The sequence below is a fragment of the Zootoca vivipara genome, chromosome 8, assembly GCF_965207765.1.
Source record: "Zootoca vivipara chromosome 8, rZooViv2.hap1.1, whole genome shotgun sequence".
In the NCBI taxonomy this organism is placed as follows: Eukaryota; Metazoa; Chordata; class Lepidosauria; order Squamata; family Lacertidae; genus Zootoca; species Zootoca vivipara.
Window position 1 is genome coordinate 37,485,937 of NC_142591.1, and position 144,179 is coordinate 37,630,115.

A 144,179-nucleotide genomic window follows, 5' to 3' on the forward strand; every position below is an offset into this window, starting at 1 on the left:
TACAACTCCCATGATCCCTAGCTAACAGGACCAGTGGTCAGGGATGATGTGAATTGTAGTCCAAAACATCTGGAGGGCCGAAGGTTGGGGATGCCTGCTCTAAGGGCTCAAGGGAAGACACTGCGACACAAACTTCTTCCACAGGACTTTTTCAGGTCAGGAAGTGCAGGTAGCCAGGGAGGAGGCAGAATACTGAGAACTGTTTGCTGGAAATTAAAAGAAGAAGAAAAACACACACATACACCACCTGGCCACCTCACAATAAAGTAAGCTCTGTCTCAAACCCACCAAAATTCTGAAAAAAATTCTGAAGCAATTTGCAAGCACAATGAGAACGAGGTGGAAAAAAAACAGAACCTTTCTCACAGGGGGCTAAATCTCTTGAGAAATGGAGGACAAGTTTCAGGACATGGCCTTAAGCAAACCCTTAAGTTCCAGCACTATTCAGTTTGGGAGCAAGTCTTGAAAACCAAGAATGGACGGGTTAAAGGTTTTCAGGACTGAGCCTTATCCAGGAACTCAAAAGCAATCTTCAGAAAAACAAAGGGGTAAGTGTGAGAAAGACGAAAATAGGAAAAGACTATTAAAATAAAGCACTATTCTACTTGAATCCATGTCCTATTTGCTAGTAATAAATCAGGACAGCTAAAATATAAATATTGCCTGAATCATAAAAACTTGTCATATTCTAATAAATTCTAGTTCAAAAAACCCAACATTATTTTAACTGACTGCAATCATCCTTCGAGTTTGGCACACCTGAACCAGCATAGAGATGATGTGTTATGAAGTTAACTCCCTGGGGGGGAAATACTTATGTGCGTCAGGATCTGAAGATGAATTCTGGTGCTAATCGTTTCACACTGCTTAACATATGAAAGAAATGGAAAGGAGTCTTTCGCTACTGAGTCTTTTGCTGTGATTCCGCAGCAGCAAAAGAGGTAGCAAACTTGATGGAAGGTGCAGGTTTGTTTAAATCGCTGGAGCTCATAGAATGGATGACCTTGAAAGCTACAACTTGCATTAGAGGCGCTCCCGACTGCCTCTGTAGTCTCCTTTTGAAAATGCAAAGTACAAACATTATATTCAAATATCTTAGACACTGTAATGGCTCAGAAGAACAATGACAGTGGTGTGTCCTTGTAGCAGTGTTCCTCTCAGAGAGATGAATGACGGACTCAATTGCTTCACTGTAATTTCTCTATTTCCATGCTTCATTTCCTTCATGTAGCTGAGACTGGAGGAAAAAACAGCATGTTCTCAAGCACCTAATACCATGATGCAGTATAAGCAACCTGAATGTGATGGAGACTGGAGCTCCAAAATAAACATAACTTTACACATCAATGTTTTATTTAAAAACAAATAAAAAATGAAGAAAGGATAAGTTCTCCTGTACTAATCAGAAGAGGTAAGGATAATAATAATAATAAAAAACTGTAAATAGACAGCAATTCCCCCCCATACCTACATAGGCATCACAAAACTGTGATAATCACTTTCCAGATCTCTGATTTGACATATCCTGGAAACAATTTTGATAAGGCAATGGCACATGTTGCAGATCTTAATAACAGGAATTGCAATCTATTTTAGAGTCACCCAGATATTTACAGAGGCTTTTGGACTAAATAGCTTTTAAGACCAACATTTTAAAAAGTCACCGTGTTGGATTTGTTTCTGAGCCAGCAAACTGCATGCAACACTGTAAGTAAAAGAACTTTGCATCAGTAGTAGACAATATATTGTATTAACATTGTACGTAGTAAATGATTCCCCCCTTCTCTCCACTAAGCAGAGACTCTGCAGTCTAGACCCAGCAGTACTGCGAAGGCATCTACAGGATATCATTGGCTCATTGAGGTCACAGTGCGTTACTTACTCTTAGAGGTTGGTTGCCTCTGCAGGTATACGAGGGTTGCTATCTATTTGCACATGCCCGAGCATCTTAATGTTATATATATATAAAAATGTCATTGGATGCTCAGAATCTGTGTATGTTCAGTGCAGTCCCTAGGACAAAGTTCTAATGAAGATATGCTTCACCAAGGCAAAAAAAGAAACCCAAAAGGTTAAAAATGGAGAAATATTTACAGATTTTTCCTTAGTCCCAGATATTGAGTTTTTATTTTCTTTTTGTTTAGTGCATTGTCATAGAAAGGTTCAAAAGGCTATGAATACAAATTTTCTGGTCCAGTTCCATACATGTCTGCAAGCCGTTTAAAACGTGGCCCCCAGTCACTGAGGTAATCGTAATTCTGATCTGAGTTTGAACTGATAGAATCTAAAGAGCTGAGGGACTCAGCCACTGAACCATTTCCCTCAAATGCGTATGTCTGCAAGGAATCGTACGGTGGAGCACAAGGATCCACATCAGCCTCTTTTAGTCTTTCCCAAATAAATTCCCGAAAAATGACGTTATCCGGGATGCTTTTAAAGGATGGTCTACTCAAGAACTGGATCTCTGGAGTTACATCCCTCCTCGTTTTGGTGTCTCGGATGATGTTGAGGTTCCTCAAGGCAGCCATATCAAAAGCCTCGGTGTCTTCCTCTCCACCTCCCTCATCATCGTATCTGACTATGTTTTCCCTGATATCCCTTTCTTCATCGAAAACAAGGGGCTCCTTTTTCCGTCGTCTCATTGTAACAATTAGTAGGACAAGCACTGCAATGCAAGAGGCGATACATTTAGCGGAGACATATACTGAACTTTATCCATTCATTAAGCTTTTACTTACCAGCAGAGCTATTTCTAAATTATGCATAAGAGAACCGCTCACACACTATGGTGGTCATACTATGCAGTCAGTTTTTAAATTTGCTAACAAGTTCTAAAATGGCTTTTAGACCAAGAGCTTTCAGACATTAAACAATTTATTGCCACCCTCATCCTGATTTAACATCTTCATATGTAATTCTGTATACTACGCTGGCTGCCAAAACATAAATTTCCAGAGCAAGCTCGGGCCGAATATTACAACCTCACAGCCATGCAATAAAAAGAGACCTTCTTCTGAACTCTTAATTGCTCAGGTGATAAAAGCACATTCATAAACATACCATGTGTAATTTAACTGTCACACTTTGGGAAGTGACTCCATTATTGAAGTATATGACGACAGGCTGCCTGATGAAGTATTCGATCCTTGATTGGGAAATTCAGGGTTGTTAAATAATGTCTAACATAAGTCTCCGTTGGTGCGTTAAAAGCATCTCTCTAATAGATAACACTTTCCTTTAATGCAGAGTACTGCACCGTCTACCTGCGAATTATTTCTGATGAGAACTCCAAAGGCTGCTGGCATTTATTAGATCAGGCCTACGATATGAAGATGTCACATTTTTGCTATTTCTGATGCTTAAGAGGATTTCTTGTTGGCTTTAGTGCCAAGATGAACATTTGTGGAAACAGTCAGAGGCTATTCAACATTTAAGTCTTAACAGTCAGAGTGTGGAGAGGGCATTGCTTCCCAAGCGAGGGAGAGAGCTTGTGTAAGTTAAATGCATGTAAGATGTGACCATACTCTAATGATGATGGGTGGTCTCCAGAGTTAGCCACATGGAGAGTAGGCCCATTTAAACCAATGGAAGTTCATGGATTTCAATAGGCCTACACTTAGCATGACTTGTATAACACATAATAATCCAGATAGATAGATAGATAGATAGATAGATAGATAGATAGATAGATAGATAATCATACTAAGCTGTACCATACATTTATCATCATTTGCAACCAATGTTGTTCATAAATCAAAGACATCATTTTCAGTTCCAGATAACACATGAACATTGTTTTAAGGGTAGCTCATCTATTTGTTATTTTATTTTACAAACAAAGGATATAAATTGTTTTATTTGCCTTCAATAAGCAAAATAACCTACTGGAAGGAACTTATAGTCCAAGTTCTGTAAGTCCTTAAACAGAGCTGGAGGGTTCAAGGTGCATCACAGTACAGTCGTATCTCTAGTTACATACGCTGCAGGTTGCATACATCATGGGTTATGAACTCGCCAAATCCGGAAGCGCTGGAACAGGTTACTTCCAAGTTTGGTGGTTTGCGCATGTGCAGACGTGCCGAATCATGCAGCGAGCATGCGCAGATTCGGCGCTTCAGGTTCCATACTGCTCTGGATGCGAACGGGGCTCCAGAACGGATCCCGTTCGCATCCAGAGGTACCACTGTAGAGATACATTGACTGTTTTCTCATAAATTGTGATGGCTTATTGGTTGTTTGCAACAACAATAGCTGCAGAACTACAAGTTGCAGAAAATACCTCTCCCCTAAAATGATGTTTTAAGTATGTAATTTAACTCAGTGGCTACATTAGCACAATACCACATAAATGAAAACATTTTGACGTATTCTAATTTTCAAATGTATACTACCTTTAATAGTGGTATACAATGAGGTTGAGTAGGGTGCCTCTTCCATGTTTCTCTTCTTAGATGGCTAAATCTCTGCTCTGAGTATAGGCAAAGGTACTATAAACTGCTTGTAGGCACATTAACAAGTGGGACCAGCAACTAACATGCTGCAGTCCTCCTCTTTAAGACTGCAACTAGCTAACCAGCATCAGGCACCATTACCTGCTGTTTTAAACCTACCTATTTGCTCAGGTGTTCCCAGGTGATGAGTTTTTAAACAATTATTGGATGCCACCACTATACATTTTATTTTATTCTTTTATTGCATGGCTAATTGTCATGATACTGTTTGTAATTAAAGGCGGCATATAAATGAGCTGAAGAAATAAGATGTGTGAATAATATTGAAAGTGGGTTTTGGAGGACTTGTTCTGTGGTGTGGAAAAGTCTATAGCAGAACGCAGTGTGAATATAGAAAGCTGGTTTTCAAAGCTGTGAAAATCAGTCGCCTTTGGCAAGTGGCAATCTCATTGTGGCCAATTTCATAGGCTGATAATGAGCAAAAACGCAAGCTAAGAACTATAAAGCCATTAAACTGGAAAGATTTCAGGACTTAGCCCTACAATTTTATGAAATAAAATATTGAGGAAAGTAATAAGATTCAAATGAAGAGCCCACTGATGAAGCTCGTCTTTTCCCTCTTTTAAAAGAATTACTTTTGACCACACTAGGATGGTACTACAGCCATGTATTGAGCAGTTAATCTTTTCTTTGCTCCAGTGAAAATGTGTTTTCACACTATGACATGTTCAGCAGACTTCATCTGGGGAGTTAAATACCTGCTAATAAGTGCAAAATATATGAAACTTAGTAGATCTGCCTGCCTAGAGGTACAATAAAAATCACGATAAAATGAATGTTTTATGTGGTTATGCCTCACACAGCCCACGATTGCTTGAAGCCAAGAAAAATATGAAGTCCTTTGAAAGGTTAAACATTTTAGCATTTAAATGGCTTTAAGAGAATATTAATTTCTAATCACTCCAACTGCTCCTGAACAATAATTTTTAACCTCTGCATGAATAAATCCCACTTTAGCGGCTCTGCAAGAGTCATGGCACTCACTGCCTGCAAAACCAGTTAGTGCTGAATTCCAGTGCAAGAACAGTTGGATTTCAACGGGAACTGCTTTAGAAGAGATACTGAAGGAGAAAGGGAGGGGAATCCCAACAATTTCATGACAATAATCAGTGTCTAGTTCAGACATCCCCAGACTTTGGCCCTCCAGATGTTTTGGACTACAATTCCCATCATCCCTGACCTCTGGTCCTGTTAGCTAGGGATCATGGGAGTTGTAGGCCAAAACATCTGGAGGGCTGCAGTTTGGGGGTGCCTGGTCTAGTTGAATGGCCAGAAAGGCTAATTTTCAGGATTGTGCATTAGTCTTATAACTACAACCTCGTTTGAAAATCTACCATTGCTACAAGCACACAGAACATCCCCACTAAACCATATATTTTAAAGTAGATGATTGAGCACTCCTAAACCTGCCTTGGATTAACCCCAAAATTTTATGACACCCCCCCCCCCAAAAAAAATCAGAAGACCAAAGTTAATTTTTCTGAACCAACCACAGAGGAAATCCAAAAAATTACCTGCCTATCTTCTTGCAAGGTTTCCTTTTCTATAGCAAGTGAATAAATCTGAAAGCACTCCATTGGTTTGCATGTGGGAACACCGCAGGAGCCTAATCAAAGGGTGGAGATGTTTATTATCTATTTACCTTTGGCAGGGGTTATGCCCCCCCTGGATTGGGCCCTATGCTATGGATCAGCATTGAGTACTGTTCCCCGACCCTTTATTGGCCCCCAACAATGGTGAGATTATTCCCCGAATTATCCTCAGCAGAAAATAAACCCCCTCTTCATTCCCCAGATTGGGTCCTTAAGTCATTTACTTTTCCTCTCTGGAATTGAGAGAATTCCTATGCATGTTTAAAGTAGCTCAGTTGATGGAGCATGAGACTCTATATCTCAGGGTCTTGGGGTTCGAGCCCCACATTGGGCAAAGATTTCTGCATTGCACTCTACCATTCTACGATTCTGTGTTTAATTAGAAGTAAATCCCATTGCATCCAATAGGGCTTATTCTCAGGTAGGAATGGGTGAATCTGATAATTTCAGTTGCTGGAAGTTTGTTATTTTTCCACTCTTAAGTACAGTTCTCTACATTTCAATCAATTTCAGTTCCCCATTTATTCACCCTTAAGTTCAATTATCCGTATTTCCACATCAGTTTACATTTTTTAAATAAAAAAGTCCTTATAAAAATTCGACAGCATTTTATTGTCTCCTAACATACACATTTTTGCATGCAATTTCCCCCAATAGATGCATTTTGTGCACATTTTAGCATAAGCATTTTGTACACATTCCTTGGCATAGTGCTTCAAAAGGTGCAAATTGGGTAGTTTGCCTTTAAAAACTAACTGAATCAAATTTCTTCCCCATACCTACTCCCAGGAAAGTTTGTAGAGGTGAAGTTCGCTATTATTCTCCAGCTTGTTTCAATGCAGGCTGGGGATAATTAAGAAGCCAGCAGAGCTTTCATCTCCCTTGAGACTGGGCATAGCAATCTTTTGGTCTTATTAGCATGGCTAGGGAGAACTTTGCTGCCCTCCCTGCTCTGGAACAACCCAAACAATCTATGGAATGAGTACAAAGTAAGAGTACACTCCAGCCAAAATGAATGTTATGAGTTTGGTTGATGAAGTGATGCACCCACCTCTGGTACCAAAAGCCAGGCTGAATGTACATGGTGTGTAAAGTTTAGGTTTGAGTTTGGCAAGGTTCAAGAGGAAGGAAATTAAGACTCTTAAAGTGCAATTACCAGAAATGCTACACCCTCTGTGTGATCCTCTAACACATTCCAGATGACTGTGTTGTAGTGGATTCATGTTTATTTTTGTTTGTTTATTTACCGTATATTCGGGGCAATGCCAGCTTTGAAAGACCACCTTCTTCCACACAAACGTGCTCATTATTTGCATGCAACATGGGAGGCCTCTTCACTGACCATGTCTAGGTAGTTAAGCCTCTTCATTCTGCACAGCTTTGAATGGTTTGAATTCTCATTTGTCTATGGATTATTTCAATGCATTCTTGGCTTCCCCCCCCCCCCCCATAATGCTATTTTAACATTGTCAATTGTCTTGGGGCCTTTTGGAGGCTGAAAGGCAGTATATAAACAATTTCATGCGGGGGGGGAATGTTACGGGGAAATGAAAATGGCTATTAGGACACTTTCTTGTGGGCCATAAAGGGGACTTCCCCTGTGCACACCAATGCTCCTATGTGCCATTGATACATCAGATAAGGAAAACAGCTTTGGCTTATCAGTAACATTCCCATGCCTAACTGAAGCACAGGAAAAAACGTTTTGAGTTTGAGAAACAGTTATACATGTCTGAGGGGGCACAGAATGATCATTACGATTATGTTAAACAGTTATTATAAAAGCAATTACTATTGTGTGTCTCTGTGACGTTAACTGGGGGGGGAAATTACACCGCAATTGCCATATAATTCTCAGAGGCATTGAAGATTTTCCGCACTTATTTCTTTAAGGAATTATGTACAGTATAAAAATAATGACACCCAGCAAGATGATTTTCTTGTGCTTTTTATAAGTTACAATCATGTATTTTTTCGATCTTTACTCCCCCCCCCATTTTTTTTGAAAACAACATCACAGCTGACAGAGTTAGAATACAATATGCTTCATATGTACAGATTGCCTTAAAGGCTTCCAATAACAACGGAGCTATGTGGATCTGAGAGGTGGTGCCGGTCTACGTGAAAAAAATGAAGTAAGAAACTGAGGAAGGAGAATTATGGACCGTACCAATTCAGTCTGTGTATTATTTTTATTTTTAAAAATACCATATAAAAAGCTCCCCAAATGTAGTAGCGTGTTCCCATTAGGGAAAGGAATACACTAAGCCACTCCTGTGCATTTTTGCTACTTGCAGGGATATTTTTTTAACATGGGGGGAAAATTCAAAGTGTGACACTCCATCCTTAGCCTGTAAAGGTGCAGGCTGGCATTTTCCCACTTCAGTCTCTCACCTCATACTGTGTAATGTGGACAGCAGCTCCCTTTTATGTATTGTTTTACAAATAAGGAATAGAAGTTGAACAGTATTTAACAAGCAAAGGTTGCCCATTATGAGTTATGGGATATACACCTGGATTTTTAAAAGAGTAATGGAGGGGTGCATTGTGAAATACTTCCTCTCTGTTGAAAGGGAAGAATCAGGCAATTTTGGCCTGTGACATATTTTTTAGCTTTCTTTTTTTTCATTTCTTTTTTTTTTCAGTATGTCATACCTGAGTTAGACTTAGTTGGATATTATACTTAGTAAATCTCTGGGATTAGGATGATTGTTTAAAATATTGAGTCCCTGGCAGTAAGCAGTGACCAGAGGAGGAATGACTGCTGGGAGGAGCGCAGAGAGAAGCAACCCCATGGTGTATCAGTACGGGGGGTGGGGTGGGGTGGGAAGGGTTAAGAACCACTTGCCAGTCTTGTCAAATTAGGCAACCCACAGCTATAATTTACTTAAACAAATTCTGCAATTGATCCTTCTGTGATTGTTAAATTTAGTTTGACTCCTATTTCCAAGTAAACATGAATGGGATTGGACTCCAGGATGTCTTTCTGAACACTGCTCTAAATCAGGCAACAGCTAGAGAATAATTCAGAAATATTTGTGGCATACAGTTTGTTCTTCATCTAACAATTTGTATTCTGCTGAGTTGATTTAAAACTCCCAGTAATTCTGAGTAAAGTTCAATTTGGCTTGAAATGCTCTTTTCTGTGGCACTTGGGATATGGAGAGCATTGCATGTAAACTATGGAAGCTGTTTTTTTTTGTTTTTTTTTTTGCAGTTTTAACAGTCTGAAATGTTGTCTGGAGAGCTTAGTCTTCACATATGTCATTTCTTGTCATGGGCAATGTCACTTCCTGAATAAAAAACTGTCGTCTTTGAATCTTGTACTTTTGCTAGAAAACTCTACCTGTCTGTTCCTAAGACACCTGAACCACAGGAGGCCTAGGTTGGAAACCAGAATCCATAGATGAAGAATGTGTCAATCCTGACAAGCCCAGCCAAATGCAAAGTGATGGATGGATCAGTATTTTGCACTAGCAGTTACTGCACTTGGTTCCCTACTACCAGGTTCAAATTCTGTCACATAGACATTTCTCAATAGATGGTCAACTTTTAAGAAACATAAATGAACAGAAATCCAATTAAATATCTAGACATGTCAAAATTACAATGTTCGCTACTGAATTCTTTTTCAGTTTTACCTACTCACCTGAAATATTATGAGGTTTAAAAAAACAATGTTACATGAAAGAAACACGCGTATGTCTAAATTTTTACTAATGGAATTATATTGTATCTGTCTCATATGCTCTATGGTATTTTCATATTCATTAATATTTTGGGGTAAATGGAAATACCTTTTGATGCTTCAATTATATACTCAATTATCTAACATTTGCCAGATGTATTTATTAAGGGGTTTTGGACACATACACAAGCAGTACAGTCATACCTCATGTTACGTTCGCTGCAGGATACATCTTTTCATGTTGTGAACGGGCTGAACCCGGAAGTCCCGGAATGGGTTACTTCTGGGTTCGGTGCGCATGCATGTGCAGAAACGCTAAATCGCTCTTTGCGCATGCGCAGAAGAGCCGAATTAAATCAGGCGCCTGCGCAGACGCGGGGCTTCAGGATGCAGCCTTTTCAGGTTGCGAATGGGCCTTCGGAATGGATCCCGTTCGCAACCAGAGGTACCACTGTAATAAGTTTATGTTAGGCTGTATTCCTATACCCACTTATCTGGGGTAAGCTACATTTAACTCAATAAATCTTACTTTTGAGCAGACATGTAAAGGCTTGGGCATTATATGCCTATGACTACCAGACTATGTCCATTATTGTTCACTAATCCAGTTTTCTGCCTGCATTTCCCATTTGTAAGTTGTGCCTGATTAAAGAGGCCTCACTGCTCCCAGCATTGTCTGTTACACTCCTTATCATAGCTTGACTTGAGCTATGCATATCTGAACTTTAAAGGTTAAAATAAATGCACCTACTTGACAGAGAATATAAATCATCTTCTTTGCAAAAACAGGAACCATTCTAGCCTTTAAAAAAAGTTGCTGGCAAATGTAGCCCACTTATAAAGTGGTCTGGTTTGCACATCCCGTTGAACCATACTTAAACTATGGTTTAATATGAATGAAAAGCATGCTGGTAATTGTCGGTGCTTTGCTCTTCCACTGCTGCTGCATTGCCAGGAAACAAGCCATGATCTGGCTTGCTGAGTTGTCAAAAAAAAACACAGGGTTTCTTTCCACACAAACCACGAGAAGCCAAAAATTGCTTAATGTTTCTGGTTTGTTTTCCCAAAACAAACCATGAGCCCAGTTTGTACAAGCCAGACAATGGAGTCAGGAAAGAGTGAAGTACCTGTGATTTCAGCAGCAGGCAACCATACATTGCTCATTCACATGAAAGCACAGGAATTTTTTTAATGTGAAGTGTGAACCAGTGTGTGTCTACTACAGACAATGATCTATACACATGGTAATAATGTTGAAAAATCTGCTTCAGAGAAATATGAAGTTCTGGCAATTCTTGCATGATCATTATTTGCCTAGAAGGTGCTAGGACTGTGCCAAGTCCTAACTGCCATATGCACTAAAGTAAGGTGCCAAGCAATGATTTAAAAATGCTATCACAGTTCAGAGCTTTTTATATAGACTTTAGAAAAGAGCAGAGTTTAGGTGCTTTCCCCCCCAGCCTCCAGTGCCATTTTTAATTTGTGAATTGGTCCTTCTTATTTGAGATGGTGATTGTGAAAATGGAACACAGATTTTATAAATGTATCTGTGCCTCCGAGCTTATTCCGGATAAACAGGTGTGATTCTGTAACTATCACAGATTCTAGGCTGCAAATGCATAATCAATAGCCTGAACACCTGGAAAGGTAGAAGTAACGTTACTTTCAGTGTTATCAAATATACCTCGAGTTACAAACGCTTCAAGTTACAAACTCCACTAACCTGCAGCCAATCGGAAGTTTCTGCAGCCAATCGGAAGCTGCACCTTGGTTGTCGAACAGACTCCCGGAACGGATTAAGTTCAACAACCAAGGAACGACTGTATCTGGTTGAACACTGAGAACAGGAAGCTGGACTAGATGGGAATTGGCCTGATCCAGCAGGCTCTGCTTATGTCTCCCACTGTAGAACTTTTAAGGTTTCCTTTTCTAACTGTTGATTGCTACGTCTTGTATTTAGTTAGTTTATTTGCATTTTGGTTGTTGTATTATATTTCATAATCTATTGTACGCAACCTCGAGATGGCCACATTACAGGCATAATATCATAATAAATAAACACATTTTATTTGACCCTCACCCAAGCAATTGGAAACGCATATAAGTAAAGGAATTGCATTGCATTTGTTCTGAAGGAAAACTGTTCCCCTCTGGGGAACAAACCCCAAAGACATACCTAGCAATGTCAGAACACAAGCCAGTATCGCTATGAGTGCTCCGGTGCTAAGTCCTGCTGGCAAGATGTAGGCCTCTGCATTGCATGTTTGGGCGATGCCATCTGCGTCACAGTCGCACACCCGGATAGTGAGTGTATTGGTGCTGCTCAGTGAAGGAGAGCCACTGTCCACAATAAATACCGGCAAATAGTAAACTGACTGCTCCTGCCTCCGGAATCCGTTTCTTCTGGTTAGAATAGATGCCGTGTTATCTGGACCGAGGCAAAGACAAAGGGTGAAACTGTCAGGATTTCTTCAAGAAATATTTTGTGCCTTTTAAAAAATATATATCAATTTATTCAGCCCTCTGTTTTACCCTCACCAATAGCAACAAACTTGCAGTCTTGTGACTGCAAGGAACAAGCCCTGCGAAGGGCTGAAGGTCACATGTATCTCTTCATAGGTATCCCTTGTTTAATGACTTTCCATTTCTCCTTGCCTAATTCCCTAGTCAAGCTGTGGCAAGTCTTCCACATTGCCTGATGACAGGCCTTGTAAATGCAAGGGGTAATCTTAATAGAAGGGTTCAAGAAAAGACAACAGAAAGGTTAAAAGTTCATGTTCCCATGTCTACCATCTTTGGCTTATCCTGGTCTAGGATCCATTTGCATGTGGAAAACAGCAGGGAGACATGTTCTGATCCACTAGGCACATAAAGGAAAATTCATCATGAGTGCTTCATTCATATGTTAAATTCCACTCATTTTTTTCCATTATTATTACATCATCATCATTATTATTATTTGGAAAAAAGAGGACTACATCACTTGGCCTTCCATGAGTATCTCTAGCTACTCTATCTTCGTAGAGTGTTTGGATGTGTGCGGATTTGGATAATGCCACTGCTAATCTAAACCAAAACATGCAAATTCCCAGAAAACGTTATCAGGACTCTAATGTCAAGGAGTGTAAACGTCTCTTAAAGGTGCTTTAAATTAATTGTTTCTCTAAAAAGTACGGCACTTCATGGTTTAAACTGGATGGAAATCTAATGCATATGAATGGCACAGAGTAAATTAATTACACAAGGAAGAATATGTATACAACTGTATACCCATAAGCAAAAAGTAAATATTGTATATACACACACACACGAGAGAGAGAGAGAGAGAGAGAGAGAGAGAGAGAGAGAGAGAGAGAGAGAGAGTGTCACAAACGACAGCTCACTTGTGCTTGCAAGTAAGGGCTAAGTTCTAATGAACTTTGTTTGGTCCTGAATTTCTTATCTGTTGGCACTTAACGAAAACACCTACCCACCTTAAAGCACAACTTTGTGAAGCAGATCTTACTATTTGCTCTAACCAATTATGGTTCTTAAGATAAGACTCTTAAGAAGATAGAAATCTGTCTATGGACCACCTACCTCAATATTGTCTACACTGACTTGGAAAGGCCAAATTGTTTGATGTGAATTATGTGCTCTAATACTGAGTTATAGCCCTTTCTGTAGGCTTCTTGCTATTTGTTGTGTATTGAGTCAAAGGATTTTATATCTGTATTACTATTGTATGTATTTGCATTAGGGTAAAGTAACTGCCTTTTGGTTCCAGAAGGTACAGCTACTATTGGTTCATTTGAGCTGCTGTATTTGGATCCTCTGTCTTATTGGTTTCCTCCAAAAGGCAGCACAGTGATTGCCTGATATTGTTCCCTCCAAAATGTATCCCTTTCTAGCTAGTCCCCCGTCCCTATAAATGTAGCTTTCCTCTCCTCAGAGCTTAGTCTTGTTTGCTTTAATAAAGAAGTGTTACTAGAGAACTGTCTCCAGCATACAGTGGTACCTCGGCATACGAATGCTTCGACTTCTGAAGGTTTCGACTTATGAAATCGACAACCCCGGGAGTCTTTTCACTGTGTGTGCATTCCGCGCCTGCGCATGCGCAGGGGTGCAAAAATCGCACTTTGCACATGCACAGAATGGGCGCTTCGACATCCGAAAACCTCGACTTACAAAGAGCGCCACGGAACGGATCATCTTCGTAGGTCGAGATACTACTGTATTATGTCAAGAGAGCTGAAATCACAAACCCCACGTCACAACACTATTATATATAATTATCCATCAGCTTCATACATGAGGACACTAACATAGCTGAGTGTACAACACATCAGCTGGAGAAGATGAGAACAGTATTTTCCTTTGGTGGCTTATGGTTTAAAACATTGGATTGTTTCTTAAAATGGGGCTGTTGATTGTCATAATTCAGATGGCTTTGTTTAAACCCCCCCCCATAACCTTAGAACTAAGGAAGTGCAGATTGAAACTTAGGGGGCAAATCTATGTAGTCAAGAGAACAACATCAATGACTGTGTCTCTGTTAACATCTTTCAAGGAGTAAAATGATCAAAAAATCCATGATAAATTACACATTCTGAAGACAATTCATGTATATTTGCCTTTTGCTATGTATATTAAAAGGATGTGCATTTGAGACCTAATAAAATTAGCAGCTCTTGAAATTCCTCTCAGAGGTACCATGTGAATCAACACAAATTGCCAGAAAACGTTATCAGGACTCTAATGTCAAGGAGTGTAAACGTCTCTTAAAGGTGCTTTAAATTAATTGTTTCTCTAAAAAGTACGGCACTTCATGGTTTAAACTGGATGGAAATCTAATGCATATGAATGGCACAGAGTAAATTAATTACACAAGGAAGAATATGTATACAACTGTATACCCATAAGCAAAAAGTAAATATTGTATATACACACACACACGAGAGAGAGAGAGAGAGAGAGAGAGAGAGAGAGAGAGAGAGAGAGAGTGTCACAAACGACAGCTCACTTGTGCTTGCAAGTAAGGGCTAAGTTCTAATGAACTTTGTTTGGTCCTGAATTTCTTATCTGTTGGCACTTAACGAAAACACCTACCCACCTTAAAGCACAACTTTGTGAAGCAGATCTTACTATTTGCTCTAACCAATTATGGTTCTTAAGATAAGACTCTTAAGAAGATAGAAATCTGTCTATGGACCACCTACCTCAATATTGTCTACACTGACTTGGAAAGGCCAAATTGTTTGATGTGAATTATGTGCTCTAATACTGAGTTATAGCCCTTTCTGTAGGCTTCTTGCTATTTGTTGTGTATTGAGTCAAAGGATTTTATATCTGTATTACTATTGTATGTATTTGCATTAGGGTAAAGTAACTGCCTTTTGGTTCCAGAAGGTACAGCTACTATTGGTTCATTTGAGCTGCTGTATTTGGATCCTCTGTCTTATTGGTTTCCTCCAAAAGGCAGCACAGTGATTGCCTGATATTGTTCCCTCCAAAATGTATCCCTTTCTAGCTAGTCCCCCGTCCCTATAAATGTAGCTTTCCTCTCCTCAGAGCTTAGTCTTGTTTGCTTTAATAAAGAAGTGTTACTAGAGAACTGTCTCCAGCATACAGTGGTACCTCGGCATACGAATGCTTCGACTTCTGAAGGTTTCGACTTATGAAATCGACAACCCCGGGAGTCTTTTCACTGTGTGTGCATTCCGCGCCTGCGCATGCGCAGGGGTGCAAAAATCGCACTTTGCACATGCACAGAATGGGCGCTTCGACATCCGAAAACCTCGACTTACAAAGAGCGCCACGGAACGGATCATCTTCGTAGGTCGAGATACTACTGTATTATGTCAAGAGAGCTGAAATCACAAACCCCACGTCACAACACTATTATATATAATTATCCATCAGCTTCATACATGAGGACACTAACATAGCTGAGTGTACAACACATCAGCTGGAGAAGATGAGAACAGTATTTTCCTTTGGTGGCTTATGGTTTAAAACATTGGATTGTTTCTTAAAATGGGGCTGTTGATTGTCATAATTCAGATGGCTTTGTTTAAACCCCCCCCCCCCCATAACCTTAGAACTAAGGAAGTGCAGATTGAAACTTAGGGGGCAAATCTATGTAGTCAAGAGAACAACATCAATGACTGTGTCTCTGTTAACATCTTTCAAGGAGTAAAATGATCAAAAAATCCATGATAAATTACACATTCTGAAGACAATTCATGTATATTTGCCTTTTGCTATGTATATTAAAAGGATGTGCATTTGAGACCTAATAAAATTAGCAGCTCTTGAAATTCCTCTCAGAGGTACCATGTGAATCAACACAAATTGCCAGAAAACGTTATCAGGACTCTAATGTCAAGGAGTGTAAACGTCTCTTAAAGGTGCTTTAAATTAATTGTTTCTCTAAAAAGTACGGCACTTCATGGTTTAAACTGGATGGAAATCTAATGCATATGAATGGCACAGAGTAAATTAATTACACAAGGAAGAATATGTATACAACTGTATACCCATAAGCAAAAAGTAAATATTGTATATACACACACACACGAGAGAGAGAGAGAGAGAGAGAGAGAGAGAGAGAGAGAGAGAGTGTCACAAACGACAGCTCACTTGTGCTTGCAAGTAAGGGCTAAGTTCTAATGAACTTTGTTTGGTCCTGAATTTCTTATCTGTTGGCACTTAACGAAAACACCTACCCACCTTAAAGCACAACTTTGTGAAGCAGATCTTACTATTTGCTCTAACCAATTATGGTTCTTAAGATAAGACTCTTAAGAAGATAGAAATCTGTCTATGGACCACCTACCTCAATATTGTCTACACTGACTTGGAAAGGCCAAATTGTTTGATGTGAATTATGTGCTCTAATACTGAGTTATAGCCCTTTCTGTAGGCTTCTTGCTATTTGTTGTGTATTGAGTCAAAGGATTTTATATCTGTATTACTATTGTATGTATTTGCATTAGGGTAAAGTAACTGCCTTTTGGTTCCAGAAGGTACAGCTACTATTGGTTCATTTGAGCTGCTGTATTTGGATCCTCTGTCTTATTGGTTTCCTCCAAAAGGCAGCACAGTGATTGCCTGATATTGTTCCCTCCAAAATGTATCCCTTTCTAGCTAGTCCCCCGTCCCTATAAATGTAGCTTTCCTCTCCTCAGAGCTTAGTCTTGTTTGCTTTAATAAAGAAGTGTTACTAGAGAACTGTCTCCAGCATACAGTGGTACCTCGGCATACGAATGCTTCGACTTCTGAAGGTTTCGACTTATGAAATCGACAACCCCGGGAGTCTTTTCACTGTGTGTGCATTCCGCGCCTGCGCATGCGCAGGGGTGCAAAAATCGCACTTTGCACATGCACAGAATGGGCGCTTCGACATCCGAAAACCTCGACTTACAAAGAGCGCCACGGAACGGATCATCTTCGTAGGTCGAGATACTACTGTATTATGTCAAGAGAGCTGAAATCACAAACCCCACGTCACAACACTATTATATATAATTATCCATCAGCTTCATACATGAGGACACTAACATAGCTGAGTGTACAACACATCAGCTGGAGAAGATGAGAACAGTATTTTCCTTTGGTGGCTTATGGTTTAAAACATTGGATTGTTTCTTAAAATGGGGCTGTTGATTGTCATAATTCAGATGGCTTTGTTTAAACCCCCCCCCCCCCATAACCTTAGAACTAAGGAAGTGCAGATTGAAACTTAGGGGGCAAATCTATGTAGTCAAGAGAACAACATCAATGACTGTGTCTCTGTTAACATCTTTCAAGGAGTAAAATGATCAAAAAATCCATGATAAATTACACATTCTGAAGACAATTCATGTATATTTGCCTTTTGCTATGTATATTAAAAGGATGTGCATTTGAGACCTAATAAAATTAGCAGCTCTTGAAATTCCTCTCAGAGGTACCATGTGAATCAACACAAATTGCTGTCACAACTGATTTCCAATTGTTTTTCAGATGTTTGCGGATGAACAGATACAACAAATCATTTACTTTTTGCTAATGGATCACACCTAAGATCTTTGAATAAATAAATAACAAAGAGTTCAGTGTATATACTAAAAATATACAAAAAGGTGAAATCTGACTTTAAAAATATCCTGCCAGTTCTAATATTTCAGAACTAATATATGCTTTTCTCTCTGGAGGAGGTACAAGCTTAAACATCACCTGTGAATACAGTGAGAAATCATAATTGGCATATTTGTAATTTTTAATACAAACTGTAAAACTTGAAACTGAGGGGAGCATGTTCCAAAAATAAAACTAGTCATCAACAAACAGCAACAAAACAATGAAAAACCTCCTAACTTCTACATGCTTATTTTGGAATGCAGACGATTCAAGAACTTGTAAATGGGGAACTTGCAAACTGCAGTGCCATTGATTGAACCATTATATGTGACACAGATTTCCTCCTTTGAAATGTCCGCTACCAGTCGTCACACCACTTAAGGTTACCCTTCAGAACAGGGTAATGGCTTTCTGTTTTGGAGGATCTGCTGCATTTATTTTTCATGTTTGAGATGGAGAGCTGAAGGAGTTCATCTAAAATTCTTTCCAACATCCACCTTTAAGGGCAAATGAAATATACAATAAATAAATAAAGCAAGAATAGTTCTTTCCAACTTTGCAAGGATCTCTACCCTTTGTTCCACGTAGGAGTGCAAAATCATACTAACAGCCTAGAAACATGGAACCTTTAGCTTGTGTTTCCAAAAAGTACTTTTAGCAGCAGAAGAGATGGATGGAAAAGTTCTTTTCTCCAAGAGGTGGCCAATTTGCCATGTGTTTAAGGGCTCGTTTCTATATTTCCTGAGTTACATTAATCAAACATGAGACCCAGGAAATTTTTCAGCAGCTGCCCTGAGGTATAATCTAATTTAGATAAAGACCTATAAAAACAAAAAGTGAAAAAGAGTCTGTTTAAGAATGGATCTGAAGCCCATCTGTTTGGCTCATGGCTTAAAATGATTTAAGCAGCAGCTTCTTTCTCCTGACAGATAATCTATGGATAAAAATTACTTTGGGGTCTGATTGCTCTTAATTAATGTTCTCCCTGACAGTGAAGTTACTCCAGATGACAGTCGGTATTGCCTGTCTGAAGAAATAAGAGTGTTGGTGTGTCAACGCTCACAATGCCCTTGGGTTGACATTGACAATCACAGCCAGTACCTTACCTTTATTATCTCGTAATGTAAAGTTGTGGTTATTTGCAGCCTCCCCTGCCAAACTGAAGGAAAATTGATGACCACTAGGTGGATCATCTTTGTCAATGGCACTGATTCTTTGAATTGCCTAGAGAGAAAAGTGATTTGCCATCAGGTTAGATTTTAGTTTGCATTAAATACAAGGCAGTATTTTAGTTTGCATTAAACAAAAGGCAACTTCTCAGAGCTCCAAGAAGGGAGAGGAAATTTTCTATAGTGGTGTGACCCACAATCACATTTTTGTTACATTCAGGTACTCATCAAAATTCAGGCACTCATTAGAATTCGGTTTAGAGTTTCTGTTTTGATAGCACCCCTGTTAATTTTGTATGTGTGGTTACAAGGGATGCTGAAAGAGTTAAATTGGGGAAAATGTTGCATGGGGGCACAGGCAACCATTGTCATTAAAATGGTGTCTGTGCAGATAAAAAAACCTGGGGAAATATCCAGCTAAACAGTTCCACTAGCACAAGGAGTTTTAGTTGCACAATAAAACCTCCCCATCCTTCTCGAATGCCATGTAAATCTGAATCCAGAAGGTTGTGAGAACTGCCAGAACAGATTTAGGAGTTGCATAAGGAAAGGGCAGGGAAGTTCATTGCTTATCTAAAAAACCTTATGTTGGTGGAGCAGTTTAATTGGATAACGCCTCTGCTGATTTTATATATATACTAGTATCTTGAAGCCCGTTAAATTAACGGGTGCTAGAACATGTGATTCCCCCCGCCCATTTCCGCTCGCTCTCCCCCCCTCCCTTCTTTTCTCCACCCACACGTGCCGGGACTCTCCTGGGCTGCCACCGGCACTGCTCCTCCGTCGCTGCTCCACCTCCTCCTCCTCCGCTGCCGCGGTTCATGCCTAGGCAGGGGGTGGGGGAAGGTAGGGGTGGCCAGGGCCCTCTTTCTTTCCTGCCCTCCCCCTGGGCTCGAGCCCCTTCCTTGTCCGCCACCGCCGCCTCAGGACCAGGCGTAGGCCCCGCCGCTCCAGCAGCTGCTCCCACCAATGCTCTCCCTGTCGTTGGCCCCCCCTTGGCGTCCGCCACCACCGCAGTGCTACGTGGCCGCCGCCGTAGCCAACCAAAGTCAGTCAGACACTCAGTCTCGCGATTGCACTGCGAGGGAAACGGTAGGCAGAGGGGTGGAGGGGAGAGCGTGTGCGCATGTGCGCGACGCCCGCTTGCTGCTGGTCCCCCGGGGGGGGGGAGGAAAAGAAAGCAGCCTCCTCCTCCTCGCGCTTTAGCGCAAGCGCAGTGAGGTGCTGTCCAGCCGGGAGCGGCGCTTGGCAGCTGCAGGGAAACGGGAGGCAGAGGGGTGGGGGTGGGGAGAGTGCACATGTGTGTGCGTCCAGTCTCTGCGTCCAATCCCTGTGTCCGTGGGGCACATGCGCAGTAGCGCGAACCCAGGGACACAGGGACTGGACGCAGAGACACTTGGACTTTATTATATAGGACTTTATTATATAGGATATATATATATATATATATCTCACACACACACACACACACACACACACACACACACACACACACACACATATATATATATATATATATATATATATATATATATATATATATATTCAAGCTGAATTGAGAACATTGATAGGATGTGACACAGTAGACTCATTATTCAACAGTTGAGGCCACATGAGAAAGAAGGCCATTTATGGAATCCGAGCATAAAAGCATCTAGCCAGTACTCAGTGTAGTTTTACTCTAAAAACGATCTATTTTAGTGAACTGGAAGAATGGACATTTGCTGTTTTCATAGATTAGGAAGTGTAGAGGATGTTCAAAATTGTATGAAATGTAGATTTACCTGTGCAGTTTTTTCACAGGCTCGCAGAGGATGGTTTCAGATCTAGTTAATGTTTATTTTAGCTTCAAATCAACATGTCATTTTTACTGCAATAAACTGATTATATTTTATCTTAAAAGAGGCATCAATGCAAATCAAATTACTGCTGTGCAGCAAATATCATCAAGCTGTTAGGAATATAAATCCACACCTGGCCAGGTTCTGCATTTTCACAGACAGTAGTTTCATAATCCATTGCAAACTCAGGAGCGTTGTCGTTGATGTCAAGAATAGTGATGGCCACATATCCCCTCCCAATTTGCGAAGGGTTTTCTGTTTGAAAGGACAAGAACCAGTTATTATTATTCATAATGAACCAATTCTGAAACTATTAAATATGTTCCATATTTCTGGAACCACAAAATTAAGTTGTCAGTGGGATTTTTGTCACTAAGAGTGAACCAAAACTGAAAAGAAGAAAAGGGCTGCCATGCTTGATCAGGCCGGTGGTTCTTCAAGCACATTGTCCTATTTCTCCTAATGGCCCACAATGAATATGAGAAAAAGGTGCAGGGAAGGAAATAAAGATGGGTAATTTCTCCAGCTTCTTCCATTCCCTTTCTTTTGCCAGCAGTTAGAGAACTGTAATTATTTTTCCCTGTATAACCATGGATGCATTATGAAAAATGATGAGTGTTAATCTAGCAGTATTAGTGACAATTAATGAACCCTTGTTATACAAATGCAAGTAAACTGTAATTCTACAGTTGCAAGTTGCTATATTGTATAATTGGTATACAACATGGTGCCCTTCAGATGTTGTTGGATTACAACTGGGAAAAACTTTATTGGCCAAAGGGCTGGATGGCTATCTCTCCTATCCTGTTGGCCAAGTCTGACAGACAGGCAAGCCAGCCCACCTGTAACATGGCATAACTATGATGCCAGGTGATAGTATGCTTTGAAGCCCTGGTTGTCAGGACTTCAGAGGGTACTGTAGGCTGTTGGAAAGCCCTTTTGCAAGCAGCCTGTTCATTAAACCTACGAAAAGTGGAGATTAAAAATGCATTGTGGAACTGTTTGCAAAGGGGTTTTCAAACAGACTTACTGTATGCTGTGCTTTGGCTCCATGCACCTGTTCCTAGCAGGGGAATAGACACTTACAGCTAAACTCAGCAGGAATTAACCTTCACTCATGAACTGATGAGCAGGGGTTACATTCTGCTGCACTGGCTGTGTGTGCCCCAAGTTCCCTGCTAGAAAAAGGTGTAAGCAGCCAATGCTGGATTGAACCCTGACCCACCCATCCCCCATCAGAGTGACATCAGCAGACTGGAAGGTGGAAGTGGTTTTTGAGAAGTAATCTCATGGGCCAAATTTGTTCCTCAATTTAGCCCATATGTTAAATATTTCCCACCCCTGGTTCATCTTGATGGGAGTTGCATTCCAAACTTCTGGTGGGCGCCTTGTTGACTACTTCTGAATACACTGTCAATTCTAAAACCATGGGTAAAATTCAAAGCCACATTCTTCCAATCGTTCTATTTGCATATACACTTCAGGTTGCCAGAGGGAATGATCCCTCTCTTCTCCCCCCCACTATTTGGGGGGTTCGTCAGACCCTCCCAAGACCCCTCAAGACAATTTGGAGGAGGGCAGTGGAAAGAAATAGGGCAAAATCCCATTCCGCAAGCCTACGTTCCTTGGACAGACCTGTTCAACAGATCCTCTGCTGCTGGGGTTGACTGGGTGAATTCTGCCCCATATATTTATTTAACTCTCTGATTTCTATCCACTCTCTTTTAATCCAAGGAGATGCCCATGGAAGATTAAACAATAAAATATAAATACATTACAGCTTGGTATCTGAAGAAGTGTGCATGCACACAGAAGCTCATATCTATGACAAACTTAGTTGGTCTCTAAGGTGCTACTGGAAGGAAAATACATTACGGCTGTTTCTGCCCTCTCTGAGGCACTACAGTTCTAAGATCAGGATTCTATGATACATGATACTACCTAAAAACCTTAGAGAATTAGCATGAAATAGCATTAACTGTTAACTCATTACAGTTAACTGTTAATGGCTTGAAGCATCTCTTCCAACACTTAAGACTCTTGGTGAACAACTTGATTCATTTGACATGAGGAACCAGCACTTTTAAAAGCTTTTAAAAAATGGCTTTGCAGTGGCAACTTACGACTCTCCATAGCCAAGACAGTGATGTTATGAACAGCGTTTGTTTCTCTATCCAATGACTTCGCAGTGGTAATCACCCCACTGTTGGCATCAATATTGAAATATCTCTCCAGGTCTGTGTTTCGATCTATTGAGTACCTGGATGAAAGATGAAAGAAAACTTTTGATGTATGTATACATCCAGGTGTGTGCGTGTTAACAGTTGCATTTATTCCACATTTAGCTGAAAGAGCTTTTCATCCAGATTCTTTTTTCCCCTTTTTTGTCAGCTCCCTTACAGTCCTTACAGCACACAGAGAGTTTGTCACACAGAGCCATCTGAGTCTGCAAAATTCACTGTTCGAGGAAAGATGGCTCGGTTCCTGCATTTCATGATACCTTCCTAACTGAGGTCACAAGTATTTCCTTTCCATTTCTGTTCTTTTACTCTTAGGTCGACCACTCGTTTATTTTTGGAAGACTCTACTCCTGAACCCAACCTAATGTGTAATAGATTTGGAACTGTGCCACCTGGCTGGATCAATCTCCAGCAGAGCTTCCACTGCGAGACACTGAACTTTTTGTCACAGGCAGAAAAGCCCATGGGGCGAATAAGAAAACTGTAGAGTAGGTCAAGGATTACGTATTACTACATTTGCTCCTGGGGCCTTATTGTCATCATACAAACCCAGACTCCTGTCACTGAGCAACCCTGGCTTAAGCTCGCCTTGCCTGATCCCCCCAAGCTGTTTTCAAGGAGGAGAAAAGCTCAGACGGAAAATAAGCCACGAGAAAGGGAGAAAATGTCCATTGTTGACTGTTTAATTACCATCTTGGAAATTGGCTATGTACTTTTAGATCCATTAGAAACACACTCTTTGATATAACACAATATACCAGAAAGCCAGATTGTGTTTGACTGGAATGCTGATTGACAGTGAATCTATGACAGCCTGAAGTCACCTGCTTGCCATGAAATAAGTTTTGGGTTTTTTTCATAGCCCTGCTGCTGATGTCCATTGGGACTGGTAGGGTAGAAGCCAGAGAACTGAACATCAGGAGGAGCCAGAGACAACAACAGCCAGAGCTGGAGCAAGTGATTTTTGTTTTGCCCCCTATTGTCCTCTTGGCTGAATTATAAAATGGACAACACTGAGACATTAAGAGGAGAAAGCTGGCAGGCAGTTTTAAGTCAGAAGGTAGGCAGGTGAGGGTTGGCTGAGGGTAGATTGAGGTTGGTGTGGGAGTGATTCATCCACCCAAAAGGATCGCCTTCCATTGAAAGATCAATCACATCAGTCTCTCTACACGATGCAGGGGGCAGAGAGAAGCAAATTAATGCACATAAAGGAAAGTAGTTGTGATGTGGATGTAAATCAGGGCTAAGGAACCTGTGGCCCTCCATATTTATTGTACTACAAATCCATGACCATTCATTGAGGCTGACCAAAACTGAAGTCCAATAGTATCTGGAGTGTGACAGGTTTTCCTGCCTTGGTGTGAGTAGCACTGGAAACTTACTAGGATTCTTCATAAGCAAATCAAAATAGAGTAGCAGCCACATTTTACTTTAAGATACCTGTGGAAGGCTTCCCAGCAAAAAGACTCTGAGAAGAACACACACGAGTACTTTAGTCAATTAATGTACGGTGGAGAACAAGGGAGGTGGAAAGGCCACACAGCTTGATTAGAAAGAAATGAGCAGGTCAGGATTTTCACCTCTTTGACCAATCAAGGTAAAGCATAACAGGATAGAGGAGTTGGCAGGAGAGTTCAGATCTTCCATAGCAACTCCTGAGAGCACTAGGTACAACGCTGTGGGAGCGTGCTTAAGGAGGAAAATACCACTGCTTGAAAAAATGCAAGGGCAAGCTGTTGCAAATTACGTTCTCTTCACATGAAATGCTTCCACTTTCCTCGGAAGTACTTTGATAAGAATAAAAAAATACTGTGTGTGTGTGTGTGTGTGTGTCTTCATTCACTTTTAACCAAAAGGATGGATAGCTCCAACAGTGATGATTTTGATTGTAAAGATGAGACAGTATTATTTCCAGATGGCAAGCCTTCATCCTGTTTTTTAGTGTAATCCACTATACTGGTTTCCTGAATCAACAACGCTTTCATAGAACAGAAAAGGCGGGATTTTCCACCATATTGCTCAAAAAGGCTTTGCCAATATACAACAGGGGTCACCCACCATTTTGGGCCAGTGGGAACATTTAGAATTTTGTGAAAGTGGCAGTCACTAATTATTTGCAGGGCTGTCAACCAATCAAAATATTTTTTGTTGATCTCACTGAGTGAGCAATTACATTTAAAAATATATCTGCATATTACAAAAATATCAGTATCATTGCGTTTTAGTTACTGAAGGCAGTGGCCTGGATCCTAACGTCTCTTCCATGAATGGAACAGGGTTCACAATCACAGAATGGAGTTTTCTGCCACCCCTTCTCTCTGCAACCCCTGGAAAAAAAATTGGGGAGTTTGGAGGACCCTTGCAGATGAAATTTGAAAATCTGACCCCTTGTGTGACTCTGACTAAATTGGTCCAGTTTAATGAACCCAAGGAGCATCAATTATTTTTATTGTCTACCCTTTAGGAATGTTTCTGCGTGGATGACATGCTCATTTGGCTTTCATTTTAGTAACTCCCTGCTTTTGTTTCCCCCTCATGCTTGAACTGCTGTATTTGGTCAGCAATGCACAGCTCTTGGACAGCTTCATGGTTGGCATCCTTCCCCCAGAGACATCGCCTGTCACCTTTGCAATGTAGCCACTCTTGGCAGGCCTGGGCAGATGGAATTTAATCTCTGGGCAGCTCTCAAACTTCCTAGCTATTAACCCTGACACTGTTCAGCATAGCTAGTCAAAAGCCGGTTCTGAGAACATTAGTTTGCATGACATATTTCCTTGAGAAAAATTCAACTGATTAAAGCCTTCTAATAACATTGGGTTGTATTCAAGCAGCGTAAGTGTAGGCAGCTTGCACAACATTTCCCCCCTTCCCTTCTTTCCCCACTTCAGACCCCTGTACCCTCACCCCTCAACCCCTGCTCCAGTGATTTGGGGAGACCTATAAAACAAACTATATCCAAGCTGAATTTTGCTTTTTGGATCACATTTTTGAGTGGTTCTGTTCACTAGATGTTCACCAGCAGAAGAGTTTCCTGTTCGTCCCATTTCCCCCTCTAGTCCCCTGAACAGCATCAAAACAGCTCTGGAGGTTGAGGGACAAGGAAGTTTAGTTGCACCAGTGGAGAAATTCACATGGAGCACTGGATACAACCCCAGGTGTTTTCTTAAACTGAAGTAGATTACTATAACTCCTGTGCTAAGGCTGAGAGAGAGATAGTACTGTTCTCAAGGCTGTTCAATGAGTCTTTGACTATACAGGTGTTTGAAATCACTTTTCCTAGACAGGCTCAATCTGTTTTTTAAGTGATGGGGCCAGTCACTTTAAAAGCTGCAGTTCAATTTTCTCAAGCAGACAACAAAATGAGGAGGATTGCAATAAAAACCTTTATGCCAGAGTAATTTAGGGAACCTGTGTAGAAGTACAGCCTTATATACTAAAATAATGAATAAGTGTAAGATGTCTAAAACAAATGGTGACAACAATATGTTTTATCAGATGTACTGCCCCATTTTCTCTTTCTTTCAAGCTGCCAAGCTTTGGAGAAATTCTAATCAGGACTAAACAAAGGCAGGCAGGCATATAAAAAGGCTATAAAAAGGCCTTGCACTTCATATCATTTTGGGTTTTGTAGCTGTGAGTCCGCTGGAACTTTCATCCTTTCCCCCAGTCCCAGATGACAAAAGGACACACTTCATGTGTTAAAAGATGATCTCTTCTTATTTCATCATATATTTTTCAAGGGGACCCCCAGCACCTAAACATGATTTCAGTCTAGCTCCAATAACACACTGCATAGTTAGCACTGCTGCCCTATAAACAGATAGAGCTCAGGCCTATCAATTGTATTTGCTCTTTTACACAACTATTTGATAAGCATTCTATGAACATTCACAGTACTTTTGAATCACATTAAGTTATTTTGAAGAGCTCCCTTTTTGACCAACCTAGAGTGAGATGTACAGTACATATATATGAAAGACAGCAGTGTGTGTGTGTGTGTGTGTGTGTGTGTGTGTGTGTGTGTGAATACGTGTGTGACGGAGAAAGAGAGAAATATTTGTAGCCTGAAATACATTTTCAGCACTTATGTTGCAAGGAAATAGCTACAAAGATACAATTTTATAAATGAATGCACCTCTAGTAAAGAGAGACTTGGGAACAGATTTCTGCAAAATGCACATGCAAAATGCATCCAGCATACACATTGCTTCTTTTCTGTAAATAACTTGCTCTGCAAAGCGTTTGGCGTAATTAATTTAATTGGAACATAAGCTATGGGTTGTGGATAATAATTGCTTCTTGTCTTCTACAAAATATTTTCCTTACATAATCCAGTTATGATTTCATGTGTAGTGCTGGGAGTGGGGAGTATATTTTAAGGCGATTTAAACACAGGGATACAACAAAACCACTGAAATGTAATTATATGGGTGCATACTGCAGGGTAAAAAGAATATTTATGTTTTAAAATATTTGTATTATGCTGTGCCCCAAAGGATTTAAATCTGTTTACAGCTGCAACGTAGTAACGAATTGGTGATATGTTGATTTGGCTGCTCAAGGGTCCTTAGCAAACTGAAACTCCACATGAGTAAAGACTTTCACAAGCAATGAACAGCCTGTGCATACATAATGAGAGTGCACAGACCAGTCCACATAAAAGTGAACTTAAAAGTTTCTTTCCAAGCTTTGTCTTGAACCCAGAAAACACCAAGACAAGTCAATCCAAATGACAACAAAATACACTCAGCACTATCTAACTAAGTTGTACTTAAGAATACACTCAATGAAATTAATGGGCATGTCTAACTTAGGTCCATTAGTTCCAGTGGGTTTACTCTGGGGAGGGAAGGCGTAGTACCTCTGCTGGGGGACATGACATCCTCCTTCTAGGGTAGTCCTTCTGGGATAGTCTGTCCACTTTTGAAGAGCTGCACTCAGCTCTCACCTGTGGCTCAGGGAAGGGGTCAATATGTGGCAGCAGCTACACCAGAAGAGGGTGGGTGATGGGTCTTAAACCTTCAGTGAGTTAGAGACTTCCCCTGCATGCAAAGACAGGCTTGGGTGGATTGAGAAGACGAGACCAATACTGGGCCCAATGTTCAAGAAGGCGGTTACTGCATGTGCTGCAGAGGGAAGTTGGCAGCAGGTGTGACTCATCAACCTGAGAAGGTGGCCCATCTAGGAGAAGGAAAACTCTGATCCTAAACTTCCACTAAATTCATTCATGAGAAAGGCTTCAGGAGTAAACCCCAAGGAAAACTCCAAACCCACTGCATTGCATGACATCTTTAGGAGAAGAGGGGCTAAATAGTAAACCTTGCACAAATCCCTAAGACAGAGTAGAGTCCCTAAGGCAGTTGAATGGCATCTTGTACGCCTCCTTCTGGCAACTACTGCAAAGCTGGTGCAAAATGTATTGCTCTGCTTTCCTTTGGAGCACATCAGTGAGACCGAGAGGGGGGTAATATTGTCATCTGGGCAGCCCAAGACTTGCACCCTGAAGAGGTCATTTCAGTGCTGTTAATGCAGCAAAAACAGTGTGAGTTACTGGTTTCTGCAGCCCCAGCAGGCACTGTGATTTTCCAGTGGTTTGGCTCCACCTCGGGAGGCACACTTCATTGTCTCTTGAGAACGATGGAAGTCAACAACTCTGAGAAGAACTTAGTTTGATACAACCCAAGGTGTTTTTTTTCTATCTGGGAATACAGTATTTTTTGATATAGATATAAGCAGCAGCAAAAGTAGGAAATGAAATGCAAAATTACCTCACAGGACTGTTAGACGCATCTGGGTCATGAGCTGCAACAGTTCCAATGATGGTGCCTACTTTAGCTGCTTCAGACACTACCATAGTGTACAAACGTGAGGTAAATATAGGTGGTTCATCTACATCCTCCACAATGATCTTCACTGTTGTCATATCACTGAATGGACCAAGGCTTAAAAAACGAGGATCAACTTGCTTATTAGCCGCTTCTATTCTCAAGGTGTAGCTGGCCTTGGCTTCATAATCCAGCTCCTACAGAGAAAAAGTGATTTAGAAGTTTAAGCAGCAGAGTCAACTTCTAAATTATAACCAGCCAGCTCTTTGACTTGCAAATATGAGTGAACAATATGTAGGCTTACCATTCCTAAGTACAAAATGTTACTTGTGCCACAATATTTCTCACAGTCTGAGCTAATTCACATAACAGCAACAGAGATTTGAGATTTTGCCCCCGCCCAGCAACAGAGATTTTAAAAGTCAACCCACACTGAGGTCCAAATGGAATAAGGTTCCGTGAAAGAGCATCTACCACACCAATAAGAATACTAAATAGTCCAGCTAATTGGGGAGCTAAATGTAGTCCAGCTAAATGGGGAGCCAATCAGGAATACCCAGTCTACCAAACTTTAGACAGAATACAGTGACTTCAAGAGTAGATTACATCAAAGAACTCTATGTAGGGCTCCCCTTAGGTAAAAAAAAAAAAGTAAAGATAAAGGACCTCTGGATGGTTAAGTCCAGTCAAAGGCTATGGGCATAGCTGTCAACCTTCCCCTTTTTGCTGGAAATTCCCTTATTTCAGCGCCGTTTCCCACCGCTATCCTGGATTGTTAGATATACCGTAGACTGTCCCCGGGACAGGTGAGGCTGCTGATCCCTTATTTTCAAACCCGAAAGTTGACAGCTATGGCTATGGGGTTGTGGCGCTCATCTCGCTTTCAGGCCGAGGGAGCTGGCGTTTGTCCACAGACAGATTTCTGGGTCATGTGGCGTGCATGACTAAACCGCTTCTGGTGCAACAGGACACCGTGACGGAAACCAGAGCGCACGGATTTACCTTCCCACCAGAGTGGTACCTATTTATCTACTTGCATTGGCATGCTTTAGAACTGCTAGGTTGGCAGGAACTGGGAGAGAGAGCAACGGGAGCTCTCCCTGTTGCGGGGATTCAAACCGACGGCCCTCTGATTGGCAAGCCCAACAGGCTTAGTGGTTTAGACCACAGCGCCACCCGCGTTCCAGAATGCGGCAGCATGATTGTTGACTGGAACAAGACCCTGTCAGCATAGAGCAGCCTTGCTTAGAAATCTGCACTGCCTGCCAATTTGTTATTGAGCCTAAATCCAGAAATTATTATTAGCAGGTAAAGTGCTCAGTAGCTGGGGATCAGATTGTGAAGGATCGCCTCACCCCATACGTGCCCATTCAACCACTTAGATATGTGGAAGTGCCACAATTTGTTGATTTCACACATGCAAGAAACTGAACCTTAAGTGTGGCAGCACTTACACTTTGGATCTCCTTTTCTATTGATATTTGTTTTTGGTGACTGCTACAGACTTTTTTTCTTACTGCAAGCCCACCTAGGCACATAATTTTAGCATGTGATTTTAGTAAGTAGCAGTGTTTTGAAATTACTACTTTTTCCATTTAAATATGTTTGTGTAACTTGTTTTTAATATTTATTTTTAATTGTGTTTTTAATGAATACTTTGACCTGTCCATTGTAAAGCATTAGAAGACTTTTGTTCTAATAAGCAGTGTATGCATTTTGTTAACTAAATGAATACAATGCCGTTCCACGGAGCTTCTACCAGGAGATGATTGCATAATGCAAGAACACTGCATAATGTTGTTTGCATTGGTAAGTAAACTGTCTCTTTCTACTGCTAATTTTTTAAATTTAATGTACATAAAAATATTATTTTATTATTATTTTAAAGTAACAGCATATGTTCAGGAGAAGAAATGAAGAAAAGAAACCAGAATTTGCTTAGTAATTAATTGATTGATTTGATATTTTTACACATTAACTTTCAAAATGTGGGTAATTAGAAAACAAGATAATTATTTAATGAGAGTAAATAATGGAACTCAAGCTAACAATAATAAATCATAATAATATTTTTGAGTATGTGAAGCTGTTTTCAAATCATATAAATCAGCCAAATGGAAAGCAGTTGAACTGCTGCTAATGTCACAATCAAAGATGTAAATTAGATTGATTAAGAAGAATGGTAGGACAAATTGCAGTTAATGTTGCTATCACAACACTTCACAACGTGGGAGGTAGCAGATCAAATAAGTGCCTACAAATTACAAGAGAGGTCAGGTGAGGACAAAAAATGGATTCATAATGTTTGGTAAGCGGCAGCAGGACTTGGGAGCCACTTTTGGTGCCTTAGTATGTATGAAAACACCATAAATGGTGAGGGGAACCCTATCCGAAAGACCTGCAAAACTTCATAAGGATAGGTCCAGAGATTAGGGAGTTATGATAAATGAAAGCAGAGGCTGTTTTTTGTTTGCTTCTCAATTGACAGTAGTTGACCAGAGCCTTCCACATCTCTCCCAAAAGCACCATGAATGAAAATAAAATGAAACTCTCGTTGAGGTCATTCTGTGGCTTGAAACTAGAGCTATCATTCACAACGGCACTTCTCCCACCTCCCAACAATCATACATAACGTCTTCATTATGTGATGCCCTGGGCTCTTTTCAGAGCAAGGGCAGGATATAAATTGAATTTAAAAAATAAACAAACCACCAAAGTTATATTGGGTGTTGGAGGTTTTCACAAACGGTCTGTGTCTTTGTGTCTCTTTGACTCAGACGCAAAGTTTTGGAAGGGGGTCTGATTCAGTGTGGGCAGCTATGGAGGGCAAGCCCTGGGTCTTTCCGAAGTGCTTTGGTTCGGGGTTTAGGATTCATACTGACTGCACTGCCCGGGAAGCTGCAGATATACACACATACTTAAAGCAACATATTATTATCACATTTGCTATTTTATTTAGCAATGCTGTGAATATGGTGCATTATGAATTTTCCCATTGGAATTGCTAAGTATCAGAACTGTAAGCCGAACTGGGATCATATGATGAATGGTTGGTTAAGAATATACTTAATAAAGAAGTAAATAATTACATTTCAACAAGTCTCAATCACTGCTGTTTTTGCAAGATTGTACCAACTTCAAAAACAAGAGTGAGAATTGCTGAAATGTATAGATATATCATGCATACGGTCTCATAAAGCTGCTTCATGGAAAATTATTACAACAAAAGCAGCCAGTTGGAAAAAGTGAATGGAGTATGAACAATTGCCAGTTTTTCAAGACATTAAGTACTTGATGTGAAAAAGACAAAATAAAACTATTTAAAGCAGCCCTTTTGTAAGTTTCCTAATAAAAATACAGCAGACAAATAGAGTTTGATGACTATAGCATAATGGTCACTTGACATAAAGACATACAACAATTGCTAACTAACTCTGTTCTCTCCTGAATCAGAAATAGACATGTCTTATTATTTTTACTGGGGTAAGAGGTACTCTTACTATGTTCAGACAGCACCGTGGCACCATCATTTAGCATGAGAATGAGACCCTGAGAGCTTCAAGTGTGGAGTGTCCATGGGATAATGTCAGAAAATGTCAGAATGGAGAAATGTGTTCCGTGGATTTGTTAATGTTTCCCATGTCTTGCATCAGAAGTGTGAACTTATAGAGGAAAGTGGATAATGTGACAAGAACACCACAATAGTTTATTGTTGTAACAGATAGTAATAGAATAATTTCTATGGGGGCAAGGGAGGAAAAATAAATTATATATTGTTTAAGAGCATGGCCAGGCAGTGTCACATGTGATCATGGATTGATCACGCTATAGGCCTACACTGGGTGTTTCTGACTGTTCAAGAGCCATGTGCCAGATGCCCAGTCTCTCTGCTGCCATCAAGCAAACACTTGCTGGTAAGTGCCTGGGGACCTCTCCCCCACAGTTGTTCATCAGTAATGGCTGCCCTATACCGCATTCAGCCCATCCCACAGAATTAGATCCTGCTCACCCTGAACTAACAGACATCTTGGTTGGCTAGAGCATGGTGCTGATAATACCATGGTTGCAGGTTCGATCCCTGTAAGGGACAACTACATATTCCTGCATTGCAGGAGATTGGATTAGATGATCCTCATGATCTCTTCAAACTCTGTGATTCTATGTAACTATAATTAAATGGCTCCATCTGCCTGACAGGCCTCTTGCTCTCAAATACTGGATCAGATGGGGGGTGGTGGAAATAGTCGTTTTATTGATTTTCTCATGCATGAAATGATGAAATCTTGCAGTGACATAGTGGAAAGCAATGTTACAATGCAGAAAGTAGTAGAGAAGTTTTAATTTCTAAAGATGCTCCATCAAAAGGGTTGTTTTTTGTTTGTTTTGCTTCACTTTGAATCCAATAACGCTAATGTTTATTTTATAAAAACCATCATTTAGCTGGCATTCACTTTACCCCTTCCTGACCATAACTGAAATATGGGGATTGTTAGAATAGCAAACAAACACCTTACAAATCACTAGAACAGTGCTGAAGGTTAAAAAGACAAAGCATACTTTGGTTCTTCCTTCAGCACAGTGAATGGAGCTTGACAGCTTCATTAATATCTGTGCATTAGTGTTATCTGATTAGATCCTAAGCCTCATCCATTCATCTTTTTTTTTAAAAAAAAAAAGTGAGCATTTTGTCCTGTCTGGAGGAAATTACAATGCAGCCCTCTCTGTCGAAGAAGAACAAGAGAAGGAAGGAAGGAAGGAAGGAAGGAAGGAAGGAAGGAAGGAAGGAAGGAAGGAAGGAAGGAAGGACCTGATATGCAGTTATTCTTCAAAGGAAGTAGTTTGATACTCTCCTTTTAAACAAAACTAGATGGCAACTATCAAATTATATAATTTACAGTAATCTACCATTCAAAAGCCCTGTTGCTGGAGAATCATTTCCCCCATTTTGGTTAATCTTAAGACTAATCAGGCTTGTGCATCTGTCAAATGAACAAGAGTCCCAGGAGCCTTGTTCCATCAGGCAAATTCACTGGGGATTATAAAACAAACAATGCAATAAGAACAAAGAGACTAAAATCAGAAAATTACAACAATATTGAAATGCATTTACGCACGTGGACACGCACAGAGAAAGAGGAAGGAAGAAGACGGCAATACTGTCTTCAAAGAACAAAAGTTATCAAAACAAAACTGTTGCATAGATTTCTGTGGCACATACTCAGATTAAGAATCAACTATATTTCCCTGAAGGGACCATCTATTCCTATCTTCCCCATTGAACAGACTGAGAAGGAAGGGGAAAGTAATTCCCTCATTTATTCATTGCTTATGGAAAAAGTAACATCAGTGACAATTTGTCTACTGCATGGATTCCATATGTATAGAACAAAACACAGGGTGATCAAACTTTCAGAATTCGTCCTTCATTCTGTCCATTCAACCACAGAACTACAACATTTCTTTCTTGGCACTGTTGATACCTTTCTTGTTAACCCTGACATAACTACTGAAGGTTACCTTATCCATTTTCAATCATGTATGCTGACATTCAACAGAATCACTTCTGATATTTACCTATTAGCCGACTGAAGGGAGGGGTGAGTCCTACATAGTTGGGAATTCTTAATGTGTGTTTTATGATCTATATTTCCAATGTTCAGACTGTGAGTTGTTGCATATGTAACCAAAATGGCATCACCCCACATGTGAGATGTCAGCAAGATTGGGAGAACCCCAAGGTTTTCAGAAGAACAAAAATCTTTAGAGCCCCCTCCCCCACACAGTGGGAACCCCAAAAAACAGACCAATAGAGACTATGTCTGAGTGGCCATGGTCTGCTAGCTGATGGTTAGAGGAGGTGAGGGGCAGAAAATGGGGTGAAGGAGAATGAAATGGCTGGTATCCCAAGCAGCAGTACTCTATACTACAACCTTTTGTCGCAGGTCTCACTGGTATTTATTTATCTGCCTTATGGCTGAAGCCTCTTCCTAGCATAAACTGAAAGTGAGATGATGTTACTTGTGTACCGTGACAGAAATAATGAAGTGAGGTTACCTTCTGTATTGTAATGATTCCTTCTTGTGTCTCTTTGTCCACTAAGACTTTGAAAACGGCCAAGCCATCACCATCCACTATTTTATATTCCATTTCGGCATTCGATCCCACATCAGCATCTGCAGCCTTTAATCTGGCGACCACTGAAGCCACGGGTAGCGACTCCGGGACATTATATTGATACGATCCTGTAAAGTTCAGAACAGTCACTGGATGATTCATCTGTTCATTGATTCATCTGTTCATGAATCAATCAATGAATGACCTCACTTAGTTTATAGTGGAAGGGTTCTAAACATAATACATTTGGTATTTCTTTAAAATGCCACGAGGGAAAATGTTCTTTCAGCCTTGGTCAATCTGGTGCCCTCAAGATGCTGCTGTGGATGGTGATGACGACTGAAATGCAGCTTCTATCAGTGCCAGCCAGCATGGTCATCTAAAGTGCTCCATGTTGTTGAAGACTGGGTGATTTAGTATCATAACTCTCCTCTGTGCCCTCGGTAGAACAATTTTTAAAAAAAAATGTTTAAAAAGGACCTGCCACATTGTACAAGTAGACCGCTGCTACCCTTGCTTCCATCCACAATCTGCTCTAGAGATTATTTTTGCCACCTTGCTTGCTTGTAGTATTTAATGTCATGTTGGAGGAGGGAAATATACATAAGTTATAGCTCAGGCTTTGTGAGATCAGCCCCAAAATAGTTAAATTTTGCTCACAGTATTATTTCCAGTTCATGTCGCTTTCAAATGCATTCATTCATTCATATAACTGTTCCACTTTAACAAACATTTTTTTTTAATAAAAAAAATCTGCATGGAAATTTATATACATATTGGAACATATTTCCTTGCAAAATATACATTTTTAAAGGTATTTTCTCTCAAAATGCTCATTTCTAAAGGTGTTTTCTTTTGAAGTATCAATTTGCAAATGCATTTTGAGTCAAAAATTGCATTGTAAAAATGCAGAGAAGCGTGAAATCCAAAGGATAACTATGTTCTGGTCTACACATTAGTTCAGGATGTGCAGATAATATCTGTTTTTATTGGAAATTGCAAGGAAGAAATTTTTTAAGCTTTGCTATTGGAGTCCATTCCTCCAACATTATTCCACTCTCACAACTATAAATCCACATAAGCAATTGATGCGTATGTAAACTGACGAAAATAACATCTAAAAGGGAAAAATAACACTTAACCTACCAAGGCAGACTACAGCCAATGACATTTATTTTCTCTGGAGTATATCTCATGTCACCAAAGAAAAGAATAAATCCATTTGTAAAATAAGAGATAAGTCTTAATTGTGTCTTAAGGAGACAGTTTCCTGGCTCTTCACGCCATGTAATTGAGATAAATGCTATTCTTGCAAAGGCATCCTTCTTCTCCTGTGAAAACTCTAAACCTGCGGCTCAAGCTGAAATTGATACAGATTGCAGCTTAACAAAATGCAGGCTGAAGTCACTAACATTCTCACTTCGAAAAGCTGAATCTCTGGTGTTTTATTATTGCCCAAACAATTCAAGGGGGGAAGAATCTAATTCCCAGTCTTGCTTTGATTGGCTTGGTGTTTTGTTTTTTTTCATACCCACTTGAAAACAGACCAGATTGGGCATGCATATGTTCCTCACATTAGTCTAATTCACTCCTGCAATGACTTTACAAGAAAGATCGCAGCAAGGTGGAGAAGAGCAGCAGACTGTGTATAAACAGGCTAGCTCAAGTCTGGAAATAAGCTTGTTTCTTTTCCTTGCTTAGTTCAGTCATGAGCCACCTTGGTCAAAGCAAGTAAATTGAGGGCAGATTGTTTTCCAGTTCTTTCCAGATTGATTTTTCTATGAAACACTCAGTGTTTTGGGGGGTGGGGGGTGGAAATTGACAGAGATAGCCAGGCAATGCGAGATGCACACAAGAACAACTATGCATCCACCTCACAAGGTATTTTGATGCACCTTATAATTAATCACAGAAAGACTGTAATCATAAAGTCAGAAAGAAATCAAACATCCTCAAGTACTGGCAACACACGTCGATGCACCAAAAAAACCCTCAAAGGCAGGCATCCCCAAACTGCAGCCCTCCAGACGTTTTGGCCTACAACCCCCATGATCCCTAGCTAACAGGACCAGTGGTCAGGGAAGATGGGAATTGTAGTCCCAAACATCTTGAGGGCCGAAGTTTGGGGAAGCCTGCCCAAAGGGATCCAAAAGATGGAGAACGGACATTTGCATAGCCCCTCAGAATATGTGTAGGCTGCAATAGTCAGGCATACTATGTAGTGCAGCCAACACACTTGAACAGCTGGGAACCTGAAAGGCTCACTACCCAACTTGAAACTCCATGCTGAAGGACCTTAAGGATGAGAGGTCCAAGAAAGATGAGATTAGGCAACAATCCTTAAATATGGAAAGTCAGCACAATTTATGCCCTTTTAAAGTACGCCAGGTCCAAACTTTGTTCAGGAGCAGGGCTACTGCCAGCTGAGCTTCCCCAAGGTTGGCAAAGGGGGAAATAATCTTTTAAAATGGTTTGTGACTTCTATGGCCCTTTTTGGCAGCAAAAATGATTTGCCAGGTCATGTGATCAAGCTTAATGGAGTTAGGATGCAGCATCCTAAAGCTAAAAAAAAATCCAGTCAGTTTCATAGTAGAGCACATCTCTTACACAGAAATGTTGGTACATTCAGGCAAGTAGTAGGAGACGACTAATAACTTCTTTTCACAGCTGCCTATGGAGAACAGTCAACTATGGGGAATCAGCACCTATCCATAACCATCTGGTGCACTAAACTGAGTGAAGTTGAATTCACCAGCCCTTCTCCATTTAAAATGAACTTGAGCATTCCCCCAGATAGCCAGCTAATGTAGATTTAGTTTTGTAAGAAATATAGTCTTCCTAATTTATCATCCACAGAAACTTACTGCGAGGAAAGCGGGGAGGGTTATCGTTGACATCTGTAAGGGTGACGGTGACAGAGGTGGTCCCAGAGAGCCCTCCATTTTGACCAACCATATCCTTCGCTTGAATGACAAGTAGATACTGGTCTTTGGCTTCTCTGTCCATATTGGGAAGCGCGGTTTTGATAATACCTGGAAGATGGCAAAGTGCATATAAATGAAACAGTGGCAGAGCTACATTTCCAACTCAGAAGCATAGCGGGGAAAATATACATCAATCAAAAGATAAACAGAGTACTGTACACTGAAGCAGAGGTGGCTAGCTTGTGGCTCTCCAGCTGTTGCTGAACTACAACTCCTATTAGCCCAAGCTAGCATGGTCAATGATAGTGCGAGTTGAAGTTCAGCAACATGTGGAGGGTCACAGATTAGTCACCCTTGCACTAATGTAAGGGATTTGAACTGATCCAACACGTCAACAGGAACAATCCAAAAGAAAAGCCTTATTACTAGGAATGTTAACTAGCTTTGAACATTCACTAGTGGGATATAATGTGAACTTTGCCTTCTCTAACTGTGCCCTGCATGTTAATAATGTGGTTTTCAGTGCTTCCAGACCTAGGACTCACCTTGCTGCATGGCATGCTCTAGATACAGAAGTATGTGTATATTTTTGCCCCTGACAGTCTCTCCCTTTCTTTCCTTTGTCTCTTTCTCCATGCTTAACCATATTTCTTTCCCTTTCTCTTTAAACAATGGCAACAAAGAAAAAAAAATATAGTAGCTGTGCCCCTGAAGACACCCACTGTAGCTTGGTCCCCAACCCAGTTTTCAGTTCAGACCTGTGCTACACAGAATGTGAAAATATACATTGTGGTTAGACTTATGTAGCTGAAATAGAGCACCCTTAAAAACATGGAACTCCTGCACTTCAGCATTTACTACAGAGCTGCATGTTGTGCAGGTCAAAACTACCTTATATACCCCATCGCTCCTGTTTTAATGAATTTAGCTTACAGCCATACATATAGTCAATGTACTGTATAAAGAATGACTGTATCCATTCATAACCTGAACACTAAACTGGGAAAGCACAATACTTCAAAGCATATCCAATCAAGAGACATGTTCCCAATATATTACAAGCTAACAATAATAAGGGGGGAAAATCTATAAGTGCTATAAAGTTTAAACACGCTGGTTCATTTCCAAGACTAAACACGATCCATAGTTCATGTTAAAATGTCTGTTGCACCTCTCTTGCTTATGAGCATTTAGCAAGGACTTTATTTTATTTTTTTATTTTGGGGGGTAGGCTACTTTCCACCCACTTGCCATTGGCTCTAAGCTTCAAAAGACTGTTTTGTCTCCATGCTGCTGGAAGCCTCTGTCAGGAATCTTGGGCAAGCACTGAGAGCAGCATTTTCAAACCCAACTCCTCCAGAGGTTTTGCATTGCAACTCCCATCTGTCCCAGTCAGCCTGGCCAATGATCAGAGGTGATGGGAATTAAAGCCCAAAATATCTGGAGGGCATCCAGCTGGGGAAGGGTAGCCCAGAGACAGACCATATAATGCTAATACACACAACTTGCTTATGGAAAGACATAGATGTCGTGCAGAAGCAACTTCATCTTTTTCAAGGTGGTCACTGGGTTCTCATACTTTGCCTCGTAATGACCTGTCATCTTCCATATCTGTCATCTAGACAGATGCAGGATTGATGTGGTCTGTGCATAGATGTCTTGAGGGTTGTGGAGATTCATTTGCAAAATGAGAGCACTCAAGATCCAGGAAAAGGCTTAATGTGGACATCCACCCTGTCATTCTATATATTCTCTACCACAAAGAGCGGAACAAGAAAAGATAGCCATTCAACACTTGGTGGATGTCATGACCCTTGAGTTGCATTTCCCCTTTTCAGGGGATGAGGATAAGAATTTGGAGACAAAACCACCTCAGAGTCAACCCATTGTGTCAGTACCTCTCTGCTGCTCTTGTCTGCCTACACGGGCTCCAGCTCAGAAGCCCTAGTGGAACAACAGCCTCCTCTGATCCACTGTAGTCAAGGACTGCTAAAAGAAGGAAGGGAGGTCTAGCTACTGAGAAAGGGCCACAGCTCCCATTTAAGCCTCAGTCTGAGCAGGGCCGGCTCGTCGTAGACCCCCGGTGACGCAGGGCACCATGGTGCCGGCCCGCCAAGAGGGCGGCGTGAGCTGCGCCCGCCCGCTGGCCGGCCAGTCCGCCGGTCCGCTGCGCAGCTGTGCGCGGCGCCCACCTGCCCACCACGCTGGGAAATGGGACGGGAGGGCGCTGGAGAGATCGCGCTGTGCCTTCCCGCCCGCCCGCCACGCAGCAGCGCCGCGCCCACCCGCCCACCGCGCCGGGAAACGGGGCGGAAGGGCGCCAGAGAGATCCGGCGCACCATGGCGACAGGGGCGCTTAAGACGGCGCTGAGTCTGAGAAAGACCTGCCAGTGAAACAGCATTTGAACTTTTCTCTTAGGAATCCGGAGCCTGAACAGAGCTAGCCTAAGCCCCGGTGCCGCTGAGGCCCATCAGTCTAAACAGAGCAGTTTCTAAACTTCCAGGCTGCCACAATGAGTTTCCTAATGGCTCGAAATGGTAAATGGCCCCACAGATTCTTGCTGCTATGAATAATCTTGTTATCGCACTATGCATTTCAATGAAGCTATCTTGAATTAGCTAATATCTTTAAAGCAAACTTTAAAAAAAACAATAACCACTTCTAAAGCACTCACTATAATTAGGAAGCTTTGATATAGTAATTGAAACACTGTATTATCTGAACTAGTTTTAGTTTTATCCATTTGGCCATCTCCGTGCCATGTGTAATTATGGCTTGAAATGTAAAGGGAGGAGAGAGAGAAGCTAGCTTGTCATCATTCTGCTGTGCAGTTAAGTATCAGATAAATAAATATTCCTCCTCAAACCAGGAAGGCTTTATGACTATTTCATGCTTGTTACACGGTCCAGCTGGTGTCTCTGATTTCCAGAGAGATGGGCTTTTACACTACTACTGCTACATGTCAGCAGAAGGGAAACATAAAATACATGGATAACAGAGGTGCATTGGGGCTTCTATATCTCCTTGTAATGTTTGCAAGCTCTTTAGTTCCAGTTATATTTATTTCCTCTTCTTTTGAATTTAGAGCAGCCCATTAATCTTCCCTGTGCTGAACGGACAATTTTAAAATAAAATAAAATAATAATAGCTTTATTTCATCCATACTAAACAGGCTGGGAAGGCTGAAAGACAACTTCACAAATGGTTCCCTTGTGTGTGTGTGTTTTTTGTCAGTCTGTCCTTCTTTAAATCATATGCTGACCCCACAAGCCTGTGGGATGTCTCCCTTCATGAAGAATGTAATTAATTGTATGACAGGCTACGGCAAAGTTGACAAAACAGATCTGAAGGAGTGCGAACAGTCAGACTCATTATCTGCTCAAAGAAGGGCAAGAAACAATAGGCTGAAAATTACAGAAATAAAGGCAATTTTGGGGCTTGGCTGAGAAGGCCCAAGGCCCCTCTCCTGTCACATTGCCCATACTTTATCAGTTAAAATCCCTGAAACTCTTTGCTCTGAGCAAAATGAAAGTGGCAAAAAGAACCTGTTTGTATGAGGACTTAATTTTGCTTGCTTGCTTGCTTGCTTGCTTGCTTGCTTGCTTGCTTGCTTGCAGCCTGACCATCTGGTGTGTGGAAGGGGGTTTATATTGTTCTATGAATGACAAGTGCAATGTCATGTTCAGAATAACCTCTTACTTTAGGGGAAATGGAATGCTCTCTACCACACACACACACACCCCACATGTGTTTGTGTGTTTCTTGGGCCATGGTCAGGTAGGCCTAAGAGTCACAGCCTGCCCTGTGTCTCCTCACTTGCCCCCAGCCATCCCACAGCCTTGTGGTTTGACCAATGCATGCACCAGCAACACCTTGCATGCTGAGGAAAAGTGGCCAGAGGAGATGTTGAAGGAAAGTAGAGAGAGAGAGAGAGAGAAGAGAGAGAGATGGCTGATACTTAACAAGAACAATAGTAGATAAAAGTTTCATAGTCTACTTTCTACTTTGAGTAGAAAGTAGACTACTTTCTACTTTGAGTAGAAAGTAAGGCGAGAAAGGAGAAAAGCTGTTCTGGGGCAGAAAGTGAGTCAGAAAATTGAACCTTGAACCAAATGATTTATGCTACTGCTTGGCAGCCCTGGCTCCTGATCTTCTGCCTTGACCTTAGACTGTTCTGGCATGCTCTATTTAATGATTCCCACTTGCTCCTGCCTATGATACAGTCTGCTATTTGATACCACCAATGCCCCAGTATGGCAATGTGGCCCTGTAATCCTTTTAGCATTGGCACACATCAATTGTTTGTGAGCCCCTTGCATACATTCATCGTGCAAAATCAATGTGGGTCAGCAGAAGTGAACAACATGGAAGTGACAGGTTCCACAACTGATTGGTGCACATTTATTATCTTTGCAGCAAACCCCTGTACATATAGCAGTATACACAGAGGGCTATTTCCACATGACTGATTGTCTGTATGAACAGGGAACCCTACACTTACTCATTTTCACAGGTGAGTATTTGTAAGGAAGAGGTTCCAGAGTGCTCAAAATTGGCACAATGACTAAGGGAGATATTTTACTTAAGAGACAATCAGAAACATTGCCACATTTTAATACTGGACAGTATTCTGAATGTAGGCAATTTTCTCTGGAAACTGTAACGTGCAAACAGTAGAACTCAGTCAGACTCTAACTCTGAAGTACAAACAACTCTTCACAAAGATAAGACATAAAAAACCCAAACCCATCCTCTTAGAATATTTGGAAGATTATTATTATTATTTTTTTAAAAAAAGTCTCAGGAAACCTGCTGGAGTGCAGATAAATGAAGCTGGGGAAATGGATGAGATCACAACGAAAAGAAAGGTAGAGATGAATACAAATAATTTCAAGTATTTACATGTTTCAAATATACTTGTTATTACAAAAACCAAACACATTTCAGGGATGTGGAAATAAGAACATAAGAAAGAACATTAAAACCCCCAAACTGTTTTGCAGTAACACATATCTAATAAAATCCAGACTATAAATTCCGCATATCCAAATATACGGTCCATGCATGTCAATTGGGAAAGAGAGTCACAATCACAGTGAGAACTTTGATTCTCTCCCACTCTGCAACGGCCCTCATGCCAAAGGAGACAAGCCAGTTTTAAAATGATCAACGGATTCTTCCTCAAGATAAAGGCTACAATCTTACACACAACTGGCAGCGAGCCCCAGTAGACCCAAGGAGACTTATTTTTCAGAAGACATGTATACTGCATTTTAAGGCTGAAATCCTATACACACTTACTGGGGAGTAAATCCCATTGACCTCAACAGGACTTACCCATCCCAGTGCCTGCAGCACCCTGTCCCTCCCAGCTACTGCAATTAGGCTTAAAAGAAGCCTCCAATTGTAGACAAATCTTTTTCAAACTTAACTGTGGCACAGTTGTTTTGACTTTGAGTGTGGGAAGGTTACAGTGTGCGTGTGTGGAGAGAGTGTGTGTGTGAATATGTGGTGTGTGTAGCTGCAAGGTTGCTTGCCACAGTTTCTCAAGTTTCCAGATTTATCCACAGGCAAAGCCTGCATTAGAGGATAAGAATTGTTTTGCCAAATCAGCCTAATGTCTATTGAGTTTAGCACTCCATTTCCAACAATGGTCAAGAGGATAACTTTGGAAGTAAGGACATGATTATAATTCCCTGCTGTTTGACTCCTGTATCTGATATTCAAAGATGCTGTGTGTTTTCCCCCTTCTTATTGATTTTATGTTGCCTCATGATGGCTTCATGCTGATTTTACACTGATCCTTAGCTGGTATAGTTTCTCCCTATTGGTTTTTTTAAAAAAGAAAAAAGAAAAAGAAGTTTTGATTGTATCTAACCTGTTGTAACAATACTTGTAACAATAACTGTGAACCACCCAGAGACCATGTTTAATTGGGTGGCGCTGTGGGTTAAACCACAGAGCATAGGGTTTGCTGATGAGAAGGTCGGTGGTTCAAATCCCTGCGATGGGGTGAGCTCCCGTTGCTCGGTCCCAGCTCCTGCCAACCTAGCAGTTCGAAAGCATGTCAAAGTGCAAGTAGATAAATAGGGACCGCTACAGCGGGAAGGTAAACGGCGTTTCCATGTGCTGCTCTGGTTTGCCAGAAGCAGCTTTGTCATGCCGGCCACATGACCTGGAAGCTGTACGCCGGCTCCCTCAGCCAATAATGCAAGATGAGTGCCGCAACCCCAGAGTCGGTCACGACTGGACCTAATGGTCAGGGGTCCCTTTACCTTTACCTATGTATTTTCCAAATAGCCGTAATCAGCAAATAATAATAATAAAATTACTCTTCCCTTTCAGTCCCATTTAGCCTTCACAGCCATTTATTGGTCTACTTATCCACAAACAGCTTTACTAGATGGCAGCCTTTGCCTGCAATCTGGAGTTCAGTTAAGCTGTATTTCGATGTCCATGCTCAGATGACTCAAACTGCATGATGCTGGACAGCAGGGCTCTGCATGCTTGCCCTGTTTGCCCCTGCAGCAGCCCTTTCCCATGGGGCTGTATCTGCAGTAAGGCAGTCTGCCAAAGCACATGCAGACTCTCTCCAAGAACTGCAACCATGAGCATGAATAGGACTGCGGAGGGGACAAAGTGGGGCAGAGGGCACGCACAAGGTGAACACAAGGTACAGCCTTTGCCTTTACTTGAGGGACGATTCCAACAGATTCCGTACGAAAAACGCTTATGTCCCTGCGGAGATGGCCACACCGAATCAGTGGTGCATGCCCTCCTCGCGTGCACTCTTTACAAAGACCTGAGGAACGAGATTATCACGCCTCTTTTATTGACCATTCCAGGTCGCCCAACCATTGGCACAGTGTCTTTTCTCCTGGCAGATCAAGAGGAGCACATGACTGCAAAGGTTGCAAGGTTTTTAGCTGGGGCAATCAACATAAGGTCCACTATTTGACTGCTGATTCAGGACCCTAAACTGTGTTTTATATAATTGACTTTTTATTTTGTTCTGCGATATATTGCAATGTTTTTTGTTGCTACGGCCGATGGCTGATGCAAATAAAGTTTCATTCCTTCAGTCACAAGGTGAACATGGGCAAGCCCTACTTTCCTGCATCATGGGATTATAGCGGTAGTGAAATAGAGTGCACCTCTGTCAGAGAACTCTGGAGGTTCTTTTCCGTTTTCTCTGAGAAAAGCTGTAGATATGGGAAGTGTAAGAGCATTTACCTGTCTTTGGTTCCACAGAAAAGTAAGGCTGTCCTTGAAGAATGCTGTAGACCACTCTGGCACTGTTTCCATACGTAGGGTCATCGGCGTCAGTAGCTGTTACTTGTACCACAGAGGTTCCTGTGAAAATGTTCAGAGGAGTAATAATTAGTGCTATTTTTATAGAAAAAAGAGGTGCTGGAACTCATCATGAATGCCTCCCTCATTCTCTTAGAATGGAGTTCTGGCTGGGGGGAAAAGCCTTGGTAACAGACTTCAGCTCCCAGTATGGCTAAGATTCAGGGATGTTGACAGTTTTAGTTCAGCAACAACTCAAGGGCCATAGGTTCCCCATCTCTGTAAGAAATGGTACTGATGGGATTAGATTATTTCTTCCATTTGCTGCTACAGAAAATGTGCCTCAGCCGCCTGCCAAGGCAACCCAGTGAATTCAGCCATCACTGGCAGGACTTGCGTGTGGATCATTAAAAGTAAAGGGGCTTCTGGTGTAAAATGGTAGCTGCAATTTAAATGACTTCTGCTACCCCCCAGAAACAGTTGATCCTCTAAAAATAGAGAGGCGCTGAGCTTCTAATAAGCCTTTAAACCTATTTTCTTGCCATTAAAATTATTCCATCCTCTGCTAAAAGTGCTGATTTGATCGACTTTTAATGATCTTGGTGCTCCACGACTCCACAGGGAGATGAGAATAGAATGGCATGAAAAAGCTTTCCTCAAGTCACCTGTGTGTCAAGGTGACTCGGCCCAGACCATGACTGGAGTGAGGTGGTTGTTAATTTGCTGTGAACACTTAACCTTTGGCCTCTCTGATGAGATTACAAACAAGGCAATCCTTGACTAGAGGTAATTCACTATGTAAACATTTATTCACTCAGAAATTGACTTGTGCTACCAGCTTCATTATAAAGGTATGGCTGTGAATTTTTCTAGAAGGGAACCAGAGAGTTGGTTGTCATTCTAAACACAATATTGACCTTTCACACCATGCAGAAAAAAGGAGGTTTTGTTCTCTCTGAAAACCCATATGCCTACTCTGAAGCAGCAAATTGTTGCTAATAATAAAAAAAAATGTTAAGTTTATAATAAAAATATACTTTCATTGCCCTTTGGTGAGTAATGAAATTGGAAAACATAAAAAACTCTTACATTTGGAAATGGTTGTATCTAGTTTTTTGTTTTTGTTTTTGCTTAATAAGGGCTTCCTCATATATTACACTATAAATGTAATTGCATATGCCAGCACATGTACAATGTTCAATAAAAGTATTCCCATATGTGTGTAGATTTCGACAAATCACATTAACTTATGCATGCAGACTTTTTGGTAACAATTTTCCATGGTTTTTGGTTATGTAATCCAGTAGCGTCTCCAGGTTGGGGGGGAGGGGAATGGGTGAAAATGGTCTCAGCGACCAATAAAGTATTCCTCTGATTTTGGTCATTAACATAGTTACAGAAGGGGGTCTGCTCAATATTCTGCGTGGCAAGGTTACATTAAAGTAATATGCTTGAATGCTGAATGTTTAAATGTATGTCTAGGGACAAGGGATAAAACAAACACCATTAGCTGTTCTGCTGGATAAATATTTAATGGTTATTGTATTTGTATTTGTTTAAAAACCAATAAAATTGTTTGTATGTTTGTTTTTAAAGATATGCCTCAGGAAAATAAAGTCACAATTGCCTCCTTTAAGGTACTGGATGGGTCAAATATCCCAAATCAGTCTACAGTGAAGGAACTGCTAATCCACAGAAACTGTGGTTCCCCATCTCACCCCAAATTGGCACAGGCTTCATTCTGAAGCCCTTACCTTCATTCTAAATCCCTTAAAGATTCTGAAATCCAAATAATTTCACACATATTTAAATAGGATACTAAATAGGATATTAAAACTTCATAATGGGTGTAGTTCTAAGCCAATTTAACAAGTTTATGAAAGTCATGTCCTGGTCTGATTCTCACTCTAATTGATGAACTGCTCACAATATAATTTAGTAAAGAGCCAGGACTGTTTATGCTTTATTGTGCAAATGTGTCTAATTGTATTAACTTCACTAGCAAGGCTCTTATCACTTCCAGCAGCACAGGAAGTGCATGATGCTTTTTCCTCCTTCAAAGAAAATGGGGAATTAGAATGAGGAAATCTCAGCTCTGAAGGGAAGAACTTCAGAATGACCTTGATCTGAGGAACATGTGTTTCTCAAGGAGAGGGTGATGTCTTATTTATTCTGCTACTGCAGTGTTGTTGTTGTTGTTATTATTATTATTATTATTAAAATGTTCACCCTGCCTAATTTTCAAAGACACTCAAGGTGTTTTGCAATCCAAAGAGTTCCCCGCTGCACATCACAAAAACTGACATCAAAGCAAAGCCCCTATAACAAGACCCAAAAGAGCCATTGAAACGGTGACATGCACCAGCAAAAATAAAGCAATCTGGTAACACTCCTCAATTGGCAAGAGAAGAGAGCTGGCCCTGATTGTTGCCAGTCAAGCTCCTGGCATCAAGGGATCTGGAGCAAGGTTTCAGATGTTGATTGTAGTGTGAGGAGAAAAATCTACAGGAAGAGGTGGTCCTTGATTTGCATAGATAATAATAATAATAATAATAATAATAATAATAATAATAATAATAATAATAATAATAATATTTTATTATTTATAACCCGCCCATCTTGCTGGGTTTCCCCAGCCACTCTGGGCGGCTTCCAACAGAAAAATAGAATAAAATAATTGATTAAAGATTAAAAGCCTCCCTAAACAGAGCTGCCTTTAGGTATTTTCTAAATGTCAGGTAGTTGTTTATCTCACTGACCTCTGATGGGAGGGCGTTCCACAGGGCGCCACTACAGAGAAGACCCTCTGCCTGGTTTCATGTAACTTGGCTTCATGCAACGAGGGAACCGCCAGAAGGCCCTCGATACTGGACCTCAGTGTCGGGGCAGAATGATGGGGGTGGACACACTCCTTTAGGTATACTGGACCGAGGCCATTTAGGGCTTTAAAGGTCAGCACCAACATTTTGAATTGTGCTCGGAAACGTACTGGGAGCCAATGTAGATCTTTCAAGACTGGTGTTATGTTGTCTCGCCGGCTGCTCCCAGTCACCAGTCTAGCTGCCGCATTCTGGATTAGTTGCAGTTTCCGGGTCACCTTCAAAGGTAGCCCAACAGAGAGAGCATTGCAGTAGTCCACGCGGGAGATAACTAGAGCATGCACCACTGGCGAGACAGTCTGCAGGCAGGTAGGGTCTCAGCCTGCACAGCGCCGTCTTAAGCCCCGCTGTCGCCATGGCGCGCCAGATCACTCTGGCGCCCTTCCGCCCCGTTTCCCAGCGCGGTGGGCGGGTGGGCGCGGCGCTGCTGCGCGGCGGGCGGGCGGGCAGACACAGCGCGATCTCTACGGCGCCCTCCCGCCCCGTTTCCCAGCGTGGTGGGAAAATGCAAATCTATCTCAGCCAGCAAAATTGTGACTTTTCAAACTGGATCTATTTATTTGCTATATTCTCTATTTCGATCATGGTATGGGGTTCTATACTGCAAAGCTGCTAAAGCTCATTCAATTCATTCTTTTGAATACCTGTGTTGTCATGTTGAAATGTACAATCTCTCCAGGAAGTGCTAACTGAACTCTCAAGACTAGCAGTTACTGACAACAATCCTTACAAATTCCTCCCATAGTAAGCTCTATGTTTACTGCTGATCATTCTTAAGGGAACCACAGAATCATACATAACTGCAATGACAGTTTCTGTAAGCCCACTAAGGGTGGCTTGTAAATCCTGCTGGCTTACTAATGCCAGGTGTTTCTCTTGCAGACAATATTATGGTATGAAACCAGTACAGTTGCTAGACTCCAGGGGTCAAATGAAAAAATGGAGTTACTAAAATATCTCTCGATTGCCCGAACCTCTTTGCATGATACGTGTGGGAAGTATGGATCTTCTACACAGAAAATGTGGAAGGTGATGTATTAAATGTAAATCTAAAACAAATGTGAACCTCTTCTAGACACAAAGGAAGATAAGAAGAGCCTACTGGATCAGACCAATGGCCCATCTAAGTCCAGCATTCTCTTCAAATAGTGGCGAATCAGATGCCTGTAGGAAACAAGCAAGCAGGATTTAAGCGCAATAGCAAGAGGGAAAAGGGAAATTGTTTGCCGCTGTCCAACAGATTCAGCAGTAAGCCAGAGGAAGGTGCCGATCTGTGGGAAATATTCACAATCAGGCCCTACCCAATGACTGGCTCATTTAAACACTGGGTTTCCCCCCCCCCAGCTATGTAGGAGTTGTTCATAGAAAAGTTGCTCCCACATATACAAGGGCAACTGGAACACAAAATGTTCCCAGAAGAATGATCAAATGCTGTAGGATGAGTAGCAAGGGGGGTAGGCAGGGGAGAGGAGTAAACTAGCCCAGCCTAATCCCTTCTCTGATGCTCTTCTTGAAGGATCATCAAGCTATTCTTGCTCAACAGCTTCCAATCCTTGTCATGAGTGGTGCAGAAATGGAAAATGAGCCACACCCATTGCTAAAGGACAGGGATGGAGAACCTGCAGCCTTCTGGAAACTGTTTGATGCCAACTTCCATCACTAACAAATCCATAGGGCCCCCAGTTCACCATTCTTGCTGTAGGAAGAAGCACCATCCTGCATTCCTATAGCACCTTCCTATATGCATTCCTATCACCTTCCTACCAGGGGATTCACCACAGCAGAGATTATCAGATCAAAGACTACAATAAGCATTAACATAACACAGACCAAAAATAAGGTATAAGAAGTAAAAACAGAGTCAGAGATTCAGGCTGCAGGTCTCAGGTACATAAGTATAAAACAAAATAAAAAAATTCCTTCCAGTAGCACCTTAGAGACCAACTAAGTTTGTTATTGGTATGAGCTTTCGTGTGCATGCACACTTCTTCAGATATTGCAATTGCAATTGCATGGATGATAGTAGTCAGTCTAACCCAGTCCAGAAACAACCATAGCTGTTTATCATTTGAAGCTGGTCAACAGGCACTCCTAGCTACTAAGGTCACCTGGAGTTCTAGTGACAGGGATGGGTCCAGGAGCACTCCCAACATACAAAACAGCTGCTTCATGGGAGTACATGGGAAGTACACCACCATCCAAAGAAGGCAACTCACCCTCTCACCCACAGAACCTTCATCTTGCCTAGATTCAGACTTGACCCTCATCCAGCCTACCAGGCAGTGGCCCAAGTCCAGGCAGTGGCCCAAGGCTCTCATGGCCTCTCCTGACTTAGATGCTACAGAGATGTGCAGGTGTTACAGTATACTGATGACAGCTCACCCCAAATCTCATAATAACTGCTCACGATGGCTGCAACTAGATGTTAAATAGCACAGGGGACAAGATGGTACCCCATGCCACAAGAACTATGGAGCCAAAAGATGATCTTACCTGAAACCAACCCCAGAGATAGGACTTGAAACCACTGTAAAACAGTGCCCATTATCTCTTTCACTGAGTCAGTTCAGGAGGATGCTATAGTCAACAATATCAAAGCTGCTGATAGATCAAGAATGATAGGTTGGCACTGTCAGGAAAAAGGCCTACTTATGAGTAGGACCCTGGCAGAGACACATGCTCGGCTGGCATGTTCTCCCCCTCCCAGGTGATCGTTTGGGAGCTTCATAAGCATTCTCCAGCCCCAACATTACAGCAACTGGTGCCAGGAGACACCAGCACACTTTAGGGATCTGCAGAGATTGCACAGTAGCGTAACACTAGCACAGCAAAGACATACAGTCATATGACAGACAATAAACCTATGACTGCACACGGGGAATGAGTCTCCCAACAGGCACATACACCCATACTTCTTTCTTATGATAAAGGTCACCCTGCTCAGTCAAGGTCAAGACTCATCCAGTCGCCATTCTACCCATTCCAATCTATCTTGTTGCTTATTTTACATGGGATAAAATCAAAAATTTATTCCAGGACTAACCTACATGCATTTTGTCACAGCTTTCAGTTCTATCTGTTCATTTCTGTCTTTTTTTGGTGTCAGGGTTACCAATGCACACAAGCATCTATTTGGATTAATGAATCACAGTGCACATATATGGTGATGCAATCATACATAACATTCCATCAACATGTCTTTAAAATACATTATTATATCCTAGTACATCACTGCAACCTTCTTCCAAAGAGTACGAGGCATGCATAGTGTCTCCTACTTTTATTCTCACATCAACCCTGTGAGGTAGAGTTTAGGTTGAGAGAATGTGACTAATCCAAGCTGACCCAGAAAACTTTGTCTAGTATTCAATTAATTTGCAAAGATATTTTGGTACATGGAGAACTTGGAATGTGGAAGGGGAGAGAGGAAAGAGAGAGAGAGAGATGATGAAAAAGAATATCAGGGAAACTGTGCATGCACAGTAGTCTTTACAGATCATAATTGTTTATTTTTAAATGGAAGAATAGTGGATTGCTAATGCACTGTTGCCATGCTGCAAACAAGTTCAGATAATCTGGACAAAAAAAACTGGGGAGAATTTAGTAATCATCTCTCTAATATTGGTAGTTTTCATGCTTTCCTAATTTATTTTGGCTGAAAATTATTTTTGCTGTGCTCAGTGGCTAATTAATAAAATCCTTGCCATGGATATAATTTTAAACAAAATAGGAGGTAGATACTTTGTTTCCCCTTAATATTTCATAAATGCTGTAGATGTTTAATTAGAAACCGTGTCTTATAAATAAACTATGAATCAATGTGACTATGTAAGATAAATGCCACACAAGCAGTTCATGGTACTAAATCCTTAATCCAATATTAATGCAGTATTAAATATTACTCCACTGGTAACCCCAAAGGCATTTAAATATACCATTCCAAGAAGCTTGAAGTAGATTTAATTTGCCGTAGTATACAAGGCCCATGCACCACATATAATCCCACTTAAACCTTATTTTCTGGTGATTTATACACCTTTTGCTGCTCCTTTGTAGAGGAATTAATTTCCCTCTGTTTTACCATCTGAACAAGAATATACACTGTGAAGGAATAACTTGTATGTGCGACAGAACTAATAAAGTAGTCTGCCATATATAACCATAGTAAACTGTTAGCATCATAAATCAGGGACAGGATGTGTCTCCAATTATCTATAAAAGTAACTTCCATCTAGCTGCACCAGAGAGCTTAAATGAATCTTCCCTGAAAAGCCCGCTGATTTCAAGTTCTAATCATTCTCCAAAACAAAGACATCTGCTAGGATTATACAAGAAGCTACATAGGGGCTTTTGTCCAAATGGCTTAATTACCACCTACTTTCAAACATTGTTTATGGAGGAGTCAAGCTTCTTTTACTTTATACTTACTTTGAATGTGGCATGGTTGGTTGTCTCCACAGGACTTCCCACAGCAGTTCCTGGATGTGTAAAATATTTAGTCCGCACAACTGCCTTTAACACCATGGCTACGGTAGCATCATGCAAGGATTACCTGGGTGCTCAGAGAGTACATTGCCTGTGTGGTTGTTAGCCACAGGGCACAAGGCCGTAAGCATTCACTGGCACAGGATCAGACATACAAGGCAGTCTCAGATATCGATTTATTTCAAAGAGCAGGAGAAAATGCAAGGAAGTGAGCCAAACACACACACACACACAAATGAAGAAGAGCTGAGCCTCAAGCAGATATGCTTAGGATATTCCTGAGTGAAATATCTGTGCTGTACTAGAATAAGAGACATGACCTTTACTGCACTAGCTTGAGGCCTGCCTCTTCCTTCATTGATTTGAAAGAGTGTCAACAACTCCCAGCAAGAGGAGAAGATCATATCTCACTGTACTTTCATCCCTCCCCTCCATGAAAATAAGAGAGAGCTGTTGGGCAAAAAGGGCCACATTTATTAAATAAGTTGTTGTTGTTGTTGTTGTTGTTGTTGTTGTTGTTGTTAGATTATATATACTGCCCTATACCTGGAAGTCTCAGGGTGGTTCACAGAATAAAATCAAAATATAAAACCACAAAAAACATAATAAAAAACCAACAATCCAATAACATCCCCCCCAAAAAACCCCTGACATTTTAAAAGGGCATAGGATGTCAATCAAATCAATCAAAGGCATGGTTAAAAAGGAACATTTTTGCCTGGCATCTAAAGGTATCTAATGAAGACACCAGGCAGACTTCCCTGGGGAGAGTATTCCACAGATAGGGAGCCATCTTGTGAGGCACATGAAGAAGGGCCTCACAAGATGATCTCAGGTTCATATGGAAGGAGGCGGTCCTTGAGGTATTGCGGTCCTGAGCCATTTAAGGTTTTATAGGTCAAAATTGGGCCAGTGCAGTCGGACCAGGATCGGTGCAGTATGCTGAAACTGTCTTGCTCCAGTGAGCAACCTGGAGCTATGAATCTGCTCCTTCAGAGGAAGTGTAACCCCATCAAGAGCAGGTGATCTCCCACCCACCTGGTCTAGGGAACCACCCACTAATGGTGCCTCAGTCTTATCCAGATTGAGTTTCAGTTTGTTGGCTCTTATTCAGTCCATTACCGCGGCAAGACACTGGTCCAGCACTTCCACTGCCTCACCTGCAGATGTAAAGGAGAAATACCGTGTTTCTCATATTATAAGACATGTCTTATATTTATTTTTTCCTCAAAAAAACCCACTATGACTTATTTTCAAGGGATGTCTTATTTTTTTCCTCCTCCTCCTGCCGCGGCCGGCATTGCTGCTGCGCCTATCACTATGTCTTATTTTCGGGGTATGGCTTATATTCCTTGAATGCTTAAAATCTTGCTATGGCTTATTTTATGGGTATGTCTTAAAATATGAGAAACAGGGTAGAGCTGAGTGTCATCAGCATACTGCTGACAACGCAATCCAAACCTCCGGAAAACCCCACCCAGAGGTTTCATGTAGATGTTAAACAACAGAGGGGATAGGATTGAAGGTTTCATGGGGCGGAAAAGCATTCCCCAAGGAACACCCTCTGGAAATGACTATCCAAGTAGGCAGGGCCGGTACTAGGTTTTTTTGCGCCCTAGGCGAGATAACCTTCTGGCCTCCCACCCCCCCCATCATATTTCAAACACAGATGTATTTCACATCCAACCTGTTCCTTGTAACCATGATCTCTGCTACATGTTCCAAAGCAGTAGCAGCCCTTCTACCACAGAATAATAGTGCAGGGTGGGGAGGGAGGGGGAAGAGAGAGAAGGAAGGAAGGAAGGAAGGAAGGAAGGAAGGAAGGAAGGAAGGAAGGAAGGAAGGAAGGAAGGAAGGAAGGAAGGAAGGAAGGAAGGAAGGAGAGAGTGGGAGGGAGAGGGAGAGAGGGAGGGAAGAGACAGAGAAGGGAGGGAGGAGGGGTGAGAGGGAGAGAGAGGGGGGAGAGGGAGAGGGAGGGGGTGAGTTCAAAAGCAGCTCACAGTTTGGGCAGTCGTTTCAGAAGGATACCATGGTCAATCAAATAGAAAGCCACTGAGAGGTTAAGAAGAATTTACAGGGATATGTTTTCCTTCTCTCTCTCTCAACAGAGATAATCATACAGGGCGACCAAAGCAGTTTCTGTGCCAAAACCTCAATTGAAATGGATCCAGAAAATCAGTTTCTTCCCAAAGCACCTGGAACTGGTCTGTGACCACTCTCTCCAGAACCTTGCTTAGGAAAGGGAGATTAGCAACTGGCCAGTAGTTAGCTGGGAGAAAAGCAATGACAAACCTAGACAGCATCTTAAAAAGCAGAGACATCACCTTGCCTACAAAGATCCGTATAGTTAAAGCTATGGTTTTCCCAGTAGTGATGTATGGAAGTGAGAGCTGGACCATAAAGAAGGCTGATCGCCGAAGAATTGATGCTTTTGAATTATGGTGCTGGAGGAGACTCTTGAGAGTCCCATGGACTGCAAGAAGATCAAACCTATCCATTCTTAAGGAAATCAGCCTTGAGTGCTCCCTGGAAGGACAGATCGTGAAGCTGAGGCTCCAATACTTTGGCCACCTCATGAGAAGAGAAGAATCCTTGGAAAAGACCCTGATGTTGGGAAAGATTGAGGGCACTAGGAGAAGGGGACGACAGAGGACAAGATGGTTGGACAGTGTTCTCGAAGCTACGAACATGAGTTTGACCAAACTGTGGGAGGCAGTGCAAGACAGGAGTACCTGGCGTGCTCTGGTCCATGGGGTCACGAAGAGTCGGACACGACTAAACGACTAAACAACAACAAGTAGTTAGCTAGGTTTTCCGAATCCAGGGAAGGTTTACCATTGCCTCCTTCAAGCAGGCAGGGACTGCCTCATCTTGTAAAGAGGCATTGATCACCTCCCCATCCCAGCCAGCCATTCCCTCCTTGCAGGTTTTTATCAGCCAAGGGTGGTAAGGGTCTAGAGCACAGGTGGTCACCCTGACTGATCCAAGCAGCTTGTCTACATCCTTGAGCCTTACCAACTGAAACTAATCCAACACAACAGGACTAGACTGTGCTCTGGACACCCCATGAGAGTCATCTGCTATAGCAGCAGAGTCAAGGTCTTGGTGGATGCAAGCAATTTTATCCTCAAAATGCTTTGCAAACAAGTGACAGCAAGCTACCATTGGTTCTAGCCAGGGCCGGATTTAGGTTTGATGAAGTCCTAAGCTATTGAAGGTAACAGGGTCCTGTATATGTCCAGCTGTCCTTTGTCAACAACAAATTGCCACTGGTTTTTGTTGTTGTTGTTGTTGTTGAATATATGCTATATGGTGATTTATGGACCTAATAATATTTGCACATAACAAAATATGTTGCTGTATGTAGGTTTTATTTTATTTGTTTTTATCTTCTATTTTGGAAATGTACATCCAATTGCTGTTTTTTACTTTAATTTTTTTGGGGGGGCCAAGAGAGTGGGCCCCTAAGCTATAGCTTGTTTAGCTTATACGTAAACCCGGCACAGGTTCTACCACCTCCTTTGGGCCAGCCTGTAAAAGGCCCTGTACTACCCAGAAAATCTCTGCTGGGCAATATACTGAGGATGCAACGGAGGCAGCAAATATGCCTTCTTTGCTGCCTTCACTGCCACTCGATAGGTAGGCTTGATAAAGAGCCCTTACTAGTGTTCAGTTGCATTCATTCAGATATTTCCTCCACTTGTGTTCAAATACATGAGCTACAATGAGCTAGCAAGCATGACTTGAGTGTGGGCACAATATCCATCTGAAACCAGAGAAAAGCATCCCCGCTTTCCTTGGGCATTTGGACAATGCCACTTTGGTTCAAGGCAGCCAGATCAATGGAAGGGTCTCAGTTCAGTCGCAGAACATCTGCCTTGAACAAAGAACACTATTGGTTCAATCTCTAGCATCTCCAGGTAGGAATGGGAGACTCCTGTTTGAAACCCTGCAGATGCCTTGCCAGCCAGTGTAGGCCAGTGGTTCCCAATGTTTTGGTATGGCAACCTAGAAGTCCAAATTTACTTGGTAAGGTGATCCATAGATTTTTTTTTTGTCACATTAATTTTGTGTCTTAGGTCTTTGTCAGCCTCTTGTTTCCTGCATTTTAATGGAAGTTTTTTCCTATTTCATAACCACTACTTGAGCCTTCAAAGCAAAAATTTACCACACACCTCTAACAATGTGAAATGTGTTGAAATATGTTTAGTACTTATAAAACTATTCACAGATTTGCTTATGACAATGGAAGACCATCAAACATCTATCTGATTGCAGGATGCTGCTTCATAAGCTATAAAAAATTATTCTAAGAAACCAGGACCGGCAGCCGTGTGACACTGGAAGTTGTGCCGCTTTGCCCTTCTATGGGCACCAAAAATGGCCACCGCCGGCTTCAAAAGTCACTTCTACGCATGTCAGGAAGTGCGTCGACGCAACTTCCGGTGTCGCTCTGCCCATCTATGGGCACCAAAAATGGTCACCGCCGACACGGAAGTCGCGTTATGCACTTCCGGATATACGTAGATGCGACTTTTGAAGCCGGCGACGGCCATTTTTGGTGCCCATAGAAGGGCAAATCAGAAAAAATGGCCGCCGGCAGGAGAAAATAATGGAGAAAAACGGGAGACGAAGGGATACGGGGGACCACCTGAAAAAGGTAAGTAAAAACGGGGGTTTCCCGGGGGAAACGGGGTACTTAGCAGCTATGCTAAGAACACATGGTTGTGCAGTTTCTTAAGTGTGCTAAGAGTTGTTAGGAAAACACTATTCTCACAGAACTACAATTCCCAGAGTGCTTAAACAAACATTTCCAGGGAACTTTGGGAATTGTAGCTAGTTGCCCTCATACAGCACAGGAAACCTAAAATGATCATGGTTGGAAAAGTAGAGAACCTTAGAAGGTGTGATGGTGCTTCCAATCATGTTGGCAACAGACAGACAGTATGGAGGGGTATGGGGTCATTAACCTCATTTTTAAAAATATATATTTTTGCAAAAAAAGGGGGGGTTGTCTGGAACCCAGTGAAACCTTCGAGGCCTCATGATATTTATTTCAGAGACATTTCTGGGCTTCAACAAAAACACTGCTGTTGAGAATGTGGCTTGGGGATTAAAGCACTGAGTTAAAAAAGATCAGCATAGGAAAAGGGAAGAAAAATAACAAAGGTTTGAAAGCTGGATAGCAGTCCTCTTCAGGGGGTAAGATGAAGGAGCAAGATACTTTCCAATGCTGCCCCCTGCTGAACTCGGGGAATACAAATCCACACAAAAGTCTCAGAGATTTAAGAACAATATATATTTAATACAAAGGCAACCTAAAGTGTGGTGCTTCTATCAAATTTTCCTAACCCTAGGAGAGGCCACTGGAGAGACACACACAGAGAGAGATCTCAGCATTGGGGTTTTCTTTGTTCAAATATATAGCCTTCGTAAAGTTGGGGAATCATTTGGTCTTAAAAGTAATGGATTATCCAAGTTTTCGCCTTCTAATGGAGTGCAGCTGGAAACAGCTTTAAGAATTCTGTTTCTTGCCCTCGTGATTCCCCCCCCCCTAGAAACACTGATCTCCATCTTTCCTTCAGAGGTTACTCTCCTTTTTTCCTTCATTGACATTGTGTTAAAGTACTGTGGAAAACAGCCAGCTATCAACTCAGCAATAATATTTATGCTTACATTTTAGTAAAATCATATTGCAGTAAAAGTGATTTACTTGTCTACCCTCCGCCCCTGACTCATGTTTCAAACCACTCTCATTTACGTCGCCACAGGGACAAATAATTTCAAGAGCAGCCCACAACAACTGGAGACTGTTTGTTCTGATGTGGTATTTTTATATTCTCAGTCTGCAATCTGGAAGACTTACTTGCTAACACAGTTACATGAACACAAGAGATTGTACCCAGTGTTAGTCATTCAGAGTAGACTCACTGATTTTAATAGACGTGAATAAGTTAGGTTCATTCATTTCAATGGTTCTACTCTATGTGTACGACTAATGATGGACACCAATGAAGGGGAAAAAATTTACCCAAAGATACAGCCAAACTATTTATGTAGGGCCATTTCCAGGGGAAATAAGTCTGAATACATTCTGGATTCTCTTGAATTCTGAAAAACACCAAGAGACCATTGACTTGAGATAAACAAATGGCATCTGTGAACAAGTTTAAGGTCAGCTTTGAATAGAACAGACCTAGGTCTAAAACTGCATCAAATGAAGTAGAACCTTAGCTATGAAAGCTCATGCCACATGGGTAGAGTCATACCTGCCAAGTTGCTGTCAGAGAAATAAGGGACTGGGCTGGAAATAGCAGACCGGAAGTAGCGCTGCCGCCATTTTGGAACTGGGCAGAGCATGCTCAGAAGTCACTTTTGATGCTGCTTTGCCCAGTTCCAAAATGGCCACCGTGCCAGAAGTCGCACTGCAGCCATTTTGGAACTGGGCAGAGTAGCATCAAAAGTTGCTTCTGAGCATGCTCCGCCCAGTTCCAAAATGGCCGCCGCACCAGAATAAACCGGGAAAAAACCAAAAAATCCATTTTTTTTCCAGCTAGGAACAACTGGAAAAATGGGGATTTCCCGGGAAAAACAGGAGACTTGGCAGCTATGGGTAGAGTAGGGGCTTTAGATTGCATTAATCATTTGATAGCACCAGACATAGTTGTATCTGGGTGGCAGCCATGAGATTCCTGCTACTGTTCTGTTCTTTGTGGAGAGAGATAATAAAGTTCTTGTCTAGCTTCCTGACTAGTTTCCTGACTGGTGTCCTGATTCTTCCATGACCTGGTGTCAGAACTCACAAATTCCAAATGTGACAAACAGTGTCACCATTAGGGAGGGGATTTTTATTATTATTATTTAGTCCACACTGAAAGGCAAACTTACATAATTTGTACATTTTGAAACAACACAAAAACAGCCACCTTCCCAAATTTACACTTCTCTGTATTTTTAGTGATATCCTCCAGACAAGCAATGTGTACAAAAATGCATATATTAGTGAACATGAGATACAGACAGGCATTATATTAGGGGAAATTGCTTTGCAAAAATGCATAATGAGCAAAACTGCAAATATAAATATGTGCATTAGAATAAATTCACACTAACATGCTGGTTTTCATATAAAAATGTGGAGAACTGAACTTAGGACTGAAAAGATAAGAGATTCACCCAGCTCTAGGCACAGTTCCCTGGACCAGAAGGTTCCAGTTTAAAGAATCCTGAAGAAAAGATTTGCCTGACCAAAAAGGCTTAAGAGAAAAAAAATTGTGTTCACTTCTTTATGGTACAAGTGTGGGGAGCTAACAATGTTTTTAAATCCTTACCTTTGCTGAGGAGGGCCATAAATGAATGTGGGTGCCCATTTGAGTTATTTGTTAGGATCCTGAATTAACAGAATGAACACAGTGAGCTTGAAGATTTTAAAGACAAATTGGTGCTTGGAATTATAGACCAAGCGCTTTCTGAAAGTATGCAACTGTTCGAGGATGTAACTCTTTACAAAGCCATATTTATTGATCTAATGCCATTTCTAGACAACCCATTGATCAAAATTCTCTATGCAGTTTACAAAAACCAATTACAAAAGTCAAGCTAGAGGAGCCATAGCTGCCAAGTTATCCCTTTTTTACAGGGATTTTCCCTTATGCTGAATAGGCTTCCTCGCGAGAAAAGCGAAAACTTGGCAGCTATGAGAGGAGCATAGTGAGGAAAGTGTTTGAAGACAGGGCATCTTATTATCATTATAGTCCTAGAGAAGGACATCATCCAGAAAGCTGTTGTATTCAGGTGGTACAACAACTCACCACAGTGGTCTACAGGCGTTTTTTCCTAAAAGTTTATGTTGTGTAAGGACACTGACCCTCCTTGGAAAATAAACTTAACTACCAGTCAAAATGCTATTAATTCCAAAATACATCTAGGAGCTTATCTTACACTTATTTCAGAGAAGGCCTATGCAAAATTCCAGAGCGCTCACAGATGTGCAAAAGACAGCAATTGTTTTACATGACCCAAGGAATATTATGCGTGGTTCTGGATGCTCTACTACACTAAAAAGCTACATGGCTGAGCCATTTCTGTCTGCCATACAATCCTCAGTCATGGAATAGCTGCCTGAATGGGGCTACTAAAAGTTGTGGGAGAACTAGGACTGCTTGACAAAAACTGCCTAAGAAAATGAGACATTGTGGACACTGCTTTAAGATCTGTGCCCAAACAATACTACGTACAAACAGCCACATAATATCTATTCACCTATATCAGAATGGAGAATTGGAGCTAGGAAGGATAAAAGAAAGGAGCACACTTAGGCAAATGACTGAGCTCACCTCACGGTATGAACCAACGGTCCCTGTCATCAAGAAAAATGGGCAAATGCACACCTGTCTAGATCTTTAAAAACTTAATGAAGCTGTAGTCAGAGAAAAATATGTACTCTCAATGCTAGATGACCTTTTCCCCAAAGTGACAGGAGCCAAAGTAGTTTCCAAATTGGATGCCTCAAGCAGTTTCTGGCAAACACCTCTGACAAAACTGAGTGGTGAACTGACTAAACTTATCACGTTCTTTGGGATATTGTTTTCAATGTCTGCCATTTGGAATCAGAAGTACTCCCAGGATTTTTCAAAGAAAGATGACAAGGCTCCATAGAAACACAAAAGGAGCTGTGGTATTAGTGGACAATATCCTAATACACATCCTAATACATCAATGGAAGACCATGACAAAATTCTGGTCATCTTATGGAACAGTCTCCTTGAATCTGGACCCAAACTAATCGATGCAAAGTTGAAATGCAGTTCTTGGGTCAAGTAATCACACAATATGGGACAAGGACAGGCCTAGAGAAGGACATTGTCCAGAGAGTTGTAAGGGCTGACTAACATTACAGAACCAAGATGCTTTCTGATCACATTGTTGAACATCTTCATTGTCCTGCTTAAGGCAACGGCTTTTTTTATAAAAAACAAAACAAAACATCAAACTTACCTGGACATGTTAACAAGTTACATATAACTGTTTCTAAACATTCCTGGTTTTATTTGTCATTGCTTTAGGTTCACCACATAAGGACTCTTTGACTGAGTGCTTTATAAATTTTTCTAACTAAAATTCGAAAGACGAATAAACTAAACCTTTTATTGAAATCCACAATGACCAGGCTTGGCAGATAGTTCAAGAGGCTACCTTTACAAATATAAAGGGCCCAGAACTTCTGATAGCCAATCTTATACTTTTTGTTATGCCAACAAGTTGTTGTTGTTGTTGTTGTCGTCATCATCATCATCATTACAAGGAGTTTTGAATAATCATCTGCCTAGTTCAGAATGCAAGCTCACTGCATTCTGTTCCAGACCACTTACCTAACCTCTTACTGAAGCAGAAAAATGCTATGCACAAATTTAAGGGGGTGAAAAGAGAGAATGTTTCGCTAGTGTTTGAGCACTGTAAAGCTTTTATAGATGCCTATGTGATCTACTTTTTTTCAGACTCTTCACAGACTATAAACCTTTGATGACCTTGATTTAAGAAAAAGGTTTGGTTCAAGTACATTACTAGGCCAGCATCTTCTACTAATAATGATGAGATTCAGCTCAGTAGACAAGTACGTTAGAAAACAAAAACAGGCATCCATAGCAGATGCATTATTATGAAGCCCACAGCGCAAACAGGGACTTGCAAATGAAAGGAAGAAGTCAAGGTACATCACTTCTAAAACAGCATTTTAAAACAGGCTTGTCAGATGTACGTAGACATCTACTCATGGATAAATCCTATACTATATTAGATTAGGAGGACCTGAATACCTTAGCAATACCTCAGAGATTACTAGGAAGTACTCTTCAAAAAGGGGGAAGATTTATACAATCTGAAGAGAAACCAGAGTATGCTAGGAAGTACCCTTCTGTCTATATGCAACTGAGTGAATTGAAAGGCCTAAGAGCAAAACAAACAAACAAACAAAAACACCCTATATTGTTGCACCATGATATACAAGAAGTTCCTAGACCTTATCCAACAAGGATATCAGGGTCTAACCAAATGTTGTAAAGGAGCCAAGAATACAGTATGGTGGACTGGAATTTGATATGACATGAATAACAAAACTCTACCCTGTGACTGCTGAAGAACTTGATCGACACAAAGCAATGGACTTTTATGCACTTGGGGCTCACAACTGATATTATCTGGTTGTTGTGGGCTACTATTCTACGGGTAGCAATATACTCATTTGCCTACTATTGCATGCTATAGCCTTGTTGTACAGCTGAGCAATACCTTTGTTGACTTGGGCCTTCCACATGAACTCACGACTGACAATGCAACTCAATTTACAGCAGAAGAATTTTCATCATTCCAGACATTTTAAACAATATTACCAAAAGCCACCTCTATCCTGAAGCAAAAAGGGAGGCAGTTAGAGCAGTATGGACAGCAAAGAAAATATTGACACAGAAAGACCCACATATTGATATTTTAAGCTACAGATGAACACACTGATAGCTACTGTATAGAGCAGGGGTGATCAAGCTGGTCCCTACCGCCCACTGGTGGGCGTTTCAGGATTCCAGGTGGGCAGTACAGGGTTCTATGCCACATGTTACTGTGGGCGGTAAGGAAGTTTTACCACCAAGAAAAATGCATTAGTGGGCAGTAGGTATAAAAAGGTTGACTACCCCTGGTATAGAGACTAGCTTAATTAGTAGCAGGTAGAATACCTGCCCAAACTCTAGAGATGAATCTCTTTCTAAAGTGACCTGATCCAGGGGAAAAAAAGGTATCTTAAGGTTATTAAGGTAAAAGAAATGATGTTTCTATAACCAGCACAATTCTGTGAGAGAACTAACACATTTAGAACTGTGTGTGAGAGAGAGTATATCAGACTCAATGGAGAGAAGACAATATAGACTCCAGTTACTGTACAAGGGAAAAAATGAAACACCCAGATAATAGTCTGTTGAGACTGAACATGGAATACTTATCAGAAACTGATGATATCTTCTTCCTATTCCTGAGAAGTAACAATAGCCAAATACACAAGTAGTACCTAAAAACCCAAGCTCATCTTGACTGACAATGTTATTAATCATGACTAAAACTCTTTCAATATTTAGCAATCAGTGACAACACCAAATTACCACATTTCAACAGGGCTGTTTTATTTGCTTCTTTAAGGGGAAGGAGAGACATGTGGACAATCATGGATTGGTACCTAGGGACTTCTCCTGCTGAGGACACTGAAAGAGCACTTAGGGTGCAACATGAAATTAACGTTTTTTTAAGCACTTCAAATGAATCTTCAAAAAAGTCCCTTAAGAACATATGGTACATATGGTTCAAAACTAATATCTCCCTTGCTCAGTATCCAGTTTCCCACAAAGGACAACCAGGTGCTTATGAGTAGCCCAGACATAAAGGCAACAGCCCCCTTCTGTTGTTGTTTTCCACTGACTGGTATACTGTACAAAGGAATGCTACCATTGATCCTGGAGGTGGCATATAGCCATCACTTCTAGTTTAGTCCTATCCTCTCTGAATTTTAATTTGCCTAATCTCCTTTGGTGGCCATCACTACATCTTATGGAGGAAAATTCCATAGTTTAAGAGGCCCTGTGTCGTGCAGCACTTCCTTTTGCCTATTCCGAATAGTTCAACATTTAGTGATTGGATGACTCCTCATTCTAGTGTTATAAGAGGAAGAAAAATATTTATATGTGCATTTTCTACACAACATGCTTGATTTCATACACCTCCATCCTGTCCCATCCCTCACATAGTTTTTTTGTTTCTAAACTAAATAGCCCCAATCACTGAAACCTGTTCCAGTTCTACAAAACCATTTTTTAGTTTCTTCAGTCACCTGAATATTTCGGTTGCCAATTGAATGTATGATACCTTTTATCTGTTTCAGAAAATAGTTTCACAGATATGCTCCCTCCCTTATTCTTGAAATATTCAACTAGAAACTTTAAGTGTTTCATGTCATGGATTAGCAGATTTCAGGGATGGGATGGGTTCAAGCTTGCCTTTTACTCAAGAGAAGTGTGCATGCACACGAAAGCTCATACCTATGACAAACTTAGTTGGTCTCTAAGGTGCTACTGGAAGGATTTTTTTTATTTTTATTTCAAGAGAAGTAAGTCACAGACAAGATAGTAGTGTGTTAAAGCAATAAGCAATAGGAAGAAACAAAATATTGAAAAAGCAATAATGAAAAGGGAAGAAAAACAAGAATTGATTTTCAACTGCAAGTACTTACCCACAGGAGACATTTCAGGCACGCCAGCAGTGTAAGGGCCATCCAGAAATTTAGGTTCATTGTCATTGATGTCCTGAATCTTAATGACGAATTCTGACTCTGGTTCCACGGGTTTACTTGTCAGTCTATCTAGTGCTTGTGCTCGGAGGGTGTAGTAGGCTTGTTCCTCCCGATCAAGCCTCTTTGTAGCATGAATATCCCCCGTGTTCTCATCAATAATGAAAATGGAACTTGCCCCTTCTCCTGACAAGATGTATTTGATGGAGCCATCTCCTTTATCAACATCAGAGTGAAGCTGGTGAAAAATTGATGAGAGATGAGATTAACTTGCAGGAAAGTCGGTGGTATGAATATATGTAAATAATAATAATAATAATAATAATAATAATAATAATTTGCATGTCATGCAGCAGTATACGAAATTTTATCATTCTTGGAAAGTTAAGGCAAATGTTGATTATGCACAGCATGTAGCAAACGAGGGGAAGCTGTCAGCTGGCTCCTGTGAGCCAGACAGTCCCATCTCATTCCATAAACAATCTTATTTTCGAATGCATTTCATGGCAGCTCAAAGCAAGAACATCCCATTCCTGTAGTTTTCTCCGAGTACAGCTGCTGAACTTCGGAGGTTGACAATCTTGTAGATTTACCCCAGAGTAATCCTGCTGGTGTCAGTAGAACTACTTAAAAGTTCATGGAATCATAGAATTGTAGAGTTGGAGGGGACAACAAGGGTCATCTAGTCCAACCCTCTGCAATGCAGGAATCTTTTGTCCAATGTGGGACATGAACCCACAACCCTGAGAATAAGAACCTCTTGCTCTACCAACTGAACTAGTAAGTTTTTCTTTGTGATATTGACTTACATGGCTTGCACTTAAGTTTTTGAATATTTGGATCCAAATAATCATAAAGAAAAGTAATACCATGGATTTGTATGAATAGAAACACTTTTTAACATACTTGTTGATAGCAAATGTGCTGTATTTTGTTAATTGCTTACTAAAATAATAGAATAATATAGTATTACCTGCATGCCTAGTAAGCCAGCCTCACTGAACTTTACAGGACTTTCTCCTAAGCATGTGTGTATAGGATTGAGTCCTAACTGATCTGTCTGGTCTTAAAGAAGCTCTTTTGCTTGTTTCAGTTTTAACACAATCAAAACAAATCAAATTTGGTGAGAGCTTTAAAACATAATAGAGATCATGTTCAACTAGGCAGCTTTCTTCCACAATTCGATAATTCTAGATTGGTACAAATATAAAATAAACTGCACTCCTGCATTCTTTATGGCTATAGCCTGTGTGCTTTTTAATCTGTTATCTACATTCACATAAACAGGATGGTTACTACAGCATACAGTCATATGTTATACTGTATTGTATTATACATATTTCTATTTTGTTTTTTTCAGAGAAAAGAACTCAAAGCAACTAACAAAAATATTTGAAAACAACTCTAATAACAAGCCTAAAACAACCTAAAATAAACCACTAATTTATAGGGAAAGGCATATTAAATTCAACCACACTCCACTAAAATATAAGTAGGCTATTAAGATCACAAAGTCTTGGAGAACAAGAATGTTTTTGTTTGGCACCTAAAAGTAGATAGTGATGGTGCCAGGCATGCCTCCTTGGAGAAAGTATTCCATAGATGAGGAGCTACCACAGAGAAGGCCTCAAATACATGCGAAACAGCATACAAGATAAAGTTGAAGGCTATGGCAACCCACATCGAAGGATCAATGAAGCTGGATAACACTCCGCAAGAACCACCCGCTGAAAATGGTCAACTAAGCAGGAAAGGAGCCACTGCAAAGCAGTGGCTCTCACTCCCAATGTGGGAAGCTGCTCCACAACAATACCATGGTTGATGGTATTGAAAGCCAGTCACACACTCCCCTGTTCCTTTCTCCAGACAAAGGTCATCATACAGGGGGACCAAGCCAGTTCCTGTGGCAAAACCAGTTGTAATCTCTGAATAAAGTGGATCTAGAAAATCAGTTTTCATCCAAGAGAGCCTGGGACTAGCCCACAACTCTATCTTCAAGAACCTTGTGCAAGAAGGAAACTTTAGCAACTGGATAATAAGTATTTAGGTGTTCCAGATCGAAGGAGGGTTTCTTAAGGAGTTTCTAGACAGGAAGCATTAATCACCTTCCTAGCCCAGAGAGCCATCCCTTCCTTGATCATTTTCATCATCCATGAGAGTAAAGAGTGCAACCAAACAGAACCAATGTCCTTGTTCATGTCCTAAAGCCTTACTAACTGAAACTCATCCAACACCACAGACATATACAGTGCTGTGAGTGCCTTTTGAAATTCATCTGTTGTAATAATGGCGTTGAAGTTCTGGTGGATGATACAATTTTGTTCTCAAAACATGTTGCAAGCAAGTCATAGCAAGGCACTGCCACCAGTTGGATCAGAAAGACCAGCAGTGCAAGCTGCTGAACCCAGGCCCAGGCCCAAAACTAAGCCTTTAGCATGTCAGTCAACAGTCCCTTTGAGCCAAATCCCACAAGTCGGACACTCAGATATAATACCCTCTGAGCCAGATTCTGCTGAGGAATGAGCCTCCTTTACACTATGACCTCCACACTCATGAATACAGACTGAGAGATAATGGAGCACTAGGCTCTAGGTCAAAAGAGATTCTCCATTCTTCAGAATCTCCATTTTGAGATTCTCCATTCTTCAGGTAGGGTGTGGGATCTGGGAGAAGTAGTTGGGAACAAGAGAGATATGGGCCTCCCTTGTTTGACCAAGTTCTATGCTTGGAGCTGTCCAAGGTCTTGCAATTCCAGCCTGACCCCTTCTCAAATACCAACCTAAAACACTCACAGGCATACCTCACAGGGTGCCCAACTGTGGTCAGGAAAGGGCACATTCAAGGACATTCAGAGGAAACCAAATGTGCTGTTTCAGCATATCCCTTTCAGCATATCCAAGATCCAAGATCCTCTCTGTTTATGCTCTGATTAGTGCTCACAAGCAAGCCATGTACCTCAGCCCACTGACTTGTTTCAGATCCTGATATGTTAAGGATGAAGCTCTGAAGAGGGTTTCTCCATGTGTCCCTCTGAATATTCTCGACCCCAGAAGATTCATGGCACACTCCTTTCCTTGCACCATACCATCATTGCTCCCATCAAGTCTATTGCTTTCTCTCCAGTTAGAAATATCACAAGTTTTACAATCACACACACATGAAACTACTGTCTGACAACATAACAGGGCTGGTGTTAACTGAAGATTGGGGGGGGGGCTAGACACTGGATTTCAAAAGGTCCAAGTTAACTAAGGAGATTCCTGTTTACAGATGCGTTAGCTGATCTATAGCCACCATCTAATGTAAATTACTGCATTTGCTTTCCATGCACTTGCAATAGCGATTAGTATGTGATACTTTAGTGAATAACTGCTACCCTGAGAGCTAAAAATGTTATTAGTTTGCTTTGATGCACTAAGGGCTATCACATCTCGTATTTTACTACTGAACTTTCTTGGTCTCTCCCCCACCTCTCCAATAAAGGTTGCTTTTTTAAAAGAGCCAGATTCTATGCACAGAAAACCTTGTGCCCACGGCGGGGTGGGGGGAAGCTTTAATTACCATAGGTTGGCTTCTTACATTTGTGATGTTCCCAGTGCTGCAGAGAACACTCTGAAGAGTTTTTGTGAACATTGTTATGAGTCTTTTAGTGCCAACATGAGGGAAATGAAAGAACACAGCAAGGGAACAATGCATAACCGAAATAATTTGAAAAGAGTCAGAAATGCATTTCCTCAGCAATTTCCTTAGTCACAATTTAGCTCTTGGTAGAATGGTATAAATGGACTACAAGAAGAAAATGAAGCACAAATTTCTACCACAGAGAGATGCTGCCAGTTCTGGACAGATAGTCTATGGCTGAAGAAAGTCGAACCATGGCAGTATAAAAAATGGACAATGGAGAAGAGGGAAAGAGTTGACCTGCTTGAGCAACTGAGTGCACTTAGGACTGGATCCAGAGTTCTTCTTCCACAGAGAGGTTAATTTCATACACAAATGACCTTTCATCCAGTTAATGGATTTCCCCTCTCCTCCTGTAACCCCACACTTTTCTGGAGGACCCTCCCAACCCTCTAGAAGAATGTGAGAGGTATTGTTGGGTGTTGCAGAGTAGAAGGAGGAATCAGAAAGAGGAGCCTTCCCCACTCTGCCTGTGGAAGCAAAGTCTGGATCAAACCCCCAGTATTCTGGATTCATGATATGCTATGAACCCATAGAATCCATAGTATGAGGAATGAGCATGAAGTGTTGTTGTTGTTGTTGTTTTAAAAAAGTCCCCCATACCATTTTTCATCCTTGCCCATAGCAACAAAACATTGAGATTCAGAGCTGGCCCAAATTCTGAACCTTTTAACAGTATCTAGTGCAATGGGAAGTAGGGGAGGGGGTTCTCATCCCTTTCAAAACCCAAGAACCACTGCAAGACTTCTCCTTGTGGCTGGTTTGAGCAGTGAATAAGAGCACTCCAGAGAGAGGTGTATGTACACTGCAACATTTTTATTTGAACCCAACTAAAATCGACAGACATGGTTTATTCTTCTTATTCTTTCTTCCATTCATAGACCTCTTACTATTTGCTGCAGTCATTTCAGGAAGAAATCATGAAGAGAGTGGGGGAAGAGAGTGGACAAATCCCAGTCTAGAATTACTTCCATAGGAAATAATGGAAATTATGGATTTGTTTTGCATTGTGTTCAATAAGTGAGACCTGAAGGTATAACACAACACAACATACAATCAATCAATCAATCACTCAGCCAATCTCATTCACCATCCATTTCATGTAACCATAGCAACCATTGATTACCTCAAATACTGCCTCTATCAACCTCTCTTACCTACGGGACCGCCTCTCCTGGCATGCCCCGCGGAGGACCTTAAGGTCCACAAATAACAACATTCTGGAGATCCCAAGCCGTATGATGGTTAGATTGGCCTCAACTAGGGCCAGGGCCTTTTCAGTACTGGCCCTGACTTTGTGGAACGCTCTCTCACAGGAGACTAGGGCCCTGCAGGATTTGACATCTTTCCGGAGGGCCTGCAAGACAGGCCTGTTCCGCCTGGCCTTTGGGTTGGACTCAGTCTGACCCCTATTTTTCCTCCCTATGGTTAGATTTGGGCTATTTTAAAATGAGGCTACATTTTTAAAATTTTAAACGTAAGTTGCATCTTAAGCTGTACTTTAATCGTTTTTTATTATTATTATTTTATGTCTTATTGTAATTTTACTGTGTCAGCCTCCCTGAGCCCGGCTTTGACTGGGGAGGACGGGGCATAAATAAATTATTATTATTATTGTTATTATTATTATTATTATTATTATTATTATTAAAACCACTCACATTCAACAATATTACAATCCACATACAAAAGGCCACTGCAATATATTCTACAAATCTCTGAATTACTACTGCACCCCTCCCCCGAACTATGTAATGCTCCTCTCCCATTTCCCACCTGAGAGGGGCCCAGATCTCTCCCAGGATAGGCACTCGGTGCTTCCATGTACTCACTCCCAACCTCATAATCATAAAATGCATGGTACTTAAATCAATGGTTTTCTATGAGTCTACTCTGATTGGTTTCTAGATAATCAAGAATGTTCTACAAGTGTGCAAAAATAACTTAGCATGTAAATTAAAAGAAAAATAAAAAAACCACAAAATGGCCCTGAGAGTGATTATAAAACACCAAAAGCCTCGAGATCAGTTGAAACAATCCAAATCCTCAAACAACATGAAAAATGAGCAATAAGAGCAATTAAACACACACACACACACACACACACACACACACACACACACACACACACACCAGAATAATTCCCAGACAAACTATTAAAAACTGCAGGGCAGGCTACACATCCCTCTATCAAATCCAAAGGTCTGGGCATGCAAAAATGTCATCACTTTGCACCCAAATGCTACATGGATTGATCCCAGGCATGCTTCCAGGGTGAGAGCATTCCACAAGAGGTGTGATTCTTCAGAGCCTATCCCATACACTGTGAAGAACAGTGAGAACTATATTACATCCCCATCTCCATTCTACTACACAGATTTGGGGCTAGATGAGCAGATCAACTAACCCCCAAATTCAAAGTCTGGAACTACTTCTCTTTAGGAGGAGGATTCCCAATTTTTACTTTTCTCCTGCCCTGAATGGTTTTTTTTTATAGCAACATTAAAATTGCTACCCTGTGCTATGCTGTTGACTTGGTTGTGGCCAATAACACAATTCTAATCTTTACAAAATAAAACACTCTGAATAAAAAGGTGCCTAGCAGACGCTCACAGATCCCCAGTCATCCTTGGCTTAAAGCCAGTGTACACAACACTACAAACACCATGGCCAAAACACTTAAAAGTAGTCTCCATGTTCCAGATGTCCCATGCAGATAATGTAATACGTAATGTACCAAACCATCTGGCCTGTTTCTATGTTCATGGGGTAATTCAAGGGGCTTTAATTCACTTTCAAAGGCTTTTGGTTAACTCGCCATTCCCATAATCATTTGTGATATTCACTATATAGAAAACCTTATCCCAAGAGATGTTAACAGTGACCTCTGTATGACCCAAAGTTAGTCAGCAAGGTTGTTTGCTGAAATACCCTGGAATTTCTTTTCAGCTTAGGCAGGAATTGACATCTTGGGCAAAGCATCTCTGAGATAACATCCTCAGAATGCTTGATGGTGCAAACAAGCCCATACACTGATTCTGCATCAGTTCCCAGAGGTTTTCAGCGTAAGCAGCACATGTCAGATCTGTGTTACTGGTCCCTCATGTTGGCACCAATATATTGCAAACTGTCAGGGTAATGAAGGGCTTTGTTTTGCCAGGGAGCTGCAATGTGAGTGCTTAGGAAGCAAACTGTTTCTTCAGAAAAGCTGTTACAAACAACAACAACTTTTGGATGGCTGCTATTGCTATTTTGTTTGCTTTTGTTGCAAACTATTCCAAAAATTAGAAGACATTTGAATAATATATGTTATTACATCTCTGTGTTAAATTGCTTTATACCAGGCATTCCCAAACTTCGCCCCACCAGATGTTTTGGACTACAATTCCCATCATCCCTGACCACTAGTACTGTTAGCTAGGGATCATGGGAGTTGTAGGCCAAAACATCTGGAGGGCTGCAGTTTGGGGATGCCTGCTTTATACAGTAATATGAGAGTGTTGCTAAGGACATAGAAAGACAGTTCATAGGGACAGGACACTATACTGTCTTATACTGTACACTGAGAGCTGCCTTATACTAAGAACACAGATCCATCTAGCTCAGCATTGGCAATGGAATTCCAAGCTTGCAGGGCATTCTAAGAGCCTGGATCTACATGGATATAACTGTGAAATACCAGATTCAGTCAATCATCTAATATTCCCGCCAATATTTTACCATCACCAAGCAATTCTATGCACATTTACTCAACAGGTATGTAAGTCTCTGTGCTCAATGGGGTTTCCACCTAGGAAAATGTGCTAGGACTCTATGTTTTGACTTTAGCAGCCTCTTTCCCTTCTTTGTGCACCAAAATATATTTTGCTTCATACCATGACTTGGCAAAGAGATAAACAATAATGTCTTTTAAAGATCACAGTATTTTTTTTTTGTTTGCAAAAATTCCCAGGAATTTCCAGGCACTCTCTACTACTGCTTCAAAAAGTTTAAAATAGAAACATTTTGAATGGTCCTTGGAGGGCCACAAAAAAACCATATTAGCAGCCAGTTGTTGTTGTTGTTGTTGTTGTTGTTGTTGTTGTTGTTGTTGTTGTTGCTGCTGCTGCTGCTGCTGTTAACTAAAACTAAAAATTGTATTTCTAAACAAGCCAGAAAAATTTAGGGAGGGAGATCTCAAGAAACCACAAAAACCATATGGTCTAGCTCTAGCCACTCCTGCCTTAATCCCTGAAAAATGCTTCAACCACTAACCACATCATTTTCCAAGATATTCTATTCCTTTCCCTCCTTCCATCCCTGATTATCTGACTCCGCCCCCCCACCCCTGCAAATATACAGCTATTCAGCATCCCAAGGTCACTGAGCTAGTTCAGTTCTTTCCCCAAGCCTGCTTATTCCTGCCTCGCCTCTTGTATGCAGATGGAGTCATTCTAACTGCATAAGGATCCATCCTTTGACAATGATTTCACCATTACCGGTAGTATAGATGCTAAAAGGAATAAGAAGATGGCAACACTCTTAGAGGCTGGAGAGGGAGGAATGTGAATCATGTAATAATGATAGAAAATATTTTGTAAAAAATGAAAGATACCCACGAGAGGGAAAATGAGTTTGCAGTACTCTTGATTTTTGGATTGGGTAAAAATAGCATGCAGAGGTTCTCAATGAATGCTGTTGTTAAGCAAAACCCATCCTATATTAGCACAGGAATGCATCCCAGACACATTATATTACAGTGTAAAGTGGGGGTAATCTGATATTAGTGGTAATCTCACACATTGTCATCAATGGAAAGTGTTTACCATTTGCGTGACAGTATCCAACCATTCACCCACATTATAAAGGGAGTGTATTCCATGCATAATTGCTTCTAAACACAGGCTTGAGCTTCAGGATATTCTCAGCTAAAACTGCATGATAAAATTTACATCAAAAATGTTGTCTAGAAGGAGGATAATTAAAAATGGGATTTTCTATCAAGTGGCCATATGTTTACAACACAGACAAACAAATGTGTCTTTCTGGAAGCTGAAGTCCAACCTCTCAGCTCTCAGAGCTTAGTAGACTGAAAGGAAATATGGCTTTTAACAGCCTTTGTACTTTCCCCCCCAATTTTTCCCCAATTACTTATAGTTTCCCCGTAGTCTCCTGAGTAATTTGAAGCAGCCCAGGGACTGTTCTACATTGAGCTGGTATGTTCTGCATCCCTTAGGGTCTGGTTCACAGAGATGAAAACAGAAAAGAGTGGCTGTAATTGCTAAAATGTTTCACTTGAAATAAAGCCCTTGTCCCTTGAGGGAAAATTTAGGATGGACATGAAGACCACTCACTTCACTTCATTCCATTTCTCAAGACTGTGCGATCATTTTGGTGGAAGAGCTTGGTGAAGCATAACTATGCTATGTTGAAAAGAGTAGATGAAAATACAGATGAAATACAGTTGATAGGCTCTATTTCTTTTAAGGAAGACACTCCCAACAACTTAATAATTTGTGTAGGGCCTCTGCTATTGGGGGAGCAGAGGCAGCAGAAGTTCTCACATCATATCATATTAAAGGTATGGATTCCAAGCCCAAGGTTAAACTCTGTTAAGTACACATTCCACTCTATGATCCAGCTTTCTGAAATTGTAACTTCTGTGCAGTTTCGGGTTGTTTTAACTAATTGTGGACTGAATGTCCCCCTACATTTGTGGGACTATTCCTTCTCTGTGAAAGGGGGGGGGAGTGACATCAGAAACTTCTGTGCTACAGGCAATTTCATCAGGTGGCTCTGCATCTATGTCATTGTCCTGAAGGATGCTGCCCCCCCCCCGTGTTTTTTAACACCTTCATTAAACCATTGAGTGAGCTCACTTACTGGTTTGGGCTGAAGTGTCATCAATATGCAGATTACACCTGACTCTTTTTCTCATGTGTGGTGGTGATAGTGCTAGAATAGTGCCTGGATGAGTACTATACTGGATGAACCTCCATCCAGAAAAGACAGTGGTCCTGATTTTGGTTGGCTCATCTGTCCAGTTTACTGGTGTTTTCTGGGCAGGGTTACAGTCCTCCCCAAAGGAACAAATTCAGTGGGTGTTCATTGATGCACATCTTTGTTACGGGAGATAAGGGATACAAAAAGACATTGTTTTATACTCTACCCCATATCAGCCACATGCAGCACCATTTCCATTCCACTGCAGTTCAGGTTCTCTAAAAAAATTATTTGGCTTGTTGTTTGCTGTGGTCAACCTAGTGATTTTTTTCCAGCCACTAAGTAAGACTTGGGGTTGTTTTTTTTCCCCTGGCTTTTTTACAGCCATTACATTGACTTTCTTTGTTGCTGGTCTTATTCTATTGCCATGCTTATGGTTTATTTTATATCTTATGGCTTTAATTTCTACTTTGTTTTTGGGTGGCACACAAACACTATGAATAAAATAAATAGAATAAAATGGCATGGCAATGACAACCACGTAGAGATCCTTTAAGTGCTCCCATCATTGCAGTAAAAATGCATTATTTATTTATCTGAGCTATTTATAGACTGCTTAATCACTGGAATTTCTAAGCAGCGTACATAACATACGAATTTCAAAAAAGCATGCAAGGGATAAAAATCAATTAAAATTAATTCTCAAACCCTACAAAGGCTAATATTTATTAAAAATCAATTACAAAAACAGAACTTCATTAAAATGTATCCTGGGATAGAAAAGTACACCAGGAACAGGCAGAAGATCGGTTGGGCTGGAGATCACTGGGTGAACTGTCATTATTCAGCAACTGTTTTCAACAGTTTTTTATTACAACAGAAGTTTCTTGTCCTCTAAATTAGGATGCTGAAACTACCGTAAGAATCAAAGGACTTTCCACTCAATTACAGAAAAGAAACATATTCCTGGGTTGAGCAGGTCTTCAGAAGCATCTTGTCCTTAATGCTAACACATGTGCTCCTTGAATTCATAGTTTTGGTGGGCCTCCTAGTTAAATAAGAAAAATAATATGGGTCCCACACATCTAAAGTCTGCTCTCTATTCCTCAAAATATAACCATATGTCTATTGTATCAAGCATTAGACATCTTAGGGATATAACATCTCACAGCTCATATCTAATGGCTGTTTCTGTGCTGCTAGATATGTCGTATTTCTAAATGTCTTTGAACACTTGTAAGACAATATGCAAAACTATGTTGTGAAACAATCACAGGCACAGTCCTTATTAAATCCTAGCCAGTCTACAGGGTGAGATAAAAAAAAATCTAAAATATACCCGTTACAATTTGCATGTCATGGACACTTTCAAGGCTTCAACATGAAGGATCAAATGCAGATGGTAGCTTTCCGTGGGACCATAAAATAATGTAATGAAGTGGCTATTGGGTTGACTATCTGATGGAAAGATACTGAGGTGTGTGAGAGAGGGGGAGAGGGAGCACCAGCTGGGTCATATAAATTCAATCTCAAGTACCGTCACTGTCACACATATACATAAACATGTATTTCTTTGCTAGGCCTTCTCAGTTTTCCATCTGTGTAGCTACTGCAGTAAACTACTCTATTCCTCCTTCTCAATTTTAATAGCAGCACTGAAAGCCCTCTGGCAATGCAGAAATGTGAAGCCAGTCCATTAAGAGGAGTTCAGCCACAGAAAAAAGCACAGGGCAGCAGCTGTTACAGGTGGAGCAGAATCAGAGGAAAGCTAGTGTGCCATGGAGGTGCGAGAAGTTTTCGCAGGCTATAATCACTGCACGCCTCTCAACAAAATGGCCATTTGTCAATATCAAATTTAAAATGCCGCTCAGCAAGTCTGGGTGGTAAAAATCAACAGGGTGATGTACATCATTTGTTCATCACCTGATATTCTATAGATAAAGTTGCAGTCTTTGTTGCTCACATTTAAACGCTCACATTCCCAGGCTCATTAATTTAGATGAGTATCCCCATGACACTTTTAAGCCTGCACTGACTAAACGAAGCAATCTATTCTTTTAGCATCCTAGCAAGGAATGCGTCAGGAGGATTAAAAAGCCATTAAGAGGTAACTAATCAGTGATGTCATTATCTTAAATATTCAATCTAAGATTTAATTTAGGGAAGAAACAATTTCACATTTCAGCACCGTCAAAAGGGGGTGAAATAAATGGCAAAACCTGCATAGATGTTACTGGAACTGGACTGCAATAGGTAATGAAATGATACATTCTGAGAGGCAATTGTGGGGTCAATGTATGTTGATTTAAACAGAACAAACCTTCAACTTTTGTCATGAAACTATATGCAACTCTTCAGCCACAGGTTTTCCCCCCAACAGTGACAGACACAGACAGACAGACAGACACACACACACACACACACACACACACACAGAATCATAGAGTTGGAAGAGACCACAAGGGTCATCCAGTACAACCCCCTGCCAAGCAGGAAACACCATCAAAGCATTATTGACATATGGCTGTCAAGCCTCCGCTTAAAGACCTCCAAAGAAGGAGGATCCACCACACTTCTTGGCAGAAAATTCCACTGTCGAACAGCTCTTACTGTCAGGAAGTTCTTTCTAATGTTTAGGTGGGATCTTCTTTCTTGTAGTTTGAATCCATTGCTCCGTGTCAGCTTCTCTGGAGCAGCAGAAAACAACCTTTCACCCTCCTCTATATGACATCCTTTTATATATTTGAACATGGCTATCATATCACCCCTTAACCTTCTCTTCTCCAGGATCCTCTCTTTTCCCCTTTTTGAAAATACAGTGGAACCTCGGTTTATGAACACCTCGGTTTATGAATTTTCGGTTTATGAACGCCGTGGACCCATCTGGAACGGATTAATTCACTTTCCATTACTTTTAATGGGAAAGTTCGCTTCAGTTTATGAACGCTTCAGTTTATGAACAGACTTCCGGAACCAATTACACCCATGTTTCAGTTTATGAACGCTTCGGTTTAAGTACTTCGCGGACCCGTCTGGAACGGATTAATCCACTTTCCATTACTTTCAATGGAAAAGTTCGCTTCCGTTTATGAACGGTTACTCCACGGACCGTCTGGAACGGATTAATCCACTTTCCATTACTTTCAATGGGAAAGTTCGCTTCAGTTTATGAACGCTTCAGTTTATGAACAGACTTCCGGAACCAATTGTGTTCATAAACCGAGGTACCACTGTAGGGACAACATTTGCCCTCCTCCAGTCTGCTTGGACTTTGCCTGTTCTCCAGGAATTCTCAAACATTATTGCCAGTGGTTCTGAAATCACCTCTGCCAGTTCTTTTAATACTCTTGGATGTAGTTCATCTGGCCCTAGAGACTTGAATACATCTAAATTAGCCAAGTATTCTTGTATTACCTCCTTACTTATTCTGGGCTGTGTTTCCCCTGCTGAATCATCTGCTCCATATTCTTCAGGTCGGGCATTGTTTTCTTTTTTTGGAGAAGACTGAGGCAAAGAAGGCATTAAGGAGTTCTGCCCTTTGCATTTCACCATCTTCTCCTCTAAGTGACCCCAGTGTTTCCTTGTTCTTCCTTTTGTTCCGCACATACCCATAAAAGCCCTTTTTGTTGCTTTTAACCTCTCTAGCAAGCCTGAGTTCATTCTGTGCTTTAGCTTTTCTTACTTTGTCTCTACATGTGCTGGCTATTTGTTTGAATTCCTCTCTGGTGATTTCCCCCTTTTTCCATTTTTTGTACATATCCCTTTTAAATCTTAACTCAGTTAAAAGTTCTTTAGATAGCCACCCTGGCTTCTTTAGGCACCTTCTATGTTTCCGTCTCATTGGTATTGCCTGAAGTTGTGCTTTTAATATCTCCCTTTTAACAACCCCCCTCCCCCCCACACACACACTGCTCCAAGTTGAACTAGGCAAATTATCTTCAAATAATAATGAACTAGCTGCTTTATCCTTTTTGTTCAAATTGACCTATGCACTCTTGCATTTATTTCTCAATTCATTTGCTCATTAAAATTGCTCTACAAAATCCAATTCCATCCAAGTAGCTACTGCAAATATTTCTCACCATTTCAGTACTGAAATAAGTTTTAATAAAAACACACACTACAATAGAAAACAATTAATGCAGAATAGTTTGAGATTACCATGTGTATATTGTCATTAATACTTTTTTCTACACAACAAAAAAGTTGTTTTGTGGTTGGGGAGATCCAGCTTACTGACTGTTTTTCAGGTATTCAATGTTAGCTGATCACACAAGGGTTCACTGACGAGTTCACTCAAGAGTTATAACAGGTTATATAGTACATTTAAATGCCATTGTTGATACCACCATCATGTTCAGAGAGAGATGCAGGCCAAATGAATAACAGAAAGGAGTTCAGACCCTAAGGATCCAGGTGAACTGTGAGCTCAACCATATTAAGTCTCATGATTCTTCAAATTGTCAGCACTGAAAGTTCAGATCTTTTAGATCCAGGAACATGCATTCAGTTACTCAGATAACCAAAGGATGTTTTCACCTTTCTCTTTTATTCAAGGTGTCTCAGAGACACTGATTGTTTTTTAGCATGTGATGCTGATTGGTTGGGAATTCTATAGAAACTGTTCCTGGATCATATCTAAGTACTGGTATCAATGTGATCTTCTTGTCTTCTTCACTATTCTTGGCTACTCCACAACTGTTCTTTTCCTCTTACCAATACAAATCTCTTTCACCAATTATATTATATAATTATATTCACCAATACAAATCTCTTTCCTAACTTATGTGGGAACTTTTTCCAATACCCCTGATCTGCACTTGCCTTTATAGCAACCTTCATGTGGTAGTTACAACATATGCACTGTCCTTTAACACAGTGTTTCTCAACCTTTTTTGGGCCACGGCACACTTGTTCCGTGAAAAAAATCACAAGGCACACCACCATTAAAAAAGTTTTAAAAAATAACTCTGTGCCGCCCTATATTGACTATAATTATGACTGTAAGAAACACTTGCCAATTGCTGTGTTGGTTGCAATCTCCTGTAATAAGGCTTCACAAGCCGTCCGGCGGGTTAGTGTTGTGTATTGGCGGCCGCCAGGCTCGTTTGCACTGAGCTTTGGGAAAGAGGAGGAGAAATATTGCTTTCCGGTAGGTCAGTGGTGTATATTGGCGGCCGCCAGGCACGTGACAATGCAAATCGCCCTTCTCGTCGCGGCACGTCGCGGCACACCAGCCAGCGTCTCGTGGCACACTAGTGTGCCGCGGAACAGCGGTTGAGAAACGCTGCTTTAACAGGTCCATAGCCATGCTGGAATATAGCATGTTACTCACTGGATGCATGATACTGGTGCAATGTTTAAAAAATTATGACATGGTGCTGGAACCCTAATTTTTATAGTTCCTCTTTGTTGTGATCTGGAATCCCCTCTCAATTCCTTTCCATTCACTCCAGTAGAAAGTGTAACTTTTGCATGTAGAGCTTTTGAACTTGCAGAGCTGCTATCTCCATCAAAATTAATGAGGAAGCATAAGGAGCTGAAGAGCTCCCCATACACTTCAGACCACCTGCAGAGATGCTGACAGGGTGCACTGACTTTGTTGGTGAAGTAGCCCATAATAAAGCTAGGATTTAAATGAGCAAACAAATCATAAAGAGACGCTATGGGGGTGATAATACAAGACACAGAAACATCTCTATTGACCTTAGCAACCATTAGTGTGGCATTGTGTTACAGCTTGTCATAGAATACTCTGCATAATATTACCCAATTTCCCCCGATTTCAGCATGAGATTCTTTGTTCCTCAAACTATTTCAAAGTACAGTAACTAATATATACTGCATGCCAACATCTGTAGGTATTGAATCTATTAGCATTACATAACCTATGCATTTCTTTTGTCAAATTACTGGTGCATAGTTTAGTAGGATTATTCAATTGCAACATAAAGCCATCCAAAATAGCTTGCAGCACTATTTGGTTCATAGTGATTTTCCCACAGGAACCTGTTTCCAAAATGCATTGATACAGAGAAATAGGTTTCCAGGGGCTATATTTTAAAAAGAGAATGAGGGGGAAACAGATCCATTTACTGAAAATTGCTCAGTGGTCAAGCAAGCAAGCAAGCAAACAAACAAACAAACCAACCACACATGACCTTTTAGTAATGTAATGTTGCATATTTGCTGGAAACCTTGCAACTTTATAGGACGGGTGAAAATGGTAAAGTCTGTGAATGTGAAGCATCTGAAGTAATTACTGTGACTAATTGACTCTGAGGAAGCCCATAAAGCACTGGACTACAACGCCATGCATAATCGGCACATTTTAATGATGAATGATTTACGATACAGTAAAGCTGCAATAAATTATAATCACATTCTAACCTTTAATTCTACAAAAAAAAAAGTCAAACCATATTTAAATAAAATGCACAAAGCTGCTGAATCAAAACATGATTAAGGCCACACATTACTCCATGTCCTCTTGCTGCTTTCCCTTTGCTACTTTTAAACTACTCAATATAAACAAAAAAATAAATGTTGAAACAAACCAGTTACTCCCAAAAGGAGATCCAAAGAGGCAGCAGGGATGCAGAAGCTATGACCATCCAAATGCTATGGGTCTCCAACTCCTATCAGCCCTAGCTGATTTGGAGTCCAGTAACATCTGGATAGCTGCAGGACTCCCATTCCTGAGATAATATGTCTAACAGTGCCACCTTCAACAGAGGAGGGTTGGCCAGGAACAACTTGTGAAGCAGGAGACAAGAATGAGTGATTTGAAAAGATGCTGGGATGAATGAGAGAGAGGAAAACTACTGGATAATAGGTAGATTAAGAAAAATGTCAGTGGGAGAAAAACATTCAAACCATATAGACAGCATAAGGAGCTTAGCTTGTTAAGGTTCAGCAACCCAGGGCAAATTCTAGGCATCTGATGACACTAACTTCACACCTCGTAATAGGGTGGCGAGATTCAAAAGAAGACAGTCCTCCTGCACCTTTAATAGTTGTGTAGAAGTGAAGTTTCCCCTTCTACACAAGACTGCAGGAACCCTTTCCTCTTCAGGATCTGCTCCTGCAACCCCCTACTACTCCTGCAAGTACAGTGAGTGGGGAAAGTGCTGGTGGTAGGATTTGCCAGCAACAGATGCTCTTACTTGTAAGTAAGCAAAGGATCCTTACTAAGTGTGATGATTCAGCAGCAGGAAAACAGTGCTTCAAGTCTCAAAGCTCTTATAAAGTACAAAGTTAGCTGGGATGGGCCTAGTCTAGGAAGCATGCCAAGGTGCATGGGTTTGGAGTCAGTTACAAGAAGTTCAAGACAGCACATGAGAAGTTGTTGCAACAAGTATTCCATACCTACCCATCCAGGTGATGCACCTATCCATGAGAGTCTTTATTTCTGCATAAGCAGCTAGGGTGCAAGCTGTGTCTAGGTGCCTGCTTCTGTTCCCTTCGCCCGAGGGAGTGCCTGGGAGAGAACACCAGGCCCACTGCCCCCAACCACTCCAGAATCATATTCGGCCAACGCAAGCTAAGGTTCTACACCAGTGTTTCCCAAACTTGGGTCTCAAGCTGGTTTTGGACTACAGCTCCCATCATCCGTAGCTAGCAGGACCAATGATCAGGGATGATGGGAATTGTAGTCCAAAAATACCTGGAGACTCAAGTTTGGGAAACCCTGTTCTACACCCTCCTCCCCACCCCAGAAGGAGAGGGAGCTGGAAGACCTCTCTCCACTCAGGAGGCCAGATGAAATGAAGAAAGGGCTTCCTTCAGAGGTTCAAGCCTTCCCTTCCCAACCCTAGTTATCCTCTAGAGGAATCCAGAGTCTGCAATCCAGGGCTCAAGCCTGCTGGAAGGACACAAGTCATGGCAGCCCTGTCATGTCCTTTTTCTGTATTTCCTAAAGTAAAGGTAAAGGTAAAGGGACCCCTGACCATTAGGTCCAGCCGTGACCGACTCTGGGGTTGCGGCACTCATCTCGCGTTATTAGCCGAGGGAGCCGGTGTACATGTTCCAGGTCACGTGGCCAGCATGACTAAGCCGCTTCTGGCAAACCAGAGCAGCACACGGAAATGCCGTTTACCTTCCTGTTGGAGTGGTACCTATTTATCTACTTGCACTTTGATGTGCTTTCGAACTGCTAGGTTGGCAGGAGTAGGGACCGAGCAACGGGAGCTCGCCCCATCGCGGGGATTCAAACCATTGACCTTCTGATCAGCAAGCCCTTGGCTCTGTTGTTTAACCCACAGCGCCACCTGCGTCCTTTTTCTGTATTTCCTAAAGTAGTAGTCCTTAAATAAAACAAGTTGATGACTAGGATGTCTTCATTCCTCAGGGAGCTAAAACAAAAGGCTGGACAGACTACTGTCTAGGATGCTGTGTCTTATAGTGCTATCCTATACATTTTCTCTTGGATATAAGCCACACTTACAATGTGTTCAGGAAGGATAACTCCCATATAAGCATGTTTAGGATTGCAGTCTTAACTGCTTCAGTTGCTCTGCAAAAGTTGGACTAAGGTGACGACAACCACATAAACATTGGGGTGACAGGAAACCAGACACTTCCCACCACGTCTGGCATTGGAGCTCCAATATCAGTTGGGCCAGGACTTTTGAGGAGCCATTGATGTCAGAGAGGTAGGCCCAACTTAATGTCAGAGCTGTGTTTCTTGACATCTTAGTGTGATCTAATCTGTCCTTTGGCCCTGGGACATCTTCAATGGGACCTTGGACTTCCACCCAAAACGACTTCTTAGAGTCTGTGGAACTTCATGAATTAAAATTCATGCAGTTGAGCAAGATAACTTATTAATAAGAAGGAAATCATTAATAAAATACTTTCTCTGAATATAGCTGATAATTAACTACCTTTCTATTATGTGTGATAAAGATGCATAATTCTACTGTGGCAGATCTCATCACATCATCTATTTTAAGTCTTATAGTTACTGTCAAGAAACAGATTTTTTTTTCCATATCTCATTGTTCTTTTTTTAAAAGGGGGTTGTGGTTCTCAAATTCTTCCTTAAATATGACCAGACTCTGAAATTAACTTCCCTAATTATATAACTCTAATGAGTTCTGTGAATTAGGGAAACTATTAATATAGTTCCAAAAACGTCCATGAATTATTTTGCTTCCAGCACTTGCGTATTTGTTTTATTTATTTTATACCAAGCCATTTTGTTCTGATTGGTAGAAAAGAAATATCTGGACATAAAATGATAGGTAAACATAATTATAGTGGCAAAACTAGAGGGACAACATATTGATCAGAATGCATTGGGTATAATGCAGAGAATGTGATGGGTGCCTAAATCTGAACGGGAAAGTCTCACTAAACTCAATGCATGTCACTATTGAATAAGCATGCTTAGCAACAAGCTGTAGATTTTATTAAAATTTAGGAGAGTTCTGTCATTAAATTCAGTGGTTTGGGATTGCATCTTCATAACACACTCTTATGTGTCACTCAAAAGTAAGTTCCATTGAATTCAATGAGGCTTATACCAAGGTGAAACAAAAAATAAAAAAAATTCATTCCAGTAGCACCTTAGAGACCAACTAAGTTTGTCATAGGTATGAGCTTTTGTGTGCATGCACACTTCTTCAGATACACTGGTGAGTTTAGGATTGCTGCCTCAGTCAAATTCACATCAAGGAGACTTGCTTGTAATTTGGTTTAATACCTATACAGGTTTACTCAGAAGTAAATCCCACAAAGTTCAATGAATTGTGTGTGTAAAGAATGGCCCTTAACTAAGCACTTAAGGCTGCAATCATATGTACAATGTGCATGAAAGTAAGCTCCACTGAACTTATGGCCACCAGGAGCATCAGTAGAGGCCTATGTCATGGGAGAGAGCCATGGGGCCAACCTTGCATCACCACAGCCTACCTACTGGCAGAAGTATCAGCTTGCCTCTGCTTCTGCTTCTGCTGTGACCCCTGAACTCGCCACTGCCCTGCCCCAGCCCCAGCCCCAGCCCCAGCCCCAGCCCCAGCCCCAGCTCCAGCGCCAGGTAGGCTGCAGTGATGCTGGTGCTGGGATGCGTCATGGCTCCACCACTATGATATATGGGACTTACAGCTAAATAAATCTGCAGAGGATAGGGTTTACTTGTGTCTTTCTCAGCTTTGTGTTACAGACCAGTGGGACTTAGGAAGGACTATAGCTCAGTGATGGATCAGGTGTTATGCATACAGGTCCCAGGTTCATTCAATCCCTGGCTTCTCCAGGTGGGGTTGGCGAAGACCATCCCACAAAACTGTGCAGAGCTGCTATCATTCAGTGTACACAATAATGAGTGTTAGATGGACTAGATGGACTTTTTATGTGCCAGATTTATTTGCCTGCTGCCTTGCAATCAGCAACCTCACATACATTTAGTTACAGGTAGGTGCCCGTGTTCATGGTCAGGGGTCCCTTTACCTTTACCTGTGTTGGTCTGCCGTAGTCAAAACAAAATAAAAAAAATCCTTCCAGTAGCACCTTAGAGACCAACTAAGTTTGTCATTGGTATGAGCTTTCATGTGCATGCACACTTCTTCAGATATGAAGATATATATGTTCTCACATACATTGTTTCACTTAACCATAATAGATAAAAGCTCAGGATTAGTGAATGTTTGAAGGTTGTCAAAGAACAATTCAGAGCTTTACCTTCTTCCATTCCAGATCCCTTCTACTTCCGTGATTGGGTCATACTTTTGCATTCGTGTGTGTGTGCATAGACCATAGACCTTTTTTTAATTAACAGACTATAGCCTACTCCCCTCCTAACCCCCTTTGCCTCAGCAGCAAATTCATTGCTTGCTATACTGGGAGTGAGGTTATTCACGTCTATGTCATACAAGACACACATTTAATAAAAGCATCTCTTCTCAGAAATGGGCCTTAAACACACACTTGACTCACAAGTCAGTGCGGTGAATGGGTCCTTAAGAAGATGCTCAAATGGATGGGAGGGTGAGAGTGTGTGCAAGGCTCTGAGTGAGAAAAATGGAGGAGGAATGTGCAGGTTAATTGCTAATTAATAATAATAATAACAACAACAACTATTCTATTACAGCCCTTGTTCCCAACCTGTAGCACTGGTACTTTTGTGGATACTTAAGCACTTACCACAGGCGGGTTGGATGTGAGAAAAATCCTGTAGCTTAAAACTCCCAGGTCTACATATTTGTGGGATGGAAAGCCTTTGCAAAGTTTTTATGGTGCAGATGCAAATATTTGTATGTACTGTGCTAAATAATAAAATCAAAATACTGCACACAAAAGAACTCAGGACTCCTTATAAACCAGGCACATTTGCATACCTCTACTTATTTTGCAAAATGAATTTGTCATCTGTTAGCCACGATGAATGACATGGAGCTGCACATGTCACTCGTTCATGTTCTTCACCACCCAGAATACATTTTCTTCCACCTCTCAGACTTGCTGAGACCGTCTCTTTTTTGGGGGGGTGCATGATGCTGAATCCAGCACTACCAGGTTCTGCAACAGTTTCATAACAAGCTTATAGTGTGCACACCATCCTGGGTCTGTGTGCATCTTCTCTCTTGTTTTGATTTTGGCCAGCCCCTGCATGTTGAATGGGATGAGAGTCCCATTACACAAAACCACTGTAAAAAAGCAGCCATTGTAAAACATCTGACAAATCTTTTATCAGTTCAGTGTGTGGCAACAGCTGACTGCTGTAATCAGGCAACAGAGAACTTAGAGAGTAAGCCTTATTCAACCATCTTTCTTAAATTTTCCCTGTACATTAGACTTATTTTATCATATTAATTTCCCACTTTTCTTCCATTACTGAACTCAGGGCAAACCTTGCTTAACTACAACAAAGTAGAAGTCGAGTATGCCTTCAGATCAGTTTCCAAGCCCTTGCCTTTCATTAGGATTCTTTATATTATTTTTAAATTTTCTATGCCAGCTATTTCCGCAACAGGAGATAACAAAAAGTAATAAAAACAGAATAAAAGACATAATCCTTTAAAACCCCAATACGCATTTAAATTAATACATTATCCTTGTCCAACATGTTTAACAAATCACAGAAGCACAAAAATAATTGAGCTAAGCCAGCAAAGATTACACAAATTCTGTAACTTTTTTAAAAACAACAACAACCAGATATTCACCAATTTCCTGAGGCAATACACCAATGGGGCTTAACAGAACTTGCTCAGCAAGGCATCCCAAAGAGTAGGTGCCACAACTGAAAAGGTCCTAACCCTAGTAGACATCAGTCTCATGTCCCAGTCTCATGTTCCCCAGCCACTCTGGGTGGCTCCCAACAGAATATTAAAAACACAATAAAACATCAAACATTAAAAACTTCCCAGAACAGGGCTGCCTTCAGATAATAATAATAATAATAATAATAATAATAATAATAATAATTTATTTATGCCCCGCCCATCTGGCTGGGTTTCCCCATCCACTCTGGGCGGCTTCCAACAGAAATATTAGAATACACTAATTTCTTAAAGATTAAAAGCTTCCCTAAACAGGGCTGCCTTCAGATGTCCTCTAAAAGTCTGGTAGTTGTTTTTCTCTTTGACATCTGGTGGGAGGGCGTTCCACAGGGCGGGTGCCACTACCGAGAAGGCCCTCTGCCTGGTTCCCTGTAACTTGGCTTCTCGCAGTGAGGGAACCGCCAGAAGGCCCTCGGTGCTGGACCTCAATGTCCAGGCTGAGCAATAGGGGTGGAGATGCTCCTTCAGGTATACTGGGCCAAGGCCTTTTAGGACTTTAAAGGTCAGCACCAACACTTTGAATTGTGCCCAGAAACGTAGTGGGAGCCAATGTAGGTCTTTCAGGACTGGTGTTATATGGTCTCGGTGGCCACTCCCAATCACCAGTCTAGCTGCTGCATTGGCACCTGCACAACAAACAGGAGGGCCAGTTGAATACTCCCAAACTAAACTCCTGCTCTTTCAATGAGACTGCAAGCCTTCCCAGAACTGGCTGTAAATCCAGCCCTGAGTCATATTGCCCACCTGCCAAAAGGAGTTCTGTTTTGCCTGGATTAAGTTAGTGGAACTAGAACATGTGGCACCTGTATATTAGATGCCAGCTGTAACAATATGCCAATGCCAGTTGTTATAGCACTCTATATGCCTCTTCTGGATCCCAACCCACAGTTTACATTAATTCCAATGTGTGCTGTAACTCTCACCTGGTTTAGTTCATTTAAAATTAAGTCCTTCCAAGTAAAAAGGATTTGTATAATTTGTACATTATTTAATAATTTCATTAGCTATTTTATTACTTTGTTACTAGGCCTTCCAGGTACCGTGAGCGTGAGCAAGACTAAATATTCAACCCTTGAAGAGGAAGAAGTGAAGGTTGTGGCTAAGCCCCTGACCTTCCACATGAAATTATGGGTTGGGTGGGTGGAGGGAGAAACACTGCAGAATCCAGGAAAATAAGAATCAGCAAATGCACTGACTTCAGTGTAAACCACACACCGATACACATTTTGAAACATTTCTCTACTGCATTTTTCAAATCCTATTATTCCGCTGAATATGCATAGCACTAAATAAACATAATCTCCTCACACTCCCACACACGTAAGTGAAATTTATTCGCTTAACAAAGCACCTTGTGGCGTTTAAACTGCAAATGAAGACATTAATGGATTAGAATCGAGACAGCGGTGTGCATTAGCTCTCCTCTCCTCTCCTAGATCAGTAAAAATGGCATGAATTGGAATCTTGCTATGCCCTACTCTTGGCATTTCTTGTAAGTTAGCCACGACTGTTAATTGCTGGTGTTAAAGTGGATTTATGTTCCATTAACGACCCAATGGTGAGAAATTACAGAAATGACTTGTGCTGTTATATTTTGGTCCTGTGGGTTTGCTGAATCTTCATTAAGATTCAAAATGTGCAGTCTGAGCAAATCCTGAAACAGCTCAGAGTCTGCTGGAACATTTGTAGCCTTATATAGTCTATGCACTACCAAGAAGCTAAGACTTGCACACAGCCTTCCTTGATTAGCCACTATAACACAAGCTCAACTTTTTGATGGAAAATGATACATCATTTTCGCACACAAAGGCTTCCAACCATTGATTAAAATTAGAGCTCTGCTCTCTATCCCCCCCCCCCCGCTGTCTTCCCCTCCAAATGAAATGAACTCTGGTTAAGCAGAGTGAGATCCACCTACACCCAGAGGCCGACTCTTTCATCTAATTGAAGGATTGTGATCATGATGACAGTAAGCGAACCAGCTATTTACATTAGTTATTCCATTAACTGCAAACTGAATCAGACTCTTCCCTTTCTCTCCTACCTAGACCAAATCTGTCTTCATTAAAAATGACTCTTGCTAGCTAATGTGCCTGCCATACTTTTGGACAGTGTACATCATCAGCCATCTCCTAAAGGGAGCTGTCATTATAGCTTCTAAAGCAATTTTTTAAAAAAACAAAACAAAAACCAATCTTTCGTCAACCTGAATTTCCCTCAAAGCGTCTGCTATTTGTATAGATTAGAGCCAAAGCTAGCATCACTTACACCCAGTGCTGATGACTGATCATTCTGAAGTTTCACTTGACACAGCATGTAAACATTTCCCCTAGATTGTCTAAGCACTCTCCAATCCTAATTGATCCAATTTGCATGTCTCATCCTGGCAGAACTATCTATCGCTTCTACCCATGTGGGCAATGGGATCGTAATGTAATCATTATAAGCACAAAGCATATGGTAGGTTTGCAGGTCTTCTGTCACCCCCTTTCATGTACCCATGTTAAAGCTTTCTATCTCATGACATCTCATCTCTCTCCATTTCTAAAGCACCAGCATCTCACTGATTGGCCTTCTGTTACTAATTGTAGCTCACTTTAAATGTGCATCATTTTTTATGCAGAAGGCTTCCTAACTTTGGTATTTCACTTTCTTTAGAACAGCTGCTTTAATTTCGCAACCTGCTCATCCAATTTATCTCTAAAGGGCAGTGTGCTGTCTATTGTTGCATTTTGGTCCAGTGGGGGGTGGGCGATCAATGGGCTTTGCCAGGACGACTATTGCTCCATTAGCCCAATCCACAATCTCCTGTTTAAGAACTTGAATTTAAGTCAGCATGCAGTCCAATCCTAGCCACATTTACTCGGAAGTAAGTTCCGCCAAGATAAACAGAGCTTACTTTCAGGTCAGTATGCAGAGGATTTCATCCTAATTAGTCTTGCTGGTGTTAAGAGAGCTAAATGCCCTAAACAAAAGCACTTGGGCATAAATGACTATTCTGAACTAAAGTTTCTCCACTCTACTGTAGTTATCCAAGAATGAACAGCCACAGTCAGCCTTTCTCTACACAATAGTTCACATTTGGTGCACCAGACTTAGTAGTGACAATAGCTTTGCACAATGGAAGCCATTTCCCCTTCAACTGATAATACTGACTCTACTAGTATCCCAAGCTGTGTTGCGCATGAAGAGAACTGCCCCATTCAGAACAGGTTGAATTCAACATCTGTTCTTACATGAAGCACCACCAACAGCATCTCCATCTTGATGTGGGTGAGCTTCTTTAGCTTCTTTACTGAACCCCAACAGATTACCACACCATCTTATAGAGAGGTTATATATCGCTCAGGTGCTCTGCATTAAATTGATTGCAGTATCTTGCACTAGTACAAGTTTCTGATGACACAGATATGGTTATGTTTATTACTGCAATTCATTTACGCATCCTGTTCCACCATGAACACAACTCCTGGATAATGCTTTGTACAGCCTGAAGCAAGGCACCGGTACAGCATTTTCCATGTTTTATAAGTGCAATAGCCTGACTTGAATGTTGTCTAGGTGCAAAAGGTCTTGTATCCATAAACGTTTGCTCTGCAAAAACTGGAAACATAAGCATAGTCTCCATTTTAAATTAAAACTGTGTGAAACTTCGACTTTAGTTTTTGTGGGGATTGGCATTTCCACTTAGTTGATCTAGTAAAATAAATTATCTCTTCTTCTCTTAATTTGTATTCACACCAAAGGCATGCAGCTTATAAGTACAGATTTTATGGTACAGCTCTTTGTGACAGCCTCCCCAATTCCAGCCAGTCTTGTAAAAAAGTTATTTGTTTTCAATCATCATGTATCATAACCAGCAACAAAAATTCAGTAAACAGAATTATTACACCTACTGCTCTGAGTTACGAGGAAAGAGAAAAAAGGGTGGCAGTTCAAGGATATCGTTTCTTAAACCTTTCCTTTTACCACCTTTGGAGAAAAAGGAAAAGTGAGGGCCATTCAAGGACCAACTTGCAAGAACCCAACTTGGTTGTAAGGGAAGGGGTGAAAGCACAGCAATAGAGTATAGGCTTACATACAAAAAATTCAGGTTCATCTGTCATATATTCAATTAAAAATATCAGATTCCAAGTGATGGAAAATATTATGAGACCCTAGAAAGCTGCTGCTAGTCGGAGTAGCCAAAAACTGGGCTCCCAGAACCTTCTCAAGGCTTGGAACAAAATCGAATTCATTCTTTATCAATTTATTCTCAGGTTGTAGTCTTGTAATCTCAGTGCCTTTTAATTCTGTAGCTGAGCACAGAGTCCCTCTGCAATACCCACTCCAATCAGTGGGCCACAGGAGGGTGTGGCGCAAGAGAAAAAGGAAGATAGATCCTACCAGCTTTAAGCCCTTAACAGCTCAGACTGACCCAATATAGATAACATAAGCAAACACTATCGTTAAACACAAGTAATTTTACTTGACTGCCACACAAAATAAATAAGCTGTATAATTAGTGTATATGGTAGTGGCATTAATGTGTCATTTAAAAAGTTCATAAAAGGCTAACAAAGCTCACTGGACACATTTTATCCTTGCTTCTGAAACAACTTCTGATAACTCTATAAATGTCCTAAATGCAAAGGGGGCTGAAGATTAACTTTAGTTTATGACACCTTTCATTGCTGTTGTGGGGATAAAATGCAACATGAACCGTGGACTACTTTGAAAAGTGGTATAAAAATTCTGGTAATCTCAAAAAATGCAAATACCTGAATTCTACTATTTGTACTTTTTGTTTTCCAGACAAGTTAATATAAATTCCACTATAGATTATGAACATTTCAAATGATTCTCAGGTTACTCCCTGTAAGTGGAAGCAATGTCACTTAGTGTCATGCATAACAGGCGGGTTGTCCCCATCACAATGTTGGCCCTATGTAAATCTCTTTATTTTTCCCAATAAAAGTCAGCTAAAATAGTGTATGCGAGGACTCATATTACAACGAGGGCTAGATTTCCCCTTTATGATCTGTGAGCAGTGCTGCAGTCCATTTAGATCTATCTACCCCAAAGATCTAAAAAGGAACAGAATTGTGTTCAAAATTCTCCAAAGAAACTGGCGTTCCAAGGTTTATGTTTTCAAGTGACTATGCGAGGAGAAACCACAATATTTTTTTAACTTGTTCTTCTGCTTGATGGCTCTCCATAAAATCACTGCAAATATATTCTGTCATACTGAAGAACACCTTGCAGGTGACAGAACACAAACATTTTTAACGCTGCTCTTCATCCTTTTTTTTAATTACAAACTTTATACTTCTCATCTTAATGATCCAGCTGTGATACTTACCCCAACCTCCTTCTGTTAATCATTGTATAATTTTCCAGAGACATGAATCGCATTCTGAAGCCCATTAGCGCTTCTTGCCATGACATATGGCTGTATTTTGATATCCCATTTGGTTTTTTTTGGTTTTTTTTTAGGAAAATGCACATAAAAGCCATGGTCAGAGGCCAATCCAACTAGTTAAGTTGTACTGCATCCTATTGAAATCCTCTGAATTGGAAGCGTTAATAGTTAATGAAGGACAGCAGCATGCTATTTGGTTAAGATCACTTTCCACTTTTTCTACTGTTTTCTCACTAGTCAGGCTCAATTGTGATATAGGAGTCAACCACAATTAGCCTTTCCCCCACACTTTCTAGGCACAGATCCATGGTGTTCCAAGGGCTTTTTTTTTTTGGCCCCAGCACTTTCCCTATGAAATCCCTTATTTAACATTAAATTGGAAGAGATGGCAAATTGGGTTTTCTGTGGATTGACATTTGCTCCAGTTTAGCAGTAAAGTGTAGATTATCCCTGGGGAAGTGCCAGTGGAAAAAAGTGCTCAGACACAGCGCTTTAAAGTGGCGACCTATGCCTGGTATTCAGAAAGTCTGGAGGAGTCCACAAAATTATCTGGTTAAGATATGCATATTAGAATATGGTGGTGTTTCCTAGTGAAATTTTCAGCAGTTCTGTTGGTAAGCTTGATGTGTGTGTGTGTGTGTAAACACACACAGAGACAGACAGGCAGACAGGCAGACAGACAGACAGACAGACAGACACACACACACACACACACACACACACACACACACACATTCTATCTTCATGTATTTATGTGAATAACTATTTTAGTACTGAGCCCATTCACCAGAAACCTATACTGGTAATACACGGAAGCAGTAAACCTACTAATCTAATACATAAACTAAGCCCTACTGAAGTCAACCAGACTTTGTGTAGGAAGAGAACAGAAATGCTTTAATAACCTACTCACTCCACACTGTATTTCACTGATGTCTAATTACTATTAAGTGTATCCTAAGCATTCCTACATTTAAGCATACATAACTCATTTCAAATGTACAAAATGCTTATAGCCATTAGCACTCATTTCCTTACAGTTCAGTAAGGTCAGTCCTGCAATTGCATTAATTAAGATTTCCATGCTACAGAAGCCATCTAAAAAGTGATCTGTGTATTCAGAAAACAATCATGTGTACAGACAAATCAATTTGGTTTTTTTTTTTTTAAATAACAGTGTAGCATTTTTCACTGCCAAATGATACTTCTTTTAAAACTGAAGAACAGCTTGGATCTTTGGCAGTGGGAAAACAAGAAACAAAGCACTTATTGTGCACAAAAGCTTTCTCCAATGTGAGCATACCAGTTTTGGATTACAAACCAAGCCCTGTGGCTGTGAAAATGTTACTTGTACAAAGCCAACCAAACCCTCAACTCAAGTAATGCAATATGGGTCCAACAAAATCATCTCACTAAAATGAATGGACCTAAGTTCATGGTGCCCATTGATTTCAAGTGGTTTACTCTAAACATGACTTAGGTGGATTCAACTTTCTGTCTATATTACAAAGACTACATCACAATGTGTATCCAAAAAGGTGCACCAATTAATTCAAAGGAAAAAATAATATATAAAACCTAGTATAATATATAAAACATAGTATGGAATCAGAGAGAATGTCATTCCATTAAAGTATGGTATACATTTGTAAAACTACCAAACATACCAGACATATATGAAAATGCTTCATGTAATATAATAACACTGAACATATCCTCATATATCATATGTTATAGACTCTCTCTCTCTCTTAGGGTTGCCAGACTCAATAGTGGACAGGACTTCTGTGCCTTTAATTGCCCTGCTCTCTTTTGAGTCTGGAAACCTTAAAGAGAATCCAGCAGACCCTTTGCTTGGAAATTAAACAAAGGGTCTGCTGGTTTCTCTTTAAGGTTTCCAGACTCAAAAGAGGGCAGGGCAATTAAAGGCACAGGAGTCCTGTCCACTATTGAGTCTGGCAATCCTACTCTCTCTCTTCTCTCTCTCTCTCTCTCTCTGTGTGTCATTCTCCTCACATGACACACACTTTTATAATTGCATTTTAATTACAGGTTCCAGATGTGTGAGCTCACTTGAAACATCCTTAGAATGACACTACAACAAAAAGCGTATTGATTTCTCTCATTCCCTCTAATAGCAGACTCGGGTGGTTGAGCGCCAATCAGTTTGGAAGCAAAATGGAGCTATCCAAAAATAATGCAATGGTTCTTGCATAGTCAGGGGGCTCCCTAGGTATATATGTGTTTTTAGAAGAAGAAAAAATCTTAAATCCCCCAAACCCTGCCCAGTAAAGACAGGTCAGCTACTTGGATATGTGTGAAAAACGGAGGTGTCAGTAAGAGTGGAGGAAGAACGTGAGTGTTTGGCAGGGGTGCTTAGAGGAAACTAGTCTACTCAAGTGCCTAAGAGCTTATGCTAAAGTATTCATGAGGAGGGAGGACTAGGTTTGGGGGGGGTGCATATCATGCAGTCAAAAAAGTCTTCCTTAACTATACAGAGATGGAGGAAGGCAAGGAAAAGGTAATCATTTCCCATCCTGAATTTCCAGAATCAGCCACTCCCAGCCACACTATATAGCTATGAAACACACAAGTTTTATAAGTGACAGCTAGAACCAAACTTGTGCCATCTGGCACTATGTATCTAAGCAGGGGAAAGTGGGAGGGCAGAGAGAAAATGGTTGTTTTCCCTTTCCTGAAACTTCCCTCTTCATCTGAAGCCTGAACTGGTTCCTGTCCCAGGCTGGATGAAGCTTGGAGCAAAAGCACTCCTCTAAGGAGGTGAGGATGAACTGAAACATTTTGTCATAGGTTTCATTTGTTCTCGCAAAATACGTAATGAATTCCCCAAGCGTGACAATAACCCTCTTCAGGCTTTCCGGCATCTGTGTACACTAACACGCCAGCAACATATGAAGGAATCGGCATGCTAGCACCACTTTCATTCTCCGAAAGATGGAGAGCATCTGTGTGAAGTCATGGTGCAGACCCCTGCAAAATGAACAGAAGCAAGCTCTCAGCTTCAGACTGTTGCTGTTACTTATCGGAGGGCAATGGGGGAAAGGAGAGGCAAGCATGCTCATATACACAAACACACACTTTAGTGTACAGTACACCGATGCTGGAACACAAAAAGTGGGTGCAAGTCCTCTCCAGATTCAAAGGATCCCAAAATAATCCTTCTTCCCTCACCAGGAAAACTGACACTTCATCCAATCTCAAAACGAGCTCAAGTTGACTCCATACCAACAATCTGTGGTGTTTCCTAGGAACGTGTTTTCGTTTCGTTTTTTTTTTTTAAGGCTGTGGTGCTGATAGTATTAACAATTACGTGAATCATGTATCACCATGTCTTCATACAAGGACAGCTAGAGATGGTCACAACCAATTCAGTTGCAGAAGGAGGCATCTTGCATGAATTGGCCACAATGAGATTGCAATAAGATTTTGCACTGGCTGCTTCCCACTCCAAGCTAAGCAGCAGATCAACAGGACCGTAGCTTTATTAAAGCGGCACTGAGTGGCTGCTCAGAATAGCTTCTACTGAGCTGGTCATGGATTTTTTAGAACAAATTCTACCGGTATTGTTCTCAGAAGTAAATCAAATGTCTCTTCCATGGGTACACCGAGTAGCCCCTATCTCCAAACCCTAGAGATTGTACAAAATAAAGATTAAGCAACTGTTACATTAAGCAAGTAGTAGTGTCTGCTTTTTCCCACCTGGAAAAAAGTGGTGCTTTCTAGGTAAAACAGATGTTTTCTATGTGAGCAGAAATTATGAATACATTTAACTGAATGTTTATAGCAATAGCACCTGATTCTATGTAAAAGCGCACCCTGGGTCTTTAATATTATAATTAGAATGCAAGACAGGTGTGTGATTTGTACTGTTTTTTTATTTAAAAAATGACTCCAATACAAGAAAACCCATAAATAATTAGGGTCAGAGTCTTAGTGCTTTCATTTATCATCCTTTTATCAGAGCAAACTAAATATTAATGGTAAAGAATCTTAACAGAAATAGGTTTCATCCGTAATGGAAAAGTTCGTGGAAAAACAGGGGTTTGTAGGGAGAGGGATGCAGACACCTGATTATATATAAAATGATATGAGTTTATTGAAGTGAATGCTAACAATCACCCAGAAAGAAGACATTTATTTCTTAATATTGGAGATGAAGATGATGATGTAAACCACTTCTATTCCTCACTCAGTCACAGTTATGATTTTTTTTCTTTTATTGGTTTGTTCATCTTGATTTTTTGTGGTTGTATTTTAAAAATTAATAAATATTTATTAATTAAATTAATTAAATATTAATAAATATTTTTAAAATGAAAAAAGAGGGAGAGAAAAGAAAACTAGCAATTGGAGCTCTGTCATGCTTTTTTCTTGCCTCAGTGGAATAAAACCCTCCGCTAAAATCTCCTATGAATCAGCAGAAAGTGCACCGGATTTCCTATCAGAGAATGTTAAATCCTACTGCAGCCATGGGCTCAGCGAAGTTGCTTTAGGACTTGACCTCTCAGCTTCAACCCCACATGTGAAAAATGAAAAAATGAATGGCCTCCAACACACAACTGATATGAAGGCCAAGTAAATCAATATCATTAGAGGAATATTAGTACATTACTGCTTGATACACGAGTATGAAGGATGGTGAAAGTCAACTAAGCTTTGTAATGTTTCATCTAAATATGTTGTTGATTAATTAATACATCTTTTTCTAGCAAAAGAGAATGATGAAGCAGGTTATTGCTGTTCCGCTTAACGTAAATCATTATTAAAAATAAATATAATACAACTAAAGGTAACAGCTTGTTAGTTCAAAAGAGTATGTAAAATTCACACACACAGCTAGGTATGCACCAATCTGTCCATTTTCGTTCTCTATGTTTCTAACTTTTCTGTTTCTATCTTAAATTCAGTTCTCTATATTCCTGCAGCAGCTTGTGAATTTTGCTGAAAAACTCATGGAAAAAATTTGTGCATTGCTTTCACTAATGCATGCATTTTTGCACACACTGTTTCAGCTTGAGAACTGCATCACAAAATTCATAAAAGCACAAATATAAAAAGATAGCTTGCTGGTTTTGAGAAGCGCAAATTTGAGAAGCTTCCCATTAAAATGCAAACAAAATTGAATTTCTGCCCCATCTCTATACAACACTTCACAAAACCTGCTCCTTTGAACTTCTGTTTCAAAGCTATCTTTTGGACTTCTCGCACACTGCGTGCTCCCCTTCAACACTCCTTTGCATATCCACTTACAGTATTTTCTGCAAGCAGTAGAGATACCCCACTCCTCTTCTCTCCTACATACAGTGATACCTTGGTTTACAAACTTAATCTGTTCCAGAAGTCCGTTATTAAACCAAAACCGTTCTTAAACCGAGGCGCGCTTTCCCTAATGAGGCCTCCCACGGCACCGGTACCCTTCCACTGTTCGGATTCCATTCTTAGACCGATGTAAAGTTCACAAGCCGGGACACTACTTCCAGTTTTGCAGAGTTCGTAAACCGAATAGTTCGTAAACAGGGCTGTTCTTAAACCGAAATACCACTTTACTCACCCTTTATCAGAATAAAAATAGGGTGAGTATGACCCAGTTATGTTTACTTGATCTTTCAGTGGCTTCATCAAGGTATCCTTCTGAGCAGGGTGAGTATTGGAAGCCTGGTTTTACAGTGGCTCCAATCCTATCTCTGGGGTCGGTTTCAGTAAATAACATTGGATGATTGTCTTTTGGCCCTCTAGCAGTTGTGCTACAGGGTACCATCTTGTCCCCAGTGCTGTTTAACACCCACATGAAGCCATTGGGCTCAGTTATTAGGAGATTTGTGTCGAAGTGTCATCAGCATGCCGATAATCTCCTCTATTTCTCCGCAACTGATGTGATTCAGTAGAGACCATGCAAACGCTGGACCAATGCCTGGACTCGGTGGTGAGCTGGATGACGACCCATAAACTGACTTTGATTCTTGGCAATAGCAAAGAACTATGGGTGAATGGTTCCTGAATCCAGGATGTTGGTCCATTGCCTGTTTTGTATGGGGTTGTACACCCGCTGAAAGAGCAGGGTCGTAATCTGGGAGTGCTTCAGCATCCATCTTTGTTGCTAGAGGCCCAGGTGACCTCAGTGGCTAGCAGTGCCTTTTTCAGCTCTGGTTGGTTCACCAGGTATGGTCCTTTTAGACAGAGATGACATGGCCACTCTACCTGAGGTTTCCTTTGTTCTTGCAAATTAACAGGCTGATGAGCCACAGTGTGTGTGTGTGTCCTATACATAACCCCTGGTTTAAATCAGCTGCAACTGGTTGCCAGTTCATGTCACATTAGTGCTCACAATAGTATTTAAGATCCTATGCAACACAGGCCCCAAATATCTGAATGGCCAGATCCTCCCCTATAGATCCGCTTGGGTGCTAAGATTGACAGCAGGGCCCTCTTGGTAGTTCCTCTGCCCTGAGGTTCAGGGGCTGGCAGCCCAATAGAGGGCATTTTCTGTGACAGCCCGTAAGTTATGAGACTCCCACCCCACAGAGATGTGTCTTGCATCTTCATTATACAGCTTCCTGCAAATGCTGAAGACACACCTCTTTACCCTGGCTTTTGACACTTGAGGATATATTTGGGATCACTTTAATTTTGGTGATTGTAAGTTGTTTAAAACTGTTTTTAACAAAGCTAGTTCTCCCCTTAAGGAGAGCTCGGGTTGCAGAAGGGTTAACAAGACATCCCCGGGCTTATGGGGTGGGTCAGTTTGGATGGCCACACGAGTGATTGCTGTTGCTGGGGAAACTGTGATGTTGCAAGTGATTGATTGACAGCCATCTATATATATAAAAATGGTGAAGGCGCATGTGTGTTATTCCCCACTTTTCTCCCACACTTACCCGATCGTCCTGAAATTTGGCCACAACCTCAAACTCACATGTGAGCAGGTCATCATGCATTTACACAGACCAGCTGACACACATAAGACAGGTATAAACCCTGGATTTGTGGTCCAAAAACTGCACCCTCCAGTGGACACTCAATGAACAACGGACAAACATACTCCCACAATCCCTCACTCCCTAGAGACCACGCCTCCAACAGAGAGCAAACCGCTCGGAGACCAGGGAACCAAGCCCACCTTGGAGATCGCACATCCGAAACCAGGCTGCTCCCCAGGGACCCGCGCCCACCCAGGAGATCACGTACCAGCAACCCCCTCCCCCCCCGACCAAGCCCACTCCACACACACACACCCCACAGATCGCGCCCCCACCGATTCCGCCACCTCCCACTACCTCCTCCCACCCCGAACAAGCCCACTCCACACACCCCACCCCACGGATTCCACCTCCTCTGATCCCGATGTCTCCTGGGGACATCCTACCGCCCCCAGGGACCAGGGTCAAAATGGAGGACATGGATAGGTAAGTCCTTCCCTGATTGGGATGGGGGGGTGTCTGTCAATAGGTGACAGGGATAACTAAGACCTTCCCTGGGATGGGTCGCTACAGAGTGTAGGGAGACACAGGTATCCCCCTATCTAAACATAACACAGGGGAGACTCTGACGGTCTGGGGAATCTGAAGGGGGACTCTGACCCGCCATTTAACAAACAATGCCACAGCAACGCGTGGCATGGCCAGCTAGTGCCTTATATATTCATAGCAGGCAGTTTGCATTTCACTTTTGCTGCTTACAACGGATCTCCCACCCACCCTCCCTATTTTTTGGAGTTCTTTGTGCTTGGCATTGCTATGCCTGTCATGGGGTCGCCTGTTTTGGAGCAGGGGCCTGGTAGGAATTTTGTCCACTTGGCTGATTGGCTGGTGCCCTGTGGTTTTTGCCTACTGCATAGCAAATTGTCACAACTTGTAAGGTTGCGGTTAGGCATTGGTTCAAATTGGATGGTGGAAGGGTAAGGATTTGGCTGGGCCTGCCCCTCAAAATTGCTGCTGCCTTTAGGGGTATTCTGTTAAAGGAATCCTGGGGCTCCACATGTTTGTCCGTACCCCCGTTAGGGGCTAGGACCACGCATGAGCCTCGGGGAGCATCTGAGGGAGAGGTGAAGGGTGTGGCTCCCTGCCCCGTCCTCTCTCAGAGGGTGCTCACCTATACTGGCTTCCCTAGTACGCTAGCGGGAGTCAGATCAGTCCCAGGCAGGGGACAGATGGCGGGAACCAATGCCTAAGCAACCACTCACATTAGTTGTATTTAAATAAAGTTGTGGCCAAATCAATGCCAAAAACCTTAAATTTAAATTCTGAGTGATGTGTGAGTTACATAGCTGCCAAGTTCTCCCTTTTTTTAAGGGAAATTCCCTTATGCTGAATAGGCTTCCTCGCGAGAAAAGGGAAAACTTGGCAGCTATGGTGAGTTATTGGGGAGATGTATTGGTACCTCAACACGCAAAACTGTCAATGCTGTAAGCTGCCCTGGGACCTTAGGGTGAAGGGCCAGTAATTAATAATAACAATAATCATAATAGGCCTGGTGCTTTCATTCTGATTTCACCCAGGGATTTATTTAGTTCTGACTTTCATTCACTACTGACAGCTAAAGTCCTTCTTCATAAAGTATATCTTAATGTGGCTGCATAAATGGTATTCTTTAAAAGAGGCATTTCTTCAAAACTTGGTGGAGTCGGCCATGTTCTAACAATAACCACAATGGGATCCTGTACAACACAACTCCTTCCTGGGTTCCTTGTACGATCTCATCAGAAACATCTGGTTAGGATGGACCTGTCAGTGATCTGCAAAACCGGTAACAGAGATTCTGTGTATCTGGGGATAGGAAAAAGAGTTTCTTTTTTTTAAGATGAATCCTTTCTTCTACTTAGAGAGATAGATTCGTAATAAGAAGACCAGGGAATAGCTGTTTGTTTTCATCTATAATCATCTCATTAAGGGCAATTTTAATCACTTGCATTTAACAATCAGTTGCACTTAATAACGATCAGTCATTCTAAATGCTATTTTTATCAATTTCCCTTGCTCAAATAAATAGAGACTTGCAGTGTTTTTTTTGGGGGGGGGGGGGTCTATACACATGCACACACATACTATCCAGACTCCATCTCCATATCTCTCCTATTCCTTCCCCACTGTCTTTTGTCAGTCTGTCACTAAAGGACTACAGAACAGAGCTACGACAGCAAATCAGGGATAGTATATTCCATCACAATCAAAGTCTTTGGAAAAGGTACACCATAAGCCTTACAGGGAAAGTGATGGTCTAGAGCACAGTGTATTGTCAGAGGCCTGGAAGCACTTTAGAGCTATGAAAGGTGTGGCTGGGTGGGTGGGGGATTAGTATCTGAACTGTTGTCTTGATGAGAACTCTGCCTGGCGCTGGTTACCTTGGGAAGAAAAGATGCATAAAATCAAAGTAAAGAGAAACAGTGTTTGCCACACGTGTCTCATTATGATGAAGCTTTGGATGGAACACTAGATTCTGATCAGGAGGGAGAGCTAACAAAGTCCTAGGTACCTATGTGCAAATCCTATTTGCAAAGATAGGATTTCACAGTTGCTGGACGCCAAAAATCAGTTTGGGAAGCTGAAGTTAGCATAATCATAACCAATGTGCAGAGATTATTCTACGTCCTTCACAACTATTGAAACTTTGCTAAGCAAGGTGCTGAACCTAAGAATGGCCTTTCGATTTGGACCAAGCCCACCATTCTGGACTTATATTTACTTACAGATTATATAATGATAGAATTGTAGGGTTGAAAGGGACCACAAGGCTCCTCTAGCCGAACCTCCTATAATGCCAGAATATTTTGCCCAATGTGGGGCTCAAACCCATAAGCAACTGAGCTACCCAAGCATATGATAACTATATAATCCAGATCTGGAAGTGAATCTGATATTTGCAGCTTGAGCACATCACACCGTTGTGAACAGACTTATTACCCTGCCACTGATCTGAATATGGGAACTTTGGATTCAAAGGGAGGCAGGTAAGAAGGTAATCTGTCCGTTTTAGGTTCCATGTTTTACTTTAGAAATTCTGGATGAAACTGGGAGCTATTGAAATGCCGAGCTCATTGCTTCAGGAGAATTCTTATCAGTATTCTGTCCAAAGCAAATAAATTAAAGAACATTAGTGTTGCATGGTTAAGCAGTCAAACAAAATATGGAAATTCCCATAATATGGTTGCATGCACATCTTTAGCTCAGCCTGCCTGTGTACATGCATTTCCATACAGACTTTAATTACAGTATTTCTCAAATAATATAACAGTGTGTGATATTTCTCCTTCAGCTTCAGACACACATGCACAGAATCCTAGAGTGCCATTTGCTATTATTTGTATGCCAAACAATCCCCACTGTAGAACAAAAAAAAGCACAAAGTAATCCATTTTCACCCAGCATACTCTACAATAACAACAAACATTTGCAGCTTGTCTGCTTCCAAGTCACCTACCCCTTCCTCAATATTGCCAATGTATGTGCAATCAGCCAAATGAGCTCAGCAATTAAATGCTTCATTCCCTACTCAAGCTAAAAGCTGGTTCATAATGCAATATACCTGCCACAGTTCCTCCTTTTTTTTAAGCTACTGTGATTGCAGGAACAACAAAGGCTGCCAAGAAGTCGTGTGTGCATTCATGGAGAGCTCAGCTCATGCCTTCCCCAACAGGGTGCCCCCTCATATGCTGATGGACTCCAACCCCCATCTGCACTAGCCAGCATGGCCAACGGTCAAGGATGATGGAAGTTCAACATCTGGAGGGCTGAACCTTGGAGAAAGCCTTCTTATACTATGGTTTGGTATGGGAGAACTAAATGGATCCTCAGGTAATGTGTGAACTGTGGAAATGGAATAAGTATCCCAGAAACAGCAAGAAGTTTGTGGACAACATCAAAGATCCATGGCCGGGGGGGGGGGGAGAGAAAGTGGTGCTGTGCAAATGTGACGTGAAGCAATTAATTGGAAACTACTGAAATACCAAGCTCATTTCTTCAGAAGGATTCTTACCAATATTCAGTTCAAAGCAAATAAATTAAATGATGTTATTCAATTGCACAACATGGGGGAAAGACATGAGGATGGAACTCTGGTCCTTGCATCTATTACTTTATCCAGTGATGTTCCTTAAAGTGCTATCCAAAAAGGTTAATTCCATAAAAAAAAGGCAAATGCTCGAAAATCTAACAGTTGTAAAACAGTTATTTAAACAATCTGTTATTCCTTAAATATAAGAACATAAGAAGAAGCCTGCCTATTTAGTCCAGTATCCTGGCTCCCTCAGGAGCTAACTAGATTCACCTGGGAAGCCCATTAGAAGGGTCTGCCTCATTGTTCTTCCCTAACCACTAGTACTGCTTCTTATCCTGGAGGAATCATACAGCCATTGTGTCTAGTAACTCTATCCTCCATTAATATAAGTAACCTCCTGCTTTAGGGAATCTCGATTATCTAAACAGCCTCATTTCTGGAAATAAAGAATTCTTATTACAAAACTGAATCTATATCTTTATGTACTAAGAAATCTAACTTCTGATGTTTTTCCTCTCTGATTCTTTCATATTACATTGTTTAAGACTGGGATCCTTAATTCAACATTAATTCCGTGACACCTCTGTATATGATTGCACTGAACATCCCCCTTTAAAGCCATCTAAATTGGTGGTCATCACCACATCGTCTGGAAGTGAATTCCACAGTTTAACTATAGTTCAATTCCTCCCAAGGGGAGGTTTCAGAAAGCTTAGAGGCAGATTAGTATAGAAGGCCAGAGGTAACCAAGCAAATGTAATTTTATCTTCCAGGTCAGGGTTTGAAAGCGGCACTTTGGGAAACGTAAGACCTTTGGAGACAGTTTCTGCTCAAGCCACACACATTTATCTTCCATTAAGGCCCACAAACCCTTGCAATTGCTTTCCTGATCCCACTGGTCAAGGGTCTGAGGATATTTCACAAAAGGCCCGGTGTCACTGTCATGGTTACTAACAGTAGGGCCAGAGGTACCAATGGGGCTGAAGACTTTACACATGTCTACCAGTCTGAGGGAAAATGGAAAGGTAGCAACAAACAAGAATCACACACTTGAGGGATTTGTAGCATAAGGCCCAAGTCTTCTGAAATAAATGAATCTTCCTTCCAAGGACATTTGATCAGATCTCCTACCTTTCCTACATAGAGGGGATCATTTCCCATGTATTCCTCCAGCACGAAGAACTGATTCCACACCCAGCTGCGTTTGGTTCGTGATCTCCCAGATTGGAAATAGGGCTTTGACCTGGATCTAGGGAGTTCTGTTTGACTCATCCCAGAAAGACAGAGGAAAAGAGCTATTATCTGCAAAAAATGGCAGAACTCCACCTTGCCAAACTTCATTTTTTCTTCTTCTCCCTGTGTGAGGAAAATAAAAAATAAAAAACCTTGACAAGAGAGAGTGGGCACAGTTCCAGTTGGCTTAGTAGCTGTAGCCTCCAGCAGGATGTCAGCTGGGAGTCCAGAGATAATAATTTGTGGAGTGTTCGATTAAAAAAGGTCTCCACTACTGAATAGCCTTCACAAGAGAAATGGTGTACGAAGCACCTATAAAGGAAAAACAGAAAAGAACTGTTGTCAGAATTATTTCTTGGTAAATTACATTTCTTTCAGCTTTCATTTGCTACAACTTGTACTTTACATTTCGCCCATCAAAAGGAAGCGAGATGCAATATTTTGGCATTCTGGGTGCATTTTTCCTTTGATTACTGTTATTGAGCAATGACTAAGTGTATTTATGTTTGAGAAAGAGAAAGGTGGAGAGTATTTCTTTTTACTAGCAGAGAGCCTGTCGGGATTATGTCCTGAATTTAGGAATGGCCTCTACTGCCCCTTGGCAGTTCTAGCTAACACTTTGCAGGTGCAATGAAGAAGGGCCTCTGAAGAGGCATGAACATGATAGGTAGGTTCATATGGCAGGATATCTGCAGTTTCTAAGATATCCTGGTCCAAAGCCATTTAGGGCTTTAATGGTCAAAACCAGCACCTGCAGCATGAGACTTGGAAGAAGGTAATTTGGGGTGGGTAGTTGACTCTTTGGCCTGCAATCCTCTGCCATCAGGCAAGAGTATTTCATCCCAGACACATGTACTTTCTAGGTTGGACACATTGGTAGTGACACCCTCTCAACTATTTCTAAGCACATGCTGCTCCTGCAATGTTACAGTAATGTTATACCAATGTCGCAGGCAGATGCTCTGCCACTAATATTTAGCATCAGGGTGCTAATCCTATTGTTTTACAAAAAGAGCTGCAAACCTAAACATTATCACAAAGAAATCTTTTTCAGCGGACTGGATCTGACATCTGAGTAAACATATTTAAGATTTAGAATAAAGTGTGTGAATTGCACTGGTTAGTTGCCATTGTGCTGTATTCTTAAAGAACACAGTACAATGTTGGACCTTGGTTGAAGTCACATACAAACACAGGGCAACCTTGAGACTGCCATTATATCTCAGCCTATATTACAATACTACCCTGGACTGTTGATAAAATAAAATGGAGGTGGATTGGGGGGTGATACATACAATCCTGTGAACCACTGAGTGAAAGGGTGGCATGAAAATATAATACAGAAATGAAGCACTTGCTTTTTCTTGGAACAGCTCCATCAACTTTAGTACCAATTAGTCAACCAACACATGCCTCCTTTGTGCAATGTTTGTGATATGTCTGTAATATGCAAATAGTCTGTAATGAAATATGGTGGCTTCAGGTGGATGGAACATGTAACCTAAGCAACCATTTGTCTTATAAAATGTGCCCCCTTTCTCTGCATATGTTTCTCATACCTAACTCAAAGCAGGTATCATATTCCTTTCATTGATCTCTTTATTTTCCTATTTTCCATTTTTTATATCAGTGTTATGCTATATGGTGAGTTGAATGTTTAGAACTTCTCTCAGGTGGAATAATTATATTGTAGAGTTTTGTTTGTTTGTTTGTTTTTGGCAGAGACAGCCAAAGTGAGGTAGCCAAAGTAATGCTCTCCAGATGCTGTTTAACTCCAATTCCCATCAGTCCCAGCAAGCAATGGTCAGGGATGATGAGAACTGTAGTCCAGCAATGTTAAGAGGGCAACAGGTTGTCTATCCCTGCCTTAAATAAGAAGTGCTAGTTGGGAGGCCAGACCAGGCCCAGAAAGTATCAAAAAGCAAAAGCCTAACCAGGGTGCTGTTGATTTAATTTTAGCACATTTGGATGCCTTAGGGGCAAGTACCAGTTCTGCTCCTCTAGCTGTGGAAGTCACACAGGAAGCAGGTGTGGCTGCTGATACTCCAGTGCCCCCAACAACAGGTGAGGCATTTGCTTCCCAACAATGGAATTGCCCATACACAATCTTTCAGTTCTTTCAACTGTGATGCTCCTTTCTAATACTCTTCAAAAGGTACTCCAGAACCATAATGCAAATAAAAGCATTTCTTATTACAGAATCCATTGAATGCCTTTTTATAGTACTTCCTTGTAGCAGAAGATCTCTACTTAAGAGGCTGGTGTGATACCCCACAACCTGACTGTGTATGTTAACTAAGCAGTAGCAATTTATAAGTCTTCCTACTTAAAACACCAGTGCTTCATTCTGTAAAGCAGAGAGAGAGCATATATTTGGTTAATGATCCCAATAACCTTAAAATACCAGGTGTGGCAGGAAGAAATGTTAGGTGAAGATTTTGCTTCTACCGAATCACCCAAAAATTAAACCGCCATCAGCCAATCAGTCAGCACAAATGTGTGAATGTTTATACATATACATATACCAGTTATGGAGATCAACATGAAAATGATATCAAAAGTTATATTACTGATATGATAACTGCAGCGATTGTTGGCAACTTGAAGCTGAGAAACAACTAACATCACAATCACCAAATGATGAGTCGTGTTGGATGCCTCCTCCCCACCCCCCAACTTCTAAACACCTCAGGCAATTATTCAGCAACAGAGAGGCAAGTTGGCAGTTGTTAAGCCTATCATGGATTGCCAATAGTCTGGCCTTTCACTTGCAGTGTCTATCTTTTAAACAGAATGATGAAATCAACCTGGAGTTTTTAATTAAACCACAGCTTTAAATAAGACTTAACAATTCAACACAAAAGAGATGTCACCCCGTTTCTTTCCAACTAAATTCATGGGTAAACGCTGAGATGGCTTTAAAAAGTGCAAGAACGAGGGTGACTCAATTCAGATATCATAACAAACTATGGATTGCGTTAATAAAGTTTATTAAGCTATGGTTAAGCTTCCAAGCATACAGGGAAATTGTGATTTTTGATTTACAGTTGCTTTTCTGCTTTTATTACTTCCGCCTTCCTCCCCCCCATTTGCTCAATGTTCTGTTTCTATAAGGTACCTTGCCCCACAGCCACCCACAACTATAGTTGCAATTATAGTTTGTCAATTCAGGTACAATAACAAACCATAGTAAACACAATATACAAACCATGTTGTTGTTTTTATTATACTTATTTCTACCCCGCCTTTTCCCTGATGGGTCTCTAGACGCTTTTGCAAATCTATTTCAAATCATGTTTGGTTTGCTGGCTGATATAAGCCATGGTTTGTCCAGACATCCTACCAAACTACAATTAAGCTTCCCTAACCTTGACACCGTTTAACGGCTGAACAGTGCCTGTTTCTTCATCCTTCCATTACCATTATAACCACACAGATCCAGCTTAGTTGCAGTAGCCATCTGATATTGATAAACTGTCAGCTTCCTTCAGAGAGGCAACAGATTGTTATTTAACAGGGATAAAAATACCAGCTCAATTTTCATAAGAAATGTCAGTAAAACATTTGCAATATGTTAGGGCCTCTTTTCAAAGCACTTTGAAATGTCTTGCTCCCAGGAAACATTTATACTCCAGGATTGCCGTAACCTTTATTGTGACAAAAAAAAAAAAAGAAAGAAGAAGAAGCTGCTGCTATCCTGTCCTCTAATCCTGAAGAAGAGCATGAATATTGTCATCTGGAGAGCCACTATGATCCAAAGGCACAGCCATAAGCAGCAAAGAGTCAAGAGCTTAACCCACAGCCACACACTGTGGAACTATGAGAAATGAAGGGCTGCTGAAGGAAATGGCAGCCTCGTGTCATTGTTTCCCTGTTACATCATATCCTGACATAATTCCGCTAAGCATTAGCACCGCTTCACTTTATTGGCGGCGGCTGGCAGGGAACATGCACTGTAAAGAAATCAGGCTCTGATGTAAATTGAACTATATATTGCAAAGGACATGGGGACAAATATCGCAACGTTTTGGCTGGCAGCCCTGTGTTTATTATCATGGCTTCATACACACTATATATTTAAACCCCCAAAGAGTCCTGGAAACTCTAGTCAGTGTTAGAAACTCATGTAAAATTCTAATCACCAAATGGTGCCTTAAACCTGGGTTACGGTCGCCACCATGGAACGCCTGGTCGCTGTTTTTGTTTGTTTGTTTTGCAGTGGACGTTGTTGTTGTTGCTGCAATTATTATTTTCATTCCCACAGTGCTTTATATTTTAAAAAACAAATCTCGAAGTGGTTTACAACACATGAAAACATCAAATGAAACAATCCGGAATAAAACAAACTCAAGCTTCCACGAAAATATTTCAGGTCCATCTCTAAGTGACATTTTGTTTTCCCCCGTCGCCAACCTAGCATCCAGAGATCTCCACGTGGTTGCAAGTGGACCCGTGTCATTTGCAAAATGCGTCTGGCTAATTTTGAACACTGACTGTAGTTTAAGGTTCCCAGGATTCCGGGGGGGGGGGGAGTCATGTGTTTTAGACGTGCTTTAAATATATGGTGTGTACACATTACATATATACTATCACCATGGCTTAGTAAGAAACTTTGCAGACCTTTTCATGGTAACAGAGGTCATCAATAACTCCCCTTAGCACAATGCTAAATATCTGAAAGAAGAGTTATACAAAACCACCAGAACCCTGAGCCAGATGCTGTCTTGGGAAAGACGTGGGAAGGGGGCATCTATGCAGACCTGGTGTCAGATCCACAGGGAGTGACTTTTTGGGGGGATACCTGAAGAAAGTAAACAAGTGACTAACCCTGGCCTACAAAACACTGGCATCGTTTGCAGGAAGCCCTCATTATTTACCCATTTTCAAATGGGTTGAGCAGGATGTTTCATTGTTCTAATTATTTTTGTTCAGTTAAGTGGCAACACATTTTTCCAACTGGATAGTTCACTTGCTTTCGTCTTAATGGCTGTTATTATATCTGCACAAATTCTTTACTTTTATTTCTTTGCCTTTCCAGTCTGTTTAACACTGCGGTGTAGTAAACTTCTTAAAAAAGGGGGGGAAGCAATATCGAGTTTATAATATCCTTCTATTCTTGCAGAACAGTCAATTATTTATTAAATATACTTTATCCCCTGTTTCATATAGAAGTATGTACTAAAGCTATAAACACACAAATACACATTACTGTGCTATATGTATGTGTCGGAATAACCATCGTTTCAGGATCATTTACTGTACAAAGTCGTTAAATATCATCACAGCTTTCATATTACTGAAAGGCCTTTTAACTGCCAAGGCATACATTCAAGGCTTGTGTTTGTCAGCTTCAGCAACTAATATTACTACCACTGAAAGCAATAAAGAGACTGCACCTTCCTCCTACGATTTAGGTGTCATTTGTGTCATCTCTGCTTCAAGGAGTAAAGTACTAAGTGAAGGAGAAAGTGACTCAAAGATTTTGTTTTAAAATGCACTTGTCTCAACCTTGAATGTCTTCGGAATGCACAATTGATGAACGGGCAAAAAGAGCTGGAGGAAAAATTATTTGCAGTTGCAATTAGCGTATATGTTAAACATCTAATTATAAAATGAAGATCAAACAGTTCAAAAGGGTTTTTTTAAAAAAAAACCTCAAGTTCTATTAAAAACTCTATTTTTAACTCTAATCTGAAATATTTTCATTTTTAATCACTGCAGTCCATGTACTGTGAAAGAACTCAGCATTTTAATTCAATAATCTCTATACAAAAACACAGAGAAGCATATTCTCTGGTGCTTGGTTTTATATTGGGATAGAATACTGTAATCATGTATATTTTACAGAAAATGTTTTTAAAAAAATAATAGTAATGAGTGACTATTAAAAATCCACTCCAATATGTTTTAACACACATATTTAGATCACTAGCCTATGAAACTGTTGAGGTTGTTTTTTAATTAACAATTCTTGCTACCTGCATGTAACCTTAAGTGTCCCACTGGGAAAGAAATTGTATTCTAAAATATAGTGGCAAAAAAAGTTTCACTTATTATTTTTTTTTGCACCTGATCTCAAGTACATGGAAATAAGCCTCACTATGAAACCTATTTCCAAGTAAACAGATTTTTAAGATTCCAGCCGTAATATATGGAACATAATGCCCGTATACAGTGACTCCAAACACAGTTACGGTACATGGAAGTTACAAGGACTTACTTCCAAGAAACTGCCTTTAGCACTGAGCTGTGCTTCACAGTGTTCATATGAGCAGTCATTATAAACAGTTAACTATAGCAAGCGGCCATAGATTTAGACAAGATGCATAAGATTTTCCTCACCTTTAAAAATACTAATTATTATATTTGACTACAAATACGATCAGCACCATGATAGCAATAATTGCAATTCTAATCCAGTTAGCTGAGATGTCACGAATAAGTGAGCTTAACAGTGTTTATTAACATGGGCAGCATTTATATCGCAATTAAACTTTTGGGAAGTGGCATGTTCTTTTCCCTCCCTTACCTGACCTTTAGGCACAAATTAATCATTTCCATATACATCACAAATCCCACTTCACCCCAAATCTCGATCTGCCATTTTTGGGGAAGACTGATCTTCTGCACGAGGCTTTGCCCAATCAGTATTTTTCTCCTCTATTCCTGACCTCCACACAACAGGACTGCCAATACATTCCTGTTATAGCTTACAGACCCATAGAAAGGCAGCTGCGCTAAGAACTTTCCATATCTTATCCATGTCATCCACAGGGCAAGCGTTCTCCATTGCAAGGTCATGTGCAGCCTTTTAATGCCCTCAATGCTTCTTTCACATCTATTTCCCATTTTCTTAATGGCTTTAGCTTCTCAGCATTATCACACCGCCCAGTTGTTAACCCTGATTCTTACTTTCCTTGCAAACAACCCTGATATGGAGCACAGACAATGGCAAGTGGAAAATTATACCCCATCTAGGTCAACAGTTCAAGAGTTATCCCTTCATCTTCACACCACTCTGCAGTCTTTCAATCAAGTAATGCTCTGTGTGTTGTGATAATTCCACCATTGACTGCTACCCCCAGAGTCTGAACTATGACCCCTTGAATACTTGTGGAAGCAGAAGGTCTGCCCCATGATAGCTGATCAGCTATAGCTACAGCATTTACAATTTGTCATTCCGTTTCACAAACCCAAAGGGAAAACCAAATTGCTTTTGGAACAACATCTAAGTCCGCCTCCTGTGGGCTTTCAAGCATAACTGCACACTCCTCTCCAACCTTAAAAGAGAAATGTTCAATTTTTCAGGCATGTTCAATGCACCTTTGCTTCATGGACCCTAACCAGGTGTGGAGGGAGTGGAATCTAGGTAGCTACAGCATACACCACAATTATAACTAGATTGTGATCCATATTACAACTGCTGACCCAGATGTTCTCAAAGATAGAAGTTGTCTTATTGGGAGAAGTATAGGAGGGTTCCCTTAATGAGACAGCTCTCTGAAGCTAAACCTGGCTTGATTAGATGCATTCAGTTCCCTGTATTAACTATTAAACTTGGCTAAATAGTCACAAAGGAGTGAAAACATATGGCGTGCTTCCTGGCATCTACATCCAAGGAGCATGCACCGGTCCAAATATACGGCCCTGCTACATCGGACTAAGTCCCGGTTCTTCAAACTCACAAGAAAGGACTTGAGAAGTTTGCAAAACAAAGAAAAGGCATACTTCTGGGTATGGCATGGTTTTCTGTAAGGACTATATACAAAACAAAAACAAAAACAAAAAAACAGTGATCATGACTCTTTATACAACACTCAAGAAACAGGACTAAAGTGCATGAAGCTTTTACAACTTTTTAAGATGTGTGTTTGAATTTTACAACATGAAGTTGAGTAACCCAACCCATTTTCCTAAGGTTTTTTTTTCAAATGAGCCTTTTATATTGAAATGAGCACATTATTCCAGTCAAATTCCCCTAATTTTCTTTCTTTCTTATTCTGAAGATAAGTGGAGAGGGAAATCATTTCCAAGGTGAAAAAGAAAAAGCCATTCCATCATTTGGAACACTTTATCCAATGATAGCCTACTAAAGTGTTGCCTGCTTCAAGACACACACACAGGACGTTTGAGCTCTTCTATCATGCTTCCATTTGTCTTCCACTGAGGACAAATTTTCAAGAATTCCCCCAAATGTGCATTGGGGAAAAAGGGAGGACAGTCTGTTTTACTGTGCTATTTCTAAAGCTAAAGCAGAGATGCAGGAATCAAATCCAGCATTCAACTCTGCCTTTGTTTTCATTTCCTTGTCAAGATTAAGACATCTCCATATACAGAAGGGATTACTTTGTGGCAGCTCCCTCCCTGCAAAGCCACTATGTTCCCAGAGGAGGCACTCCTGTATTGCTGCTTATAGCTGCACATTCACACCACCTATCTTTATGCACCCCTTCTCAGCAAGGCTCATCTGATGCCTTACTGTCATGAGAAAGCAGAAGATAAGTCTGGGAAGGAAGCACAAATGGTACCTCATCAGCTAAAGCAAATGAAGATGGTTGAGAAGAAAATGTCACTGCAATATCTGGTTGTGAGATAGACAATGGATTCTTGCTTCATCCTAGGCTGTGCTAAGAGTTTCTCAACTCCAGATCACTTAAAAGTTGAAAATAAGCAACTTCCATTAACTACTTACATTTCTGAATACTTTGGGATTAAAAAAAAATCTTCTTCACTCAAAGGATGTTGACTCAGGATGAAATAAACATGGGTTTCTATAGGAATAGCAAATATGCCCTGCCCAGCGGCTGACTTTTCTAAAGGTTAAACACATGCATGCACCAAAGACCTAGGGTGCTGGTTTAAGGCACTGAAAACAAGACATCAAAATGGGGACCATGCTTCTTAGGAAAAATGGCCAACTCTAGGATGTCTTGCAGTTCTACAGATGCTCTGCAGTTACTCTCTTACACACAAGGAAAGCAGAGCACTGTGATTCTATCAGCACAGGGAGACTTAAAGAGTGCCATTGTTAACACCACCACCCCTGACCTATAAGCAGTACTTAATTAGTTATAATCTTTCACTTTGTGAAAGGTACTATGTCCTCCAATTAACCCTGAAGACCTTAAAAGTTTTTGCAGAAAGATGATCACTATTAAACACTGGATGGTGCTGTGTCCCTCGCCCCCTTATCTCAACCAGCTTAAGCCTTCCATGTGTAATTCTAGCAAAGCCTGAAAACTTTTGGTATTCGCATAGGAATATCCTTACTGGTTCAGATCATCATCCATACATCTCCATGTCCTGCTTCTGTGTCTAATCTCAAGTATTTTCTGTTCATAGGAAACCTTTATCAGCTTATTTTAATGCGAAACAAAACATTGATCAATTAAGCTCCATTTCTGTCAGCTGAATTTATTTACTTATTTGAAATGTTGCTACTCTTTATGAACAGCACAAGCCATACACATTGTACTCCCTCGGGTACTCACACCTTGTGGTGCTTTAAAAGTTAGACTTGGGGGGTTTTGAACTGAAGACAAAGCTCATTTTCAGTCACAGATTTCGAAGGTAAATCATGACAGCACAGCAGGGAAATACTTTTAAAGAAAGCTATAGTTATTTTTTTGCTAAACACCCTGAGTACTGGCATGCCAGTTATTATCTATCGTTGCTGGTATTTATATATCTGCAGCTTTAAAATTCATATTCTGACTGCCAGAAAACAACCAGACCCCTCAATACCATTTCCTACCACTGACCCGTCAGGATATCTAGCACTCACACAAAATCTCAGAATCCAAATGTCAACAGAAAAACTAGGTTGTTGTCCTTTTTTTTTTTTTGCAAAAGATGAACATATCTGACTTTCACTAAAAGGCATGAATGGAAAGGACACCTAAATTCATCTACCATCAAAATTAGCACAATATAGTCAGAGGGGTGCCTACAGTAGCCTATATATCATTACCAAGAGGTGTTTTGGTTGTAATTGATGGTGGTTGGCTGCTTGTGTCATCCTAGCAAGGTATAATTATATACAACAAAGCCTTAATAATTTTATTTTCCAAAAGAAAGAAGAGAGGGGGAGAGAAAGGACAATACGTCCTGTTGGAGGAAACCATGAAGTCATGAGTGTCATTTCAAGTCTGCTTTGACTCCAAGCGCTTTCTATCCAACAGGGCTATTCTTCCCAACAACTGAAAAGGATTAAAGTATCAAGGATTCCATTTGCGGAATCAAAAAAGCTTCACCAAGCACAGTCTCTCTCTCTCTCCCCCCCCCTTCCTTAAACCCATCCCTAACAAAAGTCATCCTGAAGGCAACAGGGACTCACCTGACATCACAGAAGGAAGACCTGAGCATTAGACAAAATGTCCATTTTACTTCAGCAGGACGTCTGATCAGCTAGGCAAGCAGGGCAAAAAGCCAAATCTACTTTACAAAAAAAAGAGGAAAAGAAGGGGGGAGGGGATACACGCACGCACATGCAAACGATGGAGGTCAGCAGGAGCCAGTCACACACCGCAGAGCGAACCTCACTAACTGCATGCTAATTAAAAACACGCTCTCACTTCCACCTTTGCAAAAACTGCGAAACATCCCGGCTTCCAAAGGATGGAGACGGCAGAGGCACGCGCGGAGATCTGCCTGCATCACTAGCCTTCCAGTCCACAGCATCAGTACCAGCAGCAGGCAGTAGGACAAGCGCAAGGCGGTAGCAGTTTAGCTCTCCAGCAAATTGCATAAGGAGGGGGGGGGAGAAGCTTTGCCCCCTCCCTTGCTTCCTTTTGCAAGAGTAGCTGCCTTCGTCCCTGCTGCCTACGTAATCTACCTCCTGAGCCATTCTCGAGCAGTTTTCTTTCTAAAGGTCCTTGTGGGGAGTTTGTTCCCCGCGATAATATCTTGCTATATGTGGCATCGACCGGTGGGAGGGCGAGGGGAAGAGGCAGCAGAAGTCCGCTCCGGGTACCTTTTGCAAGCTCGGCGAAATCGAGCATCTCTCCCGGAGAAGCCTCTTCGCCCAGGCAGCGTCTTTGCCACCAGCGAGCGACGCGATCGGCGAGGCAAACTTCGGGACGCAATCCTCATGCCCGCCCGTCTAGCCGCAGAGCGGCAGCTGACTTTGCCCCGGGACTCGGGAGAAAGGCTTTGCGAAGGAGGAAAATGCGAAGAGGGAGGGGAAGGGGGGGAAATTAACCCACCGCTTTCCCTGCAATTGCTCTCACGTTGCAGCCTTACCTGCTTTATCCCCGCGCGTCTCTCTCGCTTCTCAACCGCCGAGCCAGAAGCCTTTAATCCAAGCGGGCCGGCGCCAGAGCGGCGAAGTCCTGGCCGCCTCTTCTCGACCATGTGCCCGGGCTCCGCTCGAGAACTTGCTTCGCCTAGGCGAGCGGCTTAGCTTCGGGCGGACGCCGACACAGGGGGTTCCCTCCCCGCCAATCGGAGCCTGCCGAGAGGCCGCGAGAGCCAATGAGCGGCGAGGGGGGTGCTCCTGCGGCGCCGGGCCCCGCCCCGCCCTGCCCAATTGGCGCCGTCCGCCCGAGCGCGGCGGTTCAGCGGCGAGAGCCCCGTTTTCCCGGCCGATCGCGAGCGCCGCGCGCCTTGCCTTCGCCCGCTCGCTTGGAGAGGAGAGGCGGCCGCGCTTCCTGCGCCTCGACTGGCGATGGAGAGAGGAAAGAGATCCAAGGAGAGAGTCCCCGGGATGCGAGGGGCGAGCGGCTGCAGTGCAAGTCGATCCATCCCGGGATCCGTTTTAGGGAGCCCATCTGGAAGGAAAGAGATCCAAGGAGACGGCTCTAGACCGGGAAGCGAGCTCCCGGGATCAGCCTTCTTCATTAGGCAGAGGGAGGCCTCGAGGTCTCGCCTTCCTTAGTTTATTATCATGGCATCCTTGCATTTCTATTGCTGCCCCGTGGGATGAAAGGGGGTATATCAATTTAATTAATTAATAAAATACTTTCAGGGACGGGGAAATGATTTGGCTAGCCTGGAGTACTATATGCATTGACTTTTTCAGGGGACAGAGGCCCGAGGGGCAGCTGCCCCCACCCTTCAAATCAAGTAAATAAATTAAAAAAAAATACTTAACTACTTAAAAGCAGAACTTGCAGAAAGATTTGGGCAGATTTTTCTGAGCACTTGGGGGGGGGGTCAATAGAAAGTAATTTAAAGCAACTGTTGTTGAGACATTTCATTCCAAATCTGCTAGACAGAGCCAGACAGAAGATGATGACAGGTGAGTGTCCTTGCCCCCCTCCCAACATAAATCCTGGCCGTATCCATGGACAGAGGTGAGTGATGAGGATGATGGATATCCCACCATTCCTCCCAAGGAACTCATGGTTCTCCCTCTCCATATGGTATCCTCACAACAAACCTGTGAGGTAAGTAACTGACCACAGGTCAAGCAGGGAGCTTCATAACCTAATGGGGAGGCCCAATGCGCTAACCGCTGCATAGCACGTACCCTGCCTTGGGCAGCAGAGCATCTCAAGCTGACCTTCAACACCCATCCTCCTTACCAAAAGACAGAGAGGGTGAGCAAGGAAGCTAGGGCTAATTGCAGAGTTTGGTGTTGTGGGGCAAGTGCCCTTGACCCAGCCATGCACACAATACAGTAATGGCAACAGGGCCTGCTGCTCAGGCTCAGCTGCTGTTCCCATGCCGAGGAAGCCAGGCAAGTGTGTAGGGTTTTCACTTGTGGAAGTCCATCAGCCGTAAGGCCTGAGTCTCTCCATACTGTGCTGACGGGGCTCCTGCCGTGGTCCATTTGCTTATCCTCTCTCTAGGGCAGGCATCCCCAAACTGCGGCCCTCCAGATGTTTTGGCCTACAACTCCCATGATCCCTAGCTCCTAGGACCAGTGGTCAGGGATGATGGGAATTGTAGTCCAAAACATCTGGAGGGCCAAAGTTTGGGGATGCCTGGTCTAGGGTGTCCACACAGGCCTCATATCCACTCCCACAGCACCCAAAGGAAAAGAGGAGACTTACCAGGAAGGAGAACTCGTTTCACTCAGATATTCTGCTTCTTCTGCGGGTAGCAGTGGTCAGGATTGGACCTGCACCTCCCTACTGTGCCATACAGAGAAAAAGATAAATGAGGCAGACTGACACCACATATATAATTCACTTTCAATGCACATTAACAGCACATGACTTCCTCCAAAGAATGATGAGAATGTAGCTCTTTGAAGGGGGAAACCTACAGTTCCCAGGATTCTTTGTTGGAAAATCATGTGCTTTGAAGGTGTGTTGGATATGCTTTGAAATTGGATGGAGTGGATCTCTGGCCAGCCCTGGGCCCACTCCTACCAGCCACCATCACTTGTCTAATCCTACCATGTGCTAAGAGAAAGGTGCTGGAGGCACTATGTTTCTGAAGGCCACTTGTTGGGAATCCCAGGTGAGGATAGAGTGCTGCTCTATCGGGTTCTGTTTACAGCCATCCAAGAAGCATCTGACTGGTCGTGGGGAACAAAATTCTGGAATAGATGGACCCATTGCCTGATCCAGCTGCACTCTTGTGGGACCAGTTGCCCAGGAATAGGCACCGATCCTGCAAGCCACCTCTTGCTTGCCTATACTCTCTCTGTGGGTGGTGCGGCAAAGGGGTCAGGCCCAGCCCAGCCCTCAGAGCTGCACTGCTGCATCACCAAGAAAGAAAGCATAGGTGAGGGCTTGCTGCTCGCTTCCACACCTTCACTCTCTTTAGGTGCCCTGTTGATGGATAAATGGACACATGGCCCAACTGCACTGCCTATAGGGAAAAGGCAGAGGCAGAAGCAGCTACTTCCTTGAGCTTACATTCTCACATGAAGTCCTGGGGCATAGCAGGGAAGCCCCAGTCCTTTCCATCGTACCTCTAGAAGTAAGGTGTGACATGATAAGAGATGGGAGGAGGCAGCTGCAACCACCGCTCACTTGCTCACTTTTGTGGGCAGGGGAGCAGAAGCTGCCTTATGCCACCTGCCCTCCAAACAAACACACAGAGGACCCTAACCTTTCTGGAGGCTATTGGGCCTCAGCAGGAGCTGGTCAGCACCAGTGGGCTTTCCTGAGATGCTGGGGTGGGAACAGCTGCTCCACAGTACGGAATGGCCAGGAGGTTTTCTGGATCTTTTTCTTGTAGAATTTATTTTTTAAAGCAACCACCCTTTTCTTTTTCTCCTTTACTGTCATTTAGTCCTCCCTCCAAAAGAATAAATCCAGATGGATCCAAAGCAATAGCAGAGAGTGGGTTTCCTCTGACAGAGAGGGAAAGGGACTGCAGCTAATCTGCCTCCCGGGGCTTGAAAGTGTGTTGAGACCAAAGCAGAGCGTGAGAAAAGGTGCAAATCTCTGTGAGAGATATATAAATATTTATATTAGAAGCAACACTCCTTTGAGATGACACAGAATGGCAAAGTCGCACAACTAATCAGAATTTAAGGCTGGCCCTTTCTGCCTCTGCTTCTATTTTCCTTTGCAAAGAGAGTCTGAGGGTCTTCCCTTAACACCCATCCCCCCAAATCCACTCTTGGCATCCATATTCTTCTTTATGGTGGTGGAAGAAGGACAAATGGATTAGCACCTGGGAGGAGAACCACATTCTACTGTGGGCAAACTTGGGGGGGGGCACGTGCTAGTAGTGGTAGCCCAGGAGCAAAAGTGAGTCGAGCGGTGGATCTGTCTCTTACCTTTCATTCAGTAGGCTACATTTCAGCCACTCGGAAGTCAGATGTCTTGCAAACGCATCTTTCCATCCTTCATCCAAGCAAGCAAGAGGCATTATCACAGCTGGGGAAAACAACCCAGCCAAGGCAAAAGTACTCAGGGAGGGTGCAGAACAATTCTGGTGGGGAGCACAGCTGGGGGAGAACCAGTGTGGCCTTTGAAGGAGGTGTGGCCAGGGCTGGATGTAGAGGCTTGGAGGGCTGCATTTGGACCCTGGACTTAAGGTTCCCTGTCCCGGTTTAGCAGCTAGTAAAACGTAGAGATGATGGCATCAGGTTTGGGCCATCAGCCTATGAGAATCTGTGAGCCCTTTGTTTTACGTAGATGTTGAATCTGCAAACAAAAAGGGGGGGGTGAACTTAGATTTTACTATGGCTGGTGCCAAGATTAAATTCTCCTCAAAGATTACTATTATTTGTTTATTCTTAATATCTCCTGTCCTTAAGAAACATGCACCACAACCATGGAAATCTCATCGAAATAAACCTGGGCCTGCACTGCCTTTTGATTTGCCTTTTAAGCACATTAGCCTTTTCTTCAAAGCTTCTGCATACTTTCAAAGAGCAAAGCTGTTATGTAGATTTCTAATTAAATGTAGTTCTTTAATTCAAAGCACATTGTGAACTGTGGCAACAGTGATAACAAAATATCTCAAGAATAAAGCAATTTCCTTCTTTTAAGAATGAAGAAAGGGTAGGGCGTTGTGTCTGTGTGTTTCTGTGTGTGCGCTTCCTAATCACTCAGAAAATCAAATATCATGTCAGTCTCAAATTGCGTAGCTTTTGAAACATGAAATACAAACACTGGTATTTCTGTAAGGGTGGAAATCAAAGAGCAGCTTTATCATGATCTCTACCATATCTCCTAACCCCTTTTTGAGGTTTTGCATCTTTGATTAGGGTTTATGAGCAGAGACCAAAAGCACAACATTCTAGCACTATGAATTCAAGGACACGTGTGTGTGTTTTTAAGAGGCAAGTAGAAGAAATCTCTCATCTCAAACCTGTGCCTCCAAGGCCATGGATGCATTATAATAGAATGCATTCAACCACAAAAAGCCTGTGACATCCTTGTGCATGCCTATGTAATTAACCATAGGAGCTAATTCTGTTCTTCATGTGTTTTTGTGTGTATGTGTTAAGAAAAGTGGAATCGCAGGCGACCCATTAAAGAGCAAGGCTGAAGGACTAAGAAGTTTTCTGAGCAAAGGAATGCTGTCGTTTATGATGAGCTCAGACTTGCTTTATTTATTAATTAAAGGCATTCCTGTGCCACCTTTCAGGGCAGCTTGCAAGCCTGACTGAAACAATGCAAGGCTCGGGAGAGAGTTTCTGTGATATGAGGTCACCACCAAAATGACCTGGTCTCTAGGGCTTGTCTGTCTTGGGGACCAATTGATATGGGTGCAGGTGGTCCTTCAGATCATCTGATCCCAAACCATTTATGAGTTTACTGGTAAACAAAAAACCCTCAGCACTTTAAAGGAAACCCCAAAACAAATAGGCAAACCACCTGATTAGGACAGCATCGGTTCCATTGAATATCTAGCCCCCTTGAGCATTTGAAGCTGCATTCTGTGTCAGCAGAAGTTTCCAAACTATCTTTACACTGGGCTTATCCACTCTTCCGCTTGTCCTATGCCTGGAAAGCACAGGTCTGAGTGGTATTGTGTTTGCCCCACAGCTTTCCCCTGGGAAACATGCACTCTACCGCTGAATCAGAGCAAACAGCCGAGGAAAACCTGGTTGCCATTTGGTCCGATTTAGTAGTGAGGCAAATGGAGGTGTGGGCAAACCCAAACAGTGTGATGCAGAGCATATTGCAGTAGTCTGGTCCGAATGGAACAGATGCAACTGAGGAATCTTCTCTTATTCATATTTGGATAATGGCACATAACATTAAGAGTACTTTCCATTGTCCAAAGCTCTTCAGATACGTTTTGCCAGTACAATCATATAAAGCAAGTAAGTGCCATTATACTTCCCATTCCAGCCTTGATCACAGGTTGCAGTGCCTTATGAGGCATGATTTTAATCAGTACCTTTTCTGCACACATTTAGCCACTGCCATACACCTGCTCTAATGGCGTAGTCTCAGCCTCTATATCTGGCACTTTAGCTCACAAAGGAGCATGTAGGATTCAAGGGGCAGGCTTTTCATCCCTCAGACATCCTCACGCCAATACTACTGAGCTGTTTCTGCTCAAGCAATCTGTCACATTTCCTGTGTGACTAGGCAGAGGGATAACATAAGGCGAAGATTGTTAACACATAGATTGCGGTGATCAAATGCACTGAACTGACATTGCTAGCCCCTAAAAATAAGCATTGAGTGAACATTCCCTGGGAGGTAGCAACTGCCATCATTTTTGATGGACACCCTAGGGAAGTAGCTTTTGCAATTTGATCTGTGAATCTACATATTAGATACAGTATCAAAAAGAGAGAGGCAACATTGTAAGAAGTAGAAGCATTTCCCAGTGCAATCTTCTTTTATGTCCTGCAAATAAAATCACGCAGAAAATTGTCTTGGTAAATATTTGGTATGGCCACTAGCGCCAGATAAAATTGCTTCGTGCCAGATCAAAACTATAGACCATCAGATGGTCAACCAGAGTGTAAATGTTTATCTTATGAAGTATAATGCTGAGCTCAGAAATAACAAAATGTATACTTTTTAAGAAATGTACATTTGGCACTTTCTGAACTTCCCAGCAACTCTTTACATATGTTGTCCCGCACAGGGAGAATGAGCAAGGTTTGCCTAAAATGGCCTGGTGGACATCTGAATCTCAGTGGGCCTACTTAGGCCCATGTACAGGAAACTCCCCACTACTGCTCTAAATATTGTGGACTGCAACTCGCATCTTCCCTGACCATTGGCTTTGCTGAATGAGGCTGAGGGGAGTTCGAATTCAACAACGGATGGAGGGCCACAGGGCCACAATCCCTTGTGAATGGGGTATTATTACATTCGAAGCCACAACATTGCCTTTCTGGAAGGATATGTTCTCAGGAAGTCTGACAACATCAAGTCCGCTATGTGGGGTGCATCTGCATCAGCACAACCTTCCTCTGCCCCAGCTACAACAAAACATGTCTCTCCCATATTGGTCTCTGGAAGTTTCAACAGTTTCAACAGTTTGACTTTGCCCCCAAAGGCACACTCCTCCATTGTCTTCTGAGATGGATGCCAACAACAGAGCCCCAATCCCTCGTGAATAGGATATTATTACAATCTAAGCCATAACATTGCTTTTCTGGAATAGGAAGGATACATTCTCAGGAAGTTTATCTTTCGATCTGCCAGATACTCCATCAGAAGGATAGCAGGCATAGTGTTCCATACTTTGCATAAGCATGACAGACATATAACTAGCTCTAAGCGCGCGCACACAAACCCAACTCCCTTACTACAGCATTATGTGGAAGCCAAACTCTAAGGGTGTGACTTGAATATATGACCTTCTGTCTGAGAAAGGAGAATGCTTTCTGTCACAGTGGCCGGAGTGGACTACTTCAGAGTAACGACGCTACGCAGCTCTGCATTTTATTCTTTTATTGGTGCTGCGTATTTACAGTGCTCAAGTCATTGCTATTTACACGGAGCGATGTTGTCAGTCGGTTTCAGAACCTCCTAATGGCTTTTGGCGCGTCTTTCTCCAACACAAAAGCTTTGGCAGACCCATCCTCTTGCCCCTCCTCTTCCTGCGTAATTCTGGAGTTGGGGGGGATGGGTCTTCCCCCCTTACTTGCCCCTTCCTGTCCCACCTGGGACCCTGGCTCCTCTACCTTGCCTGAGCCTCGGACACGACTTCCTGCTTCCCCACTGGAATCGGAACTCTCCCTGCTTTCCCCTTTGCTCGGGGACGGGCTTGAACTCAGGAGGGGAGGGACTTCGCGATATCCCCTGTCCCTCACATCCACCCCCCTCCCAAGCTCTCCTTCACCCCTCCCCAGGCCCCCCCCATGTGTCGGTGACGACTGGAATCCTAAAAACTCGGTGCTCTCCGAGCCCGTTGGTGTGAACACCTCCCCCCAGTCCTGCGCGCCCCCCCCTTCCGCCTGGGAGGACGGGAATCCCAAAAAGTCCGTGGCGTCAGAGCTGGTGGGGGTAAAAATGTTTTGCCAATCTGCTCCTTCCTCTGACTGGGTGGATCTTGGCGACACCCATACCTCATCCTCTGGTTCCTCAAACTCCGCTTCCCAGCGCCATGGTGAGCTGTTCTCCCGTGCCTCCTCCTCCTCCCCCTCCCTTTCCATGTGCCAGGGCTTGGGTCTGTGGGGGAAGAGGGCGTGAAATTCTTCCACCAAGAATTCCTCCTGTATCTGAGTGGCGGGAACCCATTCATTCTGGGACGGTGGAGCATCCTCCCATGCCATGAGGTACTCCAGGCCCCCCACCCCCCACCTTGAATCCAGGATGGCCGTGGCCTCATTGAGTTGCTCCCTGCTTTCCCTCTCCCCCCCTCCCTCGGGGGTTTGTTCGCTGTCTCTGAGCCTGCTGCTTTCCCTGTACGGCGACAGCAGCGATCTATGAAACACTGGATGCACCCTCATGTCCTCTGGCAGTGCCAGCCTGTATGCCACCGGGTTGACCTGTTGCGTGACCGTGAAGGGGCCCAGCCATTTGGGTGCCAGCTTTTTGCACCTCCCTCTGGTGGGAAGGCCCTCCGAGGACAACCACACCTTGTCCCCCACCCTGATGACCTCCCCTTGTCGCCTGTGGCGATCTGCCCCCTTTTTGTACGCTTCCTTGGCCCTCTCCAAGTGTTCTCTGAGCTGCTGGTGCACCGTCTCCAGTTCCTCTGCCCAATCCTCAGCCTGTGGGCCCTCCTCCTCCTCCTCCCTCTCCCTCTCTGGGAAAGATCTGAGGTCGCGCCCGTAATTGGCCTTAAAGGGCGACACCCCTGTGGAGACGTGCACTGCATTGTTGTAGGCAAATTCTGCTAGTGGCAAGCGATCCACCCAGTCCGTTTGCCGCTGGCTGACGTAGCATCGCAGGTACTGCTGCAGAATGGCGTTGACCCTCTCCGCTTGTCCGTTGGTCTGCGGGTGTCTAGCCGTCGACAAGCTGACCTCCACCTGCAGGAGGTTCATGAGCCGCCGCCAGAACCTGGAAACAAATTGGCGGCCACGATCCGAAATAACCCTTAAAGGTAATCCATGCAGTCTGAAAATGTGATCAACAAACAGTTTGGCTGTCTCTTCTGCCGAGACTGCCCTGGCACACGGTATAAAGTGACACATTTTGGACATGAGGTCCACCACCACCAACACTGCAGTCTTACCCCTGGACGAAGGCAGATCTGTGATGAAGTCCATGGACACCACTTCCCACGGCCTGTGTGGTGTGGCTAAGGGCTCCAGCAACCCTGGTGGCGCTGCTCTGACCACCTTCGCCCGCTGGCAGGTGGTACAGCCCCTTACATAGTCTCGAACATCTTCCCTCACCCCTGGCCACCAGAAGTGTCTCATGACTAGGTGAGTGGTCTTGTCCCTTCCAAAATGCCCCGCTGTAGGGTTGTCGTGCATCTGCTTGAGGACCGTACGTCGAAGCTGGGTGGTGGGTAGGTACAGCGCACCCTTGTAGAAAAGCAGGCCTCTGCGTTCTGCAAAGTCTTTTGCCTGCTCCCTCCCCCCTCTCAGTTCTCTGAAGATGCGGTTGGCAAATTCATCCGCTGCCGTCAGTGCTGTGAGTTCTGCCTCGCTCACCACTGCTGCTCCGCAGGACCATGCCGACGGGGGGAAAATGTGCCTTGGGGCTGGTGGCGCCTCCTCCTCCATGTACTCTGGCTTGCGGGAGAGGGCATCCGCCCTGACATTCTGCTCTCCTGGGATGTAGTGTATGGAGAAGTTGAAGTTCGAGAAGAACTCCGCCCACCGTATCTGCCGCTGGTTGAGCACCCTGGCAGTTCTCCAGAACTCCAGGTTCTTGTGGTCTGTGCACACCTGGATGGGGTGCTTGGCGCCCACCAGGAAGTGTCTCCAGTGCTGGAACGCCGCGTGGATCGCAAGAAGTTCCCGATCAAAAACTGTGTAGTTTCGCTCGGGCTGGGTCAACTTCCTGGAGAAGAAGGCACAGGGTCTCCACTCTCTGTTGGCGTCCAGTTGCAACAAAATGGCGCCCACAGCCTTATCAGAAGCATCTGTTTCAATGCGTAGGGGCGCGTCCTGAACCACGTGGAACAGGTTCTGGTCTGAGGCGAACACCCTCTTGAGGCTTTCGAACGCTGCTTGCGCCTCTGGTGTCCACCTGAACTTCTGCTTGCCTCTCAGGCAGTCAGTGATGGGAGCCGTAACTCGAGAGAAGTTCTTGATGAACTTCCTGTAGAAGTTGGCAAAGCCTAGTAGGCGTTGGGCATCTTTGCGCGTCCTGGGGCTGTGCCAGTCCAGGATGGTCTGCACCTTGTCCTTGTCCATTGCCAGCCCCTTGTCTGACAGCTTGTAGCCCAGGAAGTCCACCTCCTTGGTGTGAAACTTGCACTTCTCCAGCTTCACATACAGGTGGTTCTCCTTCAGGCGCTGTAACACCTCCCTGACGTCCTTCACGTGCTGCACTGGGTCGTTGGAGTAAATAAGGATGTCATCCAGAAAGACCAAGCATTTCCTGAAGAGTAGGGACCCCAGGACGTGGTGCATGAAGGCCTGGAAGCATGCTGAGCCCCCTTGCAACCCGAAGGGCATCACCAGATATTCAAAAGAGCCCAGAGGCGTGAACATCGTGGTTTTCCACTCATCGCCTTCCCGGATCCTGATCAAGTTGTACGCCCCCCTCAGGTCTAGCTTGGTGAAAATCTTGCCTCTGCGTGCCGCTGTCAGGAGATCATCCACTCTGGGCATGGGGAAAGCCACTGGCTCTGTCACCGAATTCAGCCGTCTAAAATCCACCACAAGACGGCGCTGTTGCGTGTCTTTCTTGTCCACCCAGAAGACCGGGCTGCCCCCTGCTGCCTTGCTTTCTCTGATGAACCCCCGCTTGAGGTTCTTGTCGATAAAAGCGCGCAGATCCTCCAGTTCCTGGTCTGACATGGCGTACAGCTTGGCTGGGGGTATAGTTGCCCCAGGCACCAGGTTGATCTGGCAGTCAAAAGGCCTGTGTGGGGGCAGGTGGTCGGACTCCGCTTCACTGAAGACCTCCTGCAGGTCCCAGTATGGTTTGGGTATCGCCTCACCCCCTTTGACGTGCATGGTGGCCACCGTGGCTATCGGAGGCCCCTCCCCTGGTTGGTGCTGCATGCAATGTTCCAGGCAAAAGTCCGATCCAAAAGTGATGCATCTCTGATGCCAACTTATGGAGGGGTCGTGGCGCGCCAGCCAGCTCATGCCCAAAACGATTGGGGGGTCTGAGATGGTGGTGACGTTGAATGCCAGTGTCTCTGAGTGCCTTCCAACCGTCATTCTCATGGGGGGGGTTTGATGAGTGATGGCCCCTCCCAGCAGCTCTCTGCCGTCAATGGTTGCCACGTGCAGAGGAAAATCCAGCTGCAGAAGCTGGATCTGGTGCTCTTCTGCAAAGTTTCTCGAGAAGAAGTTGGCTGAGGCACCACTGTCAATTAGGGCGAGGACCGTCAATGGATAGCCATTTGGGAGCGTGAGCGTCACTTCTAGAACCACTCCTGCTCTGGGAGGGGTGGGCTGGCTCTGCTCCTCTCTGTGCGGGTGGGTGGGCTGGGGCTGTTGTCTGCTGACTGTGCCTGGCTGCCGCCCCTTGTCTCCTGCAGCCAGGCTTTCCCGTTTCCCTGCTGTGGTGCTGCGTCAGTGGGGGAGGGCACCACCGTTCCCGCCTTTCCTTGCCACTCCCTGCGATGTGGGCAGTCTCTGACGAGATGCTGGGGGGAGTTGCAGAGAAAGCAATTCCCACCCCTTCCCTCCTTGCGTCTTGGCGCCGCTGGGGTTTGAAAAGCCCGCGCGCGCGCGCTATCAATCTGCATGGGTTCCTGGTCCTGACTGGCCCCAGGCGTGGCTTGAAAGGGTTGTTGAGGGAGTGGCTTCTCCTGCGACCGTGGGAACCAAGCCCGCTTTGCGCGCGTTGCTTGCTTGTCGCTCCATCTGGATTCCTGCCTCACCCCCACCGCCAGAGCCGCTTTGCTCAGTTGATCCATATTACTGGGCTTTGGACCTCTCGAGAGCTCATCCTTCACCTCCTCATGCAACCCCAAGTAAAACGCCGCTTGCATCGGGGCAGACTCCAGATCCCACCCCAATCTGTGCACCAGCATGGTGAATTTCGCCCAATACGCGCGAACTGTCATATTTCCTTGGCGTAAATTATGAAGTTCCTCCTTAGTCTGGTCCATATGACTATCGGACGAATACATCGTTTTCAAACCTTCTAGAAATAGTTTGACATTCTTCATGCAAGGATTCCTTGTTGCAATTAACGGTCTTAGCCACTCCCTGGCCGCCCCTGTAAGGTGCTCCACAATAAACGCTACTCTGTGCTCATCATCAGGGAACTCATCGTGGTGCAGCTCAAGAGCATACACAATCTCAGTCTCAAAGCCCTGAAACTCCTTCGGGTCTCCATTGAACTTGCTTACTAGGGTCCCGGCTCTCCTTCCTGGCAGCACTTGGACTTGGGGTGCCCCTCCCGCCTTGTTTTTCTCTGCATCCAGCGTGTTTTGGAGGTCTACCGCCACCGCCCTTAAATGCTGCTCTTTTTCCTGGAGCTCTCTCACCTGTTCCGCAAGTTGTAGCCGGTCGTCCTGGACCTTCTTAGTCTCCTCTTTAGCTGCCTTCAATTCTCCCTGCGCCTGCAGCGACAGCTGTTGCAGTTCTAGCTGGGCTTGCTCAGCGATCTGCCGCCACTTCTCCGCCTCTGACACGCTCATCCCGGCAACTCCAAAGTAGCCCAAAAATGATTAGGAGGTTGCTGTCACAGTGGCCGGAGTGGACTACTTCAGAGTAACGACGCTACGCAGCTCTGCATTTTATTCTTTTATTGGTGCTGCGTATTTACAGTGCTCAAGTCATTGCTATTTACACGGAGCGATGTTGTCAGTCGGTTTCAGAACCTCCTAATGGCTTTTGGCGCGTCTTTCTCCAACACAAAAGCTTTGGCAGACCCATCCTCTTGCCCCTCCTCTTCCTGCGTAATTCTGGAGTTGGGGGGGATGGGTCTTCCCCCCTTACTTGCCCCTTCCTGTCCCACCTGGGACCCTGGCTCCTCTACCTTGCCTGAGCCTCGGACACGACTTCCTGCTTCCCCACTGGAATCGGAACTCTCCCTGCTTTCCCCTTTGCTCGGGGACGGGCTTGAACTCAGGAGGGGAGGGACTTCGCGATATCCCCTGTCCCTCACACTTTCTATTTCCATAAGCATCCTGATATAACTATAAATCAAACACTGATCCACATGCTCTGACTCTCTTCAATCTACACTTATTTCTTTCATTCACATTTCTCAAAAGAGCAGAAAACACCTGTCAAGAAAAGATGGAAAACTTTCTAGCAACAAAGAACTCAACTTAATTGCCATTCATTGTCTATTATATAGTTCTATAGTGGAATTCACTTTACTGTTTCCTTTTCCCACTTCTCCATTAATTCATTAAGCCTTGGATATTCATGTGCAGCTACAACAAAATGTTTTATCATTGATTTATTAGTAGGAAGACGACTACATGAATGTCTCTCACACATGCTCTCTCTCTCTCTCTCTCTCTCTCTCTCTCTCTCTCTCTCTCTCTCTCTCTCTCTCTCTCTCTCTCTCTCTTGCTGTATATCATGCAATCTTTAATCATATAGATGTTGTTGGACTACAACTATCAGCCCCATGGTCAATGGTCAGGGATGATGGAAGTTGTAGTCCAACAATATGTCGAGGCACCACATTTGCTGTCCTTAGTCTAACACAATATTATAAGTGCAGCCTTTTGTGCATTCATAGCTGTCCGGTGAAGTAAATGAAGAAGCGCCATCTGCTCAGCATGAAGAAGACAGGATTGTGCAAATTTCACATGTATAAATGGTTAGTGCAAGCATATGCAGATTCAGAAGATACATGCTAGTTGTGTTGTAGACTAGGCTAGATTATTCTGACTGTCATTTCCAGGTAGAATATATGCCATTGTGGTATTTGACATATCACAATATGTTGTTTATATTACTTGTTGGTTTCTACATTAGAGTTGGTTTCTACATTTCGAATCCCTGCAATGGGGTGAGCTCCCGTTGCTCGGTCCCAGCTCCTGCCAACCCAGCAGTTCGAAAGCATGTCAAAGTGCAAATAGATAAATAGGGATCGCTCCGGCGGGAAGGTAAACGGCGTTTCCGTGCGCTGCTCTGGTTTGCCAGAAGCAGCTTTGTCATACTGGCCACATGACCCGGAAGCTGTCTGCGGACAAACGCCGGCTCCCTCAGCCTATAGAGCGAGATGAGCGCCGCAACCCCAGAGTCGGACACGACTGGACCTGATGGTCAGGGGGCCCTTTACCTTTACATTAGAGCCACATTCACGTCATACATATAAAGCGCTATGATATCACTTTAAACAGTCATGGCTTCCCCTAGATAATTATGGGAGCAGTAGCTTGTTAAGGACGCTGAGCGTTGTTAGGAGACCCCTATACCTCTCCCATAGGTTCAATTCCAAGAGTTCCACATTTAGTGAGATTATTAAACCACTCTGGGATTTTGGCAAGGTTCTCAAACCAGACAACCAAAGCATTTTAATCAAAATGTCTCCTTTAAAAAACATTTAACACATCTGTACAACAAATCCATCCCTATATATATTATGCTGTTATCATTCTATTTCCCCTGAAAATGCACAACTGTCCTTTTTTCAAATTTGTAGGAGTAAAGAAAAACAAAGGTCAAATAAAGGAATGGAAAGTGCTAACTGGACCTTGCCTGAGGCATTGAAATGTTGTACGGACAAACTAGCATATGCTCTGTGATATATAAGTCTCATCGTCTCACTGTAGGAGGAAGACTAGGCAATTCCAGCTTACTGTGGGGTAGCAGATCTCTTGTAGACAAAATAGTAAAGGTCACCTGTGTATGGAGAACCTTTAAGAAAGTACTGACTTTGATTCATTGTCTAAGAAATAGTAAAGACTACTTCTTGTACTTTGGGGCTAAATGTGGGTAGCAATGCATAACTGGGTCACTGCCTAGAGAAGCTTATTGTCAGTCATGAGGACTGTAGCCATTTATGAAAGTTCCCTAGTAGTTGTGGTAGGAAATGAGGAGCACAGATGAACTCCAGGGGTTGGTGGAGGGATAATGCTGGCAAATAAAACATCCATGGAATGTGCCCACCAAATAAACAAGCTTCTTTCATTATGTTGATATACTTTCCCTCAGAGGAAATATTTACTTCCATCTCATTTACAGCTCTTTTTGTGTTCAGGCACCACTGCTTCTGTCCATCTCATAAAAAACCACTTGCCCACATCCTTTAGGGAGCAATACTATACATGTATATGTATGTTTATCTGTGTATATTATATATGTTTGTGTGTATAGTGTGTGTGTGTGTGTGTGTGTGTGTGTGTGTGTGTGTGTGTGTGTAGCTGTTGTAAAGCAAGTGTGTATGTTAAGCCAGTGTAAAATCACACCCGAGCCAAACTCTGCTCAGCAGGGCTACTGCTAGCTGAACCAGCCTTAGTCTGGAAGGTAGAAAACAAGCCTTAAAAATAGTGCTTGAGTTGCAATGCTTCTTTTGCTGGCTTAATTTTCACCAGGTTGCCAGGTCCCATGACCATGCTCAACAAGTTTAGGATCCAGGCTTAGAACCCCCTCTCTAGGCCCATCCCAACAGGCTTAGAACCCCTTCTCTAGGCCCTGTTAGGATTTTGTGTACCCAATGCTGGGTAGTGTGATTGGTATAAATCACATGAGTCATCTTAGAAGAGTGTAGAAATGGAAGACTGTCTTATCTCTTCCGTCTGAGAGTATTATTGGATTGTACTTTCACTTCTGCAGTGTATGTTTTAGGTCTTGTTCTGCCTGAGCTGGAGAACACAGACGTGCTTATCAATCCTCTGTATTGTAAATAAAACATAGTTTAGACCTACGGATGTTTCCTTCTTCTTGCTGTGACATGCCAGAATAACTGTGTGCACTTTTCCAAGGAGGAGTGCCGCAGAGAGGCACTCTGGAGTGAAGGAGAATGCCATTCCAGAGATGTGCCTTCCCGGATATGCTCAGAGGTACTGGAGGTCTGCTGTCCCTCCCAGGAGCACATTCCGACAGGCCCACCCCACCAGAACCCAGTGTCACATGCATACATTTGTTATTGGCTGTCCTGCTATTCATGATGAGCCAACAAGATTCTGCCCTTCCAGCTCTACACTCTTTTGTAAATAGTTAAAACAAATGTTCTGTATGCCTCCAGTGGCTTTTCACTCCCTTAATGCCTACCACAAAAGTAGAATTTACCACTAGTAGAGAACAAGCTGTTCCTGTTGCCGTGTGGATAGCTCCTACTTGGTGTTCCAGCCTGCCAGCTATGCCCATCTCCAGGTTACTCCATTCTATTCTCTTTTCCACCCAACTTTCCTTTTTTCCTCCCAACAGTCAGTGTTCTATGACTACTAAACATGCTCAATCCACAGTAGTCAATTCCTGGTGTTCTTCCCTCTCTCTCCCCTTAGTTTTTCTTCCTCAGGTTTTATTTATCTGCTTGTACTTCTGCACACTTTGGTGTTTCTCTGAATCTGAGAATACTTTTTTTCCCTTGTGCATGGATGGTGCTGCTTTGGCTACATAAACATCAGCTGCACTTGCAGACAAAAATACAAATGACCTATATGATGCTATTACTCTAAGGACCATGGCACAAAAGGTAAATAACATGTGTGAAATCTTCAATATCTGCACATTTATACTTGTATAGGATGAATATCCTCCTGTTTATTTAAAACTCTATCTTGCCTTGCCCCTACCCCATCTTTGCCGCTAATCTGTGTCGGCCCATTTCCTTATTATTTTTCTCTCTATTTGAGAGGGGTGGCCACATTTAATTTATCTACAAAATGGTGGGATGGATATAAGAATGGTTTCGTGTACGGTATAGAATTTACTTCTCAGTCCTAAGGCCAACAATAGAATAGGTGTTTTTCTGAGCTGAAGATGCCTGCAGGAGGATAATATACCCACCAGTTACTCAGCTGCTTCATCTGTCATTTTTATGAAGGCATGTCATGGATGGACTGAGCAAAATTGCCTGTGAAAAGTGATGCAGGGAAGGGAGCAGCTCACCCCCTTCTCTCTCTGAGTTAGATAAAATTAGTGCTCATTTCATTTTCTTGTTTTGGAAAGTGCGAGATGGAATGGAGTGGGGGGGGGAGGGGGATAGTTGTCAAGGAATTGGAGAAGGAACTTGTCTAAACAACAAGCACAAATAATAATAAAACAATAAGTTGTAAAGCTCACAGTACAAGTGTTACAACAGTGCTGCCACTCCTGAGCTATGATTAGCCAACTCAAATTAATGAGAAAATTAAAAAGTAACAGATGTGAGCCCCATGTTAAGCATAAATTTCTTCACACTTATTATTAAGTGTGTTTCAGATTAGGGCTGTCAAGCATCCTTTCACCGAGAGAATAAAAGCAAAAGGAGGCAGATTTAACAGTTTCTGCAGTGTTATAGAGGCCACTTGGACTTTGTAATTGGCTAAAGATTTCTTTCTGGACAATTTTGCCACAAACGGGAGGGAAATGGCAAAGGAAGGGGGACTCCCCCCCCTCTTATTTTCCTCATCAAAAGAATTCTGATAGACCCTCCATAAAAAAGAACCAACTGTGTGTGTTGGGAAACATGTCTTAACACTTCTCTCTTGAAGCCTCCCCCCCCCTCTTTTCTCATGCGTGTCAGTACTTTCTGAAAAGATATTGTCCTCTGCCAAGGCACAACTGAAAGGCAACAGATGTTGCTAAGATTGTCTTCTGTCCTGTTTCATTCCTAAAAAAAGAAAACGAGAGAAAGAGAGGCGAAAACCTTGCTTTAAATCACTGGAGCATTTTGTACCTCGGCAAATCTGTTTGCACATGCTCCAGTGGCCTAGTAGAAAAGGCTGAGTCTTTTCACATTCAGCCCGAGGTCAGTCTTAATGCTCTGCTCACTGGTCCACGCTCCTTTCACATGGAGCAGCTGCCTCTGATTGCTAGAACAAATTGAGGTGATTCAGGCCACCAGCGGCGCCGGCGTGCAACTTCTATTCCTCCAAAAAGAAGGGAAGGCCTTAGAACAGGACCAACTGGGGTTACCCACAATAAACCGTAGGATTAGATTTGATACACTCAAAATTAAGACATTCTCCTGTTGAAAAGTAGGCCATAATGACTTAAACTACAAGACAGTTACATGGAAGGGAGTGGTGCTTAAACATTTATTAAGTTACACCAAATTATTTCATGTGTGAATATATTTAATTAAAAGGAGGTAAGGAGGGGAGAGCTTGAGAATATGCTGAGCTGCAAATGGCAAAAGATACTGCAGAGTTTCTTGTTGGCACACGTTAAAATGTGTGTCTGGTTGCTGCTGCTGTTTTCTCCTTTTACAGCATCTTTAGAATACTTGTTTGTTTGTGATTCCTCTTTTGTGATTCCTCATTTCTGGTTCCCAATTTTGTTTTTCAAAAAAGTGACAAACCGCCAGCTCACGTTGTTTTATCAGCTTGCTTAGTGCTCAGAAGAAACACACCGCCAAATTGCTATATAAAGGAGATGCAGCATTTGACAAACATTGGAAATTTGGTGTGTTGACTTCCTTTTCAAACTTTTTTTATTTATTTACAGGTTAACATTCAGTCAGAGCTAAAATTGCATGGTGCACTTCAGGAGGCCAAAATGTAAGCCCTTGCAATTGAACTGGTGTGTAGCAAAGCTTCCGCAGATGATTGTAGTCAGATGGCATTCCTCAAATCCTGCCATGTCTGTCCCTGCTACAAATCAGCCCAGCAAATCTGTGAAGTGAGACCAGACATAACAGATTAATTAACACATCAATGGGCCACTGCTCCTCTCTAAAATGGCAACAGGGTATAGGAGGCCCTGGAGTCTGAACAGATATACAACAGAAAGAACTGTTCTCCTCCCTATTTTTGGCACTGAAGACAGTGTGCTCCTATATACTCCACAACAGCAGAAAGCAGCCACTGGAGTCATAACATTAACACACACACTCAAACACATCTTCTATCGTTCCACCGGTACAGCCAGGGCTAGAATTTACGGCCACAGTCCATGCACAGGGCAGCCGATGATGGGGCCCCATATCCTAATCCTGGTTATGATCTGCCACATCTTAATTTGCTCATCCCAGTGGATGTAGGTTTAGGATTGTGCTGTTAGTTTCATACTACCCAATGAATTGGGGCTTGGTAAAAATCTTGAGTGTTCTGTGATTAATTTAAAAGGAGTTTGCCTTATTATAATATTGAAATAAGTTGGTTTCACCCACATGGTGAAACTCCACCTTGGCTGAATTCAGTTAGAAATTTGACCTTGATTATACCACTTCACCCCTAGCATTTTTTCTGTTTCAGGTGTGGAGAGGGGGAATATTAGAAAACTGATGACTCAAGACTGTTCTTTGAGTAAACAGCAATTGACCTATCCTTCTGAAATTGAATCAGGAATTTTGTAAGTGAATTCAAGAGATGATTTTTTTTGGGGGGGGGGGAGGGAAATTGTCAGATTTATTCCAGTAGCATTTTACAAGTTAAATCAATGAGGCCACACCACTTTGCAGTGCAATAGATACTGAATCAATACAACTACACTACTTAGTAGCAAATTAGAAGGTCAAAACTACAATACACAGCACAGATAACGAATACAAAACCTGTATAGAGTATATAAAGTGCCTAAAACGATTGTAACAGAGGAGTATCTATTGCATATGCTAGAAATTAAGTTTCTAAAATAAATACCTCAATTATTTTAAAACTGGCAAAGACTTGTATTTGAATAATGATATGTTGCTTTTTTTAGAACTGTGTTACATTGTCTGATTCCTGGCTTATAAATAGTTATTCTAAACACGGACAAATTTCCCAGAAGTTGCTAAGTACATTTGCTGGGAAAAAGGCCAGTGTGGGCCTGTGTTTCTCCTAACCACATGCCCCTCAACACAGAGTTTTGTGTGCATTCTGGTGCTTATGTGTGAATCATAAGAAGATAAGGTGAGCCTCCTGGAGTAGGCCAATGGCCCCATCTAGTCCAGCATCCTGTTCTCAAAGCAACCAACCAGATGCCTGCGGGAAGCCTGCTATCTGGACCTGAACACAACAGCTTAAAGTTACACCACATCTAAAACCTGTTCAGGGGTGGGGCTGCTGCTGCTGCTCTGCCTATGCCTGCGCAGAGGGAAAGCAAGGCTTTAAAATAGTGTTGTATGCCAGCTTGCCAGATCACGTGACAGAGTTGAATGGGCTTAGGATCCAGCCTGGATCCCCACTCTCTGGTCCTGGCCCACCCCAAGAATGCCCCTTTCTGAGGACTTACAATGGCCTCAGCTCAGCCAGCTGAGACCCAGCTATGCTGGGATGAGCAAACTATGCTGCCATGTCTTTGGCTGAGCCAAGGTTTGGGACTTAACACCAGCTGAACAAGAGATCTACTGCATCATAAGGTGCCCATCCCAGCAGATCTTGCCATAGAATTGCCTCCCTCAAGTGTATTCATAGCATTATGAAGCAACCCGGACAGTCACTTTTATGCTTTCTGCCTTTTGTAGGCAAGAAGTCTTATTTTTATAGCTTTCTTAATTAAATTTCTTTATATTTTAGTCCCCCCCCCAGTTTCTTTTTGGGTGTCCTGTGATTCTCCTGGACTTGATTTTTCATGCATACCTCCTTTTTGTTGCCCTGCAAGGAATGGATAAGCCTTAATATGTAGGACCAGAACACAGCATGAATTGCGTAGCACGCCAATGCTTTGACAGCTGTCACAAGGGAATAAAGGTTCACCACACTGTGGGCTTTTGAGAGTTATTGACACATGAGGAAAAACGAGGGATTCTCAAGAACAAGAGACAGGCAACCTTGTAATGCTCACCAGAAGGACTATAATGAGACAACAATGCCTAACACAATAATGTGAAAATGTTAAGCTAGTTTAATGACTGTCAAGAGTTTTAGCCTCTTTACTTTTGTAGTCCTGAAGCTTTATTTGTATTTGTATTATTTGTATTTTCATATACAATGAAGAAATAAAAAATCATCATCATCATCAGCAGCAACAACACATTGCACTAGTGCGTTCATATTAGTTTAGTACTAGTGGTAAAGTGAAACATAAAACATAATGGGTTTGTTCTAAATTCAGACATTAAATATCTGTCCCCTCTTCTTTGCATCAACAATACACAGTGCCTTCAGTTTACAGGTTCCTTGTGATCACAGTTAACTCCTGAACAGATCATTTTAGATAGAGGTGAAGAGAACCCTAAAAGTAGAACCCTGGCAAGTGACATCACAGTAGTTCAGCCAATGGTTAGTACAATCTCACAGATGGATAAATAAACATACCCAGCAGATGGAATACATGAGTACCACATTTTTATTTGGGTTAAGTGTTATACTTGGCTGAAACAACTTGGATGAAGTAGCTTTGTGACTGCTTTATAGAATGATCAAAAATGCTAAAATGACTGCATTCTTTTTATCAATGTGCAATGAGTTATAATCATGTACTGGTGTATATCTACATTTACATCTATGCATCGTATTCAGCTAAAACTACAATCCTAATCGCATTTATTTGGGAACACGTCCCATTGAATTCAATAGGATTTACTTATGAGTAGACTTGTTTGGGATTGTGCTGTAAGTCATATTCAGAGCAAGCAACTTATTTTTATTTGTTCATTCATTCATTTGTTTTATTGCATTGATATCCAGCCTTTTCCTCCCAGGAGCTCAAGGTGGCATGCATGAGTCTCCCTTCCTTATTTAATCCCCACAACAAATCTGTGAGATAGGTTAGCCTGAAAGGCAGTGAATGGCCCAAGATGAACTTTGTGACCAAATGGGGATTTGAACCCTGGTCTCCTAGGTCTGAATCCAACATTCAAAACACTAGTCATGTCCACTGTTTTCAACAGGATTCCTCTAGTTTGAATCAGTTGTTACTTACAGCTTTGCTTGTCTATCTACTTTTTCTTTTTTGCTTGTTACTGCCACTACAGGTTGTATACATATATACAGTGTATTTTTTCTGGGGGTACGCAGGGGTTCACATAAACCTAAACATTTTGTGAATCTTTGTACTTTTGTCCATTTACTGTATCTATTTTTCCCGATTAGAACTACAAAATGGTGATTTTCTTGAGTCAAAATGAGAGTAACCCGAAACATTTTTAAAGAAAAAAAGCACTGCATATGTATGTTTTTCTAAATCACAGACACTAGGCTAGATACACACAAATGTAAGAAGGGAGAGAGAGAAAGAGAATGCAAATTACAAACCGCTTCGCTAGAGAGGTGCTTCCACATAAACTACATTTCATTTATTTAAATAGTAATACCCCATATTTTGATATTAAACACACACACAAGTATTCTTACGTAAGTGATTTGTGCATCACACCCACAATTACTGAATGCAGAGAGTTAAATTTACATATCACTGAAGTAATTTGCGATATTATGTTGTAGACAGTCACTGTGCTTAAGACTAGCGAGGTTATTGAGTAAGTTCCTTTCCTACTAAATCTTGAACTTCATTTTAATTCCCCCCCCCATTTTACTTTCAGCTGTTTTAATGCCAGTACTTATGAATATTTTATTATGCTTACTTTACGCCCTGAATTAATACTTGGTTTACTTTTGACAACAAGCTTGTTAAATATTTGAACACGGATGCAATGCTGTACAGTAATGAAAGCTACTGGCATGGATCCCAAAGGCTGTGCTGCAAGGTTCATGGGCACAGTGGGAATTTGATCCCCTTTCCTTTTAGAAGCCGCCTCTCTTGCCATATGACAAACCAGCAGAGCTTCAGGAATTACTGTTGCCTGTTTTTCATACCTCTTGGTAACTGGAGCAATATCAATGTTGGGACCATCTTCCTAGGTTGATATTATTGCACACAATTAAGAGCACATGAGGAGAAACAGCTCTTCTGGGCATGCTTACCCAGCCCTTCTGCTGCACCCCATGCTGCCCCCATCCATAGGTATCACGGGAAAGCCTAAAGGAGGGAATCTTGCCAAACATACATAGGCTGTCCCTTTGACCTGGGATGTGTACACACCACATATTTTTGCATGGCGAGCCCCCAAGCCCCACCCCATTTCTTAGATAATGAAACACAAACACCAATATTTTGGGTTAATGGGATAAATAAAGCCACAACTTTATTGGTTACAGATGTGAGCAGTATTGGCTTAGGCACTGGAACTGAACCAACAACAACAACAACAACAACAATTTATTATTTATACCATGCCCATCTGGCTGGGTTTCCCCAGCCACTCTGGGCGGCTTCCAACAGAAATATTTGAATACACTAATTTCTTAAAGATTAAAAGCTTTCCTAAACAGGGCTGCCTTGAGATGCCTTCTAAAGGTCTGGTAATTGTTGTTCTCTTTGACCTCTAGTGGGAGGGCATTCCACAGGGTGGGTGCCACTACCGAGAATGCCCTCTGCCTGGTTCCCTGTAACTTGGCTTCTCACAGCGAGGGAACCGCCAGAAGGCCCTCGGTACTGGACCTCAGTGTCCGGGCAGAGCGATGGAGGTGGAGACGCTCCTTCAGGTATACTGGATATACAGGTATCTGACTCCTGCCTGTCATGTAGGTTAACCACCAGTAGGGGGAGCCCTGTTGATGGTACATCAACTGCGAGCTCCCCCAGGGTCACCGAAGGGTTCGTGGCATGGCCCTTACCTGGGCTTCAGACCGGATCCACGCTCCCAGATCCCTTTAACGGAATACCCTTAAAGAGGAGAGGCAGGTGAAGGCCACAACCGCCCCTCCCATAAACCAGGTTTACCAATGCCTAACCACCAAACCTTACAAAGTTGTGATGATTGCTACAAGGCAGGCAAAAACCACATGGCTGGTGCCAATTTGCCAAGTGGGAAAATTCCTACCTGTCCCCAACTGTAGTCCATAGTAAGGCCAAGATGGCGAACGTATGAAAATAGGGCGGGAGGGCGGGGGATCTGACTTATAAAATTGTAAATATTTCCTTCGGCGGGCAGCATTTCACAAGATGGCATGGCCTGAGGTTCTCAGCTATCTTATTATTGTCATTCCTTGAAGCATAATTTCTTTCATAGCCCTTCTGGAAAAGCAGGGATAGAGAATATCATTGGTGGCATAGAGTTCTCCTCAGACATCTTCTCAGGTCAGCAGACAGTTCTCAGCTATAAAGGTACATTAGGAAGATGCTTGTGGGTCTCAAATTCCAGGGGCTGTCACATCAGCTATGGAGGTATTTTGAGGAAGGAATAGCAAACTTTTGAAGTAGACACACAGAGACAGCTGAATTATTTGCCAGCATTTCAGACGACAATGTTGGAAGCCTTTGGATCCAAATTGGCAACTTGTAATATATGCAGAGATGTAAAGGTGCTGTAAAGGGAGCAGTACTTTACCCCTCACAGAACTACAATTTCCAGCACCCTTAAACTACATTTCCCAGAATTCTTTGGGGGGAATTCCCATGCTTTAATTTTACCCAGCCCTGTGTGTTTTGGATTCCAGATTATGCACTGTCATTCAGCAGGCTGACTCTTTCACTGGTGTCACCATCGTCCATTCATTCCCCTTCATTCCTCTTCGCCCAATCTGAGCCTCCGTCAAAAGGGTGAATTGGGGAAAGGGAGCTGCTCTCCCTTCTTGCACCTGTTGCTACTACCTCACTTAGAGGGTAGTGAAAAGGCAGTGGTAACAATAAAGAAGAGCAGCTACCTTGTGGAGCTTCCACAGTTCTCAGCAGGCCTTTGCTGGAAATAGGGTCATCAGCCGTCTCATGTGGATAGGCTCATGTGGCTCTAGCCTTCAAATGAAATCCATTGCTATGTGGTTCACAGAAATGTATCTCCATCACAGATTTGACCATGTCTGAGATGCACCAGAGTATCTGCCGTTCTCACTTGATTTCTATGAACATATTCGCTGCTGCAGGAATATCCCTTCTGCATTTTTTTAAAGGCACGTTTTGCAGTAAGATTGCAGGGACACATCAATTTGCCATACATAGCTATTTCTTAGACCCATTAATTGTTTTAAGGAATCATTTCAGTGTACAGAGCAAGTTAGCTTGCCAGAGATATAGTTACTGACTTAGTGTACTTACACAATGCCACAAGCACAAGGGTTAGAAGGGCAATTGCCCATCCAGCCATCTTGCAATGGTATTTTTTGCCAGTTTTTCTTGGGCACTAGGAATTGGAGCAAGAGTAGCAATTTGTCCCCCATTATTGTACACTGCTGTCCCCTTTTTAAAAGGGGCCTCCATTTTACTTCTTGCGCTGTTGATTTGTATGTAGTTTCAAGGCACATGAGGCCAAGGAAGTTGATAAAGACAGGAATTGCCTCAGCATGAGGAAAATTGGATGTTGGAACTGTTAGGGAACAGATAGATCACTTGCTGTCAGGCAAAACCTTTATTGGTGTTTATGTGAGGGTTTATTTCCCTTCCTTTCCCCACCAGAGAGAGATAAATACCTTTTAGTTTTCTGTCATGACTGATGTGGAGCAAACCCAGCTCTTTAGTTTCCATGACAGGCAGCAAACAACTATTGGCCCTTTATCTTGCTTGGATCTCAGGCAGCTGACTAGAAATCAGATTTGGTAACCAAAAGGAAAATATCCCCTTCCTTTTCATTTAATGTTACCATTTATATTATTCACTTTGAGCTCCTTCTTTTGTTCTGTGCATGGAAATGTAACCATCAGAACACTCAACTTCTCTATTTCTTCAGATTTCTTCACATTTCTTTTACCCTCCAGTTTTATTTTATTTATTTTATTGCACTTTGTGCACATTCTAGGGCTAGGCTGTAGGGGAAAAACCAATCCAGTGAGACTTATGGAAAGCTAGTTAGGCCTGACAACTGTCCTTATCACATAATTAACAATGCATATTAAAACCAGAATCAAATAGCAGGAACACTTTCAATAATAATAATATTATTATAATAATTTATTTTTCATGCCCTGCCCATCTGAGGGTTTCCTCAGTCACTCTGGGCAGCTCCCAACAAAATTAATTATGATAATAATTAAAAAAAGATAAAACCTCAAACTTCCCTAAATAAGGTTGCCTTCAGATGTCTTCTAAAAGTCAGATAGTTGTTATTTCCTTGATATCTAGTGGGAGGTGGTTCCACAGGGCGGGCACCACCACCAAGAAGACCCTCTGCCTGGTTTCCGGTAACTTCACTTCTCGTAGTGTGGGAACCGCCAGAAGGCCCTCGGCGCTGGACCTCAGTGTCCGGGCTGAACGATGGGGTGGAGACGTTCCTTCAGGTATACTGGGTCGAGGCTGTTTAGGGCTTTCAATTGGTGCATTTCCTGGTAGCATAAATGAGGGTAGTCATATGTGGGTAAGTACAATGTGAGTAATTAAGATTTTAGTTATGCAAAGGAGCAAACGGAAAAGAGCTTCAGGGCCAACACATCTGGAACTGCCTCCAATCATATATAGCTGCTCCCCACACCATAAACCATACATTGGCATGGAAGTCTATCAGGCTGGGAAGACTTTGCATGGAGAACTTTCTGGGACCCAGGGAAACCTCCACAATATCAAGATCTACACATGAAGGTTTCTTGCCTTTGATGTCCATGCTAACATGTGAAGATGGGGCCAGCAGGTGAATCTGTCTTTTTTGGTTTCCCTTGGTTTCTCATGTTTTCAATGTCCAGTTCAGTTCTTCACATTTCCTCATCAGGTTGTTGTTGTTTTTGAAGTGGCCATGAAAAATTCATGAGCGAATTTCTCCTAGGATACACATATTTGTATGCAATTTTGAATAAAATAAAAGCATTGTGCAAAGCAATTCCCCCAACTGTAATGCACTTTTAGTGTTATTTTCTTTACTATTTTTTAAAAAAATGCACACTTCAGAATATGCATTCTTGCACACATTCCTTGGCTGTAAAACTGCACTGGAAAATTCAGAGAATTTATACTTTTGAAGCATGGCTGTGGTTGGTTTCAGAAGCTTAGAATTAGGTAGGTTTGCCTTTTAATGCATATTGAATCGTATCTCTGCCCCATCTCCAGCAGGAAAAGAAGGAAAGATGCAACCCCATATCCCTTTTCTGTATGCTTTGCCCCTTCGTACAGGCAATCCATGGAAAGAGCTATAAAAGGTAAAGGTAAAGGGACCCCTGACCATTAGGTCCAGTCATGACTGACTCTGGGGTTGCACGCTCATCTCGCATTATTGGCCGAGGGAGCCGGCGTATAGCTTCCAGGTCATGTGGCCAGCATGACAAAGCCACTTCTGGCAAACCAGAGCAGCACATGGAAACGCCGTTTACCTTCCCGCTGTAGCGGTTCCTATTTATCTACCTGCATTTTGACGTGCTTTCGAACTGCTAGGTTGGCAGGAGCTGGGACCAAGCAACGGGAGCTCACCCCGTCACAGGGATTCGAACCGCCGATCATCTGATCAGCAAGCCCTAGGCTCAGTGGTTTAACCACAGCGCCACCTGGGTCCCATGGAAAGAGCTATAGCTGCCTGTAATTTGCATGTAGTAGAACAAACCTGATGTTTTACAAGCAGAGTAGGGGCAGTACAGTAGTATTCTTGCATTCATAATGCATAAAACAATAATAGTTGTGCACCCTTTGTTTAAGTATCTGCTAGCCTTGCTTCCAAATGATAGTCACAATTTATAAAAGTAACAGGCCATGGGCAATACAAAAGTCATCCATTAATGCCACGTTTTGAAGGTAAAAGCGGAATATTTCCCTAACAAAAAGGTCCATTTTCCTTGTTTTATTGCTTTTTTCTAAAACAAGCTTTGACATACCGTATCTTTCAGGTAGTTCTAACTAAGATTAGCAGTCTTTCATATTATTGTTGAAATTGTGAAGTTTCACAGAACATTTTAGGACAGTAGCATTCATCAAAGATTCCCATTCAAAAATTTTCCTTTATTCTGTTGAGAAAATAGGGGTGGCTTGCTGCCCTCAGGCAGACTTATATGCCTTGCTGTGAACTAAAATTAGATTCCATAAATCCACAGGAGGTCAGGGTCACCTATGAGCTTTCCCATTGGCTTTTTAATTCCTTGTGGGCTGGAGTAGAGGATGACTCATATTTTGGGATTCTTCTGCTGAAGAGCCTATACGTTAGTATAAAAATATTCTTGGTAAAACTTTTTTTTAACTCCCAAACAATAGTTTTCGGAAACCAGGAGTATCTAGGATTTAATCTAATCCTAGACTGAGCCACAGAAACAACTTTGACAAATATTTGACAATATTGGTTTTAACTTAGGAGAAAATTGACCATGAATTGATTTCAGAATGTACACAATGTGAGGAATAGGAAGGCGGATGCACAAATGGATTAAAAAGGGAAATACTTAGATATAGGAAGGAAGGTCAATTATTGTAGGCAAGCTAAATTGCAATTTTCCTAAAATGTGGCTTTGTTTTTTTTAAAAAAAAAAAGTAAGAGGGGAAAAAAAATGTCACATGAACATTTTAAAGCCAATTTACATTTAGCGTTACGCAAGCTTTTCTCACGATGCTATGAAACAAGGATATTTTTCTTAATTATCATTACATCATTTACTCTGTTAGATTCTCCTAAATTCTCCTGTAGAGTCCAACAGCACACTATTCTATATAAACATGCACTATTGCCCCACCCAGTGGCCACCTTGTAAATCATCAGCTTTGCTAATCTTACAAATTGCAACACCCCTCCCCCCAGCTAAATTTGAAGGTGCTCTCTACTGAAATTTAAACAATGGCAGAAGAAGGCTTAGCTTGCTAGCATAATTGTCATCAGTGATG

General features: G+C 42.1%; 1 protein-coding gene across 1 annotated transcript; it reads right to left on the reverse strand.

Annotated features, from left to right (window-relative positions):
* Positions 1–1,337: 1,337 nt before the first annotated feature.
* On the reverse strand, positions 1,338–116,176 carry CDH7 (cadherin 7). Its single transcript, XM_035126025.3, has 12 exons — positions 115,757–116,176; positions 104,414–104,827; positions 64,931–65,225; positions 45,242–45,361; positions 37,948–38,115; positions 35,024–35,211; positions 28,913–29,166; positions 23,028–23,164; positions 21,038–21,159; positions 19,001–19,118; positions 11,968–12,219; positions 1,338–2,665 (listed from the first exon to the last, which is right to left on the reverse strand). Exons 2-12 carry the CDS (start codon positions 104,621–104,623, stop codon positions 2,172–2,174), a joined length of 2,358 nt encoding a protein of 785 aa, XP_034981916.1. The 5' UTR covers positions 104,624–104,827; positions 115,757–116,176; the 3' UTR covers positions 1,338–2,171.
* Between the last annotated feature and the right edge of the window lie 28,003 nt (positions 116,177–144,179).

Coding starts and splice junctions, on each gene's coding strand:
- CDH7 (XM_035126025.3), bottom strand. CDS start 104,623: ATGAAGTTTGGCAAGGTGGAGTTCTGCCATTTTTTGCAGATAATAGCT. Junction 21,160..23,027: donor TGTCTTGGCTATGGAGAGTC/GTAAGTTGCCAC, acceptor CCTTTCAAACAG/AAAACCCTTCGCAAATTGGG. Junction 2,666..11,967: donor TTGTGTTCTGACATTGCTAG/GTATGTCTTTGG, acceptor CTTGCATTGCAG/TGCTTGTCCTACTAATTGTT.